Genomic DNA, 144,179 nt, shown 5'->3' with positions numbered 1-144,179 from the left:
GACTATTGTGTAATGCCATTTAATTTATTAATTTTCTTGTTAGTGTATCTGGGGATTCTCTTTTACTTTGTGGCAACACAGCATACCTTTTTTATAGTCTTCTGATAAGAAAACATTATGTGGAACAATATTTAAATGAAGTCAGTTGATTGATCCCTTGATATTTCCAAACTGAGGTTTGATACAATATACTCTCAGTCTCAAAGGTCAACAAGCATCAAAATCTCCATTATAAGACTGTTCTGGGGTGTGTGTGTGTGTGTGTGTGTGTGTGTGTGTGTGTAACACCTGATTTCTATACAGTCATTTAAATTTTTCAGTGGTTTCATATCTATTATTCCATTTAATCTCCATATTTTAATGAAATATATTCACATATTATGTATTTTCAATTCCCCTACCATCAAAGCAATATACTGTCACTTGGATATTTAAATAACAAACATTTGCTTTCAACAATACAGATTTTTTAACCTTTGCTATTAAAATGAGCACATGTTGCCTTCTTCCATTTCTCTTCTTTTTTTTGTTTTTTATCCTCACACAAGGACACCTTTTTGCATTTATCTTCAGATAGAGCGGGAGGTAGAGAGGGAAGAAGAGAGAGAGAGAAACATCCACACGAGAGAGACACATCGACTGGTTGCCACCCGCACGACCCCAACTAGGGCCAAGAACAAACTGCAACCGAGGTACGTACCCTTAGCAGGAATCGAACCCGAAACTCTCTGGTCCGCAGGCCGACGCTCTAACCGCTGAGCCAAACCGGCCAGGGCTCGCTTCTCTTTATCATGGTACATATACCTGTCAGTCTTGCTTCTGTGTCATCACTTAATATATATATTTTAAGTTCCTACTATATGTCAGAGCCCTTGCTAGATGCTAAGGAGAATACAAAAAGGAGTGAAATATTTTCTGGCCTCAAGGTATTTGCATTCTAATAAGGAAAGTAAATACTATTCTAAGTAAAATCGACTTTCCTCACATTTGAAATTTAGTCCCACCAGAGTCGAGGTTTCAGGCCTGTCTTTCCTGCTTGCCAGCGAATTGCCTGAAAGCAGAGATTGAGTCTCATTGATTTTGCAATCCAAGCCTGGAGATCAGTGTTGGGCATGTAGTAGATGTTTGCTGTTTCATGTCACTCTCTGCTTTAAATCCTTTAATTTCTCCGTATTGCCTTAAAGATAGAATTCAACCCCTCAGCATGTTCAGTAAGCCGTCTGTGACTTACGTCTACACTGGCCTCCGCGCTAGCCACTGCTACATATTTTTTTTTTTTTTTAATCCTCACCCGAGGATATTTTTCCATTTTTGGTACAGATAGAGTGGGAGGGAGAGAGAGGAAGGGAGAGACAGACAGAAACATCGACGTGAAGGGACACATCGAGTGGCTGCCACCCGCACGACCAACCAGGGCCGGAGACAAACTGCAACCAAAGTACGTGCCCTTAGCGGGAACCGAACCCGGGTCTCTCCAGACCGCAGGCCGACGCTCTAACCGCTGAGCCAAACCGGCCAGGGCCACTGCTACATATTTTGAGCATTTGAAATGCAACTAGTCTGAACTGAGATGTACTTAAAAGTACAATACACATTCAATTTTGATGACCTAGCATGAAAGCAATGATGTAAAAGGTCTCATTAATAATTATTGTCTTGATTACATGTTGAAATTACATTTCAGTTCTATTAAAATCAATAGTTTATTAAAATAAAGTTCATCTCTTGGCTTCTGCAAAATATGGTTACTAGAAAAAATTCAATGACCTACATGGCTTGCAGTTATGACTCATATTTTTGTTGACAGAAATGCTAAAGCCCCTGCCCACCTCCTTTCCCTGCTTTCCCACATGCACTTTGTTTCCACCCTTAAAAAAGTATCTTTTGCTGTCTTCCAAAAGTACACTCTAAATTCCTGCTTCAGCACCTTTGCAGAGCTGTCTTGCATAGTTGCTTTTAGCATAGTCCATTGGCAAAGGCTAACTCACTGCTCTCCAGCTAAGACCACTCCCTCCCAAGACCCATTTTTAGATGCCCTGTGTCTGTAATACCACCAAGCTTTATCTAGGATTCGCCACAGTAGACTGCATTTCTTGGTTTACGTATACCTCTTTTAAGGTACCTCTTTCAAGGCCGGGGCTGACACTTTCTGACTCTCCTGCATTGGACAGTTTCTAGTTTAGAATAACTTAATTTCTTAATTTTTGCTGAACGCATACAAGAAGGAATGGTTGAATAGCAAATTTAAAGGGAAACTTTAAGATTTTTTTTTTCTCCTCTCTGGATGATAGCTTTAACCCAAACAAACCACCCAAGACCCATCCCACCCCCCACCAAGAAAAAGTCCATAATGGACCAAAAAGCCCCCTACAACCTCTCATCCCTCCCCCCAAAACCCAACAAACAATCAAAAGCACCAACCCCAAAAAGAAGCCACTACAGAGTTTCATGTAAAACTAGAAAACATTTATTTTTTGGAGGTTAACTTTCATAAAACAAAACCTACACTCCAATGTAAAACGGTTATGGAAAACAACTGGCTCTTCTAAACAACTGGAAAAAGCTGAAGCATAGCAACAGTGCTTTTCAAAAACAGTCATTAATTAATTTTTTATCAGAAACTTTTCACTGGAAGTCCAGAGTAGTTCTGCAACGCTGCCTTCATCCTTTGTCCTCAGAAAGGTTGGTTAAGTCCCTGGTAACCACTACCGAAGGCAGGTGTCTGGTTTAGTTGCACATTGTAATGAGCAAATGGAGTTCCTATGGGTTGAGTTCCATAGTCACATCCAAAAAAATACTCTCCACTGCTGTCGTAACTATTAAAAATTGGCTGGTTACTGAAGGCATTAAACATATGGCCATATGTTTGGTCAGAAAAGTTAAAGCCTTGGTTGCAGGGTGAGACCTGAAGAGGAGCAAGCAGCATAGAATGGTTCCCGACATCACCAATCGCTCCATAAACATTTGGGCTGACTCCGAGGGCCCCAAAAACATTTGGGCTGACCCCAACCGGCGAACGCACACTTTGGTTGACTCCGACGTGGTTGGCTCCGACGGCCCCATAAACATTTCGGTTGCCTCCGAAGGCCCCGCCAGCATTTAGGTCGGCTTCCATGGCCCCATAAACATTTCGGTTGCCTCCGACGGCCACACCAGCATTTTGGTCAGCTGCTATGGCCCCATAAACATTTCGGTTGCCTCCGACGGCCACACCAGCATTTTGGTCAGCTGCTATGGCCCCATAAACATTTCGGTTGCCTCCGAAGGCCCCACCAGCATTTTGGTCAGCTGCTATGGCCCCATAAACATTTCGGTTGCCTCCGACGGCCACACCAGCATTTTGGTCAGCTGCTATGGCCCTATAAACATTTCGGTTGCCTCCGACGGCCCCACCAGCATTTTGGTCAGCTGCTATGGCCCCATAAACATTTCGGTTGCCTCCGACGGCCACACCAGCATTTTGGTCAGCTGCTATGGCCCCATAAACATTTCGGTTGCCTCCGACGGCCACACCAGCATTTTGGTCGGCTCCATAAACATTTCGGTTGCCTCCGAAGGCCCCACCAGCATTTTGGTCAGCTGCTATGGCCCCATAAACATTTCGGTTGCCTCCGAAGGCCCCACCAGCATTTTGGTCAGCTGCTATGGCCCCATAAACATTTCGGTTGCCTCCGAAGGCCCCACCAGCATTTTGGTCGGATGCTATGGCCCCATAAACATTTCGGTTGCCTCCGAAGGCCCCGCCAGCATTTTGGTCGGCTCCATAAACATTTCGGTTGCCTCCGAAGGCCCCGCCAGCATTTTGGTCGGCTGCTATGGCCCCATAAACACTTCGGTTGCCTCCGACGGCCACACCAGCATTTTGGTCGGCTCCATAAACATTTCGGTTGCCTCCGAAGGCCCCGCCAGCATTTTGGTCGTCTCCTATGGCCCCATAAACATTTTGGTTGCCTCCGACGGCCACACCAGCATTTTGGTCGCCTGCTATGGCCCCATAAACACTTCGGTTGCCTCCGACGGCCACACCAGCATTTTGGTCGGCTCCATAAACATTTCGGTTGCCTCCGAAGGCCCCGCCAGCATTTTGGTCGTCTCCTATGGCCCCATAAACATTTTGGTTGCCTCCGACGGCCACACCAGCATTTTGGTCGGCTCTTATGGCTCCATAAACATTTTGCTCGACTTCGATGGCCCCATAAACATTTGAGTTTATTCCCACCAATGAACCAGCACTTTGGTTGACTCCGATGGGATCGGTTCCGATGGCCCCATAAACATTTTGGTTAGTTCCGATGGCCCCGTAAACATTTTGGTCGGCTCTAAAGGCCCCACAAGCATCTGGGTCGACCCCGACGGCCCCACAAGCATTTTGGTCAGCTCTGATGGCCCCAAAACTATTTTGATTGATTCCGAGGGCCCCAAAAATATTTTGGTCGGCCCCGACAACACTGCAAACATCTGGGTTGGCCTCGGAGGCCCTGCAAACACTGTGGTGGACCTCGGTGGCCCCGCGCACGTTTTGGTTGATCCCACAGACCCCGCAGATCCTGCAAACATGTTGGTTGGCTCTGATGGCCCCGTGGCCTTTTGGGTTGGGCCCGCAGGCGTGTGGGTTCACGAGGAGCTCGCCTCCCTCCCAGCGGCTGCCTGGCCTCGGACCCAGAATCTCTCTCATTCTCCTAAGCGGCATCTTTGGAATTTCATTCTCCACAGCAATTTTCACTTCACAGCGCCTAGAGCCGATCAGATGGTACCTGGTTTCTAAGAGCTTCCTCACGGGGCCCTCATCCGCGTAGGTAATGAAACAGAAAGAGCGCCTCTCATTGGTGTTCGGACACACCGGCAGCTCGATTTGCTCAATGGTCCCAAAGGTCCCAAAGTACTCCCTGATTTTGTCTTCCGACATCTTAGGGTTCACCCCGCCCACAAACACCTTCCTCGGGGGGGATTTCAATTCCATGGCCTTGGCCTTTCTGAGCTCGACCTTCCGGCCGTCTACCTGGTGCTCCTTGACGCGGAGCACCTTCTCCACCGAGGTACCGTCTTGGAAAAGCACGAACCCGAAGCCCCGGGAGATCCCCGTGTCCGGGTGGGTTTTGATCGTGAAATCGACAATCTCGCCATATTGGGACAAGTAGTGAAACAGGGCTTCCTTACTGGTATTGCGGGAGAGGCCTCCGATGAACATCTTGCCGGCCATGTGCTGGGTCTTGCTGGCCTCGATGCGGAAGCCCTCGGGCAGCCTCACGCTCAGTTTGCTCATCGCGCAGCTCAGGGCGTCCATGTTCGCGGGCTCGGGCGGGCGGGCGGGCGCTCTGCGGGGCCTGCGCTGAGGCGGCGGCGGCGGGAGGGATCCGCGGGGGGTCGCAGGCGCCGTGCGCCGCGGGTGACGACACAGACACGTGATGACGCGGAGCACGGGGCGTCGGAGCGCTCTGATCGGCGCGATCGCGGTTCCTCGTCGCCCCGACGACGCCGACGCCGCAGCCGCGCTGAGGCCCGTGGCGCCCGTTGCCCTTTGGCTTGTCCCACCCCGAGCTCCCCCCGCAGAAGGACAGTCGGCGAGGGCCCCGCCGCTCGGCCCGTCAGGTAGGAGCCCTTTCGGGTTCTGCTGAGCTCGGTTCTTCTTTCGGATGGACCTCGCCTGTCTGGCCCGATGGCCACTTGTTCATTGCATCCTTTAGGTTACATTTTTTTATTTTTTTAAAAAATTATTTTTGCCTTTATTGATTTTAGAGAGAGAGGAAGGGAGAGGGAGAGAGAGATGGAAACATGGATGAGAGAGAACATCGATTGGTCGCCTCCTGCGTGCCCCGCACTGGGGATCCGGCCCACAACTTGGGGACGTGCCCCGATCAGGACATGAACCAGCCACCTCTCTGTGTATGGTCAACGCTCAACCGCTGAGCCACACCGGCTGGGCGACATGTTGGTGCTCCCTAGCTGTATTTGGGGCCACAGTTAGGAGAAGTGCCCGGGTGGGTGTCGACTAGAAAGTAGATTACAGGGAGAGCACCTTCCTATGCTGAAGAGGTCTAAAACCGTCTTTTTACGAGCCGCAGTGTCGTCATATAATTACATACTGCACAAATGACCCTTCTGAAGGTTTTCATGTATTGACAGAGTTGTGTGATGTCCACAATCCAATGGCTACCATTTACTTTTAGAAACCGTTTGTCCCACCATTCATCATTCACTCCTCATTTTCCCCTCAAGCCTCCCAGATCATACAGTCTGCGGCCTTTTGTGTCCGGTTTCTTTGACTTAACCCAGTGTTTTCTAGATTCCTCCATGTCGTGGTATGGTTCAGTAGTTCATTCATTTGAGACAGGCGACTAGTATTCCATTGTGTTGATATAGCGCCATTTGCTTATCCATTTCTCTAAAACAACATTTGAAAGGTTGGATGTTGCTATAGTAGTCCACGTCTGTGTCATAGTTAAAATAAGTAGTAGGGGTTTTTCTGGCAATCATTTGCATTTCTGTATTCTGGTACGATCAGTCCAGATAGGATTCATCACAATTGTCCAGACTATTGAGATACTATTTAATATTAGCTTAACCACTCCTTGCATCTGAAGACCGAAGGTCAGATTTTCAGGGCTCAGTTTGGTTACTTCCAGGTGGGCACCCCTTAGTTCCTGCGTTGTTCAAGTGTAAACTGTATTAGCTTTTGGGGGTCAGTGCTTTTTAATTCCTCCACAGCACCTCCCCCACAAGCTTGGTACATCCTTGCAGCCGAATAGTATTCCATTGCATGAATTTCTGTAATTCCTCGTTTCTTTAAAAGACAAAAAAAAACACCAATCCTGTTAATAATAATGCCTGCTTATTCTCTCTGCAAATATGCGTACTCACCATCATTTGTAGATCACTGAAATGGAACTGTATTTTTTAAATGCCCTCAGTGACATTAAACCATAGGGAAAATGAATCATTTCACAACAAAGGTAAAAGCAAAACCTTCAAGGAAAAAACAACAAAAACCACTGGCTCACACTTTGATTATAAGCTATTGGAAGCCTCAGCGGCTCTCACATTTTAGATGCATCCTTGTGTCTCTGTTCATTGTGAATGTTTTTCCCCAAATGCCTTTGTTTTCTCCTTAGCCAGCCACTGTTCCCATTCCATCTGCCTAACCCTCATAGCCTCCTCTAAGAGCCTGCCCTCTGGAACCTGTCATACCCTCTTATACCTCTTTATCAAGGACCTTATAAATGCATCGGTCAGTGAACTTCTCAGGCACTGTGCCATACTTAAAGGTCTGCACACATAGCATAATACGTATAATACTTGGCATATTACAAAAGAAAAAAGAACTCATTAAATGCTTGCTGAAAGAAACTAAGCAGTGGACTTCCAAGGGCCACAATTTGACAAATCCTGGGTCAAACTGGGCTCTGGGTGGATAAACCAGTTGCAGATTACTTCCCGAAGGCTGACCTGTCACCGTTTTGGAGATCTTACCTATCTTTCCCATGGGAGAGGCTGCAAGTTGGAAGTTTTCTTATTTCTGGATCATTTGGAAGGCATGTGAGATAACCACAGAGTAGCCACGGCTCCCTTCAGTTTCTGCTTTCACTAGAATGAAAATCTTAGGCTAATTATACCCTCTGTAGGTTCCTAAACTAATTAGGCATCTTGATGGCTAGTTATTTATCTGCGGCTATTTTTAGGCTATGGCTGATGCCATAGTTTTGACCCTTTGTGTGGGTGGGCTGCTTGGCCTTATTCAATTATTTGGCTTTAAGGCTGCACCCATCACCCCAGCCCGGGGCCTTACAAATGCATGCCCCTGGTCACAAGGGGCTGCTGGGTCTGAGCTTGTCAATGAATCAGGGAAAAGACTGTCCTCACTTCTGGTCACACAATTCAAAGCATTTAACCTACTGATCTTGGGTCAATAGTATCAGCTTGGTACCTGAAAGACAATACATCATTACTACAATTACTTTTGAGGAAGTAAAAAGGAAAGAACATTTTTAAAAAAGATGATGTCTACTCCTGGACCCTTAATGAAAATAACTCTGCTCGCTGAGCTGCTTGCCTCCCACACACATGCTCCATGATCTTTAGGTGTCTAAAATGTTTTGAAATAACTCCCTTTCACTCTGATGTCGAAAAGAATGAAAACCTGTGCTATTTAGCTTTCGTTTTCCATGGCGACGGAGCCACAGGACTTAATGTATATTTTAGGTACTGAAATACTGTCATCAGATTCTTAATGTTAACTTTCCTCGTGGAGCAGTGCAGTAGCAATAATTCTGACTAGAAATTCATTCTTATTCCATATTAAATCAGAATACATACATTATTGAACCGAAACAACTGGAGATTTCTTTGTTGAGAAATTAATAAATGAGTGAATGAATGTTAGGTGCCCAGACAGTTACCAAAGGTATTTTATAAATGTGGAATTCCTAGAAAAATAAACACTGTAAATCAAAGAATAAATGGCACAGAAGCTAGGGATATAAAATAAGGATTTGCTGCTCTTGGGGTAAGGGGACCAAGCGCTGTACCACATGCAGGTGATCATAATTTTTGTATTTTGGGGAGCAGGGGATGCCTGATTTGGGTTTGTTTTTCTATGATCTAGACCATGCCTGCGGTATTTATAGCTCTTAATTTGATCGTCCCTTAGACATTGGTATCTCATTTATAATTGTTGGAGAATGGGGGATAAGATGAAGGATGACATATGCCTTTAGAATTAATCTGCCTCTCTTATCATGGGACTCAACCTTGGCAGAAGGATGCTGAGGGACCCATAAATCAGAAAGGTAGCCTGGATGGATCCTGATTTGACATGCTGGCGTAGACCTGTCTCTGTGGTAATATGTTCTTTAATGCTCTGTTGAACCTGTTCTCTTTAGTGAAATGAAAATGCATGCGTTTGACATACTTGGTCTAGTTGGTTGTTTGATAAAATGAGATTTCCCTTACTCTTTTTCCTCTTCATTTTCCACGGAAACTGCCAGTGCCCATTACTTAAATTAAGCTGCGAGTGCTTGCGGATAGTTTGAAAAATGATCATTTAGGAAATTCTGTTCCCTGCTAACTTTGCGTGTATCCAAATAGTGATCTAGCCGAATGCAGTACGTTGGAAAGAGACTAAAAATTAATTTGACGTCAAAAGTTTTTAATAGCTGAATCCAGCTGCTGGACTTCTGCCTAGATGAGACTGATTTTCAAAAGCCCCTTTTTGCCATCTGCAAAGGAGGCAAATGTGCTGGTTGTAGGAAGACAACACACACTTGGCAGTTTCGAGAATTGCTTGACAGAGACACAAATAGGCATTAAAACATGCATTTTCTCTTGGGAATACTGCTTAAAATAGGCAATTCAATTATGCTAATCTCACTCACTTTAAAGTTGCTTTTTTTTAAAAAAAAAATCACAGTTGGTAGAAAGGAAGACTCACTCTCTTGCTTCACCTCACCCTGAATATGTGGTGTATGGTGAAGGGAAGGCCGTTGTAATTACTCTGTCTCCCAGTCCTCCTTAGTGTTGCTATTGTGTACTCCAGAGTGGGCCTATTGGCTGGTTTGGGCAGGACCTACCACAGAAAGAATGGGAACTGATTTCCCAAGCACGCGTATGCGTCACCTGGAGAATATTGGAACAACGGTGTGGCCTTGCAGTTTTCTCTTTCCCTCTTCACCTCCTAATTAGCCAGTATCATGTCAAAGAACTGGGGTGCCTATGGATGAGCAGATAAAAAGACAAATTCCAAAATTGGCTGCTTCTCTGCATGCAGGTCAGAGTTCACCACACCTGTGGACTTGAATTAAAATTCATAAACGTGCCTGGCCGGTGTGGCTCAGTGGTTGAGTGTCGACCCATGCACCAAGAGGTCGCCAGTTCGATTCCTGGTCAGGGCACATGCCCAGGTTGTGGGCCCGATCCCCAGTGAGGGGCATGCAGGAGGCGGCCAGTCGATGTTTTCTCTCATCGATGCTTCTATCTCTCTCTCCTTCTCCCTTCCTCTCCAAAAAAGAAAATATCAATAAAGAACAAAAATTAAAATTCGTAAATGTTGCAGCCTATTTTGATGTTTTTGCATCATATAATTCTTAATTTATTTTGTGACTAACTTTTTTTGGTAGAGGAAAAACACCCTACTTGCCAACTCATTTTTATTATTATTATAGAATAATGAGTCGATGGATAGGCTTTGGCTGGAGGTTTTCTTGAATTAATGGAATCTGTATTGCTTATCTAGGAATTTGTAAGAATCATAAAGTTAACCATGCTTGTGTATGAATCATGCAAATGGAGAGTTTAGATATTATTGTTGTGCAAACATCGAAATCAACTTATCTACTATAGAGAAGTCTGTGTATAAAGCTCATTGAAGACTTCTAAAGAATGTCCAATTACTTTATTCATATACTATTTGATGTGAACTTCTTTGCAGTCATTTTTGCTGGGTCAGGGAAACATCTATATTTAAATATTCATAGTCTCTGCATCTTCAGCCTAAGAAATAAAAGTACTGAGTATAGGTTTTATTTCTGTCGTACTTTTTTTTTTTTTTTTTGCTCATAAACAATGTTTCACGTATCTCCTCCAGAGAAAAATACGCTGACCAATAATTTCCAGTTGCGATTATTTTTATGAGCATAATTCCTCACTTTACAAAGGAGAACATGCTTAAAAATCAAAATATACAATGCTTGTGTCCCACATCTAATTCCCTTCCAGTTGCAACCCACACAATACAATCAAAGCAAATCACAGAAAAAACAGTTGCAGAGTTGAGAGAATTGTGGAGGTTTCCACTGGGTGCATAGGACATACAGAAAGGCTTCAAGAATACAATCAGTGCCAACTGGGGTGGTACTGAGAATAGTCTGACAGAGCTGGAGAAAGGAAGGCTAATGCTGCTCCAGTGAAATACTTGACTCAGGCACTAAGACAAGAGAGGATTTAGGTAGATCTAGAACTAGAGCATCAGAGATGAAGAAAACAAGTACAAAGTCCCAAGGATGTCTTCTGGACCAAAACAGAAAGATGAAGGTGAACACCGTGTCTGTTGATGAGACATATAATATGGTGAATTAATATTTAGTTGTAAATGAACTTGAGGCTTTTCTTCCGCGTCCTTTGGCAATGATTTGCTTCTGTCTAGAAGTACTGTCTGCATTGTGCTACTGGGTTAGCAATCCAAATAACAAGGGCTTATGCCCATCCAGTTGTTTTTTTCTGCTTTTTCTGTTGACTTGTTCATGCAAATGTCAGGCTTTAGAATTCTGAACAGTATAGTTCCCAGTAGTTTTAGGGATATGGAGAAGCAATAATCCTTATCTAGCAGGTCATTATTTTTTGTTTTTCTGTCTGTCAGTATTCAGTTCATTTTTTTCACCAATGTGGACTCTTGGCCTGCACTAATCAGCTACACAGATTTTTATGTTTGTTTTGTTTTTAGTATCTGGTAATAAAGGCTTTATTTTTTTATTTTTATTTAAAATTTTTTTTTCTTTACTTATTTTAGAGAGAGAGGGAGAGGGAGAGAGATAGAAACATTGATAAGAGGGAACATCGATTGGCCGCCTCCTGCACGCCCCCCGATGGGGATCTTGCCCATAAGCTGGGCATGTGCCCTGACCGTGAATTGAACCGACGACCCCCTGGTGCATGGGTCGACGCTCAACCACTGAGCCACACTGGCTAAGCTATTTTTTTTTCCTTGACAATTTAATATTCAAAGTAGCTGTGCCTTCTCTCTGGAGATATTGTTCCTTAATAGATTGTCTATTCCACCCTTAATATCCATTCCTAGGCTTGTCAGAGACTGAGTTTAAGGAAGAGTGTAGCACTTGTGAAAATTCAGTGTTTACAAGCAGTCAGCCAACATGTAATGAGCAGCCGACAGAAGGCGAGGCTAACAGTATCAGGCAGAAGAACAGTATGCACAAAACTTCGATTTAAGAGCAGCAATGGGGAAGCTTGGGCATCATTTACATGGTGGCATATGATAAGAAATGAGATTGGAAAGTAGGGCCCTTTTTCAGTATGCAACAAACATTAAAAATAATTTTTTTTCTTTATTGATTTTAGAGAGAGGAAGGGAGAGGGAGATAGAAACATTGATGAGAGAGAACATTGACTGGCCGCCTCCTGCATGCCCCCCACTGGGGATCGGGCCCACAACCTGGGCATGTGCCCTGACCAGGAATCAAACCCAACAAACAATTTTGAACCCTCTTATGTGTCAGGCATTGTACCAGGATCAATAGAATACTTTTGTGAACTAACCTGTAAACATAAGCTTTGTTTTCATGTAAATACAGTCATAGAGGTAACACAAGTTTTTCTGCGGGTAGGAGAGAGAGCACCAACAGTAAGTAGCTGGGGGACAAGATAGTGTCAGATGACCTGGAGAATAGAGTGAGAAGCCACAGGAGGCCAGCACTAAAGCCCTGAGATGCTCCAGCATTTAATGGACCAGAAAGCTTTTCACAGTCTATGGAGTTTATAGCAACTTAAAGTTGAAACCTATTATTTTGTCTTTAGAACGATTTAGAAAGTACTTCCCTTTAAAGATTCAGAAAATGATTGAACTATATAGTCACCATATTTAGTTGATTTCCCCTATAGAGTATGATGTTATTTGCATAATAACCTCTGTGTATCTTTGTGACCACATATGAATGAACCAGAAATGTATGGGAACATTTGAATGAACAATCATTTATTTAAATATAGGACATCAAAAGCAGAAGTAATAAAGGGAAATTTTGATATATTAGACTTCATCAAAATTAAAACTTTTGCATTTCCAAAGACACCATTGAGAAAAATGAAAAGAAAAGCCATACACTAGGGGAATATTTTCAAATCGTGTAACATGCAATAGTGGACTTGCATCCAGAGTATAGAAGGGACAGTTTTCCCAAGCTTTGGGTAGTTGCTGCTGCTGGGCTTCGGCTTCCAGTTGGTGGAGGGCAGGGTGACTTGGACAGTGGCCCCAGGGCCCTGTGTCCAGCCGCCCGCAGCCGCACACGGTGGTCCACAGAGCAGCTCAGATGCAGGCCATCAAGTGTGTGGCGGTGGGAGACAGAGCTGGAGGTAAAACTTGCCTACTGACCGGTTACACAAACAGTGCGTTTCCTGGGGTATGTATCCGCACTGTCTTGGACAGCTATTCTGCCAATGTTATGGTAGATGGAAAACTGGTAAATCTGGGCTTAGGGGACACTGCTGGAGGAGGAGAAGAGTATGACAGATTATGACAGATTATGTCCCCTATCCTATCCACAGACAGATGCATTCTTTTTTTTTTGTTATCCTCACCTGAGGACATTTTTGCATTTATCTTTAGATAGGGTGGAAGGGAGAGAGGGAGGAAGAGAGAGAAACATCGATGTGAGAGATTCACATTGACTGGTTGTCACCCACACAACCCCCACTGGGGCCCGGGACAAACTGCAACCGAGGTGCGTGCCCTTAGCGGGAACCAAACCCGGGTCTCTCTGGTCCGTGGGCCGACGCTCTAACCGCTGAGCCAAACCGGCCAGGGCGACAGATGTATTCTTAATTTACTTTTCTCTTGTGAGGCCTGTGTCATTTGAGAATGTTCATGCAGACTGCTATCCTAAAGCGTGACACCACTGTCCCAACACTCCCATTATCCTGGTGGGGACTAAGCTTGATTTTAGGGCTGATAAAGACATGATTGAGCCCGGACAGTGTGGCTCAGAGGTCACCAGTTCGATTCTGGGTCAGGTCACATGCCCAGGTTGTGGGCCCGATCCCCAGTGGGGGGCATGCAGGAGGCGGCCAATCAATGTTCTCTCTCATCAATGTTTCCATCTCTCCCTCCCTTTCCCTTCCTCTCTCTCTAAAAGCAATAAAGAAAAAAAAAAAAGATGCAATTGAGAAACTGAAGGAGAAGAAGCTGACTCCCATCACCTACTCGCAGGGTTTAGCCATATCTAAGGAGACCGGTGCTGTAAAATATGAGGCGTGCTGGGCTCGTGCACAGCGAGACCTCAAGACAGGGTTTAATGAAGTTATTAGAACCGTTCTGGGCCCACCTCTTATCAAGAAGAGGAAGAGAGCCCTGGCCGGTTTGCTCAGCGGTTAGAGCGTCGGCCTGCGGTCCAGAGAGACCCGGGTTCGGTTCCCGCTAAGGGCACGTACCTCAGTTGCAGTTTGTCCCCGGCCCTGGTTGGGGTCATGTGGGTGGCAACCAGTTGATATGTCTCTCTCACGTCAATGTTTCTCTCTCTCCCTCCCCCCACTCTGGCTCTATCTGAAGATAAATGCAAAAAAAAAAAAAAAAAAAGTCCTCGGGTGAGGATTAAAAAAATAATAATAATCAAATCAAATCAAATAAAAAAGAAGAGGAAGAGAAAGTGCTTGCTGTTGTAAATGCCTGGGCCCCTCTCCCCTGCTGCCCTGTCCCCTTGGAACCTTCGCACACTTTGCTAAAAACCGACGGAGCCTTCGCACGCCATCCCAAAGTTTTTGTTACGGATTAGTTTTTCCATGAGACTATTTTGGAACCAATCAGTAAGTTTTAGCTTTTACCTGTTTGCAGTGTAAGAATTCAGACTTTCAAAAGTCTATTAAAATCTGGACCTAAGATGAAAACAAGAATATATTAAGGAATATTTACACCTCAATTATAAGAAAACAAACAACACAATTAAAAAACGGGGAAACTGCCCTGGCTGGTTTGGCTCAGCGGTTAGAGTGTCGGCCCGTGGACCAATGAGTCTCAGGTTCGATTCCAGTCAAGGGCACGTACCTCGGTTACGGTTTGTCCCTGGCCCTGGTTGGGTCGTGCGGGAGGCAACCAGTCGATGTGGCTCTATCACATCGATGTTTCTCTCTGTCTCTCTCTACCTCCCTCTCACTCTGTCTGATGATAAATGGAAAAATATCCTCAGGTGAGGAATGTAAAAAAAAAATGGGGAAACATAAATAGAAGTCTCCCCAAAGATATAGAAATGAGCATTAAGCACATGAAAAGATGCATGACATCATTAGTCACTAGGAAAATAAAAATTAAAACCATAGTGAGATACTTCTTCAAAGCCACTTGAATGTAATAAAAATGTGTGATAATTGCCCTGGCCAGTGCCCCTCAGGTGAGGATTAACAACAACATAAAATACATGACAATCATAAGTATTAGTGAGGGTTGTGGAGAAACAATCTTCATAAATTAATAATGGGAATGTAAAATGGCAAGCTGCTTTAGAAAATAGTTCAGCTATTTCTTAAAAAGATAAATATATTCATAATATGACCTAGCAAATCCACCCTTACGAGCTACCCAAGAGAAATGAAAATTGATGTCTTGTACTTGAATATGTATGGCTGTATTGTTTATAATAGTTCGAAAGTGGAAAAAAAGCCTATTAACTTGTAAATATATAAATAAATGTGGTATATCCACATAAGAAAATACGAAGTAACAAAGTAATGATAGTGCTAATGAGTGAATCTCAAAAGCAGTATTAAGTGTGAGAAATCAGAAGTAAAACAACACATATTATATGATTCCATTCATTAGAAATGTCTAACAAAAGAAAATCTAGAGAGACAAAATAGAATACTGGTTTCTTCTGACTGGGTCTGGGAACGGGGTGACTACAAATAAACATGAAGAATTTGGGAGGGGTGTTGCAATGTTCTAGAATAAGATTATGAGATTGTTGCATAATTCTGTAAATGTGCTTAAGTCCTCAAATTATACATGTGAATGGTTATGACATGTAAATTATACTTTAATAAACCTGTTAAAATAAACAAACAAAAATGTCAGTGTTAAAACATAATGTGCCAGCCTCCCCAAGTGAAAATACTATAAGTGAGAATGAAATATTTGATTATATCAGAATGGTTATAAAAGTAAATATTGAAGTATGATATAATCATCATAGAAAAATTAACTAAATATTAGAGAGTCGAAACTTAAAATTGAAATGAATTCCAGCTATTCTGGAAATAGCTATCCTTTTATGATTATCCTGAATTATATTTCCATTTTTGTGTATAAATATATTGTTCCAGTGTTCTTCAGATTTTTCTTCAGGCTTTTATGCTTTTAACCTCAGAACTATTAAAGGAAGATTTTAACATCAATAAATGTTACAAAGCAAATCTTACATTCTTTTTAAAAAAATATATTTTTATTGATTTTTAGAGAGAGGAAGGAAGAGGGAGAGAGAGATAGAAACATAGATGAGAGAGAACATTGATTGGCCACCTTCCACATGCCCCCCACTGGGGATCAAGCCCGAAACCCAGGCATGTGCCCTGGCTGGGAATCGAACCAGCGACCTCTTGGTGCCTGGGTCGACGCTGAACGCTGAACCACTGAGCCACACCAGCAGGGGGCAAACCTTAGATTCTATCATAAGATAATTTTGATCATATTTTCATAACCTGTTTAAAATTTTTATGTATAAATATACACAGAGTTTGCTTTCAGATACATGGAATTCATTATGATTCTTTAGACTACCTTAGAAAACAGCTCCAAATATTTCCAGTTTGATCTATGTTGTAGAAGCAAATATATGTTGTTTATAGAGATGCAACATACATATTCTGAAATGCTTCCTTGTGCAACTGGAAGAGTGTAATTGAAATTTGTGTTGAAATGGAAGGATCGTGAAGCTTTAAAATACTTATCTCTATGTATACTACAGAGTAGAATAGTTGACTTTTTAAAAAAATTAATTTTTCAGTTAACAGTTGACATACAATATTATATTGGTTTCAGGTGTACAACCATTTGGTTTAGTCATTTAAATAATTTACAAAGTAATCACCCCATAAATCTAGTACCTATCTGACACCATATATAGTGTTACAATATTATTTACTGTATTTCCTATGCTGTACTTTGCATCCTGGTGACTGTTTTGTAACTACCAATTTGTAGTTCTTTTTTTTTTTTTTATCCTCATCCGAGGACATTTTTCCATTTTTTGTACAGACAGAGTGGGAGGGAGAGAGAGGAAGAGAGAGAGAGGGAAACATCGATGTGAAAGGGACACATCGAGTGGCTGCCACCCGCACGACCAACCAGGGCCGGGGACAAACTACAACCGAGGTACGTGCCCTTAGCGGGAACCGAACCCGGGTCTCTCCGGACCGCAGGCGGATGCTCTAACCGCTGAGCCAAACCGGCCAGGGCCCAATTTGTAGTTCTTAATCCCTTCACTTTTTTTTTTACCTATCCCCCATCCCCCTTCCATCTAGCAACCATCAAAATGTTCTCTGTATCTATGAGTTTGTTTCTGGTCTGCTTGTTCATTTGTTTTGTTTTTTAGATTTCACATATAAGTGAAATCATTTGGCATTTGTCTTTCTACTGTCTGACGTGTTTCACTTAGCAGAATACTCTCAAGATTCATCCATGTTCTTGCAAATGGCAAGATTTCATTCTTTTTTTATGCCTGAATCATATTCCATTTTATATATGCACCACTTCTTTATCCGTTCATCTATTGGTGTACACTTAAGTTGTTTCCGTATTTTGGCTATTGTAAATAATATTGCAATGAACATATGAGTGTATGTCCTTTGATTTAGTGTTTTGGGGTAAATACCTAGAATTGGAGTTGCTGGGTCCTTCTTTGACTCTTGTAATATATAGCCTTTGTTTTAAAGTCTATTTTGTCTGGTATGAGTATTACCATCCCAGCTTTTTGTTGTTGTTTTCATTTTCACGAAATATCTTTTTCTATCCCTTTACTTTCAGTCTGTGTGTGTGTTTCGACCTGAAGTGGATCTCTTGTAGACAGCATATGTAATAGTCAATGTTTTCTTATTCATTGAGTCATCCTATGCATTTTGATTGGAGTATTTAATCCACTTGCATTTAAAATGATTGTTGATAGTTATGTATTTATTGCCATTTTATTATTCATATTTATTATCTTTTTTTCTACCTAAAGAATACCCTTCAATATTTTTTGTAATACTGGTTTGGGGGTGATGAACTCCTTTAGCTTTTTCTTGTTTGGGAAACTCTTTATCTGTCCTTCGTTCTAAATGATAGCTTTGCTGGGCAGAGTAATCTTGGTTGTAGGCCCTTGCTTTTCATCACATTGATTATTTCATGCCAAACCCTTCTGGCCTGTAAAGTTTCTGGTGAGAAATCAGTTGACAGTCTATGGTAGCTCCCTTGTAGGTAACTAACTTCTCTTGCAGCTTTTAAGATACTCTTTTTGTCTTTTTTTTACTTTTGGCATTTTAAATAGGATGTGTCTCAGTGTGGGTCTCTTTGGGTTCATTTTGGTTGTGACTCTGTGCTTCCTGGACTTTTATGTCTATTTCTTTCATCAGGTTAGGGAAATTTCCTGTCATTATTTTATCAAATAGCTTTTCAATTTCTTGCTCTCTCTCTTCTCCTTCCAGCGTTCCCATGATGTGAATGTTGGTATGCTTGAAGTTGGCCCAGAAGTTCCTTACACTGTCATCATTTTTTTTTCTTTTTGATTCATTTTTCTCTTTGCTGTTCTGATTGGGTGTTTTCTGTGTCCTTATTTTCCAAATCGCTGATTTGATCCTCTGCCTCATCTCCTCTACTATCATGTAGTATTCATCTCATTTAACGTATTCTTCATTTCTGACTGGTTCTTTTTTACGTCTTCTATTCCATTTTCATGTTTCCTATCTCTTTGTCGAAGTTCTAAGTTCATCTACTCTTCCCCTGAGCTCATTGACCATCCTTGTAAGCAGTGTTTTGAATTCTATATCTGGTAGATTGCTTGTCTCCATTTCGTTTAGTTTCTCATTTTCCCCAGAGTTTTATTCTGTTCTTTCATTTGTGACATGTTTCTTCGTCTCCTCATTTTGGCTGCTTCGCTGTGTTTTTGTCTATGTGTCAGGTAGAGCTGCTGTGTCTCCCGTTCTTGGTGGAGTAGCTTTAGGTAGTAGGTGTCCTATAGGACCCAGTGGCACAGCCTCCCGATTCAAGTGAGCTGGGCACCCCAGGTGCGCCCGCCATGCGGGCCGTGTGCACCATCCTCTTGTAATTGAACCTTGATTACTTTGGCCACAGCAATGCGAGGGATTTATCCCTGGGCCAACAGGCTGCGAGGATTGGTCCCGACCACCATGGAGGATCTGCTATGTAAATGGCAACCCCACGGAGCAGAACTGGCTTCAGCGGAGCCCACCCCTTGTGTGTGTCACTCATGGAAGTGGTTGGGTACCGCTTTGGTGCGCTCTGAAGCTGTCCACGGGTACCCTGGCTCTGGGGCCTCCTGGGAGGTGCAGGCCAAGGTCAGGGCCACCTGACAGGAGCTACAAAGTGATCTGCAGATGGCTGCTGCTTGCACTGGGCTTGGAGGTGGTCGGGAAAGGCCAAGCTGTGAGCCAAGGGCAGCTACCACCGGTACCAGGCCTGAGGCCTCTTAATAAGAGGTACGGGCATGCTGAGGCCCAGTATTGTTTTTTGGAGCGATTTTAGGAAAGTCGGTAGCATGAGCCAAAATAGGCAGTTGGTTTGGAAGAGACACTGGAAACAGCGTGGGTGGGCATTCAAGTTGGCTGCACTGGGGTGTCCTGGAATCACCAGGGTGGGCCAAAGTTAGCCAGTTTGACGGAGGCTTTAGATGTGGCGCCTGCCCGCCTGCTCTGGGAGGGGAGCGCTCAGCAAAGCGAGTGAGTCCTAGTAAGTCCCTGTGCCAACGCTTTAAAAGGGATAGCCTGGGGCCCTGGCCGGTTTGGCTCAGCGGTTAGAGCGTCGGCCTGCGGTCCAGAGAGACTCAGGTTCGGTTCCCGCTGAGGGCACGTACCTCGGTTGCAGTTTGTCCCCGGCCCTGGTTGGGTCGTGTGGGTGGCAGCCACTCGATGTGTCCCTTTCACGTCGATGTTTCTCTTTCTCTCTCTCTTCCTATCTCTCCCTCCCACTCTATCCGATCAAAAAGTGGAAAGATGTCCTCGGGTGAGGATAAAAAAATAAAAATTAAAAAAAATTAAAAACAAAACAAAACAGGAATGCCTGGGACTCCAGCAGGTCCTGCTCCCCAACGCCCCAGTTCACTCAGCCACAATCCCTGCTGGTTTTCACAGCCAAAAGTTACAGGGACTTAATCTTCTTGGGACTGGTACCCTGGGCTGGGGGGCCCGGTGTAGGGCTGGGAATGCTGACTCCTTAGCTGAGATACCCCTTCCTATTCTTCAACACACATATGGGTGTAGAACCAGCCCATTCGGTGTCTGTCCCTCCCACCATTCTGGATATGGTGTCTTTTTTTTTTTTTTATCCTCACCCGAGGATATTTTTCCATTTTTTGTACAGATAGAGTAGGAGGGAGAGAGAGGAAGGGAGAGAGAGAGAAACATCGATGTGAAGGGACACATCGAGTGGCTGCCACCCACACGACCAACCAGGGCCGGGGACAAACTGCAACCGAAGTACATGCCCTTAGCGGGAACCGAACCCGGGTCTCTCCGGACTGCAGGCCGACGCTCTAACCACTGAGCCAAACTGGCCAGGGCTGGTGTCTTCTTTATAAATATCCTTATAGGACTTCTGTTCAGCTAGATTTGGGGCAGTTCTGCATGATGGTTGTTCTTTTTTCAAAAAAAAATTTTTTCCCTTTATTGATATTAGAGAGAGGAAGGGAGAGGAAGAGAGAGATAGAAACATCGATGAGAGAGAACATTGATTTGCTGCCTCCTGCATGCCTCCCGACTGGGGATCGGGCCCACAACCTGGGCATGTGCCCTGACTGGGAATCGAACCAGCGACCTGTTGGTGCATGGGTCGACACTCAACCACTGAGCCACACCAGCCAGGCTGTACCACAACATTTTTATGCACTTGTCCATTGATGGGCACTCGGGTTCCTTCTATATCTTGGTATTGTAAATAACGCTACAGTGAACGTAGGGGTGCACACATATATTATTTTGGGTTTCTTCAGCTAAATCCCAGAAGTGAAATTGCTGCATCATGAGGCAGATCCATTTTTAAGTTTTTGAGGTAACTCCATACTGTTTTCACAGTGGCTGAACCGAGTTGAATTCCCACTAACAGTTCACTGGGGTTTCTGTTTCCTGCCAGCACTTGGTGTCCTTTGATTTATTGGTGATAGCCGTTGTGAGTGATGCGAGGTGGTATCTCATTGTGGTTTTATTTTTTATTTTTATTTTATTTATTTATTTATTTTTTTTATCCTCACCCGAGGACATTTTTCCATTTTTCACTCAGATAGAGCGGGAAGGAGAGAGAGGAAGAGAGAGAAACATCGACGTGAAAGGGACACATCGAGTGGCCGCCACCCACACGACCCAACCAGGGCCGGGGACAAACTGCAGCCAAGGTACATGCCCTCAGCGGGAACCGAACCCGGGTCTCTGTGGACCGCAGTCTAACCGCTGAGCCAAACCGGCCAGGGCTCTCATTGTGGTTTTAATGAGCAGTTCTCTGATGATTAGTGATGCTGAGCATCTTTCTATGTCCACTAACCATCAGAATGTCCTCCTTGGCGAAGTGTCCATCCGGGTCCTCTGCGTATTTTTTAATTGGATCGTTCCACTTTTTTTGGTGTTGAGTAGGATGAGGTTTTTTGTTTTCTTTTTAAAATTTTGGATATTAACCCCTGAACAACTGATTTTTTTAAATTACAATGCTCAGCTGAAAGATGAATTTGGACCTATTCTGCAAGTGCTAAACACGCCTCATACAAGTATTGCAAAATAATTATGATATTGCTCTGGCCGGTTTGGCTCCACGGTTAAAGCGTTGGCCGGCGGACCAGTGAGTCGCAGGTTCGATTCCGGTCAAGGGCACGTCCCTTGGTTGCGGTTCGTCCCCGGCCCTGGTTGGGGGCATGCAGGAGGCAACCAGTCGATGTGTCCCTCTCACAACCAGTTGATGTGTCCCTCTCACATCAATGTTTCTCTCTCTTTCCCTCCCACTCTATCTGAACAAAAATGGAAAAATATCCTTGGGTAAGGATTAAAAAAATAATAATAATAATTACGATATTTTGTTCCTCTCGGTTAACTATGAATGCGCTTTGTCCCTTACTGTCAGTGAGTTCGGTGCTCCTCTGTAATGGATGTTCTGAGTCCGTCCCAGTGCAGGTGTATTTTTTCTTACATCTTTGTATCATTTTTGTAGTTGTCTTACTGGATTTTGAGCACAAGAGTGCACCCAGCAGCAGTAAAATCCTCTCAGATGATTTTGTGAGCACTTAAGGAGTTTGCAGAATATATATAGAAAACCATTTTCCTCAAACAGAAGTTCAGAACTCATCACCTGTGGCAAGAGAAAACACGAAACAGTCCCCTCAGTTTAGTTTTCTGTTAACAGAGCAATACGTGTAAAATAATACCGAAATTGGATGCCAAATAATTTATTGAATTGCCCGCTTCGTTTCACTTTGTTTTCTGAGATTCACTAGTAAAACCCTCTGAAGCCTCATGACAGAAACCTGTCAGCTTCCCAGCATCTAATTCTACGGAGGTGAATAGGATACAGAACGAGACTCGATTTTCTCCACTTTGAGGAAGAAGGGAGATTTTCCCCGAATCAGGTTTCTGTCTTGATCTGTTTGAATTAGATGTCTGCTGGGTTCATCTCTATTCCAGGAGAATTTCTGAAGAAAATACATCTGTAGTGCACAGTCTGATACATATATCTGATGATCAAACAATGGAGCCACAAAATAGCCAAACTCTGGTTTCTAATATCTAGTCACAATGTGGAATTGAGAAGGTGAGAGTTAAGATAACCGGTCATTGTGAAGATCCTACCTCAAACATATTTTGATTCAGAAAGATAGTACGGACGAGTGTTAAGATTTCTTAATTTAGTTTTTCTCAGACAGATTTATTTGGTTTCATATTTTGAATACAAATTTAAAGTTTAGAATAGTAGATTTACAGAAAAGTTTCAAAGATAGTAGGGAGTTCCCAAATACCCAACACTTCGTTCCCCTCTTAAGATGTTAACATTTTAGCTCTGGCCAGTCTGGCTCAGCGGTTAGAGCGTCGGCCCATGGACCAGAGAGTCCCGGGTTTGATTCCAGCCAAGGGCACGTACCGTGGTGGTTGCAGTTCATCCCTGGCCCAGGTTGGGGTTGTGCGGGTGGCAGCCAATCGATGTGTCTCTCTCACGTCGATGTTTCTCTCTCTCTCTCTTCCTCCCTCCCAATCTGTCTGAAGATAAATGTAAAAATATCCTTGGGTGAGGATTAAAAAAAAAAAAAAAAGATGTTAACATTTTATAGTGCTGGGGTACGTTTGTCATAAATGAGGGACCCATATCTGTACATTACTATGAACTAAACTCCATAGTGTATTCAGGTTTCACTTGTTTTTCCCTAATGTCTTTTTTCTGTTACATTTATTCATCATGTCTTCTAGGTTCCTCTGGGCGGTGACAGTTGTTCAGACTTTCCTTGATTTGATAACCTTGACAGTTTTGAGGAGTACTGCTACTGGTTAGGTATTTTGTGAAGGATTCCTCAATTTGGCTATTTCCGATGATTTTTTTTTTTTTTTCATGGTTACACTCGTGTTACAGGCTCCTAGGAGGAAAACAACACAGAAATGCCATTCTCATCACACATCAGAGTGTGGGTCCATGCAATCAGTGTGACTTGTCACTGATGATCACCTTAATCACCTGGTTGAGGTAGTGGTTGCCAGGTTACGCCAATATAAGCTACTCCCCCCCCCCATTCCAAACCCCTCTCTTTCATGGTTTATTAATTTTGAAAGTATGTTCTTTATTGAGTGGTTTTAGAATGACATTTTAATTTCATCTTGCTTTTTGTCGGAGACTATCTTTTTATGAAATAGCCAAAAATATCTCACCATTTACTTTATCTGCTTTGTGTGTGAGCTTCCACACTGCTTGTCTCTTTAAAAAAAAAAAAAAAAAAAAATCAAGCCCTGGCCAGTTTGGCTCAGCGGTAAGAGTGTTGGCCTGCAGTCCAGAAAGACCTGGGTTCGGTTCCCGCTAAGGGCACGTACCTCGGTTGCAGTTTGTCCCCGGCCCTGGTTGGTGGTGTGGGTGGCAGCCACTCGATGTGTCCCTTTCACATCGATTTCTCTCTCTCTCTCTCTCTCTCTCTGCCTCTCTCTCCCTCCCACTCTAACTGAACAAAAAATGGAAAAATGTCCTCGGGTGAGGATAAAAAAAAAAAGTCAAGACACAATTCCGACTTTATTAATTCTTACCATGAGTATTTGTATGCCATTCAATTCTTTCTTTTCTTGTTAGAGCAACGCAGTATTCATTCTTTAGTTAGTATGCCTGGACTTTACAGTTTGGTTGCTATTCTGTAGGTCTATGATAGACTCTGTTGGCCTAGAGAAGACATTGAATGGCAGGGCTCCTGCTACATGACAAAGGACCGGAAGGTGACCCCTGGTAGAAGAGCAGGTTTCTGGTCCCTGTGGAACCTCCTTCCAGGTGACTGACTAGAATTATCTCAGTCAAATCCATTTTTGTGGAATCTCCAGGATGGCCCAACCACTTAGATGTGTTTCTTTGAGTTAACTTTAGGGCAGTGAGTTGACTTATTATTACAGATAGCGATGATCATTTTCCTGCTGGTGGGTGCATATACGTTGAGAACTTGTAGCGTGTTACTGTCAGAAATTCAGGCCCACCAGGATTGCTAAATTCATTCTTTTTTTTTTTTTTTTTTTTATCCTCATCCGAGGATATTTTTCCATTTTTTGTACAGATAGAGTGGGAGGGAGAGAGAGGAAGAGAGAGAGAGAGAGAAACATCGTCGCGAAGGGACACATCGAGTGGCTGCCACCCGCACGACCAACCAGGGCCGGGGACAAACTGCAACCGAAGTACAAAGTACGTGCCCTTAGCGGGAACCGAACCCGGGTCTCTCCGGACCACAGGCTGACGCTCTAACCGCTGAGCCAAACCGGCCAGGGCTAAATTCATTCTTAACCTACCAAATAAATCTTTCAAATGACTGAATATAGGTGTAGGATTTAAATGTTTTCTCTGCTTTTCTGGAATTTTATGCTAATGCAGGAATCAGTCAAGGTTTTGAAATCGCAAGAGTTCAGTTAGATTGACAGTTTAATCTTCCCTGAACCCGGGGTCGGCTGGTGAGGCCTTTATTTTAACCATTAAACACCTTCGTAATTTTTTTTTTTTTTTTTTGCTTTTGCCTTTGTTTTTGCAAGGCAAGGGCTCAATTACTGCAGCATGGCTTGTTAAAGTGAGGGGTAGGTAGCACGAGGCTACAAGATTAACACCAGTTGTCAGAGGACAGATGGGGGATGAAACAAAGACCCACTAGTGACTGCTCCTGAAATCAGTTTTTTTTAATGGGGGTCGATGTTCAACTCTGGTCTTTATAGGGGCATCAGCAATAGCTTTGACTTGAATGCATTCCTCCTCTTTTAAACTCTGCTCTGATGCAAGTAATCGATATTGCAGTTTTGGTGAAAAAAATCTTTTTTGACAAAAGCTCCAAGATTGATTACCTAGATCAATACCATTTTTAAGAACAATTCATCAAGATTGTATTTAAACAGAGACCATGATGCATTTAAACTGTTGATAATACAAACCTTTCCCCCTCCTCTTCTCCTTGTGCGTTATCTGTTTTTTCCCCAACAGAGCAGTAGATTTCAGAGTGGAGTGTAACGTCACAGTTTCCCAGGGGTTGAAATAAGATAACGGTTCTTCCAAGATGTTGTGACTCTCCTCTCCCCTGTCCTCCTCACAGCTCTTTGTGGTTCCTCATTTGCAAACAAACCCTCTGTGGTTCTTACAAGACTGAAGCTATGGAATCTTATGTTTTCTTGGTCCTTATAAAATTGAGAACACACATCCTGGGAGGAAATTAAGACAAAGAAATGCAGAGCGTTGCTGGAATCGGGCCCGTACACTTTTCAATCAGCAGCCAGTCTAGGGTAGATGTAATCGTCTTGGTAATTCAGGCAAAAGCACATTTTTGGCCTGAATGACTTTGGTAATTGTGGCTGTGTGGATCCAGTTTAGTGGAGGATAAAATCTGACCTTGTGTGTCGGTGTGTACTTCTAAAAATCGTAACAATGAGAAGCAGTGACTGGCCATCACTGAAGCTCAGAATTGTGGAATGCAGTCGCTTGCCCCCAGCATCTTTTTTATTTTTTATCCTCACCGGAGGACATTTTTTCGTTTTTTTTTGTTGTTGTTGTTGTTGTTCAGATAGAGTGGGAGGGAGAGAGAGGAAAAGAGAGAGAGAGAAACATCGACGTGAAAGGGACACATCGAGTGGTTGCCACCCGCACGACCCAACCAGGGCCGGGGACAAACTGCAACCGAGGTACGTGCCCTTAGCAGGAACCGAACCCGGGTCTCTCCGGACCGCAGGCCGACGCTCTAACCGCTGAGCCAAACCGGCCAGGGCTGCCCCCAGCATCTTTAAGAATTAAATAATGATCCATTCGCCCGGAATACAAAACTAACCTGGGAGCACAGAGATGAGAGGGATCTTCCAAATCATTTTTCCAGTATTCTTGCTTAAAATATGAGCAAAATGAAAGATGGAAAATGGATAAACTGGGATGGATATCAGATCTGCAAGAACTATCAATTTTTAGCTCTAAAATTGCTTTGAACTCTTGTACTGATGGGGACATTCGAAACTCTGCTAAAGCCTTGAGGACCCTGAGTAATCTTACAGGGTTTGCCTTAGAATTCAAGTCTCATTTTCTTTCTTTCTTAAAGATTAAAAAAAAAATTTTTTTAGTTTTAGAAAGAGAGAAGTGGAGAGAGAGAGACATTGATGTGAAAGCAAGACATAGATCATCTGCCTCCTACACGCTCCCTAGCAGGGAATCAGAACCGCAACCCAGTATCTGGTAATGTGCCCTGACTGGACTCGAACCTGCAACCTTTAGGTGCACCGGCTGACACCCACCCAACTGGCCACACTGGCCAGGGCTCAGGTATCATTTTCAATGCTCTTTCTATATGTGCTTTCTCAGTTTGCCTTTAGATTGTGTTACATGCAGTGACGAGGGAACCAAGAGATGCTGTGTGAAAACCAAAGATTTGTAACTCAGGCCAAGAAAAGGTAAATTGCTTGCTCATTTAGGATGCTAAAAGACCAAAAATATAATCGATGAGCGAGTTTCTATTTGCAAAAGATTCACTACAAGATTCACTAGCCCCGCCAGTGTGGCTCAGTGGATTGAGCGTCCTTCCATGGACTGAGAGGTCCTGGTGCGATTCCCAGTCAGGGCACATGCCTGGGGTTGTGGGCTCGATCCCCAGTAGGGGGCGTGCAGGAGGCAGCTGATCTGTGTTCTCTCATCGATGTTTCTATCTCTCTCTCTAAAAAAAAAGAAAGATCTCTTATCCTTTGAGACGACATGGAGGGACCTGGAAAGTGTCATCCTAAGCGAAACAAGCCAAACACAGAAAGACAAGTATCATATGATCTCACTTATTTGTGGAATATAATGAACATAACAGTCTGAGGAATGGGGTAGTCCCAGAGACGTGGGAGTGGGGTACAGACTGACAATCTCCAGAAGAGGGGGTGGTGGGGGAGAGATAAACCACAGAACTTATATACATATGTGCATGAATAATGGACATGGACAACAAAGCTGGGGACAGGATGGGGAAGGAGGGGGGTATCAGTGGGGGAAAAAGGAGAAACATCTGTAACAAAAATAAATAAATTAATTTAAAAAATAAATTTCAAAAATCAATGAAAATGTATTTTAAAAAAAGAATTATAAATTCCAGGTAAAAGTATTTTGCAAGTCAGTTTTATTTTATTTATTTTTAATGGACTGATTTTTAGAGAGGGAGGAAGGGAGAGGTAGGGAGAGATGGAAACATTGATGCCGAGAGAACATTGATTGGCCGCCTCCCGCGTGCCCCCCACTGGGGATCGGGCCCACAACCTGGGCATGTGCCCTGACCGGGAATCGAACCGATGACCTCTTGATGCATGGGTCGACACTCAACCACTGAGCCACACCAGCTGGGCTGCAAGTCCATTTTTAAAAAGCATCAGTGGAATGGAGGTTGAGGTGAACGTAGAGAGTATTCTGCATTTGTATAGGACTAAGTTACAAAAATAATACCTTTTTCACTTGGAATGTTCTGCATTTCCTCAGTTGAGAATTTATTTAGGAGTAAGTTGCAGAAAATTTTCTGGAATGCATGTTTACTAATGCTTTTCATGGAGGCTAAAGCCACTCTGCTTTATTTTCACTTTACCTGTCGTCAGCGAAAAAAAAGTAAGTGGAGTACCCAGCCCCTTGATAGTCTGTTCTAGGGCTACTCGCGATTTATAGAGGAGCGTACAAGTGGTTCTCTTGGGTCCCGCAGCTGAATTCCATGTATTTCAGCCCAAGGGAAGCTGGGTCATAAGTGGCCTTCGGAATGTCACTATGCTTCACATAGTTCACCCATTCTCACTGTGCAGCCCATCCTCTCTGTCCTGTACATTGGCAGATGACTCAGGACGGGAAGGTTTTCAGTATTGTTCTTCAGAATATATTTTTCTTCAAGAATTACAATTTTTCCCCCAGACACATTTATTTATTTATTTTTACTTTTAGAGAGAGAGAGGAAGGGAGAGGGAGAGAGAGAGAGAAATATCGATGAGAGAGAACATCGATTGGCCGCCTCCTGCATGCCCCCCACTGGGGATCGGGCCCACAACCTGGGCATGTGCCCTGACCGGGAATCGAACCGGCGATCTCTTGGTGCATGGGTCGACACTCAACCACTGAGCCACACTGGCTGGGCTCCCAGACACATTTAAAAAGAGTGGAAAATGTCACAAGTAAGTAAATGTATGTTGTTTCTTTACCTGTAACATTATATATTTGAGGTTAAGCATATATATATCCTTCGCATGTATGTGTGTGTGTGTATGGTTTTGGAGATGTAATAGAACAAAGGACAGATAGGCTTCTGGAATCTAGGACACTGTTTCTTAAAACTTTACTTCTGAAATATCTACAAATTTCTTCCCCTCCTCAGACAAAAGACCCATTTCATCTCCCTCGATTCTTTTTTTCACATTTCTCAGAGAGAGGTATTTTGCTTAGTTTAGAAATATATAATGACAAGTATGTATATGAGATATTATATATCATTTATATTTATTATATATAATGACTGGATTCTTACTCAGGCTAGATATCAGTCACGATCAGCACTTATTTGGATGTATATTGAGCAGAATATGAATTTTTTTACATGGCTTGCAGCCTTTGTTTTTGTTTTAGTACAAAAACATTTATTAAAATTCTACCAGAAAATCACTTCAGACATTCTGTACATGACGAATATGTAGGGTCACTTAACATTTAATTAATTATTTGCTTAGCTTTAAAAAAACCTCGTTTCACCCAATACAATCAGTTTTGTAATATAGTGTAGATTATATAAAATTTTTTTAACTATTGCGTTCCCTTTATGAGTTGGATTTTAAAGATCTTTTGCCAGTCCGGCCGGTGTGGCTCAGTGGTTGAGCATCGACCCATGCACCAAGAGGTCGCTGGTTCGATCCTAAGTCAGGGCACATGCCCAGGTTGTGGGCCCAATCCCCAGTGGGGGGCATGCAGGAGGTAGCCAGTCGATGTTCTCTCTCATTAATGTTTCTATCTCTCTCTCCCTCTCCCTTCCTCTCTCTCTAAAGTCAAGAAAGTAAAAAAAAAAAAATCTTTTTCCAAAGATCTTCAAAACTAAATGCAATGCAAAACAGCCTTTTAAAAATATTTTTGTATTTTTCAGTTACAGTTCACATACAGTATTATTTTGTATAAGTTTCAGCATAGTGGTTAGATAATCATATAATTTACAAAGTCTTGATACTTCTAGTACCCACCTCGCAACATACATAGTTATTACAATTGACTATACGTATTTCCTATACTGACTAATTTGTAACTAACAATCTGTACTTCTCAACTCCTTCACCTTTTTCACTCAGTCCCCAAAACCCCTTCCCCTCTGGAAACCATCAATCTGTTCTCTGGGTCTGTTTAAATTTGGTTTGTTTTCTTATTTTGTTCCTTATATTCCACATATGAGTGAAATCATAGGGTATTTGTCTTTGTTGACTTATTTCACTGAGCATAATACCCTCTAGGCCCATCCATGCTGTCACAAATGGTCAGATTTTATGTTTTCATTTGTTTTGTTTTCCAATTTTTATTAATTTATTTTTTTACAGATGTTTCTCCTTTCCCCCCCTAGACACCCTCCTCCCCGTCCTGCCCCTTCACCCCCTTGCATTGTTGTCTATGTCCATTAGTTATGCGTACATGCATATAGGTTCATCTCATCCATTGCCCCTACCACCACCACTACTCTGAGGTTTGTCAGTCTGAACCATACTCCTTTCTATGTCTCTGGGTCTATTTAATTCATCGGCCCTCCTTGTTCATTATATTCCACAAATAAGTGAGATCATGTGGTATTTGTCTTTCTCTGATTTTCTTATTTCGCTTAGCATAATACTCTCCAGGTCCCTCCATGTCGTCTCAAAGGATAAGAGATCTTTCTTTCTTACAGCTGCATAGTACTCCATTGTATATATGTACGACAGCTTTTTATCCACTCATCTACTCATGGACACTTGGGCTGTTTCCAGATCTTAGTGATTGTAAATAGTGCTGCTATGAACATAGGGGTACATATATTCTTTCTGATTGGTGTTTCAGGCTTCTTAGGATATATTCCTAGAAGTGGGATCACTGGGTCAAATGGCAATTCGATTTTTAATTTTTTGAGGTAACACCATACTGTTTTCCACAGTGGCTGCACTAGTCTGCATTCCCACCAGCAGTGTACTAGAGTCCCCTTTTCTCCACACCCTTGTCAGCACTCGTTGTTTGATGATTTGTTGATGGCAGCCATTCTGGCAGGTGTGAGGTGATACCTCATTGTTGTTTTAATTTGCATCTCTCTTATGATTCTTGACGTTGAGCATTTCTTCATATGTCTCTTGGCCATTTGTGTGTCCTTGCTTGTTTTGTTTTTTAATGACCAAGTAATATTCCATTGTGTATATGTACCACCAGTTTTTTATCTACTCATCTAAAGAGGGTCACTTGGGTTGCTTCCATATCTTGGCTATTGTAAATAATACTGCAGTGAATTTAGGGGTGCATATCTTGTTTTGAATTAGTGTTTTGGGTTTCTTTGGCTATATATCCAGAAAATGAGTTACTGTGTTCTAAGGCAGTTCCATTTTTAATTTTTTGAGGACCCTCCATATTGTTATTCATAGTGGCTGCACCAATCTGCATTCCCACTAACAGTGTGTGAAGGTTCCCTTTTTTCCACATGCTCGCTAACATATTTGGATCTATTGATGATGGCCATTCTGACAGGTATGATGTGATATCTCATTGTGGTTTTCATGTGCATTTCTCTGGTGATTAGTGACAGAGCACTTTTTTATATATCTGTTGGACATCTGTATGTCCTCTTTGGTGAAGTGTGTATCCGACCCTATTCCCATTTATAATTGGATTGTTTTATTTTTTGTGATGTGGAGTAGTATGAGCTCATTATAAAGTATGGATATTAACCACTATCAGATGTATCATTGGCAAATATCTTCTTCCATTCAGTAGGTTTTCTTCTTTGTTGATGGTTTCCTTCACTGTGCAAACACTTTTTAGTTGGATGTAATCCCATTTGTTTATTTTTCTTGTTTCCTTTGGCTTAGGAGATGTATAAAAAAAAAAAAAATTACTAAGAGAAATGCCTATGTTTTCTTCCAGGAGTTTTATGGTTTCAAGTCTTACATTTAAGTCTTTAATCCATTTCATGTTTATTTTTGTATATGGTATGAGAAGGTAGTCTCATTTCCTTTTTTTTTGCATGTATTTGTCCAGTTTTCCCAACACTATTTATGGAGTAGACTGTCTTTGTCCCATTGTATGTTCTTGCCTCCTTGTCAAATAGTAATTGACCATAAAGGCGTGGGTATATTTCTGGGTTCTCTATTCTGTTCCATTGATCTATGTATCTGTTTTTGTGCTAGTACCATGCTGTTTTGATCACTATGTCCTTGTAATATACTTTGACACCAGGCAGTGTGATTCTTTCAACTTTCTTCTTTTTTCACATTGCTCTAGACCGCCTTTCTTTTTTTTTTTTTTTAATGAATTTTTATTTATTTTTTTGTTACAGATATTTTACCTTTTTACCCCATTGGCACCCCCCACCCTACCCCCCCCTCCACCCTGTCCCTGGCTTAGTTGTCCATGTCCATTGGTCATGCATACATGCATATAAGTTCTGTGGTCTATCTCTTCCCACCCCCCCACCCCCCCACCCCCCATCCCCTCTTCTGAGGGATGTCAGTCTGTGCCCTACTTCCATGTAGACAGCCTTTCTTAATTTGGCCTTTGTCTGCTTTTCCAGGCTTGTCACTTTGAAATCCCCTCCCCCACTCCACACTATTACACTGTTTAGCAGACTGATAAATTCAGCTAGTAAGAAACAGTCAGCCCAGCCCCGCTGCTGTGGCTCAGTGTTGAGCATCGACCCATGCACCAAGAGGTCACCAGTTCGATTCTGGGTCAGGGCACATGCCCAGGTTGTGGGCCCGATCCCCAGTGGGGGGCATGCAGGAGGCGGCCAATCAATGTTCTCTCTCATCGATGTTTCTATCTCTCTCTCCCTCTCCCCTCTTCTCTCTCTAAAAAAATCAATAAAGGGAACGAAAAGAAACAGTCAGCCCAGGTAAATTTTGTCACTTACATAGAGAGCAAAAGCAAGATCAGCATGGTGTCATCTCCCCATCCTTTGTTCCACAGCGTGAGACTAAAACCGGTGTCCAGATGACCGACAACACGAGTGGTAGGGTACTATGCTGCTGAAAAACCACTTCCATACTGCAACTAAGAGCCTTTATAGCCTAAAGCTGTACCCAGAGTGGAGAGACTGAATCAGAATGCCTCTCACCTCACTGGAGTGAGGGAGACAAATGAGAAACTGTCACGGCGGCCTCCCTCAAGATAAGGTGATGAGTGGGAAATGGCCCTGTAGCAGCTCCTCACTAGGTTGCCTATATTCCCAGGGTCTGGCAGGATCACAGAGTGTCTGCTAAGCCTCGGGACAGCCTGTCGGAAAGACTTGCCTACATGGATTATGTGCGTATGTGCAGCATCATCGGGGCGTCAGCCGGGAGCAATTCCCTTACACACTCAACCAGCTACACTGCCTTGCCTCCCTGGTCTGCTCAGTTTCCCTTTTCTCTTCTACCTCCGGGTTCTGTGCATGTGCACGCCCACAGCTTAAGTCTCTCTCAGCTCTGCTGGTGTTTTCTGGGATTGACCCTGAGACCTGAATCTCAGATCCTGAAAATGGGCCCGGGGGACCATCAACGAGTCAACCCATATGAATGTTGAAATGCATTCTAGGCCCTAGATGGATCTGGGGTGCCATATCAGCAAACCGAAACATACATAACCGTCCTGTCCCTTTAAATGCTCCACGTGAGCAGGAATGCAGGCTGTGCACTCAGCCTGTCACCAGACTCCAAGCCAGTGCTGCGTCTTGTCATCCCACACAAGGTGGACCATGTGGCCCTGGCCAATCAACATGGTGTCATCTCCCCATCCTTTGTTCCACAGTGTGAGACTAAAACCGATGTCCAGATGACCGACAAAACATATTTTCTATTCATCTCTTCCTTGTTGTTTTTTAAAAAAAATTTTTTTTAACCTCACTCGAGGACATTTTTCCATCTTTTGTTCAGATAGAGTGAGAGGGAAACAGAGAAAGAGAGAGAGAGAGAGAGAGAGAGAGATCGACGTGAAAGGGACACACCGAGTGGCTGCCTCCCATACGACCAGGGACAAACTGCAACCGAGGTACGTGCCCTTAGGGGGAACCGAACCCAGGTTTCTCTGGACCGCAGGCTGATGCTCCAACCGCTGAGCCAAACCGGCCAGGGCTCTTCCTTGTTCTTTATTTTTCATAAAAGCTTCCTGCCTTGGGCTCCATTTTGCAGTTCTGCAAAAGGAGAGTCTACTTCACGAAGTGTTAGGTAAGGTTTGTATCCCCTAAATTGTCTTTTGAAATCATTCTTAGCATAGTAAATCCTAGAAATAAGTTAGTATCTGTAAAACTGGGAGGAGAAACACTTCCTAGGCTATACATATGCACGGAGCAGTTGAACTAGACTGACTGTGGAAAATTTGGGAACAAAGAGTGTGTTTGACAGCTTTGTTAATCTCCATTTAATTTTTTTTATTTTATCCTCATCCGAGGACATACCTTTTGTATTTATCTTCAGATAAAGTGGGAGGGAGAGTGGGGGAAGAGAGAGATAGAGAAACATCAATGTGAGAGAGACACATCGAGTGGCTGCCACTCGCACAACCAACCAGGGCCGGGGACAAACTGCAACCGAGGTACGTGCCCTTAGTGGGAACCGAACCCAGGACTCTCTGGTCCGCGGGCCAACACTCTAACCCTGAGCCAAACCGGCCAGGGCTCCATTTAAATTTTGATCTGGAGTCATGTAGAGATACCTCCCCAGAGAATGATGACCTAGCTTTGTATTTCTTTTAGCCATAGTCACATAGTTCAAATGACTTCCTGTTAAGATTGTGGGCCCATATATGCAACTTAACTATATATTCTCATATTCTGAGCCTGAATATTTTTATTGAAACGTAGCAAGAAGTCAATAAACATATCAAAGCATACATGTTTCTTTCTATTCAAATAGAAAAAATGAGAAACAAAAATGGAAAAACATCCTCAGCTGAGGATAAAAAAAAGAAAAAAATGAGAGGAGATATATATCTATATCAGCTAGTAATTATATATATATGCACACATATATATATATATATATAATTTTAACAAAGGGCATTTAGTAGAAGCCTATTTTTGGACAGACAGCCAGACCGATTCTCTTTCTCTCTCTCTATCTGCCTATCATCTGTCATATAATCAAACAGGGTGGCTTGGTTATTCTTGAAGATAATTTTAATACCTTGTACTGAGGTGAGCTGTAGGGAGAATGAAAAATATATTTATAATTCTATCCCTTATATTACTGGGCAGACTCTCTTGACTTTTCAGTTCAATTTCTTACATCCTTGTTTATAAGATTACAACAGGAAAAAAGTATATCTTCTAGGAGTTGATCAGGCCACATACATAAAAATATACATAAGACAACCCGGCCGGTGTGGCTCAGTGCTTGAGCGTCGACCCATGCACCAAGAGGTCACCGGTTCGATTCCCGGTCAGGGCACATGCCCAGGTTGTGGGCCCGATCCCCAGTGGGGGGCATGCAGGAGGCAGCCAATTGATGTTCTCTCTCATCGATGTTTCTATCTCTCCCTCTCCCTTCCTCTCTCTCTAAAATTAGTAAAGAAAAACAAACTTTTAAAAAATATATATATGACACACAGAGACACACAAGCCATTTTGCCCCAGCCTGCATCTTCTGGGGAGAAAAACAAAGTCTCTAGAAAACACTTGTTTCTTTTAACAGTCAGAGATTCATTTTTTGTCTTAAGTGGATTGTCATATATATATATATATATATATATATATATATATATATATATATTTTAACAAAAGAGAAGAAAATTGAGTGGCCAAGTTTCAACAGTTTGTAATATCAGTTTGTAGATATAGTCTTTCTTCTCCACTGATATGTCTCTTAGTGTCTGGAATAATACTTGGAACATAGGAGACAGTAAACAATTTTTTTTAGTGAATGAATAAATGCTGAACTTACATAAAAGATAGAAAATGCTGGCATAAGGTGATTTTTGCATCTGCTTATTGACAGAGACGATTCACCATCCAAGAACTTGAAATGTTTCACTTTAGATCTCTTTTCAGAAACAAAAGGATAAATACTCTTATCACAATTACCTTAACATCTAAATTGTGATTATTGAAAGTAATTATAAACACCTGCTTCTCAACCCCATCTCTCAAAATTTGCTATGTATATACCATTATCCAACTTTTTTTTTTTCTGTCGGAATAGCTGATACTCCAGAAGGAAAGCCACTTTATCACATATTGTTTTTTATAACTGTGGGTAAATAAAATGTCTCCATGAACTATGAATGAAATGCATCTTTCGTTTCTGTCCACTTGATTCAGGAGTAACCTTTTACCTCTCTGATTCCTCCAGTTGGACCCTGTGGATAGCAAACAGTAAGTAGAGTTGTGTAATTTTACCCATGCTTGAAAAAAATATTTTTTCTTTATTGATTTTATTTAGAGAGAGAGAAGAAGGGAGAGGGAGAGAGAGATAGAAACATCGATGAGCGAGAACATCGATTGGCCGCCTCCTGCATGCCCCCCACTGGGGATCGGGCCCACAACCTGGGCATGTGCCCTGACTGGGAATCGAACCAGCGACTTCTGGGTGCATGGGTCAGCGCTCAACCACTGAGCCACACTGGCCGGGCTATCCATGCTTTTTACTACCAAGAACCATCCCTAACCATAGGCAGATGAGCACTTATGTAAATAATAACTATTTTGGTGGTGGTTTTTTATTTATTTTTTGAATAGCTAGAGGATAACCTGTTCCCAAAGCCAGCTTCACATCTTGTATCCCTTGGGAGTCTCAGTTTGCAATCAGAGTGTGGTCCTAGACGTGAGGCACATTCAGCTCTCATTCTTTGAGATTCTAGCTTGGGAAGTTCATCAGACACATGGTCCTAGACGGCAGCCTTAAGGAAGTAAGACTGCCCAAGTACATTTCGATGAGTGTGTAAAACTTTCAGGATAGAAAATGCTTCTAGCCCTGGCCGGTTTGGCTCAGCGGTTGGAGCGTCGGCCCACAGTCCAGAGAGACCCGTGTTCAGTTCCCGCTAAAGGCACGTACCTCGGTTGCAGTTTGTCCCCGGCCCTGGTTGGGGTCATGTGGGTGGCAACCAGTCAATGCGTCTCTCTCATATCGATGTTTCTCTCTCTCTTTTCCTCCCTCTCTCCCTCCCGGTCTATCTGAAGATGAATGCAAAAATGTCCTCAGGTGAGGATAAAAAAAAAAACAAACAAAAAGGAAAGGGCTTCCAGCAAAATCCTGGAAGCCGGGAGCAGGCGTGAAGGGTCGTGCGTGCGGGCCTGGCCGCAGCTCCCGGGGAAGGAGAAGAGCTGTGTATAACGAAGTATGGGAACTAGAAGACCAACCTGGTCTCGTTTTACAATTTTGCATGGCATTCGTTCCAGATCTGTCTTCAAATATTAATTTGTAGTTCTGCGATGAAAAGTTATAATGAAACTAAGGGAAGCCAAAGGAAAATGTCTAGAGAAAAACTTGGTCTTGCACGTTCAAAGTATTTCCACGTGGCTTACACAAGCCTCTCGTATCCGCATTTCAATTGTTGTCAGCCGTTTGCTGCCAAACACGAATGGAAACCAAAAAACGCTCAAACTGGAGACAGTTTTCTTTTTGTGGATTTGAGAGAAATACAGCCGTAACTAGGCCACTTAACCGGCTTTGGGTTTATCATTCTATGACTTGACGGGGACAAAAGCACGCAGTTACTTTTGCCATCCTCGGTGACAGAATCGAGAAAATCTTTCATCTGTTCGATTTTCTGTTGGTATCTGCTCGCTGAACCAGTGGCCTGACAGCTTTTCCATCGCTCTCCTGGTTCAAAACTGACGTTGCCTCCTCTTCAATGGGTAATAGTTCTTTTTATTACACTAACGTATCTGAAAATTCTAAAGAGGAATTCTGTCAGCTCTTCCTTAGGAATCAATGGTTGTGTGGCGGTGGTAGTGGTGGTATTTTAACTAGCACTTTCTAAATAGGGCAGCGATGGTCTTCAAGCTTGATCCCTGGTGCTTTTTTTTTCTTTATTGATTTTAGAGAGAGAGGAAGGGAGAGGGACAGAGAGATAGAAACATCGATGAGAGGGAACATCGATTGGCCGCCTCCTGCATGCCCCCCACTGGGGATCGGGCCCACAACCTGGGCATGTGTCCTGACCGGGAATCGAACCGGTGACCTCTTGGTGCATGGGTCAACGCTCAACCACTGAGCCACACCAGCTGGGCTAACCAGCACTTTCTAAATAGGGCAGTGATTATCCCCAAACTTGGTCCCTAGTGCTTTTTAAATTTAATTTTGTACCCCGCCAAATCCTCCATCCCACCATACTTTATATATGATAAATTTCTTATACATTGTATTATACTACTACTTTTCCCCACCTTTTTTATAGCTTCAATTGCTTACTTAGAGGTAGAACACTTATCCTCAACAGGGCTGTGACTAATATCCAGATTCTCTGTGCTTCTCGGAATGACCTGCCTTGGCCTAAGGGTCAGTGGCATTGTTAGGCGGAGAGTCAGGCAGTTATTTGGGAAGGTAGTCAAAGCAATGGGGCTGAAATCATTTTGTACAGGCTAACATTAGGATCAGTCTTTTTTTTTTTTATCCTTACCAGAGGACATTTTTTTTGTTTTTGGATATTTTGTTCAGATAGAGTGGAAGGGAGAGAGAGAGAGAGAAACATCAGCGTGAAAGGGACACATCACGTGGTCACCACCCACACGACCCAATCAGGGCTGGGGACAAACTGCAACCGAGATACATGCCCTTAGCGGGAATTGAACCCGGGTCTCTCCAGACCGCAGGCCGACACTCTAACCGCTGAGCCAAACCGGCCAGGGCAGGATCAGTCTTAAATGGCAGAGCCCAGGTGTGATCTCTGTCCCTGAATTCTGCAACACACTGATCTAAAGATGTCTGTCTTCCATTGAAATTATCTTAAGTGACTATACCTTCTAATACATTTTAATCCACTTAAGAATAGTCTTTTTTTGTATTTTCTTCACTTCCTAGAGTAACACCTCACATATTAGAGTTATCTTGATGTTTATGGAATGAAAGAACTAATAACCTATAAGTCACAGTATTAGTATAGTATCTGAAATTAGATTTTCATGAAAATAAGCTATCTAACCATGTAATTTTGAATGTTTCAAAACAATTAATCATTGAATTATGACGTGCTAATTGTAGAAAAGGAAATACGTATAAAGAAAGGCATAAATATGATCTGAAGATAGCTGTTAAAATGCTGGTGGTGTATTTTCTCTCTTCTTTATAGTACATATTTATAAGAGAGTTGTATCTGCTTTTCTTTTATTCAGTATTATAACATAAGCATTTTATTGTATTAAAACACCTTCATATAATTTGGTTTTGGACTGAATCATACTCTATCTTATAAATTAGTATGATTTATTAATGTACCCTATGAATAAAAATTAATTTTGCTCTCAATGTTTTACCATTAGAAATAGTTCCCTTGTGAAATATTTGCCTATGTATTTGACTAATTTTTTCATCTATGAGCCTAGAAATGGAATTATGATATCATATAGTATGAACACATTTTTAAATCTTTTTTTTAAAGTTTATTTATTGATTTTAGAGAGTTGTGGGGAAGAAAAAGAGAGACAAAATGATTGATTTGTTGTTCCTCTTATTTATGCATTCATTGGTTGATTCTTGTATGTGCCCTGACCAGATATCGAACCTGCAACCTTGGCATCCTGGGATGATGCTCTCTAATCAACTGAGCTACCCGGCCAGGGCAGTGAACACGTTTTTTAAAAAAATGTGTTTCATAGATATTTTTTAGAGCGAGAGGAGAGGGCGAGAGAGATAGAAACATCGATGAGAGGGAAACACTGATTGGCTGCCTCCTGCATGCCCCTCACTGGAGATCCATCCTGCAACACGGGCATGTGCCCTGACTGGAAATCAAACTGGCGACTTTTTGGTCCATGGGTTGATGCTTAACCACTGAGCCACACTGGCTGGGCACAATGAACACTTTTAAGGTGCTCGATACATGGTGCCAATTTACTTTCCAAAATTTTTGTAAAACTTATAATCCTAGTAGTAGTTTATTACTGTATTTTCTCCCAACATCTGTAATAGTTTAGAAAAATAAAATTGTTAAGTCAAAATATGGCATGTTTTATAGAAAACACAATGAAAAATGGCAAATATAAATCCAACAATATCACTAATAACTTTAAATGTGACTGGATTAACAATCCAATTCAAAGTCAGAAATAGACTGGAAAAAATAATCAAACTAAGCTGTCCTCAGGAGATATACTTTAAATATACAAATATATTGAATATAAAAGGATGGAAAAAGGTGTATCATGTAAAAGCTACCACAAGAAAATTAGATTGTCTAGACAAATGTCAGACAAAATAGACTAAAAGTGACACATGGTACTGGAGAAAAAGCAGGACATTTTATAATAATAAAAGGGTCAACTAATTAGGAAGACATAACAACTATAAACATAAGCACCTAATAATGCAGCACCAAAATATAGCAAAAACTGACATAAATGAAGAGGAAAATAGACAACTTAAACATAATAGAGATTTTAAAAATACATTATCAATGATTTATAGAGCTACAAGAGAGAATATCAACAAGAAATAGAAGAATTGCCCGGCCATTGTGGCTCAGTGGTTGAGCGTCGACCCATGCACCAAGAGGTCACCGGTTCGATTCCTAGTCAGGGCACCTGCCCAGGTTGTGGGCCGGATCCCCAGTGGGGGGCATGCAGGAGGCGGCCAATCGATGTTCTCTCTCATTGATGTTTCTCTCTCTCTCCCTCTCCCTTCTTCTCTAAGATCAATAAAGAAAAAAAAATAGAAGACTTGAACAATACTATAAAATCACTTGATCAAACAGACATTCTAGAACATTTTATTTCCCCCAAAATAGAATATACTGTATCATTCTCAAATGCACATGGAATATATGCCCGAACAGACCAAATACTAGGCCATAAAGCAAATCTCAATACATTTAAAAGAATAGAAATAATACAGAGTATGTTCTCCCACGACGATGGAATGAAAATCAACATCAATATAGTAGAAAAAATCGGGAAACTCAAAATGTGTGGAAATTAAACAAAACACACCTAAAATCCCAGTGCATCAAAAAAGGAACCCAAAGGGAAACCAGATGATGAGAATTTCATCCTGAAGCAAGCAGGTCCTGGCACCTTGTCCATGGCAAATGCTGGACCCAACACAAAAGGTTCCCAGTTTTTCACCTGCACTGCCAAGACAGTGGTTGGATGGCAGGCGTGTGACCTTCGGCCAGGTGAAAGGCAGCCTTGGATCTTACCAGCTCGGAATATCCTATAACCTTCATGCTGTCGCTGAAGGTTGCATGTCATGGGGTTGCATATTTTCTTTGTCCCCTCCAAGTCTAGCTGGATTGCAGAGTTAAGTTTATGATTATGAAGGAAAAACTACACAAGAAAATGAAAACACAACCCACAGAATGGCGTAAAGTATTTGCAGATCGCATGTATGATAAGGGATTTGTATCCAGAATATATAAAAAACTCTTACAACTCATTAACAAAAAGACAACATGATTAAAAAAAGGAGAAATGGATATGAAATAGACATTTCTCCAAGGAAGATATACCAATGGCTGATATGAGCACAATGAAAGATGGTCAACATTATTAGTTTTCAGGGAAATGCAAATCAAAACCACGAGATGCCTCTTTCTATCCACTAGGATGGCTAGAATCAAAAAGTCAAATGATAACAGTGGCAAGGATGTGGGGAAAGAATCCTTATTCACTACTGCTGGGAATGTAAAAATTTGTTTCCGTTTTGGGAAAAAATCGGCAGTTCCCTAAATGATTAAATACAGATTAGCTATGAGGATGACGCAGCAATTCCACGGCTGTACCCCAAAGAAATGAAAACATGTCTCCACACAAAATCCCGTGCATAAATGTTCATCATAGCCAAAAGGTAAAACAATCCAAATGTTTATCAAGTGATGAATGGATAAATAAAATGTGATATAGACAGGGTGTCCCAAAATAATGTATACACACTTAATGGCTGGTAGCTCAATTGATGTTTCTTTTCAGATGGAACCCATTGGACTTGATAATTATTCAAAGTGTGTATACATTTTTGGGGGACATCCTATATATATGATGAAGTACTATTTGGCTTTAAAAAGGAAGAAAGTACTGCTCTGGCCAGTTTGGCTCAGCAGTTAGAGCATCGGCCCATGGAACAGAGAGTCCCGGGTTCAGTTCCCGCTAAGGGCACCTACCTCGGTTGCAATTTGTCCCCGGCCCCAGTTGGGGTCGTGTGGGTGGCAACCAGTTGATGTGTCTCTCTCACATTGATGTCTCTCTCTTCTCCCCCCCCCTTCCTACTCTATCTGAAGATAAATGACAAAATGTCCTCGGGTGAGGATAAAAAAAAAGGGAAGAAAGTACTGATCCATGCTACAACATGGACAGACCTTGAAAGCATTACGCTAAGTGAAAGAAACCAGTCTCACAACCACATCCCATGTGATTCCATTCTTCCAGTAGTCCAGGATAGGGAAATCTACAGAGACAAAATAGATTAGTGGTTCCTTAGGGGCGGAGGAGGCATGGGGAGTAGAGTGATAGCTAAAGGGCATGGGTTCTTTTTTTATAAGATAATGAAAATGTTTTAAAGTCAACCTTGGTGATGATGGCATGTACAGGTGGTACTAAGGTAGGTTTATAGTTGTGAGTATGTGAAAGAGTTTATTCTTGTATTATTATTGATTAATTATTGCATTATTTTTCATATGAACAACTGTAAACCTATTTTTTGCACCACCCTGTATGTAAGAACATGCTAAAAACCATTGAATTGTATATTAAAAAAAAAATTTTTTTTTTATCCTCATCCCAGGACATTTTTCCATTTATCTTTAGACAGATTAGGAGGGAGGGAGAGAAAGAGAAAGAGAGAGAAACATCGATTCGAGAGAGACACGTTGAGTGGTTGTCTCCTGCACAACCTGACCAGGGCCGGGGACGAACTGCAACTGAGGTACGTGCCCTTGGCCAGAATTGAACCCGCATCTCATTGGTCCACGGGCAGATGCTCTAACCACTGAGCCAAACCGGCCAGGGCGAATTGCATACTTTAAACAGGTGAATTGTATGGTGTATGAGTTATATATCTTAATAAAGCTGTTAAAAACATGTCATGTTGTCTGAAGCTGAATGTCATTCTTCTCATAGCATTTGCTCCTAAAATTCTAGACCGTTATTCAGCACCACTGATAAAATTAGCTACCAAAAAATGCTGTTTGAAGGGGAAGCCACATGGCAACCCAGTTCTGCCTGTTTGGGCCTAACAGAATTTACCCTCAGACTTAAGGTGATTCATTGGCCCTCCTTTGGTTGTCATTGGGGTAGGTGTCCATAGGAATTAGAAGGAATTTATCTTACATTCTCTGTGTGGTTACCTAGTACAGCACGAGTTCTTAACCAGGGTTCATAAGCCAGAGGGCCTTTTGTATAGTAATTTTCTTGAATTGCATGTTTGTTTTTATCCTCACCCGAAGACATTTTTTTTTTTTTTTTTGATTTATGTTCAGATAGAGTGGGAGGGAGAAAGGGAGGAAGAGAGAGAGAGAAACATCAATGTGAGAGAGACACATTGAGTGGCTGTCACCCACACGACCCTAACCAGGGCCGGGGACAAACTGCAACCGAGGTACGTGCCCTTAGCGGGAACCAGACCCCGGGTCTCTCTGATCCGCGGGCCGACTCTCTAACCGCTGAGCCAAACCAGCCGGGGCTTGAATTGCATCTTATATAGTATTTGTATAGAGCACATATAGATATGTATATTTAGTTCATATCACATTTTATAACCTTTATAGCACTTATTTTAACATTTTACTTTTGTTCAATGTTGATTACGTTATGAATCTTTAAATTCTCTGATGAAAGGGTTATTAACCTTCTCATAGAAATTTTCTGTATTTTAAAACTATGTCCTAGGCTCTAGGTTAAATGAAAGATTGCTGGAAGTCTTTTAAGGTATGATGGCAAGAAGCTTATTTGTGATTTATAATGGTGTTAAGCATGCACAACCTGGCCTTAGAGGCTGCAAGCACTTCTCACACTTAAGACATAAGTGTGGCCAGGTTGTCACATGGAGTGTTCTAATCTCATCTGCATTCTGGAGAGAGTTACTAATCCGATGATCCACAAACTTCATTGTGCATAAGAGTGATTTGTAATGGTGGGGAAGAGGGGCGCTTACCAGAGGTGATTGAAGCAGATTAAAAGTTACAAACTTCTGCCCTGGCCGGTTTGGCTCAGCGGTTAGAGCGTCGGCCTGCGGTCCGGAGAGACCCGGGTTCGGTTCCCGCTAAGGGCACGTACCTCGGTTGCAGTTTGTCCCTGGCTCCGGTTGGGGTCGTGTGGGTGGCAGCCACTCGATGTGTCTCTCTCACATTGATGTTTCTCTCTCTCTCTCCCTCTCTTCCTCCCACTCTATCTGAAGATAAATGCAAAAATGTCCTCGAGTGAGGATAAAAAAAAAAGTTACAAACTTCTGCTCTCCCCACAAATGCTCAGGAGATCTGTGGTGAAGCCCAGAAACGGGACTTTTTAAGCATCCTCAGGGTATTCGAATGAACCTGCGGCTGACCTCATTCGACAAACCCTGCTCTTCCCAGATTTGCTTCAGTTAGCAGGATAGTTTTATGAAACGAAAGGAAACGATTTAGAATTATAACCAGTTCCCTCAAATCAGTCCACCTCCCTTGTCCCCCTCCCTTCTCCATCAAAGCTCAACTTCCTAAACTGAAATTTTTCAGACATTTTTTTTTTTTAGAATGTTTTAACTCCATGGAAAATGGTTTTGTTGAGGTTTAGATATATTATCCACGTGGATCTTTTGATGCATTCAGATATCCTGTAATATTTTCATGCCATGTAGTAAAACCTTAAATGTCAATTTCCTGCCCCTACATGTTTGTAGTAGAAGTTGGCTTCTACTAACATAAACTTTGCTTACAGACTGATTACCAGTGTGGAATGTCAGTTCCTGTACCACAGCAATTAATGATCTTGTGATCTCCCGTAAACACCCAGAGCCAAGTAAGTGTCTTTCGCAACACTGAAGTACAGACTTTCTAAGGTGAGTTTTCCAGTGGTGACTGACAAATCGCCTTTCGTTGGGTCATTGGACAGATGGCCACGTGATCCTGACTTAAGCTTTAAGATGAATACGCTCTCATTATGTGCTAGGAATGATTATAAGCGCTTTATAAACATTAATCCATCTAAACCTCACAAGAGTGTGATTTATAGATCCTGATTTTTGTCACTTAACATATGAGGGAAAGTGATGCACAGAGAGTGGAAGGTACACAGTGATGCAATTGCAGAACTACTGGGACTCACAACCCGCTCCAGCTTCACCACCACACTATGTCGCCTTTCAATGCAGATTGTTTTAGGACACGAATTATCTGAATGTTGGTTTTCTTTTCTTTTCTTTTCTTTTCTTTTCTTTTCTTTTCTTTTCTTTTCTTTTCTTTTCTTTTCTTTTCTTTTCTTTTTTCTTTTCTTCTTTTCTTTTCTTTTCTTTTCATCTTTACCCAAGGACATTTTTCTATTTTGTGTTCAGATAGAGTGGGAGGGGGAGAGAGAGAGAGAGATCAACACCGACATGAGAGGGACACATCGACTGGCTGCCTCCCGCACGACCCCAACCAGAGCTGGGGACAAATCGCAACCGAGGTATGTGCCCTTGACTGGAATCGAACCCACAACTCATGGGTCCGTGGTCCAACGCTCTAACTGCTGAGCCAAACTGGCCAGGGTGGTTTGCTGTGTTTTCTATGGTCTAGGTTCATTATCACTGAATGGTTGCCAGGGCACCAGGGGCGACCCTTGGTCAGACCCTGGGTAGCATCCAGATTTCAGGGCCCTGATAATGGCAAAAGTTAGATCTTCAGTCACTGGCTTCAGAAAAGAACTCATGCTGGTATGAGTGACAACAGACCGGGCACCATGCTATTGGAAGTGACCTTAATCAAGTCCTCAGGTAGTGGTTCTCAACCTTCCTAATGCCACGACCCTTTAATACAGTTCCTCATGTTGTGGTGACCCCCAACCGTAAAATTACTTTTGTTGCTACTTCATAACTATAATTTTGCTACTGTTATGTCTTAGGCGACCCCTGTGAAAGGGTCATTCGACCCCCAAAGGGGTCGCAACCCACTGGTTGAGAACCGCTGTAGGGGTCCTAGCCAGTAATATCTCAAGGCTACTAGATCACTCATAAGTACCACAAGGACAAAAAAATCTCAATCATTAGGGAAGCCTTTCATCGAAGGTCAATCATTAACAGTTCCTAAACCATGGAAGAGATGATCTCAACAGGTCTCATTTCTAAACATATCAGGCTTATGGATGTTCATTATTAAAAGAAAATGTACTGTATTTAAAAAATAAGTAGAATCCTTACAGTTGGGATAATCAAGAATTATAGTGCCCATTAGAGGCCCACTTTCATTTGGAGTTTCTTATTCACTCATCCAGATATGTGAGACCTTAATTAGCCATGAAACTAACTTGAGACAAATAAGTCTCGAAAAACATGCAGTTTCCATCTTAAATAGTACTTGCATGACCAATAGTACTCCTAAGTTCCTAAATAGGAACTCAAAATTCAGAAAACTGTCCCAATCCAAAAGAAACTCGTCTAGCATGAGGTATACATTACAGTGACTCAACAGATTTAATTGTTTTCCAAGTTACAGTGTCCTAGAAAATTACTTGTATTTTTAACAAATTCTGTAGCTGAGGCAGCAGCTTTTTTTCTTCCTGACATCTTGTAAGTTTTAATAACTTTCAAGGTCCCTCGTGTCAGATCTTACAAGCTCAACCCTATAACACACTGGGTCATACAAATTAATGTTGAACAAAAAGGAAAGACCAGATGAATGTTACACTTCAATTATCTGTGACATCATGGTCTTGTGACGCGCAGGATAACCCACCACAAGGAGAGAACGATGGCACCAGCAGTGAAATCTGATGAGATACTTGGCAAAATCAGGCCAGTAAGATCCAATGAATCAAAAACAATTCATGATGAAAAAAAAAAAAAAATTCAGTGTCGCCCTGGCTGGTTTGGCTCAGTGGTTAGAGTGTTGGCCTGTGGACCGGAGAGACCCGGGTTCGGTTCCCACTAAAGGCACGTACCTCGGTTGCAGTTTGTCCCCGGCCCTGGTTGGGGTTGCCTGAGTGGCAGCCACTCGATGTGTCTCTCTCACAATGATGTTTTTCTCTCTCTCCCTCCCTCCCGCTCTATCTGAAGATAAATGCAATAATGTCCTCGAGTGAGGATAAAAAAAAAAAATCCAGTGTCGCCTGGCTGATGTGGCTCAGTGGTTGAGCATCGACCCATGCACTAAGAGGTTGCCAGTCCGGTTCCCGGTCAGGGCACATGCCCAATTGTGGGCCCGATCCCCAGTGGGGGGCGTGCAGGAGGCGGCCAATCAATGTTCTCTCTCATCGATGTTTCTCTCTCTCTCTCCCTCTCCCTTCTTTTCTCTCTAAAATCAATTTAAAAAAAGGAAAAAAAAAATTAAAAATCCAGTGTGATAGTCAACAACATCAAGGACTGATTGGACCGTATTTAGCAATTGCTGTCTTACAGATCATTCTGATGAAGCTTAAGGCCGTTTCCTCTGGTGCCACATGGGTCAAACTGAAGCCTCTTTTGGGCACCCTGAGCCTTCTGTGTAATTTTAGTGAACCTCCTCACACTACATTTAGGGTAAATGTTTTCTAATAATTGTGTAATTTTGAAATAAATTAATGCATATTCATATGAAAGAGATTAATTCCAGAATAGTCTTTATGATCTCTCTTAGAAACAGTGTCCAACACTGGACCATGCTTTTTCCTTTGACCAAGTGAGTTTATACGCAAAAGTTTACAATTAGCCCATGATTTACATGAAACAAGTACTCTATAACTATAATATGTTAAATCCCAAGTATAAAAATCAAAATTATATATTTATCATCTATCTATCTATCTATCTATCTATCTATCTATCTATCTATCTATCTCTCTATCTATCTATCTCTCTCTCTATCTCTCTATCTCTCTATCTCTCCATCTCTCTATCTCTCTATCTCTCTTTCTATCTCATCTATCTAATCTTTACGCTTTTCCATGGTAATACTGTCTTCCAACAATGAAAAAAAATACTTTTGGGTCCTTTATATAATATGACCACAGAAAAGATTAGCCTTGTCTTTGTAATTATATTAAAATTGAAATGCAAATAAAATTTAAAATATTTTAAAATATATATTTTTATTGATTTTTTTATATAGGGAGAAAGGGAGAGGGGGAGAGAGATAGAAACATCAATGAGAGAGAACATGGATTGGCCTCCTCCTGCATGCCTCCTACTGGGGATCGAACCTGCAACCTGGGCATGTGTCCTGACTGGGAATTGAACCAGTGACCTCTAGGGGCATGGGTCGATGCTCAACCACTGAGCCACAGTGACTGGGCCAAATAAAATTTTTTTTAAATCCCAAATGATAGAGATTGGAAATATAAAGTATTTATTTTTCCTAATACAGTTGCTTTATAAGTTTGTCAAATTCTCAACTCTTCAGTATATCCTTATTTAGTATTTAGTCATTTTCTACAGCAGCTAGCTTAGGACACAAGGATATCTCAGTAACTTAAAGGTAAATAATAAAAATTCATTCCGAAATCAAAGTGATTTTTCCTTTCACATTAAGACCATAAGTTCTATCATTAAAACCAATATCCCACATTTAATTACAAAAGCATCAGATTGCTGACAGCCCCAGTGTGATCAGGGAGTTCCCTCTGTCCTCTGAAAGTCTTGGTTACTATAGTCCCTCATTCTTTTGGATCAAATTTATTTTTCAAGTATTTTTTTCAAAAATACAACTGTACTTGAAAATTTATATTTTTTTCTATTACAGTTGACATTCAATATTATATTATTTTTAGGGGTACAGCATAGTGGTCAGACATTAATATAACTTACAAAGTGATCCCCCCAATAAGTCTAGTACCCTCCTGGCACCATACACAGTTATTATTGACTATATTCACTATGCTGTACTTTACATCCTTGCGACTGTTTTGTAACTACCAGTTCGTACTTCTTAATCTCTTCACCTTTTTCACCCAGTCCTCCAACCTCCCTCCCCTCTGGTTACCATCAGTCAGTCTGTTCTCTGTATCTCTGAGTTTGTTTCGGTACTTTTTTTTTTAATCTTCACGGGAGGACAGTTTTGCATTTATCTTCAGATAGAGCGGGAGGGAGAGAGGGAGGAAGAGAGACAGAAGCATCGACGTGAGAGAGACATATGGAGTGGCTGCCACCCACACGACCCCAACCAGGGCCAGGGATAAACTGCAACCAAGTTACATGCCCTTAGTGGGAACCAAACCCGGGACTCTCTGGTCTGCGGGCCAACACTCTAACCACTGAGCCAAACCGACCAGGGCTGTACATTTTTTTAATGTTGATGTTAAAAACTATAATTTAAATGTACTCTATGTATAAAAGACAATAAAAGTTATTACAAACAACTCCACACTAGAAATTTCATCTGTCAGCTACTAAAATGAAGAAATCATTGTTCAGAGATAAGCCTTCTAAAGTGAAAAAAATATTAAATCTTATATTTTATTTCCTCACTTTATAATTTGATATTATTTAAATATAATATTTAGACTTACTACGTACTAACTAAAATTAAAAAGTGTATACATTTTTTGTTTCAAGAGATGCAGTCATGTGACATATGTTTACACAAGCTTATTCAACATATTAATTAACCTGTGTTAATTTAAATAGTACAACTGAGAAACACATCCAAAGAGGACATACAAATGGTCAAGAGACATATGAAAAAATGCTCAACGTCACTAATCATCAGAGAGATACAAATTAAAATGACAATGAGGTATCACCTCATCTTGCCAGAATGGCTGCCATCAACAAATCAACAAACAACAAGTGCTGGCGAGGGTGTGGAGAAAAGGGGACTCTAATACACTGCTGGTGGGAATGCAGACTGGTGCAGCCACTGTGGAAAACAGTATGGTGTTTCCTCAAAAAATTCAAAATGGAACTGCCATTTGACCCAGTGATCCCACTTCTAGGAATATATCCTAAGAATCTGAAACACCAATCAGAATGAATATATGCACCCTATATTTATATCAGTGCAATTCACAATAGCTAGTATCTGGAAACAGCCCAAGTTCACATCAGTAGATGAGTGGATAAAAAACAGTGGTACATGTACACAATGGAGTACTATGCAGCTGTAAAAAAGAAGGCTCTCTTATCCTTTGAGACAGCATGGGGGCACCTAGGGAGTATTATGCTGAATGAAATATGCCAGTTAGAGAAAGACAAGTATCACATGATCTTAAATGTGGAATCTAATGAACAAAATCATCTGATGTATAGAATAGAAACAGGCATGGAAACCTGGAACAGACTGAGGAATCTCAGGGGAAGGGGAGAGAGGGGGCGGGAAGAGATTAACCAAATAACTTATATACATATATACATTACCTATGGACACAGACCATAGAGCAGTGAAGGCCTGGGGGTGGGGCAGGAACCGGGACAAGGAGGGGGGCAATGGTGGACAAAAGGGGGGATATCTGTAATTCTCTCAACTATAAAGAACAAAAAGAAAGGTCACATTTACAGAGGCCGTTAATCTATAATAATATTCAGTGACATTTTTGATTTTACTATAGAAATTGCTGAAGTTTTCATAGGATTTGTACAATTTTCTTTTGCAGAAACCTCAAGTACAATCAGATTTCTTTCATCAACTGCTTCTAAGGGATTGGGTCAAGCTCTAGGAGCACAAAGGAAGAACTGGACCAGAGATGCTCTGAGGAGGAGCCTGCCAGGATTTTTCTGCTTACCCCCCCACCTCAGACATTACAGGGCAAGGCTGACACATCCCACTGGTGAAAACCACTTTCTATTAGAAAATAGCCCAACAGATTGGTCCACTACTCCCAAAACCAAAGTGGACACAGTGATGCCACCAGCTGAGATGATTGTTGAGATCCTTCTGCAAAATTGCCTTAGCGTCTGAGTTTACACAAAGCTGCCCTGTTCAGACAGAACCCGTCTCACCTTGGAGAACTAATATTCAAAGCCTGTGGACTGTGTCACTGGGGACTGACACATTCGGTTCTCTACTGATCTGCTTCTTAAAAACTGAGACAGGGCTTAGAATCGAGAGAGAGAGAAATACCGCCTCTCAGATTCTACTGCAGCGTCGCGGCCTTTCCAGTGTGGGATAGACTTCCAGACTCCTCTAGAATTAATTCTGTTCATAATTATCCCCTTCACTACTTTCCTGTCTTCTTCATATTTCATGTTAATAGGTTTATTTGCCATTTAATGTGCTGAGAATTTACAAAGTGAGATCGTTCACTAGATCATTATTCTCTTGTTGGTAAGGTGTTTTTTCCTGCGGTTACTGCCTTTTTCTGGCCACGGAGGCTCCGTACTAAGGGGTAAGGAAACACAGGCATATTATCTCAGACTTAAAATTGACGTCTAATGTTGTCTTAGTCATAAGGACTTCATCTTTCTGTAGTTATAGTTAATACTGCTGTTTCTTGTGAACTAAGTTCCACGACCTTGCTACAAAGATGTCTTTAGCTAAGTGGTGTTGCCCTGATTGTAAAGAACCACGACTCCCCACTCTGGTTCTCGGTCACTGGTTGATACAGACCAGACTTGTCCAAATTGGTTATTCCGAACCCGACTTAGATCGAGTGTTTCGAGCTAGTTTTTGCTCTCAGTGTCATTACTCAATTAAAGGCCTCACTCAGCCTCCTTTTCCCCTTGAGTGGGCCCCCTCAAATTTTACCAGGTGGACACAGGAGAAGGCCTTCCATCCCATATACCACGGCCCTCCGCTGGTCAGAAAGAAAATACATCAATTCGCAGTGGTTGCATTTAATGCTCCACTGAATTTCATTCTGTCCAGGACAAATGCATTCTTAGACCACAGACTTAATGGTTATATCCGAATGGCATCTGAGAGAAAAATAACTCTAACTACTTCTTCCGTTCCTTTATCGGATGACTCTGTTCCTGAGAGTTCATCCATGGAGGACAACGATGGCTTTATTTCTGAGGACCTTTCCATGAAGAAGGCGGACTAGTTTTAGCTAGCTGGCTCTCTTATTCCGCTATCCAGTTAATTCCAACTAACTCATAAGTCTAATGTTAAGTTTCCACTTACTGAGGTTAAATATATAATTTAGGTATAGTCCCTAGAAACCTATTTAAAAGGTACTGTCACAAGACTGTCTTAAATAATTATACCTTAATATAATGCAAAGCGAAAAAGACAATATACTTTTGTTAACTGCTGTAAATTTGTTCTCTGAGCATTTTAAACTGTTTTAAATAAGTATAGTTTTCTCTGGATTGTTTGAGAGATTAATATGGGGCTTGTGTATATCAGGTTCACAGAGCTGTAGAAACTTACATAAAAAGCTTTATCGCTGAGACACAGTGTAGCATAATTCCTATTTACTTCTTATATTCCTGAGGATTATTCCCTTAAGGCTAAGTATCACACCTTCACACTAGATCATTTCAATCTATTAAAAGCCTCACTCAAATCCAGTGGCTTAAATTGAGTCGAGTTGCCTACTCGCCTTAAGAATTTTCCTCAATGGTTTCTATGTTCAAACCAAAGAAGATGACCAAAACATATCACAAGGATAATAATTGTGGTAGACGTTACGGGAAGTAAAGGGAAAGGATTTGAACATGTAAGTGAATTGCAAAATAAAAAGAGGAATAATATATTTCTGAGCCTTACAAATATGCAGATTTTGTTTGTTTTATTCATATGGCTTTTAGTAGGAAGAAAAAAAAACACTTCCCCATTTCTATCTCAATATATTTACCCTCAAAAACTCAACTATTTAGGTATAATTTTTCAGAATGTTCTTGGGAATTGTATTTGAACACTACAGGTGAAGTTTGTTATGATCATTTGAAGCATCAAGGTTTTCTGTACAAGCCCCATGAGGTGTGCTCACATGTGACTATTGTGTCTTGTCATGTTGTTTCAGAGCTTGCTTTATCTGTATCATCCAAGTTATTCTTGCCTATAAAATAAATGTTTGCTTACAGATGAGTGGAGAGTGATGAATCATTTTCTTTTTCATGCAAAGTATTTCTGGCCATCTCTCGATTCATTTATTGTGCTTGCCATTTAGTACAAATGAAGATAATATGCCACAATGCATAATCTTCCTTTTTTCCCCATTCATTGCTTTTCTTGACAAACCCTTGAGTGGCTACTCTGCGTTGGACACCAATGTAAGCACCAGAGATCACAGTATCAAGCAAAAACATGCACACTCCATACCTTCATAGTATTTTAAAATGTAGTGGTGCAAGTCCCGTTGGTGTGGCTCAGTGGTTGAATGCTGACCCATGCACCAAGAGGTCACCAGTTCGATTCCCAATCAGGGCACATGCCCAGGTTGTGGGCCCGATCCCCAGTGGGGGGCATGCAGGAGGCGGCCAATCGATGTTTCTATCTCTCCCTCCCTCTCCCTCTCTCTCTAAAGGCAATAAAGGGAAAAAAAATTAAAATGTAGTGGTGAAAGATATACTCAGCCTAACAAAAAGAGATTGGCTTTGATCTTTTTTTCTGATAGCATCTTCTAGCAAGTTGGAAGTATCATGAGAGAACACTGCATTTCCCCTGGTTCAGTAGCCTGAACAGTGATTTTATTTATTTATTTTTTTATTTTTAATTTTTTAATCTTTATTGTTGAAAGTATTACAGATGTTCACTCTTTTTTCCCCCCACTGACCCCCTCCTCCCCGCCCCCACCCCCCTCCTGCCTGCCTTCCCCACACTATTGTCTGTGTCCATTGGTTATGCAGAGAAGTTCTTTCATTTATCTACCCCCCCGCCCCCGCCTCCATTCCCCTTCCCTCTGAGGTTTATCAGTCTTGAACAGTGATTTTTAAATGTCCTATTTTCTGGGTCCTTTGTAAACATGAAATCATTCCATGGATGGCTGCCTTATAATTTTGTCTCTTTCCACTCTAATTGGGAACGGTTAAACACTTTTTGTTGTTGCTGTTTTCTGATATTAAATATTTATTAGTGCATAAACAATGTAGTGGTGGAGATAAGCCATAATTAAGGAGTGACACGAATTAAAGCAAAGTTCCGACTCAGATGAAGTCTGGAGGGTTGCACAGAGCCCTGAGAGCATCCATGGTGGGTGTAGACCCGGCAGTGACACCGGGATGACATCTGACGGATACACAGGAGTCAGGCGACTGAGTGAGGTGAGGACAGTCTATGCAGAGGTCATGTGCCTAAAACAAAATAGGAGGAAAAAGAAAAGACAGGTAGCTAGGAACCAAACCATTTGGGAGCTTGAGACCTCGTGCAGCATTTCCATCTTGATGCCAGGAGCAAAAAAGCCAAAAACCACCTGCAAACCACACTCTGCATTTCAAGACTGACATGATCTCACATTAGAATGGCATCTCTCTTCTGAAGCCTTTCAGGAGAATCTCTGGCAGAGTGACGAAGTTGAACCCTTTGAAAAAAATGACAAAGGCAAATGACTACCTAGCACTTCCTTTTGAGGTACTGTTCTAAATGCGTCATATATTAATTTTTAAAATTTAATTTTTTCCATCACTATTTATCCCCACTCTACCCTTCTTCACCTCCCCCCCCTGCAGTCACCACACTGTTGTCCTTGTCTATGAGTTCTCTTATTTTTTTTTTCCTTTTTGCTCCAGCCCTCCACTCCCCCCCCCCCCCCGGCCACACACACACACACACACTCCGGAGCTGTCTGCCTGCCCCTCTATGAGTCCGCCTCTGTTTTGCTTGGTAGTTCAGTTGGTTCATTCAATTACACATATAAGTGAGATCATGTGGTACTTATCTTTCTCTAACTGCCTTATTTCACCTAGCATAATATTCTCCAGGTCCAGCCATGTTGTTGCAAAGGTAACATTTTCTTTTTTTACAGCAGAGTAGTATTCTGTTCGTGTAAATGTACCACAGCTTTTTTATCCACTCGTCTACTGATGGACACTTGGGCTGCTTCCAAATCTTGGCTATTGTTAACAGCAACAGGTGCTGGCGAGGGTGTGGAGAAAAGGGAACCCTTGTACACTGTTGGTGGGAATGCAGACTGGTGCAGCCGCTGTGAAAAGCAGTATGGAGTTAGCTCAGAAAATTAAAAATGGGATTGCCTTATGACCCAGTGATTCCTCTTCTGGGAATTTGTCCAAAGAAACACGAAACATTAATTCGAAAGAGTATATGTACCCTTATGTTCATTGCAGTATTATTCACATATATTAATTTAATCTCCCCAATAGTACCCTGAGGAAGGTCTGGTAAACATCACCAGTCTACAGATGAGGAAACAAAAGCACAGAGATCTTCATTAACTTGCCCAAGATCAAAAAGCTATTAAATTGTCCCGGCTGGTGTGACTCAGTGATTGAGCATTGACCCACGCACCAAGAGGTCGCCAGTTCAAATCCCAGTCGGGGCACATGCCCAGGTTGTGGGCTGGATCCCCAGTGGGGGGCATGCAGGAGGCAGCCAATCGATGTTTCTATCTCTCTCTCCCTCTCCCTTCCTCTCTCTCTCAAATCAATAAAGAAAAGAAAGCTATTAAATTGTAAAACTGAGATTTGAACCTAGGCTGTCTATCTCCCGAGATTCTGTTTTTTTTTTTTTTTTTAATTTTTTTTTTTATCCTCACCCGAGGACATTTTTCTATTTTTTGTTCAGATAGAGTGGGAGGGAGAGAGAGGAAGAGAGAGAGAGAAGCATCTATGTGAAAGGGACACATCGAGTGGCCGCCACCCACACGACCAACCAGGGCCGGGGACAAACTGCAACCGAGGTACGTGCCCTTAGCGGGAACCGAACCTGGGTCTCTCTGGACCGCAGGCCGATGCTCTAACCGCTGAGCCAAACCGGCCAGGGCCCGAGATTCTGTTTTTAAGCATCATGCTTTCGATGACCCTCTATATGCTGGTATTACCATTCAGCAATACCTAACTAGTAGTAAGTGTATTAGAGTTTTCATACAAATGAAAATTGGTGTGATTCTTTATGAAGAATCTGGGAAAGGGAGAATTCAGTTTTTTCGTAACACTGCGAAGGATTGGTAAATGGAGAAAAGGATATTAGTAGTTCCGATGTAGTTCCGGGTGTCAGTAAAATGACCCAGGAAATTTTAGGATCTGACTTTCTCGCGCTTAGCTGCTTGACTTGCAATATTTTAAGTGGATTCATATTTAGCATTTTGAGAAATGCCTGTGATTCGCTGGAATGGAGACTGCATGAAAAATGATACTTCACGGGCATATTTTAAAAGTTAAAAGCCAAAGTAATACAAGAAACAAATACATTTCACCCTTTAGAAAATTGCTAGCTTGGAATAAGACTGCGTTGTACAAAGGTAATATAGGTCTCACTTAGTCTATGAACCATTGAGAAGCTTTGACCTAATTCTCTTGATGACATCGCCTGTGATGTAAGCAGGTCTTGTCAATATAAACCTTATCCTTTCCTAGAAATTATGCAGTACAATTCCATATAAAAGAAAATGTATTTCTCCTGTCAGCAGGGTTTTGCCCTTGATCTTATGAAATAAACACTGTCTAGTTACTGGGCTGAGAAAAAAAAAAGACTATGTTGTACTTTGAATTTGATTGTAAATTATGAGAATGCATTGGCATGTACTGTGATCGTCAAAGCTGTAACAGAGGGAATGTGTGCAGAACACGGAGATAACACATTGCTGTGTTAAGTGTACTTGCAGTTTTCTGCTGGTATTTGAAAATAAAAATTAGGTACGTTATTGTAACTTTTCATTCTCACATTGTTTGTATATTGTAATTAAATTAATTGATGTTTTGGGAAGATCACAATGATAGGGAACTAGAGACCTATTTATTACAATTACGATCAACAGAATTGCAATTGGGCTTTACCTATATGATCACAGCTTATACACTCACTTTTAAAGATAGAAGTTACTTTAAAAAAACTCGGACATCTATGCCCTGGCGGGTTTGGCTCAGCGGTTAGAGCGTCGGCCCACAGACCAGAGAGTCCCAGGTTCGGTTCCCGCTAAGGGCGTGTACCCCGTTTGCTGTTTGTCCCCGGCCCAGGTTGGGGTTGTGCGGGTGGCAACCAGTGGATGTGTCTCTCTCACGTCGATGTTTCTCTCTCTCTCTTCCTCCCTCTCTCCCTCCCGCTCTATCTAAAGATAAATGCAAAAAAAAAAGTCCTCAGGTGAGGATTAAAAAAAAACACAAAAAAACCTCAGACATTTAGAGCTATAAATTATGCTATTTTAGATGACATTTTATTGACTATCAAAGAGAGATCTAGATAGTAGATTGATTAGTTTTATGTAACTGACATATACCAACAAAAATAGATACCAGCAGCCAATTGTTTGGGACTATACTGTGGCATATTTCTTAACTGTGCGCTATTATTCTTTCTTTCACCATCATAAAGGGTCTCATTTGGGAATAAATTTCGTGCCAATTACTGATAATCAATTACCTTAATGAAAATAAAGAGAGAGATGACTTGTTTTCACCTGGTAAACTTCCTTTTTTTTTTTAAGTAATTTTACAATTTCTTTTTTCCTTTAGTGATTTTAGAGATAGAGGAAGGGAGAGGGAGAGGGAGATAGAAACATCAATGAGAGAGAACATCGATTGACAGCCTCCTGCATTTCCCCCACTGGGGATCGGGCCCACAACCTGGGCATGTGCCCTGACTGGGAATCGAACCGGCGACCTCTCGGTGCATGGGTCAATGCTCAACCACTGAACCACACCAGCCAGACTCACCTGGTAAACTTCTTAATGCTCTATAGACATATTTTTCAAGGAAAAGTGTTTGTTTTTTTAAGTGAAATTTATTATTTTTCTGTTGTTGTTTCTGCCTCCTTATCTCTGCAGTTTTCACAATATTAGAACATGTAATAAATTATGTGTAATTTTGTATTTTAATGCTGAACACACTGGATAAATGATAAGCCTTTTGAACTGACACCTGGTATGTGGATCTTTAGTAGTCTGCACTCTAATTGTTGCAAAATCTATACTAGTGAGTCTTCCTGAAAATGTTTTCAGTCTAAAACGTATAGGTTATATTGCTAGGGAATGATCTGATCCCTTGGATTATTCAAGAGCATTTTGAAATGGAGAGGAAGTCCCTAATGCCAACATGAGGATGCCATTCATCTAGTAAGATAGAAAATGCCACTTTTACTTTCTCCAGTACATTATGATAATGACACTGTTCATCACCCAACAACAGTAATCATCCTGTTCCTCCAAATTATCTTATCCCAGTCCCTCCTCCTCCTATATTCTAGAACATGAAAATCTTTGGTTAAATCTATGGATATTGGAAGACAGGGATTCAACTAGAATTTTTTATAAACAGAGTGTAACAAAGGGGGAAATGATAGTAGGCTATATGAACTTGATAAAATTTTCAAATATGTTAGTTACATAGTTCTCTCCAAAGGGAGATTTTAAGCAATTGTTTGGGGGAATATAGACACTTTTTATATTTTCCTTTGTTATTCCTCCGGTTTTATCTCCTATAAAACTATTCCTTGTTTAGGTAAACTAAACACAATGTGTTGTTCAGTGACCAACAATCCATCAGGAAAACATCCATAAGAGTAAAACCTAGCCCATTTGCATTGATTAAAGGAAAAAAAAAACAGTTTGGCCTTGGCCACGTGGCTCAGTTGGTTGAGCATCATCCCATGCACCAAAAAGTTGCTGGTTCGATTCCCGGTCAGGACACATGCCGGTGTTGCGGGCTCGATCCCCAGTAGGGGGCGTGCAGGAGGCAGCTGATTCATGTATCTCTCACATCGATGCCCCCCTCTCTCTCTAAAAAAATAAAAATCAATAAAAACATATTAAAAAAAAAGAAAATAGATGACTTTTTTCCAGAAATAAACATGAATGGTGGTATTAAAGTTATTGCAAATAGATGGAACTTGCCAGGGCTACTGTATATGGCAGCTCTGACTGTACACTGTACAACTACAAGGAGATCCATTCACACTGACTATGATTGATATTGTTGAGGCTACTCTGCAGAAAGTGGGGTGGATTTCCCCACATACACACACCAAGAAGGTATGAAAAATTTGATTAAATATGAAGTTTTGGCGAGAGAGCGGGGTAGCTCCTAAGCTGGTCTGAAAATGGCTGGGGAGATCAGGAAAAGGAGATTGGCTTGCGGTGGTTTTTATGTGATTAGTGGTTGAGGTCAGTTAGGGTAGAAAATAAAGCATAAATAAATTGCTTCAGTAATAGTAGCAAGGTAATGCCATATTTTACCAAATCTAGGATGCCATCAATTGTAAAATGCATTCTATTTTTACACCAAGAAAGAAAGAAAAAAAGATTCTACCTATTAAACTCGGCCATAACATCACCTTTAAAGGGCCATTTTGATTTCAGGGATACTGAAATGTGTGTGTGGGGGGGAAATCAATGAAATATGGTATATCCTGAAATCTTATTTGAGTATTTTTTGTCTTTGAAGGTTTTTCTAAGTCAGCGACATTCAAAAGGAACTCTGTCCTCAATCCAGTATCATATTTGCTAATTGAGGCACCATGTGTATCTTTTTTTTCTTTTTTTCTTTATTGATTTTACAGAGAGAGCGAGAGAACGATAGAAACATCGATGAGAGAGAATATCGACTGGCCGCCTCCTGCATGCCCCCCACTGGGGATCCGGGCCCACAACCTGGGCATGTGTCCTGCCTGGGAATCGAACCGGCGACCTCTTGGTGCATGGGTTGAAGCTCAATCACTGAGCCACACTGCTGGGCACCATGTGTATCTTATTACCTTATCATATCTCCTGTAATTTTGTACATTTACAAAAATGTTTGAAATGAAGTTTTTAGCATGTCAAGAAAGAGTGAGTCATAACATGGCTTCATTGTGTAGGTTGAATATCTTGCTCTCCCCCCATTACCTAATATTTGCTTTCCAGACAATTACTTCTGAATAGACTGCTTGAATTTGCTTTAGCTAATTTGGAAATCATCTTCTCTATATTTTCGGTGTGGAATCACAGCACGTGCCTTCTATGCCCCGAGGCCTCAGACGTACATGGAGAAGCCAGAAGCATGTGGGCTAAGGCAGAAGTTCACTCATTATAAACTGATTATTATACAGGTCAAGGTGTGGGTCTAAAACAAAGAAAACATGATAGGAAGTAATGAGAGAAGTTCAGTCTTCTCTCTCACGAATTCTCAGACTGGGCTCTCTTTCTCTTTAACGAGGAAGCCGAGCAGCCTCCCCTGCAGACGCAGAGATGTGGGTCTTTGTCAGACGCTGACTGGCAAGGCCATCACCCTCCAGGCTGAGCCCAGCGACACCACTGAGAATGTGAAAACTAAAATCCAGGACAAAGAGGCCATCCTGCCTGACAGGCAGTGGCTGGTTTTGCGGGCAAACATCTGGAGGGTGGCGGCGTCTCTCTGACTACAATATTCAGAAAGAGTCCACCCTGAAGTTGGTGCTAGGTCTGCGGGGTGGCATCATTGACCCCTCCCTCCACCAACTCGCCCGGAAGTACAACTGTGACAAGGTGACCTGCTGAAAGTGTTACACCCGCCTGCACCCTTGGGCTGTCAACATGTGCAGCTACACCAACAACCTGCACCCGAAGAAGGTCAAACAAGGTCCTTGCACCACCTCCTCGTCTGCAGGGCAGCCTCCTGCCTGAACCCATGGCCCTGGAGCCTCAATAAAGTTTCCTTTTGTGTGTGTGCGGTACGTGCCCCCAGCGGAACCGAACCCTGGACTCTCTGGTCTGCATGCCAACGCTCAACTGCTGAGCCAAACTGGCCAGGGCTAAAGTTTCCTTTTTATTGACCGGAGCAGGAGGAAAAAAAAAAATTCTTAGACTGAATCTCAAAGCTATGATACTCATTGATGTCCCCTGCAATGATCACTAGGCATTATGGTCTCAAAACATCGATGTTCTCTTCAAAACAGCCAGGGTAGAAATTGTCTGTTCCCTGGCCCAGGGCTATAAGTTACAATGTATAAGTAAATTGCCAGGTGTTTTTCTTTTTTAAAACTTATCTTTATTGTTCAATGTATTACAGATGCCCCCCACACACATTAACCCCTCCTCCCCACTCCTACCTTCTCCACACTATTGTCTGTGTCCATTCGTGATACATATATGCATAGAAGTTCTCTGGTTTATCTCTTCTTGCACACCCCTCTTCCCTCTGAGGTTCTTCAGTCAAACAACCAATTTGTACTTCTTAATCCCCTCACCTTTTTCACCCATCCCCCAATCCCCCACCCATCTGGCAACCAACAAAAAGTTCTCTGTATCTGAGTCTGTTTCTGTTCTACTTGTTCATTTAGTTTGTAGATTCAATTGTTGATAAATATGTGTTTATGGCCATTTTATTGTTCATATTTTTAATCTTCTTCAAGAGGACCCTTCAACATTTCCTATAATACTGGTTTGGTGGTAATAAATTCCTTTAGTTTTTTCCTGTCTGGGAAACTTGATATGTCCATCAACTCGAAATGACAGCTTTGCAGGATAGAGTAATCTTGGTTGTAGGTTCTTGCTTTTCATCACTTTGAATATTTCTTGCCACTCCCTTCTGGCCTGCAGAGTTTCTTTTGAGAAATCAACTGACAGTCTTATGGAAGCTCCCTTGTAGGTACTAACCACTTTTCTCTTGCTGCTTTTAAGATTCTCTCTTTGGTTTCAATCTTTGGCACTCTAATTATGTTGTCTTGAGCATGGGCCTCTTTGGGTTCATCTGTTCGGGACTCTCTCTGCTTCCTGGACTTGTATGTCTGTTTCCTTCACCAAGTTAGGGACGTTTTCTGTCATTTTTTTCAAATAGGTTTTCAATTCCATGCTTTGTCTCTTTTCCTTCTGGCACCCCCATAATGCAAATGTTGGTATGCTTGAAGTTGTGCCAGAGGCTCCTTACACTGTCCTCTTTTTTTTTTTTTTCTGTTGTTCTGATTGGGTGTTTTTTGCTTCCTTATATTCCAAATCAATGGTTTGCTTCTTGGCTTCACCTACTCTACTATTGAATCTCTGTAAGTAATTCTTTTTTTTTTTTTTTATCCTCACCCGAGGACATTTTTCCATTTTTTGTACAGATAGAGTGGGAGGGAGAGAGAGGAAGAGAGAGAGAGAGGGAAACATCGATGTGAAAGGGACACATCGAGTGGCTGCCACCCGCACGACCAACCAGGGCCGGGGACAAACTGCAACCGAGGTACGTGCCCTTAGCGGGAACCGAACCCGGGTCTCTCCGGACCGCAGGCGGACGCTCCAACTGCTGAGCCAAACCGGCCAGGGCTCTGTAAGTAATTCTTTATTTCAGTTAGTACATCCTTCATTTCTGACTGGTCCTTTTTTATGCTCTTGAGGTCCTCACTAAGTTCCTTGACCATCCTTATAACCAGTGTTTTGAATTCTGCATCTGTTAAATAGCTTATTTCTGTTTCATTTAGTTCTTATCCTGGAGTTTTGTTCTATTCTTTCATTTGGGACATGTTTCTTTGTCTCCTCATTTTGTGATTGTTTCTATGTATTAGGTAGAGCTGCTATGTCTCCTAGGCTTTGTAGGGTGGCCTACTGTATTAGGTGTCCTGTAGGGTCCAGTGGCACAGCCTCCCTGATTACCCCAGCTGGGTCCTCAAGGTGCACCCCTCGTGTGGACTGTACACCTTTCTGTTGTAAATGAGTCTTGATTGATGTTGGTACATCAGTGGGAGGGATTTACTCAGGCTGATCAGCTGCAAGGACTGGCTGTGCCCACTGACCACTGGCCTTTGACTACCTTGGAGGATCAGCTGTACAGACAGGCCCACCACACAGAGCAAGACTTAGTTCAGCAGGGCTCTGGTACCCACTGAGTCCACTCCTTGAGTGTTTCGCTTGTGGAGGTGGTTCTTCAACATGGTCTGACACTGTCCACTGGGTGTACTGGCTCTGGGACAAGGTCAGCCACTGCCTGTGTTCTATCCAGGGCCACCAGGCATAAGCTACAAAGGTATCTGCAGATGGATGTTTCTTCTGTGGGCTTGGATGGGCCCAGGAAAAGCCAAACTGTGAACCAAGGCTGCCTGCTTCTAATGCCGGGCCTGGGGCCACTTAGCAAGAGGTATGGGGCTCACTGAGGCCAGATGCTGCTTGTTTAAAAGCATTTAGGAAAATCTGAAGCAGGAGCCAAGATAGGCCAATTCTCTGGTAAAGCCACTGAAAACAGTTGGGTGGGCCCAAAAGTTGGGTGGGGCAGGGCCTCAGGGAATGACCAAGGCCAGACCAACAGTGTGAGCCAGGTTGCTGGAGTCCCATTTATGGTGCCCAACTGCCTGCCATGTGTGGGGAGGACTCACCAAAGGAACAACAGCCTCTACCAGCAGGTCTGTCTGGGAGAAAGCTGCCCCTCCAGCTCTTACCCCAATGCCACACAACTTAATTCTTCCCTGTATGTCTCTGGTGCCTTTCAAGCTGCCTCCCCCATGCTGGAGCCCAGAGGGAGCGAGTCTAAGTAAGTCCGTGCACGGGCCCTTTAAGAGGAGCTGCCTGGGGCTTCCGCAGCCGCAGCCTCCCTGAGCCTCAGTTCCCGCTGGTTTTCCAGCCAGAAGTGATGGGGATTCTCTTCCTGGCACTGGGACCCTGAGCGGGGCGCCTGGTGTGGGACGGGGACCCCTCAGTCCTCAGGAAGGACCTTCCCAGCCGAGGTGTCCTCCTGATTTTTATCCGCCACACGTGGGTGTGGGACCAGCCCATGCGCTTCCGCCCTCCTACCATTGTGGGTGTGGCTTCTGTTTTATATTCAGTTGCTGGACTTCTGTTCGGCTGGATTTCAGATGGTTCTGAATGGTGGTTGTTCTGTAGTTTAGTTGTCATTTTGATGTGCTTGTGGGAGGAGGCGGGTACCATGTTTACCTACCAGCCATCTTGACCAATGGCTGGGTTTTAATTAGAAATTAAAAAATTAATTTCTAATTGACTTTTAGAAATTGATGTTCACTGTACAATTCCTAGTTTTTCTAGAGGTAAATAGTGAATCCCCTTGGCCCTAAGGAAGACCTAACCCGGAAAGAGAATTTTTCAGAAATAACTGCCTCACAAATATACTTGGAAGGAAAATGTGACAGCATCCACTTCATGTTGTTTTTTATTTTTTATTTTTCCTTTATTGATTTTAGAGAGACAGAAAGGGAGAGAGAGAGATAGAAACATGGATGAGAGAGAACATCGATTGGCTGCCTCCTGCATGCCCCCCACTGGGGATCGGGCCCACAACCTGGGCATGTGCCCTGACTGGGAATTGAACTGGTGACCTCTTGGTGCATGGGTCGACACTCAACCACTGAGCCACACCGGCCAGGCCCAGTTCATGTCTTTAGTGTAGGATGCAAAGCATTTCACCCACCTTCTCTTGCGCTTTCCCAAATATATACTCTCATGCAACTTTTAGAAAGAAGAAAAATCTAACAACCCATTGCAATATTAGTGCCTTTGCCCAATACATATACCATCTCTTTTCTCTTTGTTGTGGGGGATCTATACCTTCTCCTTTTGGGAAAAGCCTCAGTTCTACCATTTTTTTTTTCTTTTTCTTTCCATCCCCTCACTGCTCTCCCTTTTGGCAGCCAGCAGCTTATTCTCTACATCTATGGGTCTGCTTCTGTTTTGCTGTGTTTATTCATTTGTTTTGCTTTTTTAGATTCCATGTGTAACTGAAACCACACAGTATTTGTCTTTCTCTGTCTGACTTATTTCACTTAGCCTAATACCCTCTAGGTCCACCCATGTTGCAAATGGCAAGATTTCATTACCTGTTATTTCTGTGTAATATTCCATTATATATACACATATACATGTATATGGTGTGTGTATGGTGTATATTCCATTATGTATATTCCTATATATATATATATATATACACACACACACATATATACACACATATATATACACATATATATACACACACACATATATATGTACGTATATATAATTTCTTTATTCATTCATCTATCAATGGACACCTAGGTTGCTTCCATATCTTTGCTATTATAAATAAGAATACATATACCTTTTCAAATTAATATTTTTTCTTCACATAAATATCCAGATGTGGAATTTCTGGGTCATATGGTGGTTCCATTTTTCATTTTTTTTTTTTTTTTAATCCTCATCCGAGGACATTTTTCCATTTTTTGTACAGACAAAGTGGGAGGGAGAGAGAGAGGGAAACATCGACGTGAAGGGACACATCGAGTGGCTGCCACGCAGACGACTAACCAGGGCCGGGGACAAACTGCAACCGAGGTACATGCCCTTAGCGGGAACCGAACCCGGGTCTCTCCGGACCGCAGGCAGACACTCTAACCGCTGAGCCAAACCTGCCAGGGCCCATTTTTCATTTTTTAAAGAATCTGCATATCTTCATACTGCTTTCCACAGTGTCTGTACCAATTTGCAGTCACACCAACAGTGCACAAGAGTTCATTGTTCTTCACACCCATGCCACTATGTTACTTGTTGACTCTTTGATAATAGCCATTCTGACCGGTGTGATGTGATAGCTCATTGTGCTGTGTTGTTGTTTTTTTTAGCATAACCAGCAGAAATTTATTTTATTTTTCAATACTGTTGACATTTAATATTTCATGGTAGTTTCAGGTGTACAGGATAGTGCTTAGACATTTATATAATCTACAAAGTGATCCCCCTGATAATTCTAGCACCCACCTGACACCATATATAGTAATTACAATATTATTGACTATTCCCTCTGCCATTCTTTACATCCCATGACTATTCCGTAACTATCCACGTGTACATCTTAATCTTTTCACCTGTTTCATCCAGCCCCTCAACCTCCCTCCCATCTGCCAACCATCATTTTGTTCTCTGTATCTATGAGTCTGTTTCTGTTCTGTTAGGTGTCAGATGGGTACTAGATTTATCAGGGTGATCCCTTTGTAAGTTATCTAAATGTCTAATCACTGGGTTATACACTTGAAACTAATATAATATTGTACATCTACTGTAATTGAAAAATTAAAAATATATTTTTAAATAAAATAAGTAAAAGAATGTGAAAAAAGGGAATTAGCAACAGTACTTTGCAACAATATGGGGATGCTTCTCTCTCTACTGCTCATTTACTGATGTTCCCTGCATAGAAATGTCTCCTTTTGAGCAGTTGAATCGTGATATTGCAAGCATGAAATAATTGTCCCTTAATGAATATTATTCCTTTAGAGTTTTACTGAAATGCAACTTACACTTCTGCTATCCCTAAAGCAACACAAAATCTCTTGTTTTGTTAAAGACAACTAAGTTGGGGTGTTTGGTTCTCTGGAGTACAATTGCTGCTGTGTTCATTTTTAAATAAAACATGCCAAAGTTAAAAACAGCGTGGCCACAGGAGAAGCATTAGAGAGAGCTGCAGCTGAAAGTAAATTAAAAAAAAAATTATGAGCACAACACGAGGCTAATGCCCTTAGTACCTGTTTTGGTTCTCTGTGCCGTGCCTGCAGGCCAAGGCCAATCTCTTACAGCCCGGTAAGTGCCCCTGTTCAAATTAAGAAATGAGTCTTCTATGATGTTACCTAGAAATACCATCACCCTTCACTCAAAAAAAAAAAAAGCATATTCACCCTTTACCCTTTTACTGTGTGTTTTGTTTTTTTTTTATTACTATAGGGTCATTGATCACCATGCTATGCTATTATTTATCTGATCAAAAAAGAAAGGGTGTGTGTGTGTGTGTGTGTGTGTGGACGCACGCGCGCGAGTGTGTGAGGGCATGTGCGTGTGTGTGCAATCATTAAAAAGTATTCAGAATTAACTATATCAGAGTGTATTGAATAAATATATCAAGAGGTCATACATAGGTCAAATTTTTAGTTCTGTTTTTCCACAGTGTTTATGAAAAACAAACGAAGAAACAGTGGTTTATATAAGGTTAGACACACTAGATGGCATAGACAGCAGCCTTTTAATAATTTGTATCGCACAAAGAAAGATTTATCTTCCATTTACCCCTCATAATTTTGTTTATTAATATTGCTGTGGTGTCTTAAAATTTTCTTTTCATCTGTTAGGGATGAAGCCCTGAAAGCTTAGGTCAAAATGCAAACCACATTACATACGGGAACTATTTAAATCCAGTACAAACATTCATTTACTTTGAATAAGTTTTGCTTCCTAAAATGGGGCAGAAGATACATCTTTATTGATGGGGGTGGGCAAAAGTAAGGCCCATACATAACCTGGGTCAAGTATTTTAAATTAGGTTTGCAGAGTTGGGGGGAAGGATTAAAAAAAAAAAATTAGAGGGAAACCTCTTCTACATAACAATGTTGCCAAGGGCTCATCTGAAATGTAGATGCTTTAAAAATAAGGTTCCGAGTTAGCTAATTCCCAGGTTTGCTAGATGATCTATGACATTAACCAGAAAGGGCAGTTAAAGGCCAAAATACTCCAGGGAAAAATGTGTGCCTCCTCAGGATGAAAGGCTAAAATTGAGAACTGAGAAATCAATAAATGGAATGGGAATTTCCCAACTGATCATAAACCTATCCTGAATCTACAGCAGTGATTTTCACCTTTTTCACCTTGTGGCACACATAAACTAATTACTAAAATTTTGTGGCACACCAAAACATATTTTTTGCTGATCTGACCAAAAAAAATAGGCATAATTTTCATTCATTACACCAGATGACTATTGCTGTTTTGGCTGTTGTCATTTTTTAAAATTTGACAATCTCAGGGAAAAGAGGTCAGTGCCCCTGACTAAACAGTCAGGTACTGCATGTTTTAACAATTCTTGTCACACACCCGTGCGCCTCTTCCACACACTGGTTGAAAATTGCTGACCTACAGAAATACATACTTGAGTTTATAACATGTATTGGGGTTACTTTGTGCAGGTTGACATTTAGATTGAAGTTGCTGTTCTAGTAGGAAAGGAGGTATTTCTGCTTGTGATTCTTTTTTCTTTTTACTTTTTTTTTTCTTTATTGACTTTAGAGAGAAGAAAGGAGAGAGAGAGAGAGACAGAAACATCAATGAGAGAGGACATCGATTGGCCGCCTCCTTCATGCCCCCCACTGGGGATCGGGCCCACAACCGGGGCATGTGCCCTGACCGGGAATCGAACCTGCGACCTCTTGGTGCATGGGTCAATGCTCAACCACTGAGCCACACTGGCCGGGCTCTGCTTGTGATTCTTGAATGTCATTACGCACTCTATTTTATTGTGGTTAAATATACATAACATAAAATTTCTCATTTTAACCATTTTTAATTTTTAAATATTTTTATCCTCATCCAACGATACGTTTATTGATTTTATAGAGAGAGGAATTGAGCCTGCAACCTAGGTATGTGCTCTGACCAGAAATCAAATCAGCAAACTTTTGGTGCCCAGGATGATGCTCCAACCAACTGAGCAACCCAGCCAGGGCTTATCCCTTTTTTTTTATCCTCACTCAATGACATTTTTGCATTTATCTTCAGATAGAGCAGGAGAGAGAGAGGGAGGAAGAGAGAGAGAGAGAAACATTGATGAGTGAGAGACACATCGACTGGTAAACACCCACACGACCCCAACCAGGGCCTGGGACAAACTGCAATCGAGGTACATGCCCTGAGCGAGAACTGAACCCAGGTCTCTCTGGTCCGCAGGCCCATGCTCTAACCGCTGAGCCAAACCAGCCAGGGCAGGCTTGTTCATTTTTTATGTGTACAGTACTGTGGCATTAAATGCATTCACATTGTTGTGTAGTCATCACTACTATCCATCTCCAGAACTTTTAAATCTTTCCCAACTGAAACTCTGCCCATAGAGCATACAACAACTTCCCATGCCCCCTCTCCCAGGCTCTGGCAACCACTTTTACTTTCTGTCTCTATAAAATAGGACTATTCTATGTACCTCACATAAATGGCATCATACTATATTTGTCGTTTTGTGCTTGGCTTATTTTACTTAGCCTCATGTCTTCAAAGTTCATGCATGTTGTAGTATGTGTCACAATTCCTTTCCTTTGTAAAGCTGTGTAACATCCTAGTGTATGTACATAGCACACCTTGTTTATCCATGCATCTGTTGAACGGCAGTTGGGGTACATCTGCTTTTTGACTATTATGAATAACACTGCTATGTATGTGGGTGTACAAATATCTGTTTGAGTGTGTGTTTCCTATTCTTTTGGAGCATAGACTCAGAAGTGGAATTGCTGGAGCATGTGCTAATTCTGTGTTTAATTTTTTGAGGAAGCACTATGCCATTTTTGACAGAAGCTGCACCATTTTACATTTCCATCAGCAATGCTCCAATCCATAGTTGTTATTTTCTGCTTTTCGTTTTTGGTTTTGTTTTGGTAGCAGCCATCCCAGTGAGTGTAAAATAGCATCTCATTGTGGTTTTGATTTGCATTCCCCTAATGATTAATAATGTTGAGCATCTTTCCATGTGCTTATTGACCACTTGCATATCTTCTTTGGAGAAATGTCTATTCAAGTCCTTTGTCCACTTTTTTAAAAAGACACATTTATTCAGCATCACGATCAGACTATTACATTTAGTACCCTACAATATGTGCGCAAAAAAAAAACTACATTAAAACCCTTTGTTGGAATGCTTTACACTTTGCACAAAACAGAAACTAGAATAACCTGTTAGACAGCCACAAATACTGTCCTCGAGTTTTTTCCCAAACACATGAGTATTGTCCAAACAGGTCTTCTTTGTAGCACCTAGGTACTGTCACCACTGTTCTCAGCTGAGTTCACAAATCTCTTGTAACCTGTAGCTTCCCTGTCAGTTCTCAGACTCTCCTTCCCAGCTACACTCTGTTTCCTGTCACTAGTGGAAATTTTTGCCATAGGTCCTGGAGCTGCTGGAACTGCCATGGCCACATTGGTTTCATGGTATGGCAAAGGGTTAGTCTTCGCCGTCACGGGGGTGAGAGTTTCTGTCTCCAACATTCCCCCCTGTCATGACTCCAAAATTTGAAGATCAACTGTCATAATTACCCAAATCATTGTAGCTTGTCACCTTCAAAACTGCTTTCATCATCACCAAATACATCACAGCCATCCCACGGCCACCTTTTCTGCCACCATCATACCATGGCTGCCGCCAAAGCCACCTCAACCACTGACCTTTCCTCCATAACCAAAGTTGTCATTCCCACCAAAGCCACATCTACGACCACCACCAAAGTTTCCAGAACCACTTGACATCTTTGGCTGGATGAATCCCTGGCCACCTCTTGTTTAGCTAGGGTTTCCTTACTTCACGTTATGGTCATTCATATTATGGTATTTCTGAAAGGCAGTCTTGTCTATGGAGTCATGGTCATTAAAGGTCACAAGAGCATTTGAGTTTGATGTAGTTCCATCTGTTCATTTTCTCCTTTGTTTCTGTTGCCTTAGGTGATGTATCAGTGAAAATTCTGCTGCGTATGATGTCTGAAATTTTGTTGCCTACAGTTTCTTCTAGGATTTTTATGGAATCATGAGTCACATTTAAGTCTTTTATCCATTTTGAGTTTATTTTCCCAAATGTCCATCAGTAGACGAATGGATAAAAAAGCTGTGGTATATATACACAATGGAGTACTATGCAGCTGTAAGAAAGAAAGATCTCTTATCCTTTGAGACGACATGGAGGGACCTGGAAAGTATCATCCTAAGTGAAACAAGCCAAACAGAGAAAGACAAGTATCACATCATCTCACTTATTTGTGGAATATAATGAACATAACAGTCTGAGGAATGGGGTAGTCCCAGAGATGTGGAAGTGGGGTACAGACTGACAATCCCCAGAAGAGAGGGTGGTGGGGGAGAGATAAACCACACAACTTATATGCATGTGAGCATGAACAGTGGACATGGACAACAAAGCTGGGGACAGGGCGGGGAGGGAGGGGGAGGGAGGAATCAGTGGGGGAAAAGGAGAAACATCTGCAACAAAAATTAATTAATTAATTAATTAAAAATAAATTTAAAAAATTAGAAAAAAAAGGTCACAAGAACAAACCTCTCTTCTTGCCACTGCCTAGGTCAGTCCTGATTTCAATCACTTCAGTTTCCCCATACTGTTCAAAATAACCTCTTAGGTGATGTTCTTCATTGTCTTCTCTAATACCACCAACAAAAATCTTTTTCACAGTGTAGTGGGCACCATGTCTTTGAGAATCTTCTCTTGAGACAGCCCTCTTGCATTCCATAGCTCTTCCAGCACCTTGTGTGACCTTGCATTCATGAATGCATCTACCTCCTCCACAGTGGCATCATGACAACTCAAAGCCCCTGGAGTCCGTGGTGTTTGATTTTCATCACCACACAGTCTGAGCATCCCTACTGCTCATACACACTCCTCAGACCCTCATGGGTTGTTTCAAAGCCCAAACCTCTGATAAAGAGCTTCTGCAGCTGTTCTTGCCCTTTGGGGAGACACTGACTTAGACATGACTGCTGCTGGAGGAGAGACTTCAACGATGCTTACTCCATGGCACCCACCGGTGGAAAGGAGTGATCTAATGAACGTATCTCCTTTGTTCATTTTTAAATCGGCCTATTTGTTATTTTGTTGTTGAGTATTAGGAGTTTCTTATATATTCTGAATATTAATCCGTTGTCAGATAGATGATTTGCAAATATATTCTGTGATTCTGTATGTTGCCTTTTCATTCCGTTGATAGTGTCCTTTGATGTGCCCAAGTATTTAATTTTGATCAAGTGCAATTTCTCTATTTTTTCTTGTCGCATTTGCCTTTTTGTCACCAAATCCAACATTATAAGACCTTTCCCCTGAGCTTTTCTCCTAAGTGTTTTATAGTTTTAGTTCTTACATTTTGATCTTTAACCTATTTTGAGTTGATTTTTGTATATGGTTTACTTCTCACGTACTGTAGTAGAAAAAGCAACTTGGGAAGGTTCTTATGAGTAGACAGTGGTATATGTTGCACCTTGTGCTCAGCACACTTAAGATCTCATTTAATCCTCACAACTGTCTTATTAGATAAACAGTATATGTCTCTATTTTGGAAAAGCAGAGAGAGGTGCAGAAAGGGAAAATAACTGACCCAAAGTCACAGAACTACTAAGTTGCAGAACCATGACTCAAGCAATTTCTGCTTTATTCCTAAAATTTCTGCTATATATATATATATATATATATATATATATATAATATATAATATATTTATATATATATATATAATATATAATATATTTATATAATTGTGTGTAATATAAACAATGTTTTTCAGCTATATCAGAATTTTTTTTTACTTTTTAATTTATTAGTGTTATATTTCTTTTTTCTTTTTTAAAAAAATTTATTTCTTTATTGATTTTCAAGAGAGAGGAAGGGAGAGAGAGTGAGAGATAGAAACATCAATGAGAGAGAACATGGATTGGCCGCCTCTTGCATGCCCCCCACTGGGGATCGGACCCACAACCTGGGCATGTGCCCTGACTGGGAATTGAACTGGTGACCTCTTGGTGCATGGGTCGATGCTCAACGACTGAGCCACACCGGCTGGGCATTTTGCTTTTTTATCACACAAAGTGATGTATGTGGAGGGTTCAGAGCGACACTGAACAGATCACGAAGCATGATTAGTTCTCTCCCTCCCCAGCATCTCCCTCATCTCCCTGGTTTTCCCATGTGCACAGAGTGAGATTGTCTTTAAGCCCCACATGATCAGGGTGCTGCCTTTGCACGACTGTTCATTCAGTGTGTCCAAGTCAGCAAATGCTTCATCAAACGCCATTTTTGCCGGGCTCCAAGCCTGTTCGGGAGAGTTCAGAATCTCAGAGTAAAAGACTGAGAAATTCAGTGCCGGGCCAAGTGGAATTGAGTGTGTAGGCTGCATTTCTTTCTTTGTAACTTCAAACGCTTCCTGGTAAGCCTGTCGAGACTTCCACCCAGTGGTTTGCTTCTTGTCTCCAGATGCGCCCTCAGAAAGATATCTAAAATAATCTTTCATTTTCAAGTAGAACACCTTACTGTCGGGTTGTGTGGCACTGGGAATAAGGTATTTGTCTAACAGCTCCGGAGCATCGTTGCAGATGTCCTGCAGTTCTGCGTCTGTCTTCTCACGGTTTTCTCTGCCCATCTGCTGCTGCTTCTTGTTCCTCTCTGTTTTCTTTCTTTCTTTCTTCCTTCCTTCCTTCCTTCCTTCCTTCCTTCCTTCCTTCCTTCCTTCCTTCCTTCCTTCCTTCCTCCCTCCCTCCCTCCCTCCCTCCCTCCCTCCCTCCCTCCCTCCCTCCCTCCTTTCTTTCTTTCTTTCTTTCTTTCTTTCTTTCTTTCTTTCTTTCTTTCTTTCTTTCTTTCTTCCTCTCTCTCTCTCTCTCTCTTTCTTCCCTCCCTCCCTCCCCTTCCTTCCTTCCTTCCTTCCTTCCTTCCTTCCTTCCTTCCTTCCTTCCTTCCTTCCTTCCTTTCTTTTTCTTTCTTTCTTTCTTTCTTTCTTTCTTTCTTTCTTTCTTTCTTTCTTTCTTTCTTTCTTTCTTTCTTTCTTTCTTTCTTTCTCTCTTTCCTCACCTGAGGACATTTTTACATTTATCTTCAGCTAGAGCAGGAGGGAGAGAAGGAGGAAGAGAGAGAAACACCCACACGACCCCAACCGGGGCCAGGGACAAACTACAACCGAGGTACGTGCCCTGAGTGGGAATCGAACCTGGGTCTCCCTGGTCTGCAGGCAGAAACTCTAACCGCTGAGCCAAACCGGCCAGGTCTCCTCTCTGTTTTCTTTTCAATGCTGGAGATGACACACCAAGGACGGAGAGCAGATTTTTCTCTTCGTCCGAGAGTTCATTCCCCTGTTCTGCCTTCAGGGCTGGGGTCATATCATCATAGCGCCTGCCCTTCTGTACCAGCTCACTTTATTTTTTAATTTATTAAGAAAGAGAGAGAGAAAAACATTGATTTGTCATTCCACTTATTTACTTATTCATCAGTTGCTTCTTGCATATGCCCTGGCTATGGGATCAAACCTGCAACCTTGGTGTATGGGGATGATGCTCTCACCAACTGAACTACTCCACCAGGGCCTGTTCCAGCTCACCTTTATTTATTTATTTATTTATTTATTTATTTATTTATTTATTTTTATCCTCACCCAAGGACATTTTTTTGTTTTTGTTCAGATAGAGCAGGAGGAAGAAAGAGAGAGAGAGAAACATCGATGTGAGAGAGACACATCGAGTGGCTGCCACCCACATGACCCAACCGGGGCAGGGACAAACTGCAACTGAGGTACGTGCCCTTAGTGGGAACCGAACCCGGGACTCTCTGGACTGCAGACTGACGCTCTAACTGCTGAGCCGAACTGGCCAGGGCTCCAGCTCACGTTTATCCATGGTCATTCCCGTGGGAGGACTGCAGGGGGCAAAGATGCTGGTGAGTGGAGCTCTGGGCACAGCTACCGCGCCCGTCCCAGGCCCAGTCCTCTGGCAGCTGCAGGGGCCATGCAGGCAGTTAGCCCGGCTCCGGAATCGGCAGCCTCGGTAGAGTCAGCCTCCAGGATATTTCTTGAGATGATTATGCTATTCATCTTTCCCTCACCTCATTTCAATCAGGAGAACAGAATTTTTGCAAAATGTGGAGCAGAAAGAGCCTCAGTCATTTGAAAAAGCCCGAACACATCAAAGACATGATCTCTGTGTGCCCCTTTTCCTCCAGGGACAGAGGTGAGTGAAAAACGACACAGAAGGTGAAGGAGAGGAGGAGAAGAGAGATTCCTGGAAGTTGGAACAGAATGAGTGTTTGGTAGGTACCCATGAAATTCATGTATGAAATGGTGACAGCACCCTTAGGAGGTCAGAAGAACTCAGATGGGTTGGATGTTGGGTATAATTAGGGAAGTTGGACCCTAGGACTAAGGTGCAAGTCTCTCCCTTATTCCTGTGCCATTAGTGTGGCACTGAGACAGCCCAAGTCATGAACGGGACATGAAGTTAGCATAAGTGCAGTAATCAATAGAAATCAATATGGACCAACATTCCTTTTTCCTTATTGATTTTATTTTATTTTTTTAATTAATTAATTTATTTTTGTCACAGATGTTTCTCCCCCCCCCCACTGATTCCCCCTCCCCACCCTGTCCCCAGCTTTGTTGTCCATGTCCACTGTTCATGCACACATGCATATAAGTTCTGTGGTTTATCTCTCCCCCACCACCACCTCTTCTGGGGATTGTCAGTCTGTACCCCACCTCCACGTCTTTGGGACTACCCCATTCCTCAGACTGTTATGTTTATTATATTCCACAAATAAGTGAGATCATATGATACCTGTCTTTCTCTGTTTGGCTTGTTTCGCTTAGGATGATACTCTCCAGGTCCTTCTATGCCATCTCAAAGGATAAGAGATCTTTCTTTCTTACAGCTGCATAGTACTCCATTGTATATATGTACCATAGCTTTTTTATTCATTTGTCTAAGAAACCTGAAACACCATTCAGAAAGAATATATGTACTCTGATGTTCGTAGCAGCACTATTCTTTATTGATTTTAGAAAGAAGAAGGTTGGAGTACCCGCCCATGGACCAAAGAGTCATGGGTTCGATTCTTGTCAAGGGCACGTACCTCAGTTGCGGTTCAATCCCTGGCCCTGGTTGGGGTTGTGCAGGAGGCAGCCACTTGATGTGTCTCTCTCACATCGATGTTTCTCCCTCTCTCTCTCTTCCTCCCTCCCTCCTTCCCTCCTATTCTGTCTGGAAATCAATAGAAAAAATATCCTCAGGTGAGGATAAAAAAAAAAAATACAGGTCTCCTGTAAGTACAAGTAATGGTCATTCTCTTTCTTTGTGTCACCTCCCACATCCCCACTGTTTTCTAGAGCTTGGGCACTCTTATTTTCTAGAAAGACAGAAAAGTACTGTGTTATTTTTCAGTGTCTCCAGTCTAAGAATCTATGTAATTACAGCCAGTCCTTGACTAACATCATTTCATTTTAACATTGATGTGATGCGGTAGGAACTTAACTCTTGTATATATCAGTTAGCCTGTGGTAAAATTGGTTTCATTATACATCATTTTGCTCTAAGTTGCAGAATCCATCAACACTGCTAAGTGAGGACTTTACTGTAATTCCTTTTAGAATGTAGTCCAGAGGAGAAAATTTGTTCCTAAAGTGCTGACATATTTCAGACTATGAATATAATATAAATACTCATGTAGCTCTCTGTTTTGTTTACCAAGAAGGTCACTTAAGCCTCATTCTCACTCAGTAATTATATTCACTTAGGGGAATATTTGAGATTTTTGCTACCCTTTGCTCCATATTTAATAGATGTATTTACTTTCATTTTTAGCAACTATATTGCTCTGAGATGTCTTTTATTATTAGTTTCCTCAAGTCATTTTGGAGTCATCAAATAAAACTATAGACACATTAACACCAATAATAATAGATGTGAGCAATTTGAAATGAAAGAAGTAAAATGGAAACTTAAATAATTAGCTAGTTGAGTGAATTGGTTGTTGTTAAAGAAAGGTAACAAAAAAGCAGATATCTTTAGTCTTCAAAAGTTTGATCCACAACACCCATGTACTTGATTTCTATTAGTCAAATAATTGACTTTAATATATCTAGTTGGCATATTCTAGTTGTTACTTTGTTCCTAATTTAAAGTAGCAGTTAACTCTGTGCTATTCATTTAGGGAATAGGAGGAGGTAGAATTATATGATTAGAGTATAAAACTATGAAAATTGGCTCCTGTCCTTTGCTTACTTATTAACTTTTATAAAATCAAAGAACTTTAGAGAATTCGGGTACATTATTTTTGTAGATCACATCATTCAACCTCTTCATTTTGCAGTTGACAAAACTAAGATTCGAGAAAGGTGAATGTCTTGCCAAAGACCATATAGTTGGTGATGAAATCAGGATGAGTATTTAGAACTTAAGAGTAGGAAGAAACCCATAAAGATCATGTTATTTATTTCCTTATAAAATATGGGTTGATGGTATACATCTAAGGTCATTCAACTTTTTAAAATATGACATATTCTTGAATGTTTCAAGATTAATTCACATGGAACATACCCAAAATAGAACACGTGATCTCTCTACTGCCAACTTGGTTCTTCTTCAGTGTGTCCTAACTCAATGAATGGCACCACTGTCTAGCCAGTTCCACAAATCAGGAAAACTTGACGCCATCCTTGAAATGTCTACTTTCTACATACAATCCATCATTAAGTCCTGCTCATTATGCATTTTAAATCCACCCGCTATTTTCATTCTTCACTGCCACCACTTCAGTCAAAGCGATCATCATCTCTTCCCTGAACTACTGCAATAGCCTCCTAATTAGTCTGTTTCCATCCATCTTACATCCCCACAATGCAGTTGGTTAATATGACTTTAAAGAAAAATACAGGGAGCTGCCCACCCCCCCATACACATACACATTTAAAACCTTCAGTGGCTTCCAATTTCCATGAAGACAAAGGCAGGTTTTCTTACATTGTGGGCAAGGCCCTGTCTATCTACCCCTAAACTACATCTCTACCTGGATTTTGCTCTCTATAACAAGCTGAGGTTTTCTAGTCATTCAGTCACTACTCCCCCATCCCCCGTCATGTATTTGCACTTGTTTTTTCCGGTGTTTGGATCTCTCTTTCCTCATTGTCTAATTCACTCTTACTTGTCCTTCAGAGTAGAACGCCTCTATGTTTCATCATAGGATGCCAAGCACTTCTCCTACATTGTGTCTGTCCAGTTTTACACATACTTATGACTGTGATTTAGGATTACTTTTTTATGTCCTTGTATTTTTGCCTCTTGATGTACACCTTAAGTTACATGTAAGTAAGACCACTTGTGGTTGTACCTGACATATAATTGGAATTCAACATTTATTGAATTAATGGACTCATAGATTAATAAATATGCTAGGTGTTAATAGCAAGCATTTATTGAAGTTATGTGTGCTATGTTAGGTACTTGGAATGACTAACTTATTTAATCATCATAAGAACCCCACGGGGTAGGTATCGTTATTACTCCTATTTTCCAGATGATGAAACTAAGAACCGGGATGGTAAGAAAATTATTCAGAGTTACACAATTATTCATCAACAGAACCATGATTAAAATTTAGAGGATACAACTTTTAACTACTATAATACACTGCATTCATGTGGAATATAAAAGTAACATATATCACCTGTCAACAGTCTATTGATAAATTACTTTATGGCCCTTCCTTGAATTATGCCACATATGGCAAGATATTAAATTGGGAAACGCTTATGTTTTATACAGATATGTAAGTGATTGCTCATGGATTTGATGTTCCTAATAGTGTTCTTCTGATGGCACACTGAAAGCCAAAGGAATAAATCTCTAATGACAGAGTTTCAGACACTATCACAGGATAGGGTATCAGAGTATTGATGGAAACCACTGACAAACACAAATAATTTGAATGGATGTAAATAAAGGGTCTATTTACAAAGTAGTGGGCATGCCATAGCACAACCATAAGGGATAGTGCAGGGTTGTGGGGTTAGTACCATGGGGGTGGGGGTGAGGTAGTTGATTACCTCCCTAGGTCTGAAAGGACAAGGGGAAGGGACTGTGTGGAGAGAGCAACCTGATAACCTGATAAAAACTGTGACCTTGAGCCAAAGGCACAGCCACCCCATAGAGTCTGCAGGGAAAGGACCCAAATAGTAAATAGGCCACTCTTATTCTCCCTACACCTGCTAGTCCCCTACCAGACCTCCCCATTAATCAAAGTCAATCTAAAACCAGAAGAAAAGGGGACCCTGTTTATCTGATTCATGCACCTCGCTCTCCTGGAACACAGGGCAGGGTAGTGCATGGATGTAAAAGATAAATGGAAGATATCTAGTACGGGTAGCAATACAGAGAATTAAAAAATGTTTTTCCATACCATCCATTAAGTCACATCACTCATTTCCTCTTGGACAAGGCCAACTCTGCTCTCGGTAGAGCCAAAATGACAAGAAAATTAAAAAAAAAAAAAAATCCATGGCCTGGGTCTTACCTTAACTATGTCTCTGTAAGTACCCCTGTAAAGTTCCGAATTTTCTAAGTCCCTTCAGACCCACCCCATGCCACATTTATTTGAATTCTTGGGAGATGAGCGAAGCCTGGAGGTTCTCACAAGAAGGGTGCTATTAAAATTCAAGGCATTGGATGAGCATCATTAAAATGATGCCTCTGGCCTTCACTTGGATTCCTGACCCAAGGTGCAGTGAATACAGATAGGTAGAACTAGTGCTATGCCTGGTTCCCATTATATGTGGGATGTTGTGGAATAGCCCTGCTAATACATACATTCTTCTTATGCAGAGTTGGAACACAAAGAAAGTTTCAACCTCCAACTGTTTATCACACAAAAAGCCTCCTCGCTTACCTGGAGAACAGAGTGAAGCTGGCTTAGCATGAATCAGATTGGCTGATGCTTTTGATGCTAGATGGCTCTGTGTTATGGGTGCCAATTTCCACACCTGGAAAATGAGAAAAGATATTGTCAAATATTAATGAAAGTTGCATACTTTAAATCCCCAATATCCAAATGAATATTTACCCGAGGTCTTCACATGCTGGGATCTGAACATTCCATCTTGATTAGTTCTCCATTTCTTCTGCTGAATGTTATATTGCTGAAATTAATAATGCCAATAATTATATAATCATTCAGGGATACTAATAATGGCTGTCAGGCATAACATTTTGAGAAGGTTGGCTGAGGAAAGATGAGGATATAAGACAAAGGATATAAAGCTATCATAATAGAGGCTCAGAGGAAATTGAACATGGCTTTAGAAATAATTTCAAATGAGGGAGCTTTTGGAAAAAGGATCTCAAAGAGACAAATCTTTTCAATCAGGAATTCTTATTATTGATGGTTTAATTACATCTAATATTACTTTGTTGAATACCAGATCTTCTACTTAAATTTTTTAAAAATATGAGAAAGTCAGTGTTTCAGAACCAGAGATAAATCCCCCCTCCCGAATCATCTACAGAAAGGATTCGTGTTGTTTATTTTGTCTACCTTTCTAGTGAATAGAGCAGGAAACTGAATAAAATAATGGTTAAGATCATGATTTAGGAAGCAGACTCTGTCAGGGTCCTGTCATTTACTCTATTTGACCTTGGCAAGTTATTCAATTCCTCTGAATCTCTGTTCCCTTGTTTGTACCATTAGGGTGACAATGCTTACCTCCTTAAAATGTAGTGCACATTAGGAGAAATGAGGTATATAAAATGCATAGCTCAGTGTCTGGCACATAGCAAGATTCAGTAAGTAGCAGTTTGCTCTTACCATGTTTTGATGCTTATATAATTCAGAACCTAGAACTGCTTTGTGAGTAGAAAAAATAATGGCTTTCTTTTGCACTGGGACAAGGAATAGAGAAGATGAGCCTGGAACATGTTATCGGGTCAGAAAGTAAGGGTAGTGCTCAGAAAATAAAAGGATGAAGGTGTGTCAAAGGGGCACAGGAGCTAATCAGTAAAATTTCCTAGTAACCAAAGCTGGAACAATTTATGAAACACAATAAATAATAAAGTGTTTGATTATAAGGCAAAGAATAAAAGAAATCTCCAGAAGTTCACACTGATCTAGATCGTTGCTTGAATAAATAAATGTGGGAGAAGAGACAACACTTCCTTATAGTAAAATTACAAATACTTTTTGTAGCTACTCCCCTTTCCGAGAGGTGAAGCTAAGTCTCCTTCTTCCGGTTTCAGGTGGACTTTGTTTAATGATTTGCTTTCAAAGAACAGAGTATAAAAATGGGGGCAAAAGGTAATTTTTTGGGTGGAGAAACCTAGAGAACACTACCTGGAGCAGGGGATCATGTTTAATATCATCAATGATAAGTCGTGTTGATACCATGTATTATTCCTGCTATCAAGTGATGCGAATATCATTTATTTCTGTGGTATTATTCCCCTCCCCCAGTTACTCCAGCCTAATATTGAGAGAAACACAAGACTCAATAACATTGAGGTCTTTTCTGCAAAATACGTGATGAGTACTTCATAAAACTGTCATGGTCATCAAAAACAAAGAAACAGAAAAGGAAGTCTGAGCAAAAGGAAGTCACAAAGAGAAGCCTGAAGCGATGTGATGACTAAAGGTGATATGGCAACCTGGAACAGAAGGACGATAGATCCACTGAGGGCATCTGCACAAGGCATAGACTTTATATCACAGTAGCTTATTAACAATGGTTTAGAAACTGTGACAAATGTACATACCAGTGTAAGATGCTAACAGCAGGAGAAATTCAGTCTGAGGTTTACACGAACTCTTTATACTATTTTTGCAACTTTTTTGGTACATCTGAAACTATCCTAAACTTTAACAAGTAATTTTCAAAAGTCTAGAGGCATGCTGTTTCTGGTCCAGCGTGCAAGAAGCTTGGAAGTCAACACTCCATCCTAACAACAAATTAAATGCTGAACAGACTGAAAGAGCAACTCTTCTTAGATTCATCAAAGATGTAAGGTCACAGAGCAAAGCAAATCCATGCAGGAAACCTGGAAAGAAAGAGAGATGGACACAGAGAATCACAATTTACAGAGCAGAAATACACGAGCAGAAACTTTCATGGGAACCGGTGCCAGGGTAGGAAAACCTGAACCATAACTGATGAATTGCTGAAGGCTCCGCATGGACAATTCTGAGAGTTAAGCCTCCAGGGAGGACCCAGTCATAGGGGGACCCACACACTTTTGTTTGATTTACCTAGAGGAGCTCTTTCAGGTCCTTACAGTGAATATTGGAGAAAAATCCCCTCATGTTTCTGGCTTGGGGAGGGAAAAGAACCATTTTTGAAATATGATAGAACATTCTTTTCTTCTTCTTCTTTTTAAATCCTCACCCTAGGACATTTTTCCATTTTTTATTCAGAGAGAGTGGGAAGGAGAGAGAGAGAGAGAGAGAGAGAGAGAGAGAGAGAGAGAGAGAAAGAGAGAGAAACATCGACGTGAAAGGGACACATCGAGTGGCTGCCTCCCACATGACCCAACCAGGGCCGGGGACAAACTGCAACCGAGGTACGTGTCCTTAGTGGGAACTGAACCAGGGTCTCTCTGGACCACAGGCCGACGCTCTAACCACTGAGCAAAACTGACCAGGGCCATTCTTTTCTTCTTAACAGGACAGGCCCCCAAGTGGAAACTTTTATTTTATTTTATTTATTTATTTTTATTTAGTTTGTTTATTTAATTTAATTGTATTTTTTTCTTTTTTTTAAACATTTTTCTTCTTTATTAATTTTAGGGAGAGAGGAAGTGAGAGGGAGAGAGAGATAGAAACATCAATAAGAGAGAACATTGATTGGCCGCCTCCTGCATGCCCCACACTAGGGATCGGGCCCAAAACCTGGGCATGTGTCCTGACCGGGAATTGAACCAGTGACCTCTTAGTGCATGTCGATGCTCAACCACTGAGCCACACCAGCTGGGTTAATTGTATTTTTTCCATCATCATTTATCCCCTCTATGGAAACTATTTTATCAGAGTGCAGTGATTAATGTGCTAAGGGTTATAATTGAAAAAATAGACAACCTGTAAAAACAGAAAGATAATGTAAGCAGTGACATGATTTTCTAAGAAAGAATAAAAAAGAAATGCTAGACATTGAAAACACTAACAGAAATGAAGAATGACTTTGACAGGCTGATTACTAGACTAGGTGCAGCAGGGGAAAAATCTGAGATTGAAGAACAATTTTACCAGATTACATTGGGGAAAAAATGGTTTCTACATACCATGTCAACAGAAACCTCCAAAACTGGAAAGGAAAGAAAACAAAGGTTGTGAAAAACACAACAGAATGTCTAAGTACTGTGGGATAACTACTAAAGGTATAACACATGCATAACGGGAACACCAGAAGGAAAAGAGAGAATGGAAGAAAACAAATATTTGTAACAATAATGACTAAGGAGTTCCCCCCAAACTTCCACATACTAGCAAAAATTGAGAACATTTGTTGCCAAAAGACCTACCTTGCAAGAAATATTAAAAGAAGTTCTTCAGAGAGATAGAAAATAATGTAAGTGAAAAATTTTGATCTACATAAAGAAAGGAGGAACAACAGAAGGAATAAGTGAAGGTAAAAATACAAACCTTTTTCTCTTATTCTTAATTGATCTAACATATAACTATTTGTTTAAAATGATAGTAGCAACAACATATTCAATTTTATGCATACACATATGCATAGGTATAAATGAAATGAGGAATCGGGAATATTTTGTGATTATAAAGTACTTTCACTACCTGTGAAATGGTATAGTGACACTTGAAAGCAGACTTGTATTATTTTTAATTGGATATGATGAATTCTGGGGACACCACTAAAAAAACAAAAAAAGAAGCATAATTGATATGCTTAGAAAGGAGAGAAAATGGAATACTATAAAATGCTCCATTAAAACCACAAAAGGTGCCCTGGCCGGTTTGGCTCAGCGGTTGGAGCGTCGGCCTGCGGTCCTGAGAGACCCGGGTTCGGTTCCCGCTAAGGGCATGTACCTCGGTTGCAGTTTGGCCCCGGCCCTGGTTGGTCGTGCGGGTGGCAGCCACTCGATGTGTCCCTTTCACGTCGATGTTTCTCTCTCTCTCTCTCCCTCCCACACTCTATCTCAACAAAAAATTGGAAAAATGTCCTCGGGAAAAATGTCCTCGGGTGAGGATAATAAAAAAACAAAACAAAACCAAAAAGGTAAACATCTGTGGAAGACAAAAATAGAAACAAAGGAAACAAATAGAAAAATGCAACGAATATGGTAGATATTAATCCAGCTATATCAATAATCACTTTAACCATCAGTGGTCTAAATATACCAATTAAAATACAGAGATTGTCAGAGTGGATAAAAAACCAGACCCAACTATAAGCTGTCTACAAGAAACCCCCATTAAATATAAAGGCTCGTATAGATTCAAGTAAAGGGATGAAGAAAGATATACCATCCTAGGGACACTAATTAAAAGAGATCAGAAGTAGCTATATTAATTTCAGACAGAAGGGATTTCAGAGCAAGGAAAGTTTTCAGGGATAAAGAGGTACATTACATAATGATGAAGGGATAAATATTTCGAGAGGATATAGCAACCCTTAATGTGTATGTGCCTAACAACAGTACATCAAACTAAGATAAAAATTGATAGCACTGCAAGGAGAAATAAATAAATTCGCTATCATAGTTGGAGTTTTCAAGATCCCTCTGTCAGAAATGGACAGATCCAGCAGGTAGATAATCATGAAAATGAACTCAAGAGCACCATCAATCAACTGGATATAATTGACATGTATAGACTCCTACCTTCAAGAACAGCAACATACACAATCTTCTCTGCCTCTGGACTTGAACTTCAAACATTCCTTAGTATTTTTTCAATGCCCCCTCTCCCCTTAGGTTGGACAGAATGGCTCAAGCGGGCTTGATTCGGGCATTTCCCCTCCCGCAAATAGAAAGCTAGAGCTAACAGGAGTTAGGTACGGTCTTTCCTTTCCCCCAGTTCGGTTAGCTTCTGGAAATATCCCAGCAGGTTGGGTTCTGGTTGACTAGTTTCTCTGAAGGCTGGTCTTTTTAAGAAGAAGAGAGTGCTCTAGAGTATTTCAAAATGATTCTTTCTCCTCCCACTTCCAGAAGCATGAGTTGAGTTTTCTGTAATACATGTTGTGAGAAACTAGCCTAACTCTAGGATCTAAAACCTACAAAATGTGGGGGCCTCCCTATGAGAGAGTAACTAGAGTTTTGAACTCTCAGGGTTGACCAGAGTGAGCCCACAGTAATTCATCAATTACAGTGCAGGTTTTCCTATCTGAGGCAGTTTCTGCTCATCAGCCTGTGCTGTGCTAAGCTGTGACACCCCGCATTTGCCTGTCTCTCTCTAACCTTGGGGGCAACAGTTTGCCCTGTGTCCTCCCCTTTCTTACAGACAGGAAGAGTTAAGTTTTCAGTCTGTTCAGCTCTTTACTTGTTAAGATGGAGTGGCGACTTCCAAGCTCCTTACATGTAGCACCAGCAACCTTCTAGAAAACAGTCTTTCCTCTCTGCTTGCCATGAATATTCACCCCAGTTCCTCAATTTATCTTAGTGCACCTCATCACTTCAACTTCTTCCTTTTTGAGCCTCTTATTCTAGCTGTCAAGGCTCACTTAACTTTCAGCTAACACTTACTCTACTTTGAATCTGGAAATCAGTTTTTCAGCGTTGTCACTTCATCTTCTTCTTGTATATGAAAAACAAACAAAAAAATGGGAACATAACTTGATGGATTTCTCTATCCTCTAAGAAGCATTATTGTTTCCCTCTGTTAGCAATCTTGATGCTTTTGTTGAACTCTCAAGTAGATTTACTCTACTCTCAGAAAGTTCTCTTGGTCATGAATATTCCAATTTCCAAGGCACATTAAAATAGCTTCAATTTGAAATGTAGTTCGTGGGCATATAGTGTAGTTTTGAAGAAATATATTGATATTGGGGTGTGGAGGTAGAGACCGATAGTTATGATGATTCTACTATGTGTGAGACATTGTATTGAGTACTTTATTATGATATTTCTTTATTTCTGACAAGAACCTATACCTACTTTTCAAATGGGGTATTTGAGACTTAAAGAGATTTAATAATTTATGAAATTTCTATGTGGTGAATTAAAAGCCACCTACTTAGACTCAAAACACTAAGTTATTTTTAGTGGACCACATTCCCTTCCAAAATAATTGTAAGTCTATCTCTCTAAAGATCTGCTTAAAACTTCATTTTTTTCCATATCAGTTTTCTCTCACATAATAGCAGGGAATAAAAATAATTGTGTCTAATTTGTATTATCTCATTAGTTAACCTAAATGTTGATGCTGTCCAACCTGAGGATTGCATTTTTCATGACAAGAAAATCATAGCTGTTATTTATGGAAAGCGTTCACCCATCTGGAAATTTTGCCCCATTAGTCAAATAATAGCATTAATTGCTACCATTTATAGTGAGAATCCTCTATGAATCAGTCACTTTGTATTCCTCAACCACTAATCTCACAACAACCTACCATGATAAAGATTATTCCCGCTACTTTATAGCTGGACCAACAGAAACTATATATATTGCAAAAGTCACACAGCTAGTAAAGTGAAAAAAGCCAGAATTCAAAACCAGATCCCTTTTACTTCAAAGTCCCTGTGCTTTCTCTACTACATAGTACTGATAAGACTACTCATCAAGCAATAGCATCATTCCATCCCTCTGAATGATCTTACTCCAATTTTACTTTCCCCATCATTGACATCTTTATTAGATTGACTCTCATTTATTATGATTTTCTTTATTTTTAAACCATAATTAGTTTGTACCTCTTGCTAGATCTTTTTATTTTTTATTTATTTATTTATTTTTTTAATCCTCACCCGAGGACATTTTTCCATTTTTTGTTCAGATAGAGTGGGAGGGGGAGAGAGAGAAAGAAACATCGACATGAAAGGGACACATCGAGTGGTTGCCACCCGCACAACCCAACCAGGGCCGGGGACAAACTGCAACCAAGTTACATGCCCTTAACGGGAACTGAACCCGGGTCTCTCCGGACCGCAGGCTAACGCTCTAACCGCTGAGCCAAACCGGCCAGGGCTCTTGCTAGATCTTTTTAAAAACCATCCTCTTCTCAGATAAAATGGACCAAGAAACTCATCATGCTACCATACACCATCACACCTCACCTCATACAACCATGAGTGAATATCTATAATAGTTGGAGAGCATCATGAGAAAATAAAACATGTGTCTTTCTGCCCCATTGTACAATGACTAAACAGCTACATTGGATTCTGAAGCGTGGAAAAGCAAATAAAAAGAATACCAATCATCTCATTTGGGCTGCTTGAGGAACTGTATGCAAATATGTAGAATTAAGATAAATGAGTTTCTCCATATGCACAGTTGCACCCTGAGTTAACTAGTAAAGTAAGTATAGATCAAACATTCTGAGTTGACTTGACATCAGAGGTAATTCTCTGAGTAGAGCCTTGTGTGTATACAACGGTTGGCTGTTAGTCACTCTCCTTTCATTCTTTCCCCTCCTTATTTTAGTAGAGAATGAGTCACTCACATCTTGTTTGACAAATAGTTTTCCCAAACCATCTAGCAATATAGTAACAGATTTAGGAAAGACATAGCATGAGATATTTAATGGTTTAAAAGCACAAGTATTCTCTCTTCCAACCCATCTGACTTTACCTCTTAAATGAAACCCAGCTGAATAACTATTAGAGGCCACCATAGGCATGTGAATACAAATTTCTTCACTTCCTGAATTTTAGACATATCTTAGGACAAAGACATTAAAAAATAGAATGTGTATTTATTTCTCCTTCTTACAAAAACACCTTGATACATGCTATTACCTCTATTCTTATCAAAAGTGTAAGCAACTTTTAATATGATAATGTATAAAGGCATGCAGTGGAATGCTGAAATGCTCCCTGGTGCTCTAATGTGCTTTTTCTATCACACTAAACCATTTAGGGCTCAATTTTAACACCTGCTGTCATTAAGAAAAATGTACCGCTCCCTCTTCCATTTGAGAATCACAGTAGCCAATGAATGGTTATTGATCTGAGGTAACTAAAAGGGTAAAATGCAGGGATTGAAATTTGGATTAGCTTCTTTTTATTGGGCTTTACTTTAACATTTCCCAAAGCAGAGGTCACAGTGATAGCATCGATCAGGTGTAAAGCAGATGACATTTAAGTGATCTTGTTTGGCCAACTGCAGCCAGGAGCTGGCTTGTCCCTTCTGCGTCTGGAGACAGAGCATTGTCTGAGGGCAGAGGTGTTATTACTCATTTCCAACTCCTCTCTGGTGCTTCTCCGGCTCCCAAAGCATGCTGACATTTAGGTGAGAATGTCTGTCAGCCCGGGCACTTATCTATCTGCACATTATACGAGAACTGGCTCCTGGGGAGTGAAGCTGTGCATATAAGGAAGTGTGCAAACCCCCTGGCCCCCAGGCAGCCCTCACTTTCTCAGCGCTATGACAATCTCATCACTCTTGTTTGATATTTCATCACAAACTGGTGATCTAAATTTACCCAGTCCTCTCACTGTTACCACGAATTCCTCCTTTGCACCTCATTGCTAGCTTCCTGGGAAAGTGGTGGTCATATAAGACTAATATTCATTAGGGTATTTCTGAGTGATGACTACTCTTACTCCTCCCAGTAATGCTTATGATTTAAAATAGGATTCTCAGAGAGATAAATATTCTAAGTCTAAGTGTTATGCCCAGTTGCCAAGCATGTTAAAGAAACATTTTCATTTGTTTATAGGAAGTCAGATTTATTGTGAATTAGTGTACAAAGGTAATTTACTTGTGCAAAAAATATGGAATGGTCAATTCTCAGTGTTAGAAAAACCATTGAAGCTAACGTGTTGCTTAGATTGGAAATCCTCACCTCAAAAAGGCCAGGGTTACCTGGAACTAACAAATGCAGAATTAGTGCTGGTACCCGAGGTTGCATGGACGTGGAAATCTATGATATTGTCGGTTGGAACGTTTAGTTATCATGCATGAAGAGGTATTAATAATCAGTTATTTTTTCCCATTTGATTTCTAAATTGAGTTCGTGACTGTTCTGACTTATTCAGTTAATTTTCATAATCCGCCTTATATTTCCCAAAGAACAAGCTGATTCAGCCTTTACATAAAATAAACTTGTTCTAATGAGAAGAAATAACTTCTGTCTGATGTACAATGATATTCTTATGAGAGAACTGTAGGATTCCATTACTGAAAGCCCGAACTACATAGGCAAAAATATTATTTTCATTTTTGTCTATAAAATAAGAACTAATTATGCTCACCAACATTGTGGTATTATTCCAAGAGAATGGAAGATGCATTATTGAATTATTGGAATGCACCCTAATGCCAAGATCAAGATATATAAAGTAAAAAGGAGAAAAATTCTAATAAACGAAGGCTTTAAGTATCTTTACAAAAATAGAACATGGAGTACTGCCTTGTTTTTGTTTGTTTTTTTGTTATTCAGTCTTTCCAAGAATTATCTAAGCACAACCAATTTTTATCGTGCAATCAATGAATTGAAGAATAAGATGTAAAATCTATATTTTTCCTATAGAATCAGAGCCAATACTCAATCAATGAATGTGTTTTTTCCTCACTTTTTGGGGGCATTTTAAGCTCCTCAAACTGTTTTAAAACTACAAAGAATATCTGACAGTCATTGTGCAGAGAAGTTGTAGATCAAGGTGGCTTTTGCAAATTATTGGCATGAGAAAATATTTTAAAATATTGAATTCACATGGCTCATTTGATTACGTAGCATTTAAGGAATAAACTGATTCTCGTGACCTATAGTACTTATCTTGATCTGTGAAAAGACTGCTACATCAACTGGAAAGAGAAAATCTATGTGGGCATATTTCTATTGCAATTGACTCTCTGACTTTGCCAAAGGTTAGATAAAACTAGGACTATTTTGTTTGATACTACTAGAAAAAATGTTAAAGTTGAATGAGTTAATATGGTCAATCAGCCCAGAATAGTTATCAAATAATAACTATTTGATATAAATGTAATGATAATCACTTTTTCCAATTTGATATTGAAGAAGGTATGGTATTCGAAAACAGTCATATTATTTCAAAGTGTTGGGTTTATAGTACAGTGGTTGTCAAACCTGAGCATGTAGCAGAATTACCAAGAGGGCTTGTTAGAACAGAGACTGCTTATCTCCACCCCAAATGTTTCTGATTTAATAGGTCTTGGTTGAACCCTGAGAATTTGTCTTTTTTTATTTTTATTTATTAGGGTACATGGTTCCAAAGTGATGCTCTTTTACCTGCCCAGGGACCATACTTGGAGAACTACTGGAGTAGCATAAAGAAATAAACAAAAGTAGAGAAATCTGGGTTTCAATTTATCCCAGTCACTGAGCAAATATACTTCTTTAGGCAAGTCATCTACCCTCTCTATGTATATTCATAAAACAAGTGACAAGTTTTTGCATCTTTATTTTTTGCATATATCGGTTCCATACTCATGACATTTACTCATTAATTTGATAAGTACCGTAATGAGGTAAACCTTAATACTGGGGATATATTGATATAAAACAAATTCCTTTCCTCATGGAGCTTACATATTACTGGGAGAACATCAAATGAACAAATAAGAAAATATGCAATAAAATATCAAGTGATGATTTGGAGAAAAAGAAGGCAAGTTGGGAAACGAGAGAGTAACAGTGAGGGAGGTGAAGGGTTAAAATTTTTATATCTCTCATTTGATCATTAAAGCAACTACCCTGTGAGATAAGCATTTGTATTTTCATGTTGTTGCTGAGGAAACTGCACCTCACAAAAGTGAAGTCACCTTCCCCGTGTTGCACAGCTAGCAGGTAGTAGAACTAGCAATTGAATTTAGATCTGATTCCAAACTAATATATCATCTCCCAAATAGGTAAAGCATCTAGGCATGGTGACTGGCACAGAGGAGCCATGCAATTAATGTACTTAATACCATCATTCTTCTGTAACTGGATTTATTTATCACACAGCATCCTGTTTCACAGATGGAGAAACAAGGTCTCAGAAAGATCAAATGATTTGCCTAAATTCATGCAGTTGTTAAGCAGTAAATCTGAGATAACTATTCTGGGCTGATTGACCATAAAATGCATACTTTTTCTACTATGATTATCTACCTCCTTTCCATAAAATAAGGACAATAGTACAATTGCACAGGAAAATCCACCTAACGTTTGCAGGCTGGCTTTCTTTTGTTTGTTTGTTTGTTTGTTTATTTTTTATTGATTAATTTTTGTTACAGATGTTTCTCCTTTTCCCCCCACTGATTCCCCCCTCCCCCTCCCTCCCTGCCCCTTCCCCAGATTGTTGTCCATGTCCACTGTTCATGCATACATGCGTATAAGTTCTGTGGTTCATCTCTCCCCCACCTCCCCACTCCTTAGGGGATTGTCAGTCTGTACCCCGCCTCCGCGTCTCTGGGACTACCCCATTCCTCAAACTGTTATGTTTATTATATTCCACAAATAAGTGAGATCATATGAAACTTGTCTTTCTCTGTTTGGCTTGTTTCACTTAGGATGATACTTTCAAGGTCCCTCCATGTAGTCTCACAGGATAAGAGATCTTTCTTTCTTACCGCTGTGTAGTACTCCATTGTGTATATGTACCACAGCTTTTTGGTCCATTCGTCTACTGATGGACACTTGGGCTGTTTCCAGATCTTAGCGATTGTAAATAGTGCTGCTACAAAGATGGGGGTACATATATTCTTTCTGATTGGTGTTTTATGCTTCTTAGGGTATATTCCTAGAAGTGGGATCACTGGGTCAAATGGAAGATCAATTTTTAATTTTTTGAGGTGACACCATATTGTTTTCCATAGTGGCTGCACCAGTCTCCATTCCCACCAGCAGTGTACTAGAGTCCCCTTTTCTCCACACCCTCGCCAACACTTGTTGTTTGATGATTTGTTAATGGTGGCCATTCTGACAGGTGTGTGGTGATACCTCATTGTTGTTTTGATTTGCATCTCTCTGATGATTAGTGATGATGAGCATTTCTTCATATGTTTCTTAGCCATTTGTATGTCCTGTTTGGAGAGGTGTCTATTTAGTTCCTCTGCCCATTTTTTAATTGGATTCTTTGTCTTCCTTTTGTGGAGTTATATGAGCACTCTATATGTATTGGAAATTAACCCCTTATCTGATATATCATTGGCAATTACGCTCTCCCATACAGTGGGTAGCCTTTCCGTTTTGATGATTGTATCTTTCGCTGTGCAGAAGCTATTGAGTTTGATGTAGTCCCATGTGTTCATTTTCTCCTTTGTTTCTATTGCCTTAGGTGATGTGTCAGTAAAAATTCTGCTGCGTATGATGTCTGAAATTTTGTTGCCCACAGTCTCTTCTAGGATTTTTATGGATTCATGAGTTACATTTAAGTCTTTTATCCATTTTGAGTTTATTCTAGTGTAGGGTGTAAGTTGATGGTCTAGTTTCATTTTTCTGCAAGTAGCTGTCCAATTTTTTCAGCAACATTTATTAAAGAGGCTGTCCTTACTCCACTGTATGCTCTTGCCACCTTTGTCAAATATTAATTGAGCATATTGCCTTGGGTCCATTTCTGGGTTCTCTATTCTGTTCCACTGGTCTATGTACCTGTTCTTGTGCCAGTACCAGGCTGTTTTGATTATAGTGGCTTTGTAGTATAACCTGAAATCTGGTATTATGGTCCCTCCAACTTTGTTCTTCCTTTTCAAGATTGCTGTGGCTATTCGAGGCCTTTTTTTGTTCCATATGAACTTTTGAAGTAATTGTTCTAATTCTGTGAAGTATGCCATTGGTATTTTGATGGGGATTGCGTTGAATCTATAGATTGCTTTGGGTAATATGGACATTTTAATGATGTTAATTCTCCCAATCCATGAACAGCGTATGTGCTTCCACTTTTTTATATCTTTCTCTATTTCTTTTTTCAATGACCTGTAGTTTTCTGCGAATAGGTCCTTTATTTCTTTGGTTAAGTTTATTCCTAGGTATCTTAATTTTTTTGCCGCAATGGTGAATGGGATTGTTTTCTTAGTTTCTCTTTCTGTGAGTTCATCATTGGTGTATAAGAATGCCATCGATTTCTTGACGTTAATTTTGTATCCTGCTACTTTGCCAAATTCATTTATTAAGTCTAGTAAACTTTTGGTGGAGTCTTTGGGGTTTTCTATGTACAGTATCATGTCATCTGCAAATAATGACAGTTTCACTTCCTCCTTTCCAATTTGGATCCCTTTTATTTTTTCTTCCTGTCTGATTGCTGTGGCTAAGACTTCCAGTACTATGTTAAATAGGAGTGGCGAAAGTGGGCATCCTTGCCTTGTTCCTGTTCTTAAGGGAAATGCTTTTAGTTTTTGTGCAGGCTGGCTTTCAAAAATTTATAGACCATTATGTGTTTCTAAATGTTTATAGTAATCATTATTTCCTTTTGCACTTATAATGGTTAATATCTTGGGTTTTGGGGAATCCAGAACACCAAAGAAGGAAACATTTCTCATGTGATTTTTGTTGGGATCATTAAAGAGTTTATCTCAACCATTTAGCTTCATTCAATTATAAAGAGTCTTTTGGAGATGTATTATTTTAATCAGGGTATTCCTTTGTTGAGCATCATGAGGGAAGCAAGCACATGGGAGCATATAAACCCATAGTCTACTTTCTAGTCATTTCTAAGCGAAATGCAGTCAGTTTCCCAATCAGGATGCTCCTTCTCCTGAAGACCATGCTCAGTACTTGGCAGGAGTCAAGAAAACTGGTTTGCAGCAGTACTTACTCATCAGAGTGATGCATCGAAAGAGTGGGTAGACTTGCATTACAGACTGGGGAAGTTCAAACTACTCCAGCCATCCTAGTCATGGTTTTCAGCCAGCCTTGGGAAACGCTTATTGCCAATTTAAATCGGAAGTTGAAAGACTTCCTTCTCGGTATTGATCGGTTTTCCCTTTTCATTATATAGGAGCTATCAGTTAGTTCCATTGAAGCATTAAAATCTATGAAATCTCCTGAGAAATATTGTATTCCAGCTAAACCTAAGGGTCATCTTTGCAATTGTCTCTCACTTGCAACATCCATAATTAGAAAATAATAAAACCAAGATATGCTTAGTGGTTTAAAATATTTGAAATTTGAATTACTATTTGAAAGATTTTGCTGATGGCATCAGCAAAGCTGGGCTGTGGGCAAACCACACTAGGAATTATTTTCTTAATTTCCTCAACTGGAAAGCACCAAACAAAAAACTTTTGGGAGGTTAGTATTCTGCTTGAAACCCAGGGTTTCTAAAGGGAAATATAATAATGTAAATGCTTATAGTCAGAGCATAGGGTGGTTGGAAAAGCAAAGTGAATTTCAAACCTCATACACATTCATATTTGATTGTGCCATTAACAGTTTTCCAGTGGATTTTATTTGGTGTTCTTGGGTTTCTAATCATGATCGACGACTAGATCGATTACATGGAAGTAGGAAACCCCTCTTTTGGAAAGAAAAAAAGGGAAACTTTAAAGGAATTCTCAAATATCACTATTCACAACAAAATTTAGTCCTCTCTGGGAAAGCAGTATAACGTTTGAACTTAAAAAATAGCACCTTTCCATTCTCTCATCTTGATACGATTTAAGCTTTTATCAGTGAAGAACCAGATATTTTATTTCAAATCAACAGCAAACTCCAAATATTCATCCTGAAAAGGAACATCTATGCATTGAAAGTAATTGAGCTTTTCATTTGAATCACTAAACCCTTCTCATTTTCAACAACTCTTTTAAATCTTCCTGTGTTCCCAATTCAGACGTTGAATATTACCCCAAACGGTTACCATTTTTGCTTTTCAGAGATTTATTGGGCCAAATATTTGACAAAGATAGTGCTTGTAAATGCTGAGATGCAGGTGTGCATGGCTGGACTTGGCACCCAGCCGTGGTCATTGATGCCAAACCCAAGTCCATTGTACTTATATTGCTGCAGGCACAACAGATGTAGGGTTCAACTTGTTTTGGAAATCGTTCCTATTTTCTATAAATCTAGTTAGTGCTTCAAAAACATTCTCCAATTAGGAAACCGAGCCAATTTAGAAAGTCACCAGTGTTAGATATACAGAATTATAAAATATGAGCCTCATCACAATACGGTGATCATTTATTCATTAGTCATCTAGATCAAGTTCATGTCTCAGGGCGCTCAGTTAGAAATGAATGTCAAACTTGCAAGGTTTTATAATTGTCATGCCTTTGTTATATAGCAAGTGGCCACATGCTGGTCTTTAAATAATGAGTTTGGTATGAAAAATTGCTTATCTGTGCCTTGATGAAGGTCTTATGACAGGAGTTAGCATAGATGGTATCTTATTCAAATCAATCCTTATTCGTAATCAAAGGGGCCAGTTGCAATCAGCCCTATCATTTAAATCTCCTTTTGAGCCCTTCTAAATATGTAAATCTTCCTTTCTCTTTACATTGATTTCTGTTTCAATGTACCCTGGAGAAGTGCAAGTGTTACAATGGCACACTTCACATCCTGCAGAAATTGAAGGCAAAGCATTCTTTCATATTCCCATTACAATACTGTTAGAGTTTACAATTAGGTCAACTTAGTGGCCTCTATTTAGGAGAGGGTGGAGGTGGAGAAGGATCATTTCATGCTTTTCGATTTGCCGGTGTCCAGATGTAATTGTACATGCAGCTTAGATTGTACAGCATCTTGATACCTGTGTATTCTTCATGGTGTAAAGAAAATTTTATCAGACGTGGATAAAAGTCTTTCTGTTGAATTCTGGCATGTTATATATCACACTGACATCGAACTCTTGAGACAGGCAAGAAATAGTAGGTTAATATCTGAGCTTATTTGCTAGGATGCGCGAATCCCTTGATGTGTAAAGGCTGTGAAAGAAACTGACTTCCCGTTAAGCACACTCCAATTTGTAGGGTCATATTGCAGGCCTTTGGCCATATCCCTTCTGTCTTCAGAGCCTCTGTTTGATCCAGTGAGTCAGTCTGACCAGCCAGTGCCCAATGGGTTTACGAGTTCTTTTGATAGTGCAGTTTAGTAAAGGAATCTTTCCGGGGAAGCCACGTGAGTTGCAGTTTTGAATTCCTGTGGCTGGGTGGAAAGAAGAGGGTTCAGTTGAAGGGTACTTGGGATCATCGGAGTGCTATTTGAATAAGCCAGGACATGAATTTTTTATTAATTGTATCCCTTGGTTTGATAGGTTCATATACATTCAGATATTTGATTGATATCCTTGTAACTCTGGTAAATTTCCATGGGAGCCTTCTCATCTTCAGAAGGGATACATTTCTTAAGGAAATGGATGTTTTTTTATTTCCATCAGTGCCTAAGTACAACCTGGCACATATTGAAGCTCAATAACTATTTGTTGAATGGATGATACTGTTGAATGAGTTTTGAGAAATTAGGAGATACGGGCCTTTAAAAGCTGAGTTATAATGATAAGGCTTCATAATGATCTTATTAGAATGAATGGGGAGGAAAAAGTACTGATTATGGGGATGACCACAATTAAAATTTATATCAGCTTCCAATACTATGTAGTCACTAATAAAATTATATTGATCCTATGAAATCTATTAAAGGGCTTCTGTCACTGCAATACTGAATCCAAGAAAAGTTTTACATTTAATCTCTATAGCAGAGAAGCTCTTTAAAGTAAAGCCTTTCCAGAGGTAATGAATCATCATAACTTGATCATGTCTCTTAGTTTTAGCTGTTAAGTATTGTGTCGACACCTACTTATCAGTTTCGCAATGTGTGAGTTATTGATATAAACTTATGTTTGATTTAAGTGTGTATTATATTTCATGTTGGTATATGGATTGTCATGTCAGGTCACTTTGGTGATTTGTTCTTTTCCATATCATATGCTCAAAAAGAATACATTAGTTCTTTTGTGCAGATCATTAAAATTTTTGAACTATTGACTTGAGTTCATTAAATCTTTACACCAGTACAGCTATTTCATATGCCTGTTAGTTTTCTGATCTGCACTAAAGATTGAAAAAATTGTCTTATTTAAAGCAATGCTTATATTTCTGATACTCAAGAAACAGAATTATTATCGTGTTTATATTACTCAATATAAGAGTGATTTGATGGTGTTATGCATAATTTGTGTGTGGGATTTTATTTTTAAGGCATATGAATTACTGAGATTCTATTTCAAAACCAGAAAGTAATTTTTTTCTTGGAGATCTAAGTATGTAAGTGAACTCCTTGCAATTATTAAGGCATGGAAATTAGTTAGTTATAACTTATTTTAAACTATATTGGGAAAGAAACAATTAGAAAATTTCTCCTTGAATTAGCACATTTGCTGAATTTCCACACACTGGGAATTGATATATTTTCAGAGTTTTACAAGTTTCCCATGGTAGTTTCTAATGAAATATCAACACTCAGAGTGACTGTGGAGGTACAGTATTGCAATATCATTTTAGAATATAAACATTTTAGGCAGGCTGATGTATCACCGAATAAATCTCACTATAGTAGGAGCTCAAAGCTGACTGTGCTGTCTTCTCATAGAGTAATGACTTCTAGGATTTTCCCCCTTTATTAATTTGTATTAAGCACAAGAGTAATATATGCACCTTCTAACTAGTAAAAGAATGCAAAGATAAATAAAATTATGCCAATAATCTTTCTCATTCTCTCTCCACACATTTCTCCATATTTGCATAAGCATAAACATATATAATTATATGAGGTTTTGTGGTTGTCTATTTTAAAAACATGATCATAATGTGTACATTATTCTACAGCTTGCTTTTCTCAGTCAACAATATATTATGGACATTTGTCCAGAGCACTAGATATAGATCTAAGACATTCTTTCTAACAATATGAATGTTTCATAATTTAATGATTCACATTAATGAACAGATAAATTGATTTCCTTTTTTCCCCAGTATTGATACAATGCTACAATGAAGATTTTTGTACATGTATATCACATGCTGATGCTTTTATTTCTGTAAGGTCAAATGTATGCATTTTGATCAATATTGCTAGTATCCTTTAAAAAAATATTGTAGTAATTGATATATCCCAAAAGCAATATGTAAGGGTAATTATTTCCCCATATCTTTGCCAGAACAAATGCCATTGGTTTTTTTAATTTTACCAATCTGATGAAAAAAATATGCTTCTCATAGTTGTTTTCATGTGCACTTCCTTGACTATTAGTGAGTTACTCTATATTTTCATATCTATCTATCTATCTATCTATCTATCTATCTATCTATCTATCATCTATGTTATCTATCATCTATGTATCTATCTATGTATTTATGTAATGCTACAATGAAGATTTTTGTACATGTATATCACATGCTTATGCTTTTATTTCTGTAAGGTCAAATGTATGCATTTTGGACAATATTGCTAGTATCCTTTAAAAAAATATTGTAGTAATTGATATATCCCAAAAGCAATATGTAAGGGTAATTATTTCCCCATATCTTTGCCAGAACAAATGCCATTGGTTTTTTAATTTTACCAATCTGATGAAAAAAATATGCTTCTCATAGTTGTTTTCATGTGCACTTCCTTGACTATTAGTGAGTTACTCTATATTTTCATATCTATCTATCTATCTATCTATCTATCTATCTATCTATCTATCATCTATGTTATCTATCATCTATCTATGTATCTATCTATGTATTTATGTATCTATCTAAGTATCTATCTATATCTATCTATCTATCTATCTATCTATCTATCTATCTATCTATCATCTATCATCTGTCTATCTATATGTTTTCTCTTAATATGAATGCATAGTCTTAGCTCTTTTTTATATTCAGTCTGTTACTTTTTCTTATTAATATATAAGAACTTTATATATTAGGGAAATTGACCCCTTATAACTACAAACATTTGAATATGCATGTGCTTTTTTGTTTGTTCTATTCTTTATATCTTTTGCCTTTATTATTTTTATTATGAAATCAAATATAATTTTTGTTTCTTTATATTTTCTGTCTTGTTGGAAAGATCTCCCCCACTCCAAAATTACAGAAACATTTATTTATATTTTATTTAAACACACACACACACCCTAGCCAGTATTTCTCAGTGGTTAGAGCATCGGCCCGCAGTCCAGAGAGACCCGAGTTTGGTTCCTGCTCAGGGCATGTACCTCAGTTGCCGTTTGTCCCTGGCTCTGGTTGGGGTCGTGTGGGTAGCAGCCAGTCAATGTGTCTCTCTCATATCCATGTTTCTCTCTCTCTCTTCCTCCCTCTCTCCCTCCCACTCTATCTGAAGATGAATGCAAAAAGTGTCCTCGGGTGAGGATAAAAATAAAAAAATTAACACCCACACCCATACTCATAAATTTTTGCTAGAATTTATTTTTTAATTCTGTTACAGAGAAGGAGGCATACCTTGTTTTATTAAAAATGGTTGGCAATCAGACTAATTTCAATAATTAAATAAACCATTCTTTCCCCAGTAAATTGAAATAGTGCTGTAGCAAACTTTAATTTCCCATAGACACTTAGATCTATTTTGGGTCAATCTAATTCTCCTCCAGTGATCTATTGATCTACTTGTCTAATTCTGTATTGATGTAGATCCTATACTTCTTAAATTATATTTTTTTTTGGTGTGTGTATATGTATACATGCACACCCACACCCTCATACCTAATATAAATAGCTGGTTCTATCTAAAATATATATGATTTATATTTATACATCAATATATAAATAAATATGTATATATTTACTACTTTCTTTGACTATTTCAATTTATTCTTCCATAGTTATTTAAATCAGTTCAATATAATTTTAAAATAAGATAAAAGTAATCATTGAGATTTTGATTGAAATAATATAAAGTATATAAATACATTTTGGAGGGACTGACATTTTATGCCATCAAATCTTCTCACCCATGAACATATATATCCTCATATTTTAGGGCTTATTTTATGTTCTTTTAGACTTTTAAATATACATTTGATTTCCTATGAAATACATTCTTATGTAATTTATAACTTTAATCATGCTTTTATATGGAGTATTACAACATAATTTTCATTGATTATTGATTATTAACCTGCCAAATTCTCTTATTAATTCTAATAGCTTTTTTCCTAAAGTTATATTAATTTTTAAAGGCTATGATCACTTAATTTCCAAATAGAGTTTTAAAAAATTCTTTATTATTTATCAAGGGTTTTTGTTTCATTATTTTATTACATTATCTAGAACTTCTAAGATACTGTTGAATAATGGTGGTGATAACAAAATCCCTGTCTTGTTCTTGCTTTTAATGGAATTGCCAGCATTTCACCACTTAGTATGATGTTTGTAGTAGGTCCTATGGGAAGACCACTCAGATCTTCCACTACAGTCTATTTTGTAATTTAAGTACCTCAGATTTTTCCTTTTCAAGATAGTATTGGTTATTCTTGGTCATTTTTTTTTTTTTTTTTTTGTATTCACATATATATGTTTGAATTAGCTTGTTTTTTTTGTTGTTGTTTTTTTTGTTTTTAGATAAAAACAGGTGCTGGGATTTTGAATGGGACTTCACTGAATATGAAAATCAATTTGAGAAAGACTGATATATTGTGAAGATGGCATATTCTAATGCACGAACATGGTAAATCCCTGTGAACCTTTAGGTCCTCTTTGTTTCAATGATTTTGTTTTTGCAGTTTGTGTGTATGTGTGTGTGTGTGGCTCTTGCATATCTTTGTTTGATATATATATATTTTTTATATATATGTAATTTATAACTTTAGTCATATATATATATATATATATATATATATATATTTTTTTTTTTTTAATTGTCACTCGAGGATATTTGTCCATTTATCTTCAGACAGAGTGGGAGGGAGAAAGAGAGAAACATCAATGTGAGAGAGACACATTGATTGGTTGCCTCCTGCGTGGGGGACCAAACTGCATCTGAGGCATGTGCCCTTGACTGGAATCAAACCTGAGACTCTTTGGGCCATGGGCTGATGCTCTAACCACTGAGCAAAACCAGCCAGGGCTGTTTGATATTTTTTTATGTACTGTAAATATATTGTTATTAAATTTGATCTTATGTTTTTGGCTTGTTAGGGAATAGAAAAATAATATAGCAATTAATTTACTGCTGTTTATCAAACTTTTATCTAAAAATGTCAAAATTAATGATTAGTTCTGATACTTTATCTGTAACTTTAAAACAATTTTTTTCATAAGCAATCATATTGACATGAATATTGATAGTTTTATGTCAGCCTTCCCAATTCTTATACTAGCTAGAATCTCTAGTATAATGTTGATTAGATATGGTAATACCTGATATTTTTGTCTCATACCTCATAACAAATAGAGTGCTTTCAATGTTTTATTATTAAGTATAATTCTTGCGATAGGTTGTATGTAGATGCCCTTTATTAGATTAAGAAATCACAAACAAGTATTGAATTAATAAAATACTTTTATGTTTTTCCATAATCATCCTATTAATATATAAAATTACATTGATTTAAAAATTAAACTAACATTGTATTATTGAATAGTCCTCACTTAGACCTCTGAATATTAATCTATTTATAAATTTGCAGATTATATTTAATGTATATTTTAGGAATTTGTATTTACATTTAGGAGATAAATTGATTTGTTATTCCCATTTCCCTTTCATATGTTCTTGTCATATTTTCAATCAAGGCCATCTGGCTTATAAAACAACTGGAGGATGTTAGTTTTTCTTTCTCTAGAATAGTATATATTATTATAATTATTTCTTCACTTAAACATCTGGAAAAATTTGCTAGTGATGCCATCTGAGTTGAGTTTTCTTTGTGGAATATTTAAAATAAGGATTTAGTTTTTTAAATAAATATAAGACTATTCAGATGTTCTGCTTTATCTTATGTCAGTTTTGGTATGTTTTTCAGTGATTTTTTTTCTGTATCCTTCAATTTTCAAAACATTTTTCATAGTATCCTCTTACTATCTTTTTGATGTTTGTAGGGTTGGTAATTCTGCCCTCTTTTTCTTTAATAATTTAATGAATTATACCATCTCCTACTTTCCCCTTGATCTGGATTCCTAGCAGTTTATTACTTTTATTCATATTTCAAAGAACTAATTCTGTTTTTGTTGATTTTCCTCATGTAATGTTTGTTTACTACTTCATTGATTTCTGACCATATCATCATCATTTCCTCTTTTCACATTTTGGGGGGATTTAACTTGCTGTTCTTTTCCTAACTCCATGAGAGATAGTATTACTAGAACCCCAGTGTTTTCCCTTGGGTCCCCCTGCTTGCACACACTGGCCTAAGGAAATGCATGAGCAGGAGTTTGCAGTACAGAAAGAAAAGTAGTTTAATTTTGAATTGGTTAACACAGAGACAGGGAGCTTGGGCTCTAGACAAACCGGTGGCATGTAGGTTACAGATTATATAGGACTGAATCACCAGACACCGTGAGTTAGGGGTTTAGGATCGTGCTGGGAGCTGGTTTTCAGAGGTGAGGTAAGAGTAATAAATCATTTCTTCAGGTCTTGAGGACATTTCTGAGGTCTTTTTCAGCGTCCCTCTGTCCAGTGGCATGGGAAAGTAGCCACGGGGTCTTTCCACCTTAGGACTCAGGGATTGAATCATAATTTAGGTCAAGATGTAATCTTGATCCCGTCAGAGGTCTGGATTTGTAACCATTAGTCAGATCCCAGCTATGGGATACAGCTTCCTGCTGCCTTAGGGGTTTCTGATTATCAGGGGAAAGACTAGGTCTCTGAGATATGGAGAGAGAGAAAGAGAGAGAGAGAGAGAGAGAGAGAGAGAGAGAGAGAGAGAGAGAGAGAGAGAGAGGAAGAATGATGATTTCTAGAGCCAGGTGTTTAAAACTAAATTTAATCCAAGTCATAAGGACCCTTGGTTTGAATAGATGTTTAGATCATCTATCTCATGGAGTTAGAAAAATCTTAGATGCTTATATAATTGATTTTTAGTCTTTCTTTTTTTATTATATATGCATTAAAGTTATGCATCTTCTTTTAAGTTTTTCCTGCTTCTCACAATATTTAAATATTACTTTCTTTGCTTCAAAAATTTTGAGAGATATTATGAGTTCTTAGACTTGTGCATTAATAGAAGTACAGGGTTTTTAATTACAAAGATACATGTTTTTAAAATTTTATTTAAATAATAACTGATATCTGGATTAATTTCACTGTAGTCATAAAGCAGATATTGTAGCCCAGCCAGTGTGGCTCAGTGGTTGAGCGTCAACCCCTGCACCAAGAGGTCACCAGTTCAATTCCCAGTCAGGGCACATGCCCAGGTTGTGGACTCGATCCTCAGTAGGGGGCATATAGGAGGCCACCAATCACTGTTCTCTCTCCCTCTCCCTTCCTCTCTCCTAAAATCAATAAAAAAAAAAAATATATATATATATATATCAATAAAAAATAAGGCAAATATTGTATATATAACTGTAGTCTTTTCAAACAGGCGGAGACATGATTTATTGCCAACATATTGTCAATTATCGTAAATATTCCATATGCACTTGAAAAGAATGTGGAATCTGTTATTGCTGGATGCAGTGTGTTTATGTCAATTAGGTCAAAATTGTTATTTGTGTTCTTCAAATTATTTCAATACTTTCTGGTTTGTCCCTGCATGTTGTATCAGTTACTGAGATATAAAATGAAATTATCCAGCTATTATAGAGATTTATTTATTTCTCTTCAAAGTCTTGCTACTTGGTCAAAGCCAGAAGAAAATTCCTGGTGTCCTTAGTTGATGGAACTTTCACTACATTTCCAATAATATCTATGAGTACTCTTGGGTTTTTTCTATTTCTTATTGTGTGAATTTTAATAACGTTTTTTAGCTACAAAGTCATCAGTAATATTTTCTTAATACTTATATCTTCTTTTATATCTATAGTTATTACATCTTATTTATTTCTAATGTTGAAAGACTCTGTTTTAAAATTTTCAAAGTTTTGTTTGTTTCAAGAAACAAGTTTTTAATATTTATCTATTCTACTATTTTTTTCTGCATATTTAATTAAATATATCTTTGTGTATTTTGCTCTAGTTTCATTTGGTTTTGGGTGATACTGTTTATAGAATATTTTGATTTAATATTTAGTTAATTTATTTTCAGTCTGAAGTTTAAAAGAGCACACATTTCTCAATTTTATCTGTGTCTCAGTGTTATCAGTGGGGTGCCTTCTGCATCCCCACCTGTTACTGGCGGAAGTGGAATTCTTTTAGTGTCGCAAGGAAAGGAACTTCTTGAGACTTGCATGGGAGGATGAGTGATCTTTATTTCCTTAGAATTAAACCCCTGGGCTTCCAAGGCCCCATTTCCCTCCCTCCCGCCATGGAAAAAGACCAGTCTTGTCTTCAATAGGGCCAGGATTAAAGCCACTGCCCAGAATTCTGCTCCATATTTAAGACCAGTCTAGTCCAGCATCTGGCTGGGTTAACTTGTGTCCCCAGATGCCGTCCATTATGTGTGGGGGCCACATGGGCCATGTGGTTTCCTAAAGGCCACATGATGGGTGGGTGCAGGTCACAGACCAAGAGTGCCAGAGCACAAGGGCAGAACAAGAGAGGGAAAACTTTTTGTATGAAAATTATAACCAGGAGCTTAACCAATTAACCCTTCAAGATTTTGCACATTTGCAGTGGCTTCACCCCTTCCCCCAGCCAATTATTTTTCCCCAGGTTAGACTGACAGGCAGGCACCTTACCTCTGTCACCCCTACTTCACTGTGCTTTCCCCCATCTCCCCCTTTGTTCGATCCCATTCCCCAGTGATCTGCAGGGAATGGACCAATGGTTCCTTGGCTGGCATGAAGTTGCAGCTTCCTGGTGAAGCTGCCAAATGACCATTCTTATAATGTCTGGTCTCCACTTTGCTCTCTTCCTATATTAATATTAGCTAGCTAATTATGACTAACAATAGGCTATTAAAATAGTTCTATTTTTAAAGTAGTTTAAGATGATTTGTATATTTTATTTTTATTTGTTCACTGATCAGGGATATGATATTGTGATTTATAAGAAATATATGTTTGGTTATTCAGATGACCAAAATATATTTCTCATATATATTTAGTCTTCATCCATAGTTCCTGGCTTATAGCTTCCATAACCCTTGGAATTTCCTAAGTGTTGAGAGTGACAAAGTTTTCCGTTGTTATGCTAATGAGGTGACTTTTGGATCCCACCTAAAAATGGGGTCTGGTTTCCTGGGGGACCAACCATGTGATTAGAGGGTTGGAACTTGCAGTTCTGCCCTGGACCTTCCAGGAGGGGAGAGGGCCTGGAGGTTCAGTCTATCATCAATGACCAATGATTTTAATCAGTCATGACTATGTACTGAAGCATTCATAGAAATCCAAGAAGACAGGGTTCAGAGACCCTCGAATTATTGAACATGTAGAGGTGCTCAAAGAGTGGTGGGCCTGAAGAGGGCATGGAAGCTTCACACAATTTCCCCATATTTTGCCCTTTGCATCTCTTTCATCTGGCGGTTCGTGAGTTATATCCTTTTATAATAAACCAGTATCTAGTCAGTAAAACGTTTTTATGAGATCTGTGAGCCACTCTAGCAAATTGATCAAACCCAAGGAGGGTTGTCTTAGGAACCAGTCCGTTAGCAGCACAGGTAGCAACCTAGACTTGCAGCTGGCTTCTGTGTGTATGTATTGTGGGAGGCAATCTTGTAGGACTGAACCCTTAATCTGAAGGATCTTATGCTGTCTCCAGACAGATTGTGTCAGAATTGAACAGAATGGAGTTGAATTGCTTGCTTGTTGTCGGTGAGGGGAAATCCAACACCCTACATTAGAATTGATCTCAAAACACCTAAAAAGGGGTTATTGAGAATGTGTTTATTAATTTTCCTGTAGTTCAAGGTGTTGCTTTTATTAATTTAAAGTGTTATTGTATTGTGATTAGAAGATATATCCTCTAAAACTTTTAGTTTGCTGAATTTATTAATGTTTTTAATAGATAAACACATAATTTATATAAATATTCCAAGATTGTAAAAAAATTTATATTTTCATTTATAGAATAAAAATTTTTGTATAGTTGAGCTTGTTGTATGTATTCTCAAACTATTACTTTCTTGTTTATTTGTTGATTATTTGATCTTCACTCTCTCTTGATCTCCTTTCTCTAGGTTGTATTTTACATATATAAAGGTAATTTCTCCCTTTTTCTATTTAATGCTGTTTGACCATAGAATCAAATTTTTATCAGAATAATGGTAATCTTCCTGCTGTCTTTTCATTCACAATTGCTTGTAATGTAATGGTCTGTTTCTTTATTTTAAACATTTTTTCACTTTGTTTTAAATATGTTTCATGAAATCATGTTTTGATATTGCTTTTAACTCCTCTGACTTTTCAACTTTAAAATGTGTTGCTTGAGCATTCCAGATTTAATGTAATAGCTAATATATTTGGTTTTATTCCTTAATTTGCTTTCTATTTTCTATTTATTTTATTTTGTTGTTGTTTCCCTCTGTTCTTATTTTTATGAAGTTGATTAAGATTCTTTTTCATTTTCTTTCCTTTTGTTAAATTTGACCTTCCACTATGTTTTTATAATTCTAAAGGTGGAAAGTTTTCCATTCTTAATAGTTATTTTCAAATACATGCGTACATATAATAGCAAGGTAAAATAATAAATTAGCATTCCATTAACTTGCCTGACTTGCCCATTCCCCCTTCCCAGATAAAACTTAAATGTTTAGAAATATTTACATTCTGGATGAGACATTTTATTAATCTTCACACAACCTTAGGGCATTTCTAAGATAGTTTTAAAAAACTAGTTTAAAGCTATTATTATATTTTCCTTTACATGTTTCTTTTCTCCTCAAGAATCCTATTTAGCTATAAATACTCAATTACATAAAAAACATTCATCTAAACTATAAATACTTTAAGGAATATGTTTATTACTAATGTTTCTTTACATTTTTCTTTTCTGTCTCTTGATTCCTTGATTCTAAATAAATTAGCTTTTGGTCAGAACACTCTCACATATTTTCTTAGATTAGGGTACATGTTGCTAATGACAAATGAGTGCTCATGTGTTCTTAAAATATTTTTATTTTGCTTTTACTAATAAACACAAGTTGGCTGGTTATAGTAGTCATTTTTTTAAAAAGTTATACTGAGTTTTTATTGTCGATTTGAAGAATATGTGTTTCTAACAGTTAAAATGTGATAGGTGAATTTAACATATTAAGAGTTCTATAACACCTGTTCAGAAAAAAAATTTACTATACAAACTATTTTTCATGCAGAACCATTTTTCAGTGTCTTTTCAACTGAGAAGAATACTGTTCAGCATGCTTCTTCTCCTGAGGAGGTTCATACTGAGAAAGCTTTGTTTTTAGTTTATTTTCTCTACTAGAGCTTAATATTTCTCTTTTATTTCTGCCAATTCTAGGCAAAACGGCTCTGTTTCTGGATTTTCTGGGGTAGCAGCTCCTAAATGATGCTTTAAAAAGTCCAAAGCTCTATTAGGTTTCTCTGGTTTTTCAGATAAGGCTATATACCAATGTAACAGGGAATGAATATGCCATACTTATATAAAGCTACCCATATTAATCTTAGTAAATCTTAACCCACCTTGTTACTCGAACCTGATGTTTTTTCTCTCAAAACTAGAGCTTGCATATTAAAAGTTGTTTTAGTATATATTTCATAGTCCACTAGTTTCAATTCCTGTGTGAACCTAAGGAGCAGCCTGACTTTCAAGGTCCTGGCTGGCACCAACCACCCAGACACAGAAATTCATTGGCTAAAAACAAATCGCCAACTCAAAGACACTGACTGTACATCCACAGTCCCTCCCCCTGATTTCTTTGTTCTGCTTTCCCTCTCCCTCCTTATAGAAACCTCTTCCTGCATTGAGATGTTAAGAAGGGTTTTTGAGGAGAGGAGTTCTGACATCTTCTTGAGTCACTGGTAACTTGAATAAATCTCTTTTCTTTTCACCAGCACCGGTCTCATGAGTTTGGCTTTCATTGTAGCAGGGAGCTGAATCTGGGTTCAGTTTACACAAATACCTTGGTCAGTGTATCCAGCACCCCTGACTTCTCCAGGTAGCTCCAGAACTGCTCACATTTGAGTCGGCGGCTTTCCAAGGGGCCATTGTGACAGTGATAGTGGTGGAGCTGGTCCTGGAGACCGTGAATGGCAAGGTCTGAGCAGCACTGCTCGTGTTTAGAAGAGCATGCATACTGCCCTGGGTATAGTAGTCTTTGATTGTAAACCTTTTCTCTCATTTGTTTGCGGATCATGCCTTTGTTCTCCAGCTTCCAGTTTCAGCTTCTAGATGAAAAGTCTATAATGGCCTGATTTTATTTCTTTTGTAACTAGGCCATTATTTACATTGGTTAACTTGACTTTTTTCATCTTTAAATTCAGAAATTTCACCAGGACATCTACTCCTCCCCCCTCCCCCCATGAATCCTACCTGTTATTCAATGACATTTAAAAATTTACACTCAGGTCTTCAGCTTGGAATAATATTTTATTCTGTGTCAAATTCTTATTCTTCTATCCTTTATTTCCTTTTGGAACTTTATTATTTATGTGGTCAGTATCCTATATCTTTCTTTTTAGTCTCTTATATAATTGTCCTTTTATTGAGGTAAGATTGAGAGAGAGAGAGAGAATACTTAGTTTCTTATTTTTCTTGATGCTTTGGTGCTGTGGAGACTCAAGAGGAAGCAGCGGAATACTGGGTGAGCTTCTACATGAGGGCTAGAGAGAAATTTAGAAAGTTTGCATTCCCTGAGAAGCTTTATTTTGCTAAGTCCCATGAATCTCTTCCAGTAGGTGATGAACCTACAAATTCTTTGGCTTACTTTGCTGTTCATGGAAAAAGGTCCTCAATATTTTATTCAAGTAAACCTTCAGTTGACCTGCACTGGTGAGGCAAATGGATTTTTGTTCCTGTGATTAAGAGATGGCTGCTACTTGAACTTGGAGAGGCCTGAGAATAAGGATATTTTCTCAATACCCTCAGCTAAGTGGTAGTGGTTTGTCATGTATATTTAGAGTCAGATCACAGGAGTAGCAACTGTGCTATCTTCAACCTCTTGCTTGTGGAATGCAGCTTGACCAATAACCTGACTTATCTACTTACTAAAATAATTATTATTATCTGGCAAATTTATTTGCTGGCAAAGAGTAAAACTGCAGCCTGCTTAAAAGTGCTCAGAACCTTGATGGAGAAAGGCAAAGCTCAGCATAGAGCAAATGGTTTCTACTAAAGGTTGAAGAGAGACATGAGAATGGTAACAATAATGACAACAATGGAAGGACAATTCTAAAGGCACTTATGAGCACACATACATAAAAATGAAAACTTTTTGGAACTGACAAAAACATGTTATTTTAATTAAAAAATCAATTAGATATATATCCCTTTGTCCCTAGGTAGTTAGTCAAATCAAGTTAAAGAATTTCTTAAGCTATTTTGTGGTTAGACCTATGTGCAGCACTATTCAGAGATAAATTCTGTTCTCTTTATTTAATCTTGTCAGAGCAGGTGTAAGTTTTGACTATATTGTGATGTAGACTTATATATATTGTTATGATCTTCTCATCACAGTTCTTCATCTTTGTGTATAGAGAATGTTAGATGATCAGTGTAGTTGCTATATTTAATCTCCAATCTTAGGAGGGTCATAAGAGCAATGCTAGAAAGGAGAATGGATTTTTTTAAACAGACTTTAAATGTTTTGTATATATATTTCCATTTTTGTTGTTTTTAAATTCAATGAAAGCATTATTTGATCATAAGTAGAAAAATAATTAGTTGATTCAATTAATTTTAAATGGCGTTTGTCATATTATTCTATTGAAGGTCAAAGTTTTATCTTTTTGCAACATAATTGAGATAAAATGTCTTACTGCTTAAAACCTAAATGAGACATATGTCAATCTATACTAATGCTCACTATAAAACTACTAAACTTGTTTTTACTTTTGTTTCTTCTATTTCGCCTATTTGATCTACTATTGAGTATTTGGATAAATAGCTTTTGGGAAAAATATACTTTCAACGTGTATTTTAAAAATTAGGTTTCCCGCCAAAAGACCCTGAATAGCCACAGCAATCTTGAAAAAGAAGGACAAAGTAGGAGGGATCACAATACCGAATATCAGGTTATACTACAAAGCCATTGTAATCGAAACAGCCTGGTACTGGCACAGGAATAGGCATATAGACCAGTGGAACAAGAAAGAGAACCCAGAAATTGACCCAAACCATTATGCTCAATTAATGCTTGGCAAAGGAGGCAAGAACATACAATGGAGTGAAGACAGCCTCTTCAAAAAATGGTGTTGGGAAAATTGGACAGCTACATGCAAAAAAGGAACCAGACCACCAACTTATACCATACACAAGAAGAAAGTCAAAATGGATAAAAGACTTAAATGTGATTCATGAATCGATAAAAATTTTAGAAGAAAATGTAGGCAACAAAATTTCAGAAATCACACACAGAAGAATTTTTACTGATACAATGCCTAAAGCAAGAGAAACAAAGGAAAAAAATAATAAATGGGACTACAACAAACAAAAAAACTTCTGCATAGCAAAAGAAACAACCATCAGAATGGGAAGGGAGCCCACTATATGGGAGAGCATAATTGCCAATGATACATCAGATAAGGGGTTAATTTCCAAAATATATAGAGTATTCATACAACTCAACAAAAGAAAGACAAAGAACCCAATTAAAAAATAGGCAGAGGAGCTAGACACTTCTCCAAACAGGATGTACAAATGGCCAAGACATATATGAAGAAATGCTCAACATCGCTAATCATCAGAGAGATGCAAATTAAAACAACTGTGAGGTATCACCTCACACCTGCCAGAATGGCCGCCATCAACAAAGCATCAAACAACAAGTGTTGGCGAGAGTGGAGAAAAGGGGATTCTAGTACACTGCTGGTGGGAATGCAGACTGGTGTAGCCACTGTGGAAAACAATATGGTGTTACCTCAAAAAATTAAAAATTGATTTGCCATTTGACCCAGTGATCCCACTTCTAGGATTATATTCTAAGAAGCCTGAAACACCAATCAGAAAGAATATATGTACCCCCATGTTCATAGCAGCACTATTTACAATAGCTAAAATTTAGAAACAGCCCAAGTGTCCATCAAAAGATGAGTGGATAAAAAAGCTGTGGTACATATACACAATGGAGTACTAAGCAGCTATAAGAAAGAGAGATCTTTTACTCTTTGAGACGACATGGAGGGACCTAAAGAACATTATGGTAAGGGAAATAAGCCAATCAGAGAAAGACAAATATCACATGATCTCACTTATTTGTGGAATATAATGAACAAAATAGACCCAGAGACATAGAAAAGAGTATGGTTCAGACTGACAGACCTCAGAGAAGGGGAATGGGGGAGAGGAATAAGATAAACCACAGAACTTATATTTGTGTATGCATACCAATGGACATAGACAACAATGCTGGGGGCGAGGTGTGGTGGTGGATCGGGAGGAGGGTGTCTTGGGGGAAAAAGGAGAAACATCTGTAACAAAAATAAATTAATAAAAATTGTAACAAAAAAAATTGGTTCCCCTTACCCTCCATAATTGAAGAGTAACATTGTTATTGAGTCCATGAAGGTAACTACATTAAGTTATATTAATGTGCTGTATAAAGAATTTTTGGCTTGAGCCATCTGTCATTTAGGTTTTCCAATTTATGCAAAAATATTTTTAGATATTTTATGCAAAAATGTGCCCTGATTGCAACCTTTCCATATGTTTTTGTACAAATTTCTATTGGCATGTCTTTTCTTTCCAGGTTTTAGATACAAAGAGATGAGCGTACATTGATTTGTATCTGCTGGCTTCCATGAAATTACTGAGTATGTGCCTTTATGAATTGTTCCTTATTCTTTTACTTGGTTATATTAATGAAAAACTATTCTTGGATTGTTGGTATGGGTCAGACACTGTGATGGGGGATGAAAAAAACATATTGTTTTTACCTTCATAAAGTTCTTGTATAGAAGGGCACCTAGTAAGAACCTAAACACAGTGCTATTTAATTAGATTTATAAGTGCTTAGCCTGGCCAGTGTGGCTCAGTGGTTGAGCGTTGACCCATGCACCAAGAGATCGCCAGTTTGATTCCTGGTCAGGACACATGCCCAGGTAGTGGTCCTGATCTCTAGTGTGGGGCATGAAGGAGGTGGCCAATCGATGTTCTCTCTCAACAGTGTTTCTATCTCTCTTTCCCTCTCCCTTCCTCTCTCTCTAAAATAAATAAAGAAAAAAATTATAAGTGCTTAAAAAGTATATGATTCTAAAAATCAACAGAAATTTAGCACATTATTCCTATAAAGAAGTATGTTAGATTTTGGGGAAATCAAAGTTACATGTAATGCAGTCCCAAGTATTAAAGACTCTAGAGTATAATGTGATAGACAAGTAATAGGCAATGCAAATAGGTGTTATAAGTGCTCTGATGGGTGTAAGCAACGTGTCGTCTGGAACACACAGGAAGATCACCTAGTCCTGTCTTTGGAGGTCAAGGAAGACTTCTTGGAGAAGGGACATCTAAGCTGAGTGTCCACAAAAGTAAGATTAATCGATAGTTAAGTGAGTGTGAGAGAGGGGGTGGTGGATAATATTTGGGGGCCTAGAATCTAGGCAGTGAAGCGAGAGTCTGGAGAGAGAATAAATAATTGGGGACCAAAAGTAGTTAATTATGACAAGAGCATATACATTTTGTCTTATTTTTAAAATAATGTGTTCTCAAAGAAATAGAGGGTTCATAGATTCCTGTTCTATACTTGTAAATGACACCACATAGTATTAGGAATTTATGTTTTGGTGTGAGAATCTCTGAGTTTGAAAGCCATCCCTTCCTGGCTTTGTGACTTTGGCCAGTGACTTAATCTCTCTGTACCTCATTTTGCTTATCTGTAATTTGATGATAACAGTATCTTCCACATATGTTTCCCATGAGGATCACACATCTCTACCTGAAAAGTGCTTAGAAGAATGCTTGGTACATAGGCAGTACTGACTAAGTATTAGCTAGTCCTGGCTCTAGCATTTACTACTGGCTGTGTGACCAGGCAAGTTACTTAACTTTGAGCCTTAGTTTCCTCATTTATAAATTGGAAATATCTCACCTTTCTCACTAAATCAGTATAAAAAATAGCTATTATTATTATTATTATTATTATTACCAGTATTAGTTACAGAGGAGGAAAATCCAAATTTTGGTAGATACTATTTATCATAAATAACAGCTATAACTTGGGCATCCTTGATATTTGCATTGAGGATGATCATTTTAAATAATAAATGTGATCTTTTGTTCTTATGAGAATTGATTTTTTTTTAAGAGAGTGAGGAAGGGAGAGAGAGAGATAGAAATATTGATGTGAGAGCGAAACATTAATTGGCTGCCTCTTATATGCCCCCTATTGGGGATTGAGCATGCAACTAGGGCATGTGCCCTGATCAGGAATCAAACTGGGACCTCTTAGTCCATGGGATGATCCTTAGTCACACTGGTCAGGCTGGGCTGTTCTGAGAATTACCATCCTGTAAACACAGGACAGGATGAGCTAATTTAAAATGCATCACCTTCCTATATATGTAAAATAGGAGCTCAATAGCCCTTAGCAACAGGTATTAGAACCTATCCTGTTTAAACATATTAATTTATTTTATAGAATATTATAGATTTTTTTTTTTATCCTCACCCGAGGATATTTTTCCATTTTTTGTACAGATAGAGTGGGAGGGAGAGAGAGGAAGGGAGAGAGAGAGAGAAACATCGACATGAAGGGACACATCGAGTGGCTGCCACCTGCACGACCAACCAGGGCCGGGGACAAACTGCAACTGAAGTACGTGCCCTTAGCGGGAACCGAACCCGGGTCTCTCTGGACCACAGGCCGACACTCTAACCGCTGAGCCAAACTGGCCAGGGCTATAGATATTTTTTATTATAAATATGGTCCTGTCCAGCCAATGTGGCTCAGTGGTTGAGTGTCAACCTATGCACCAAAATGTTGCCAGTTCAATTCCCGGTCAGGACACATGCCCAGGTTGTGAACCTGATCCCCATTGGAAGCATGCAGGAGGTGGCCAATCAATGTTCTCTCTCATCGATGGTTCTATCTCTCTCTCTCCCACTTCCTCCCTCTCTCTAAAATGAATAAAGGAAAAAATATATAAATATGGTCCTGATTAACAATGTACTTATTTTTAATTTGAAAACTTGCAATTATATCAACGTTCATCCTTGTATGGATCACAAATATCTCCTTTGTCTGCTGAGATTCTCTAGTGGAACTTGTAACATGTCATGTTTTTCATTTGCCTTTTTGTTGTTACTATTGTATAGTACACTTAGGGAAAGGAAAGGTGCCATATTTCTTGATGGATCTTGTACAGTACCTAACCAAATTCATTAAATATAACATCTACATAAATTTTTATTGAATGAATGAATGAATGAATGGAGAGCATACTTCATTCAACTGTCTTTTCTAATCAATATAGTAAAACATTGACACACATTAGATTTCTTCTTGTCTTTTTATACATAGTGACATTGAAATTGCACAGCAATTTTGGAATAAAAATATTATTGACTCTTGTTCTGCTCCCTACTGTCATGTTAGCTAATCCTACTAATCCTTCAGATCTCATTCTAAAATGTGTTTATCAATGATGATCTTCCCTGGATTCCTAGACTAAGTCTTCTCCTTTGTCACGTGCATTCACAATAGTCTACTTCTCCTTTATTGCACCTTTCACTATTGTAATAAAATAATTAAGGTATATCTGTTCTGTTTGCCTAATGGCTTACACACCAAACCATAAACTCCATTGGGAAGCCATCTTGTGTTTCTCTCATGCAGCACTGTATACCTACTGCCTAGAATAATGTCTTGTGTAGGTTCTCAATAAATATCCATTGAGTGAATGTATGAATACGATACTCATATCTGTTTAGTCCACATGCTTTTCTATGTGGTAGTTGCAACTTTTAAAATATACAATGTTTATCTAAATTTCAGGTAAATTTAATAAACCAAACTACCAGACTTTGAAATGTACAATTTTTTGCAAGAAGTTCATTGGGCTATGTTTTCTGTGTCAATGTCTGTGAGTGAGTAAAGGAAGGATTGGGCAGGGAGAGAATGTAAACTGTAATGAAGTCACAAGGAAGGCCTCAGCCCATTCCACGAGGCTCTCTCAAGCTGGGATAGCCCTTCAGGTTTGTCCTGAACTATGTCAAAGAAACCAGACCTTTATACTCCTGCATTAATCAATCACTGGATGTGTGAAGGGGTTATTGACCTTTAGTGAGGTGGCTCTCTTAAACTGAGGGTACATGTACAACTGTGATCTTTTAGCTGTCAACCTTCTCAAAGAATGAGCACATCAATCCTAAATGGGGGTGGGTGTAATCTGAGAAACATATCACAGTTCCCATTACAATCCACCTTTTGTGTCACATGGATCTATTTATTTCATTTAATTTGAAACAGCAGCTCCTTCTTTATTCTTGTGGGCCTCTTTGATATGAAGGAAAGTTTTAAGATGAAGGTTAGCTAGACAAACTCCACCACAGCAGCTGGTCTTAAGACCACAACTGATACTCATCTTTCTCCTTTACTCTTCATGTACATATCCCTCAGCTATGCCTCTGCTAGTATAGATGACTTCCTGTCGGGATGACTCAAGCCCTAATTCATGAAGGAGTCTGAGCTTCTACTCACCATGTCCTTTTGAGGCTGTAGCTTATCTATTTGTCCATTTACTTTCAAAATTAGACAAAAGAATTACAAGGAATAACCAAATGGGTCATCTCAATACAAACATATTATTCCCTGTTCTCACTGAGTAATGGCATCCCTATTCCTTCCTCGAAGATCAGGGTCAATAACCCTGTCATGATGGTGCCTCTTTTCCTTGCTTGTTGATCTCTTGGCACAAAGAGCCGAAAGCAAAAAGGTAGCAACCATAGCTTGAAATTTAAATGGGAAATTTGCTTTGTCTCCTAATCTCAGCCCATTTACATCTTGGAGCCAAGACTGCTAGGACTGCAGAGATTAATCTTGTCATTTGGGGACAAAGAGTCTACAAATTGGCCATAGGAAGTGTCAGTAAGCAAGTTCTTTCCCATTTTCTCATATTCATCCTTTTGACATATATCTGGAACACCAAACCATGTAATGATCATTAATTTAGAATATTTTCTATGTCCTGGAATATGACATCCCCTGTTCTCACAGGGTAAATCTCTAAACTGATGTCTCAGCTGTGCTTTTAATAGGTTTTTACATTGCTCTATCAGACTGGCAGCTTCTTGGTGGTATAGCGTGTAACCAGGTACCCACTGTTGTTCCTTCCTTACTTTAAAGTGGATCAATCTCTTGGTCTGATGCTACATTAGATGGTGTTGAATATCAGTGACTCAAACATTGAATAGTCTTTTGCTTCAGGCTCTGTGGGTAGGAAAGGAAAACATTTACCCAGTCAAGATGAACCACCCTAGTATTCAATGTATTCAAGTTACCACTAAGCAGATGGTTGGTCTCCTCAAGGGGTAGGGCCATATCAGTGACTCAGCAATATTTTTTATTGCTGAGGACAGTTGGGAATTATAGTTGTAATATCATCATGGGTGCATGTCAACTCATGCTGTTGGCCACCATGGGTACTATGCTCTTCTGCCTATTGTGCCAATACTATGTGGGTGATGACAAATACTTGATTGTCAACTGGATAAGTCATTCTGTCTATTAGGTTGTTTAGTGCCACTTTTGTGATGGATACATTCTGAAGGGCATTACCATGACATATACACATTTTCACAGTTTATTCCCATTCCCATAGGACCAACTACATGATTCTTCCCCAGGCTACTTTATTTTTGATCTTCCAATCTTTTTTCTTTCAGGCTCTTGACCAGCTAGCCACATCCTTAGCTATTGCCTATTAATTCATATAAATTCTAATCTCAGACCACTTCTATTTCTACACAACTAGGTAACCAAGTATATTGACTGATACTCTGGACATTGAGATGATTTTCCCCACATAGATTTCTATCAGCCCTGAGTGGGCTTGTAGTATAGCCACGGTCTATTTTCTGCTTTCATACACATGCCAAGCCAACCCATCTGTGAACTGAACTCAATCTTTCTCCCCTTTCACCAGCTGGTTGAATGTGACCCACCTTCCCCAATAGTCATGAAGTCTGAGCTGAAGGAGAGTGTAGGGTTGCAGTCATAGATGAAATGGGGGTCTAGACCACATAGGTATCTATGTTGTGATTAATTCTCCTACTGGGGTTTGCCAAAACCTCCACATGGTGACTTTACCACTGCTACCATTTATAATACAATAGAGTACAATACAGTCTTATAGATCACAATGGTCCAAATAGCAGGACTGCTTATAGTGCAGCCTGGGCCTGTGACAGAGAACTTTCCTACTCTGAAGTCCACTCAAAGCTGGCTGGCTAGATGTGGACCCAGTGGACTCAGTGTGAACCAGACCTGGACCAAGACTCCTCCATTTATTATCTGGCTCCCCCCCCAACTCCATTTGGGGGACTATAAATGACACTTTGTATTCCTGAGTATTGATGTCATGATTCAGACCCCATGCCCAACAATCCTCAAATATTTGATGGTGTTCCCCTACCCATAGTATACTCTTATACAAGAAAGTAACCATAGGCCTCTTGAAGGAAGAATTGGCACAATTATTACCATAGACACTTGCCGTGGCATTGCAAGTTTTTGTCTTATGGGGACCTTGTCTCTTCTTCCGGTGATGGGTTACAGGCTCAGCTCTAGAAACTGGACAAATGATCATGACATTTTTATTGAGGCAACTGCCCTCAGCCAACCTAGATTTCTTTCAACTTAGTAGTTTGAGCAGTACAGGGCACTATATTCTATTAACCATCCTCATTGCTCTCTGCAGGTCAACCCCCCATCCCATGCTCTGCACCTGCTGCTCATAATAATTATACTTGCCTTGCTTCTGATGGTAAAGCAGGAGTCCATTCTGTAATGGCATCTCCCACCGTCACAGCTGAGTTTCTTAGTGATGGTGATGCCCCTCTCACCAGAAAGTTCTTTATTGTTTGAAACAAGATGTCTCTTCAAGCCCCTCCAATGGAGCATAATTGTCCAATAGGTTTTCTGGCCTTACCTAATATATCTACTCTAATATGCTTAATTCTCTAAACCTTTGATCCATTATTACATGTTTTTCCATGGCTGTTTTGCTATTTCTACTTCAATTAATGAGGCTAATTGCTGTCTTCAGATTTCTAAGAGCTATTCTAGTGGCCTGGTAATATCACCTATTTTAATGCCTTTTTATAGATCAGGAGTCAGCAAACATCTTTTCCTGTAAAGGGTCAGATAGTTAATATTTTAGGCTCTTTAGGCTATATGGTCTTTGGCTAAAGAAAACTTTATTTACAAAAATAGGAGTGGGTGGTAGTTTGCTGATCCTTGATAAAGACTATGTTCTGGGATAGTACTTTCAAATTGATAAGTTCTCTCTCATTCAAATTTATGTTTCATCCTCCTTGATTTAGTATCCCCAGAATCCAGGGCCTTATATACTATCCTGGCCACTGCCAGTGTGTCACCTAGGTCCTATCACTCCTTTGGGATATATGCTCTGTTTTCCTCTAGTAGGCACAATACTTTCCTGTCAAAATCATGGTTTGACTTAACACTAATAATTGGCATGATGGTCAGGAGAGATGGGAGAATGAGCATTTCAGTAATGATGGGTAGGATCTCAATGACATACTACATCTTCTATAATTCAACATATCTTCAGTCAGGTTAGTATGAGATGGAGTCCCTACAAATGCAAATGGTTAAATAGCCATGAATAAAATAAAATTTAAGCATTTAGCCTATAGGCCTTACTATGGTAAATAAGTTAGCCAAACATGTTGTGTAAGGAAGTGTCAGAAGATGACTGTATCTTCATTTCTATGTCTGAAGTATATAGGGCCAATCCTATTCAACATAATGAAGAAATCAAAACATCCACAGCACCCCAATTTCTGCAACATTTCCTATCTTGAGAATAAGGAATCCTATCCTGTCCTTCCCCACACCTTAATCCCAGGTACCCACTGTCATTCATGATGCCTTTTCTTTTTACTCCCAAGACGGAATTTGATCAGCAGAACTTCACTGGGATGTAATTGGCTGATGAGCCTTCCTTCCTTCCACACATATTTATTATATTTTGGCACCTACTTTGTGATGTTTTTCTATGCATGAGGACTATACTATACCCTGGAGCAAAGAGAGAAAATCCTTAACATATTAAATCTTACTTTCTAGTTTATATGGGGGTGACATAAAATAAAATTGTATACATAAATTTTAAAATTTCAGAGAGCAAAAAGTGCTGTAAAGCAAGTGGGAAGAGTGATTGGAGGTGGAGATCAGCTTCAGTTAGACTAGTCAAGTAAGGCTTGTTAGCTGAAGCCTGAATGATGGTGACAAGCTTGTCAATTGAAATTCTGAGAAGATTCTTCCAGGACATAAGATAGAAAGTGAACAGACCCTGATGCTGAAATGCGTTCAGCATATTTAAGGCTATGTGAAGGCCGTTGTGTCTAGAGTGAAGATAGAAGAACATAGATGAAATCAGAGAGATAAGGGCCAGACCATGTTAAACCTTGTTATAAAGAGTTGCAACACTATAATTATAATGAGAAGCCTTTAGGAGATTTTTTCATATTTTAATTATCTGATTATCATTGAAAAAGATGATTGTTTCCAACATGTGGAGAATAAAAGTAGTAGTAGAAGCAGAGTTATGTAAGGATGCTGTTGTAGTCTCAGGGAGAGATTTTTGGGACCCTCCAACTTGGGTGGCAGCACTCGAAGTGGAGAGAAGTAGATGGATATTTTCACTGTCAATAGGGAACAAAGTTCTCGGTGTGATGGATAAAGCAATAAGGGTATAACATAAAGAACCAGCCACTGGTAGATGGACATATATTTTGGTTAACAGAAAACACTCAATCCCCATGAAATCTTACTATAGAGGTAGCTATACACAACCTTGAGAACTTTAAAACAGAAGTATGAATCTGAACATTTCCAAAAATATATTTGTAGTGACTTTTTCTTACTCTTTAGAAGAAACTCATTTCAGATTTGGAGTAAGAACATTGCATTACAAAATATTTGTAGTAAAATCGTTAGAACCAACTTGGGGTAACCAAGTTTCTACTCTACAAAATGACATTCAATCCTTAAAAATATTTAAATTTTATGAAAAAAAACTTTCCAAATATTTTCTCAAAATATAAATGTCTATAATTTTAATCTACTGTTCTTGCTGTGTTTTAAAATTCTAAACCTTTCATTTTTCTGAGCTCCTAAAAAATCATTGGAGTTTGGCCTTGGCTGGTTTGGTTCAGTGGTTAGAGCATCGGCCATGGACTGAAGTGTCATAGGTTCGACTCAGGTCGAGAACACATACCTGGGTTGTAGGTTCGATCCCTGTGTGGGAGGCAACCACTTGATATGTTTCTCTCACATAGATGTTTCTCTCTTTCCCTTTCTCTCTTTCCCTCTCTCTCCCTTTCACTCTTTCTAAAAACCAATGGAAAAAGATCCTTGAATGAGGATTAACAACAACAAAAAAACATCATTGGAGTTTGACCAAATTTCTAAAGGGACATGGTACATTATATTATATTTCCAAAAACTAATTTCATATATTTTCTCTGGGTGTGCTACTTCTTGCTACCAGGTAACACTTCATGCTGAGTTCAGATACATATCTATACAATAGACTCTTGGCTCATATTCTATAAATTTGTTGCAAAATAACTCTGGGGATTACCAGGGTTCTAAATTTAAACCAAGAAACATTTTTTTTTTCCCTGATACAAAAATACCTGTAAGAGTGGTTAAAAATCTAAGGCAAGGCAAGAAAAAAACATTTTGGCCTCATTAAACTAAAGACTTTGCCAACCTAGGGTTCCAGAAATTTAAGAACAGTTGGATAAGAAAAGTGACTATGGAAAGTTGAAATCAGGAGCATGGTCAATATGATGGGTTTATCCAGATGGGGGTAAATACCATGACATATTTTGCAGGGGTAAAACAAATAGTGGTTATGACAAAGGACTATGGAGTCAGGCAGAGCTTAGTTGAGTCCTGACTGTGCTATGTACCAGCTAGGTAAAGTTGAATAAGTGTCATTAACTTTCTATGTCTCAACTTTTTAATGTATATAACAGAAATCCAATCATATATTTAACATTTCATTTTATAGATGTTGATAAACACCTATTATGGTCCAGGCACTCTTATTGACACTGGGATTCTGTGGTAAAGAAGAAAACATTCTATAGTCACGTAGGTTGCTTCTAGGGGATACAAGTACTAACCAGTTAATAGGGTTTAAGTGAACCAAATGAGATAAAGCATGTAACGCAGTTTCCAGACTCCCTGCTATATCATAGCCATGCAATGCATCTGAGGTTTTATTCATAAGTCATATCTATGGAAAAATTTTTTCTTTGGGGATGGGACAATATGTGTTATAAAAAAATGTTTTGGCCCTGGCCAGTTTGGCTCAGCGGTTAGAGTGTCGGCCTGCGGTCCAGAGAGACCCGTGTTCGGTTCCCGCCAAGGGCATGTACCTCGGTTGCAGTTTGTCCCCGGCCCTGGTTGGTCGTGCGGGTGGCAGCCACTCGATGTGTCCCTTCACGTCCATGTTTCTTTCTCTCTCTCTCTTCCTCTCTCTCCCTCCCACTCTATCTGTACAAAAAAATGGAAAAATATCCTCCGGTGAGGGAAAAAAAAAAAAAAAGAAATGTTTTGTTGCATTAATACTGAGAGAAGCTGATAGTCATTTCAACAGAAATAAGACTGCTTCATAATTTCCAAGGCTTCAGTCTCCAAAGAGGAAAGAGAAAAGCTGAATTAGAATATAAAAAATTTTAAAACTCTACCATCATATAAACATTTTCAACATATTTACATAAAGATCAAAGAATTAGAAGAGATTAATAATCTAAGATCAAAATAAATAGCACTTGTCCTGGCCGGTTTGGCTCAGCGTTTGGAGCGTTGGTCTGCGGACCAGAGAGTGCAGGTTCGGTTCCCACTAGGGGCACGTACCAAAAACAAAAACAAAAACAAAACAAAATAAAATATATAAATAAATAAATAGCACTTAAGAGTAAGGAAAAAGAATAAAGAAAATCTTTACATTTTTAAGATAGGATAGCTTAGACTGCTAATTATTTTTCTTAAATTCTTAATGTGAAATATATCTGTATTCTGTAACATTTATTTTAAAGTCTTATTTATGTGTATACAAGCCTATTAATATATATATATTTTGATTGGATTGCAAAATAAAAATCCGCTGTGTTGAGTAGTCTAATAATGTTATTCCCATACTCAAAACCCTCCAATAGTTTTCCATTTCATTTAGAATAAAATTTAAAGTCTATGCATTAATCTACAGTGTCTAATTTATCCTAGCCCCTACCAACTTCTGCATCATCATATTATACACACATGAATATACCTATATATTTGTTTGTTCATATATCTGTGTGTATACATGTGTATATATATGTGTGTGTGTCTGTCATTTTTATTATTTATTTATTATGTCCATCATTGTGTCACTAGATTCTTGGAAAACTGCCTGGAATATGGTAAACATTAGGTTAAAAAAATTTTGGAATGAAGAGTGAATTTCTATTTTCCCTACCATCATTGCCTAAAGAATAAAATTGATCATCTAGGACCCGATCAGAGATATATAAACTACTGGATTGATCAGCATCTAAAAGGATTTATTAAGCAATTCAGCTCTGTTTTAATGATGCTTGTATCTCAGGCTTCCTCGTTCCCTGTCCCTGTTTCCTATGCAATTGAATCCTTGAATAGATTGTGGTCAGTGTTCATGTACTCATGCTGAAGTCATTTAAACTGGATACGTTTTATAGATAAGAAAACTCTTTCCTCAAATGTTAAGTGAAATATCATTATGTCTAAAAATATGTTCTTTTTGGTGAGTTATAAATTTAACTCACCTGGGAATTAGAAACAGTAAGAGACTTTGTTTAGGTTCTATATGGCAACTTCCTGAGGATTGAATTGAAATATCTAAAATAAAGTTCATTTATGTGGTACCACTTAAAGTTAATGCATGGTTTAGTAGCTGTCAGTGATCTTTAATATGCAATTACTTTAGCTTATGTGCTTGGCAATTTAATATTCTAAACTGTGTTTGGGACATTTTTAGAGCTAGATAATTTCATGAAGACATATTTAATAGTAATATATTGGTATCTATGATTTTTGGTGGTGCTTTTTGAAATATTTGGTTTGGGGTTGTACACTCTGCACTTATTTTCTCACATTCTATATTAAACTTTGTTTTAAGCCCTGGTTGGCTAGCTCAGTTGGTTGGAACGTAGTCCGGATACCCCAAGGTTGTGGGTTTAATCCCTGGTCGGGGCACATACAAGAAACAATGAATAAGTAAATAAGTGAAACAAGAAAGTGATCTCTCTCAAATTAACTTCAAAACTTTGTTTTTAAAAGGCTAGTCAAATGAATGCCTTTCGGTTTGTTTTCAAAATATATATCATTCAACATATAGGTAGCCTGTTTCTTTCATCCCACCCCCCATCCTTATTTATGTTTCCTAGTGACATTAAGTATGGAAAATGAGCCAAATGCCTTGCTCTTATGAGTATTACAGTTTGAATAATAACAATGATAATGTAGTGATGCAAGAATTAATGAGTGAGGATTAGAAAAACATGCAAAGAATAACACCTAGAGTTTAAGTCTGAATACAGTATTTAATAGCCAGATAAACTATTTAGATAAATTATTCAATCTTCCTGAATTAAGAATGCTTATATTTTTCAAAAACATTTTTTTTTTTTTATCCTCACCCGAGGACATTTTTCCATTTTTTGTTCAGATAGAGCGGGAGGGAGAGAGAGGAAGAGAGAGAGAGAGAAACATCGATGCGAAGGGACACATCGAGTGGCTGCCACCCGCACGACCAACCAGGGCCGGGGACAAACTGCAACCGAGGTACATGCCCTTAGCGGGAACCGAACCCGGGTCTCTCTGTACCGCAGGCCGACACTCCAACCGCTGAGCCAAACCGGCCAGGGCCAAAAACATTTTTTATTTATTTATTTTTAATTGATTTTTTAGATGGAGAAAGGGAGAGAGAGATAGAAACATCAATGTGAGAGACAAACATCAATCGGCTGCCTTCTGCACGCCCCCTACTGGGGATTGATCCTGAAACCAGGGCTTGTGCCCTGACTGGGAATCAAACTGGGACCTCTCAGTCCATGTTCAGTCCACTGAGCCACACAGGCCGGGCAAGAATGCGTATATCTTTTTTGCCTGACTAACAGGGTTCTTGTAAGCATAAGGGTGTTAAAATAAGTGAAGGGTTAATATAGTTTAAGACAATGAAAATGGGAAATGCCACAAACTTACAGAAAAGTACATATTCTAATTTACATAAAGATTTAAAAACAAACTGACAGTCTCCAGAAGAGGGGGGATGGGGGAGGGATAAACTACAGAACTTATATACATGCGTGCATTAACAATGGACATGGACAACAAAGCTGGGGACAGGGCGGGGAGGGTGGGGGAGGGGGAATCAGTGGGGGAAAAAGGAGAAACATCTGTAACAAAATAAATAATTATAAATTCAAAAAATAAAATAAATAAATAAATAAATAAAAACAAATTAATTATCTTATAAGTATTTTTAATGCTTTACTGTTTTCCAGACACTGTGCAGTAGTCAGACATAGATCTTCTTCAAAGGAGCTCACAGACTTTTTAGGAGGCATTGAACTAAATAGAGAATAATGAAACCATATAAAGGCTTTTGATTTAGGTGCTCATCCTTTATAATGACGTGATATTGTACGAACATACCTATCTCTGAACTAACTTCTAAGAATTAGAAGAGAAAGACAAGCTTATGGAAAAAAAAGAAAGAAAAGTAGTAGAGAAGTATGAGAAGAATTAAGTAAATTTGGGGTCACAGAGGCCAAGGAAGAACAATTAATGCAGATATCATCAATATTATGTACAGGAGAGAGGACCATCAGGATAAATTCTAGAAAATGCCCATTGAATTTGGCAATTAGGGGGTTATTGGTGAGTTCACGTAGACTTTTTTTTTTGTCAACACTGGTTATTATCTTCATTTTTTTAATTGCTAATTTGATTCACCCAAAGCCCAAAATATTCTTAAAGAATATTTTTATTTTAATTAATTAATTTATTTTTATTAATTTATTTTTGTTACAGATCTTTCTTCTTTTTTCCTCATTGACACCCTTCTTACCATCCCCCCCACCCCATCCCCGGCTTTATCATCGGTGTCCATCGGTTATACCCACATGTATATAAGTTCTGTGGTTTATCTCTTCCCTCCCCCCACCACTCCCTCTTCTGAGGGTTGTCAGTCTGTACCCTACTTCCACGCACCTACACTGGTTTTAATAGAATGGTGAAAATAGAAAAAAAATTCCAGTAGACTGAGAAGCCAGGAAAGCATAAGAAAGTGTAAGTACTTTATGCAGATAGTTTTTTTCTTTTAAAGTTAGGAAGAACAAACAAGTTTGGGTCGTGGCTCAAGAGGAGGTCAAGGATCAAGGAATGTCCACCAGTCCTTCAACATTTAGTTTGGGCAAGTTGTAGTGACAGGTGGATTGGCCTTGGACAGAAGTAAAGAAATAATTATTCTTTGAATCTAGAGAATAGTATATTAATTGCAGTGGTTGTAGATATGGGTCAATTTGTAGACAGAAATAAGACCTTAAGAAAATCATGACTTAACCCCCCTCATATTTCTCAGTGAAACGAGAGGATATGTGCTCCTACAGTATGGCATGGAAGTTGAATTGCGGTCTTGAAAAGAATGGTGAATATTTGAAATGTTTTCTGCGATCAATGAATAAAAGTGAAAAGGTAAAGGAAGGGATGATATGGTAGTACCCATCATGAACACTCGGGATTCATGGTTAGAAAGTCAATACTTAAACCCCAAATTTCCCATTTTTTGACCTCTCTGTGACTCCATTTCTTTGTCTACAAAATAGGATAATACACGTGATTTCACTTATATGTGGAAACTAACAAAAAAATAAACTAACAAACAAAATAGAAACAGACTCATAGATAGAGAACAGACTAACAGCTGTCAGAGGGGAGGGAGTTGTGGTGACTGGGTGAAAAGGGTGAAGGAATTAAGTAGAGTAAACCTCTCATGGACACAGACAACAGTATGGTGATTACCAGAGGGAAAGGGGGGAGGGGGAGGTAGAAGAAGGTAAAGGGATAAATGGTGATGGAAGGAGATTTGACTTGGGGTAATGAACACATAATATGATATACAGATGATGTATTATAGAATTATACACCTAAAACCTATATAATTCTGTTAACCAATGTCACCCCAATAAATTCAATAAAAATAAGATAATAATAGTACCTATTCCATAAGGTTTCTATAAGGATTAAACAAGATAATGTACATAAAGTACTTAGCTCAGTGTCTGCCACATAGCAAACACTAAAATCCATAGCGTCAATTTTGAAAGAATAAAGAGATCAAGGACATATGAGACCAAAATTCATGTGTAGGTGGAATGAATACATTGGATATATGAAAGATTAAGAAGTTGTGGTCAGTGGGGATTATTATGATTTAAGAATGATTTTAGTTGTATAGAATTTTCAGGTATTGGTCATAGGAGAGGTGTTACTGAAGTATAATAGAATTCACTGGTGTGAAAATCCTGGCATTTCAAGAGTTGGCTGTTGGATGAGCATTCTAAATGGGTTTCAAATCTCAAGATTTTGGCAACAGTTGAGTTTGATAGGAAGAGATTGAGTCAAGCATGAAAATTTTCAATGAGTAGGAATTGGGAGGGACACTTTCAAAAGCAATTTTATTGGCCTTCATCTTCTGTAAACTGTCCAGTAAGGAGCAGGTTGTGCCTCTTTTTCAGAATGTCTATTCTCTTTTTTTTAATGAAGTTATCATCCAGTAAGTACAAGTGGTTTAGAACAACAGAGTGTTTAACAGGAGGAAAGAATAATTTTATCCTTCATTTATGTGAACTTATGAACTTTACTCACAGTTAATAAAACTAGTTTCAATTACCAACTTGGTTATAGAAATCATAAATGAGAAGGTCATTCTCCTCATGAAAGCAACTCTTATACTTTAGATATTTAACTAAGGCTCACAGGATTTCAGGAAGTGTCTATGTCTTCAAAGGTTCATTTTAATCATATCTTTTTTTTTATTTTTAACTTAGCTTTTGGAAATTCAGACAAAAATACAATGATTTCTTTTGTTATCTTCTATATTTATAATTAAATGGAGATTAGTACAAAATCTTCATAAAATTCATTAACTTGGTAACTAGATCCTCTTCTTTCTTTTTACATATTTAACAATAACATTTCATTGAAGAGGTAGGAAAATTATTACCAACTTTTTGTGTTTGCTCATTGAATATAATGTCATTTGAGAACAAAACATATTGTCATATTACATTAATAACGAATGAATATTTCTTCTAAGTCTATTTGTTATATTTAATGGATTTAGCATCCCATTGAAAAAAAAATATGCCCTAAAAAACATCGATGAGAGAGAATATCGATTAGCCACCTCCTGCATGCCCCCCACTGGGGATCAGGTCCACAACCTGGGCATATGCCCAGACCAGGAATTGAACCTGTGACCTTTGGTGCATGGGTCAATGCTCAACCACTGAGCCACACCAGCCAGGTGGTCAAAAATATTTTTAAGAATGCAAATATATCAGCATTCTGCAAGTTAAAATTCACACAATAGTGCATCCAATCAATGAACACCTGTAGTGTAAAGAAATAGAAAAATATAACCCATAATGAAGAGAATAATCAATTAATTGAAAACAATGCAGAACTGACCCAGGTGGTAGAACTAACAGACAAGGACATTAAACAGTTACTATAACTGTATTGCATATGTTAAAAGCAATCTATAGATTCAATGCAATACTTATTAAAATACAAATGGCATATTTCACAGATCCAGAACAAATACTCCAAAAATTTATATGGAACCAAAAAAGACCCAAATAGCTACAGCAATCTTGAGAAAGAAGGACAAAGTAGGAGGGATCCCAATACCAGATATCAAACTATAATACAAGGCCATTGTAATCAAAATAGTCTGGTACTGGCACAAGAACAGGCATATAGATCAGTGGAACAGGACAGAGAACCCAGAAATCGACCCAAACCATTATGCTCAATTAATGTTTGGCAATGTTAGGCAAGAGCATACGATGGAGAAAAGACAGTCTCTTCAATAAATGTGGTTGGGAAAATAGGACAGCTATATGTAAAAAAATAAAACTAGACCACCAACTTACACCATACACAAGAATAAACTCAAAATGGATAAAAGACTTAAATGTAACTCATGAAACCATAAAAATCCTAGAAGAAAATGTAGACAGCAAAATTTCAGACATCTCACGTAGCAGAATTTTCACCGATACATCGCCTAGGGCAAGAGAAACAAAGGCAAAAATAAGCATATGGGACTACATTAAACTTAAAAGCATCTGCACAGCAAAAGAAACCAGCATCAAAATGAAAAGGGACTTCCTAGAAGTGGGATCACTGGGTCAAATGGCAGTTCAATTTTTAATTTTTTGAGGTAACACCATAGTGTTTTTCATAGTGGCTGCACCAGTCTGCATTCCCACCAGCAGTGTATTAGAGTCCCCTTTTCTCCACACCCTCGCCAACACTTGTTGTTTGATGATTTGTTGATGGCGGCCATTCTGACAGGTGTGAGGTGATACCTCCGTGTTGTTTTAATTTGCATCGCTCTGATGCTTAATGATGTTGAGGTACATATACACAATGAAGTACTATGCAGCTGTAAGAAAGAAAGATCTCTTATCCTTTGAGACAACATAGAGGGACCTGGAGAGTATTATCCTAAGCGAAACAAGCCAAGCAGAGAAAGACAAGTATCATATGATCTCACTTATCTGTGGAATATAATGAACATAACAGCCTGAGGAATGGGGTAGTCCCAGAGACATGGAAGTGGAGTACAGACTGACAATCCCCAGAAGAGGGGGTGGGGAAGAGATAAACCACAGAACTTATATGCATGTATGATGAACAATGGACATGGACAACAAAGCTGGGGACAGGGTGGGGAGGGAGGGGGAGAGGGAATCAGTGGGGGGAAAAGGAGAAACATGTGTAACAAGAATAAATTAATTAAAAATAATAAATAAATAAATAAATAAATAATGAAAAGGGACTTTGTGCCAGGAGTCATGGGAGCATAGTCATTGTGTCTTCAGATCCCTGATGTACCTGGCCTCATATTAAGCAAATTGAAACTTGGGATCCATTTAGCCACCATAAGGTAAAGTTGCATCTTCTCACATTAGTGACTCAGATATCTAAGTATAGTCAATGTTATTCATTCACAATTGTGCATTGATCAATATTTAGAAAAAAGCGATGTTTTTCTTTTTAAATTTTCTTTTGTTTTTGTTGTTGAAAGTATTACAGACATCCCCACTCCCCCCTATTGGCCCCCTCCTCCCTGCTCCCACCCCCATCCTGCTTTTCCCAAACTAATGTCTGTGTCCACTGGTTGTGCATAGATGCATATAAGTTCTTTGGTTTATCTCTTTCTACCCCACCCCCCACCCCTCATCCCTCTGAGGTTTGTCAGTCTGTTCCCTACTTCCATGTCTCTGCAATAAATCTGATAAAAATTTTCAAACCCTGTACATTGACAAATACTAAACTTTGGAATTTAAATAAGACTTAAGAACACAGAGAAATGTACCTTGTTCATGATCAGAAGAGTCAATATGAATAGAATGTCAAATTTCCAGAAACTGATCTATGTGTTCAACATAATCCCATTCAAAATCCCAGCAGGATTTGTGTGTGTGTGTGTGTGAATTTGATGACCTGGTTTAAAATTTACATGTAACTGCACAGGACCTGGAATAGCCAAAAAATTTTGAGAAGAAAGACCATCATTAAAGGGGCTTCACTTATCTGTTTTAAATATTTATTATAAAGGTACATAAATCAAGCCTGTGTGCTATTGGTGTAACAACAGAAAATACATCAATAGAAGATAACAGTCCATCAGTAGACTCACACACACATTAAAAGTGAAGTTTTGGACAAAGTGCAAAGGCAACTTAGTGGACACAAAAGTTCATTTCAATAATTAAGAATAAAACTATATCCGTATTCAAAAACTCCCAAGCAATACTTCAATTGATAACTCAAACCACATGACCAAATTAACTCAAAATGAATCAGATACCTAAACCTAAAACCATAAAATTTACAGAAAAAGCATGGGAGAGAATATTTGTATCCTTGGATTATGCAAATATTTTGTAGATATGGTGATTTATAAAATAATAAAATTATAAATTGGATTTCATTAAAATTAAGAATATGTCTCTGAAAGATGCATTGAAGAATGAAAATACAAGCCACCGACTGAGAGAAAATATTTACAGAGCATATATCAGATAAAGGTCTTATGTCCAGAATATGCAAAGAACTCTAGGGACTTGATAACAAGAGAGAAAAGTGCAAAAAATTTAACAAATTTTTCACCAAAGAAGATAAACAAATGGCAAATAACCTATGAAAAGATACTCAACAGCATTAGTCATTTTGGATATGCAAATTAAAACTCTATGAGATACCACTAAACATCCATTAGAATGACTAAAATTAAAGAGTCTGACATGTATTGGTGATAATGTGGAGTAACTTAAATTTTTTTTTTAATCCTCACCTGAGGACATTTTTCCATTTTTTGTTCAGATAGAGTGGGAGGGAGAGAGAGAGAGAGAGACATCGACGTGAGAGAGACACATCGAGTGGTTGCCACCCACACAACACAACCAGGGCCGGGGACAAACTGCAACCGAGGCATGTGCCCTTAGTGGGAACTGAACCTGGGTCTCTCTGGACCGCAGGCTGATGCTCTGACCTCTGAGCCAAACCGGCCAGGGCTTAAATTCTTTTAAACTGTATATTGAATTTACATTCCTGGAATACACCCCACTTAATCACGGTGTATAATCCTTTTCATATGTTGTTGGACTGGGTATGCAAACATTGTTGAGGAATTTTATATCTATTTTAAAGGAATAGCCCGGCCAGTGTGGCTCAGTGGCTGAGCGTTAACCCATGCACCAAGAGGTCACCAGTTCAATTCCCGGTCAGGACACATGCCCAGGTTGTGGGCCCAATCCCCAGTGGAGGGCATGCTGGAGGTGGCCAATCAATGTTCTCTCTCATCGATGTTTGTATCTCTCTCTCACTTTCCCTTTCTCTCTCTCAAATCAATAAAGAAAAATATTTAACAAAAAAATAAAAAGATATTAATACATATTTTTCTTTTCTTAGAATGTTTTTATATAGCTTAGTGTCAATGTAATTTATGCCTCATGGGATGAGCTAGAAGTTTTATCTTCCATTGTTTGAAAGAGCTTGAGAAGGGTGTGTTTCAATTCTTCTTTAAAGGTTTGGTAGAATTCACCAGTGAAGCCATTTTGTCCTGGGCACGTCTTTGTTGGGAGTTTTTGAATCCTGATTCAATCCCTTTGTTATAGGTCAGTTCAGCTTTTCTGTTTCTTCATAATTCATTCTTAGATTGTTTGTTTCTAAGAATTTATCTGTTTCATCTAGGTTATTGAATGTGTTGGTCTACAATTGTTTATAGTACACTCTTATAATCCTTTATATTTCTGTAAAATAGGTAGTATTTTCACATCCACTTCTGATTTTAGTCATTTGAATCTTTTCTCTTTTTTCACAATTAAGATACCTAAAGGCTTGCCAATTTTGTGGCTCAGTGGATTGAGCGTTGTCCCATGGACTGAAAGGTCCTGGTTCGATTCCCGGTCAGGGCACATGCCTGTCTTTCAGGCTCAATCCCCAGTAGGGGTCATGTAGGAGTCAGCCAATAGATGTTTCTCTCTCACATCGATGTTTCTATCTCTTTCTCCCTTCCTCTCCCTTACATTGATTGATTTTTGTATGTTGAAACATTCTTGCATTCTAGGAATAAATGCCACCTGATAATGTCGTTTTTCCACTGTGTTATTGGATTCAATTTACTAATATTTTGTTGACAATTTTTGCATCAATATTTATCAAGGCTATTGGTCGGTAGGTTTCTTTTCTTGTGGTAACTTTGTATGGTATAGTTTAGGGATCAGGGTAATTCTAATCTGTTAGAATAGGTTTGAAAGTGTTTCACCCTCTTCAATTTTTTTGAAGAATGTGAAGAGGATGGGTATTAATTCTGCTTTATATGTTTGGAAGAATTTTTCAGTGAAATCATCTGGTTCTGAGACTTCCTTTGTTGGAACAAATTTTTCTTTGTTTTTGATGTTTTTTTTGTTAATCATCGCCTGAGGATATTTTTCCATTGATTTTTAGATAGAATAGAAGGGAGGGAGAGAGAAAGGAGAGAGAGAGAGAGAGAGAGAGAGAGAGAGAGAGAGAGAGAGAGAGAGAAACATCAAAGTGAGATAGACACATTAATTGGTTGCCTCCCATACAATCCCAACCGGGACCAGGGATCAAACCTGCAACCCTTTGGTCCATGGGCCATCACTGCTGAGAAAAAGTGGCCAAGGCTGTTTTTTGTTTTGTTTTGTTTTTTAATACCGTGATCGGAATTCGAACTGGTGACCTCTTAGTGCAGGTGTCGACGCTCAACCACTGAGCCACACCAGCCAGGCTTGACTAGGGCTGTTTTAATCATTTATTTAATCTCCTCATTAATTACAGATTTGTTTAGTTTTTTTTTTTGTATTATTCAGTCTTGATGGGTTATACATTTCTAGGAATTTATTCATTTTTTCTAGGTAATCTTATTAGTTGGCATATAATTTTTCATAGTATTTTCTTATGGTTTATTTTTGTGGCAGCAGTTGTAATGTCCCTTTATTCATTTATAATTTTAGTTATTTAAATCTTTTCTCATTTTTTTCTTAGTTGATCAAGCTAAAAGTTTGTCAAATTTTTAATCTATTAAAAAGAGCCAACTCTTGCTCAGCCAGTGTGTCTCAGTGGATTGAGCATCATCTCATGGACCAAGAGGTCCCGGTTCGATTCCCATTCAGGGCATATGCCCAGGTTACAGGCTCGATTCCCAGTAGGGTGCGTTCAGGAGGCAACCGATTGATGTTTCTCTCTCACATTGATGTTTCTCTGTCTGTTTCTCCCTTCCTCTCTCTCTAAACAATCAATAATAAAAATATATTAAAAAATAAAAAAAAGAGCCAACTCTTAGTTTTGTTGATTTTTTTTTCTAGTCCCTATTTTGTTTATCTCCGCTCTAATTTTTGTTATTTATTCCTTCCTGATAACTTTGAGTTTACTTCATTATTCCTTTTTCTAGTTCCTTGAAATATAAAGTTAATGTTATTTTGATAATTTTCTTCTTTTTAAATGTAAGCATTACCTCTATAAACTTTCCTTGTAGTACTGCTTTCACCATATACCATAAGTTTTGGTCTGTTATGTTTTAGTTTTCATTTGTCTGAAGATATTTTCTAATTTCACTTGTAATTACTTCTTTGTTCCATTGGTTGTTGAAGAGTAAGTTGTGTAATTTTCATATATTTGTAAATTTTCCTGTTTTCCTTCTACTGTTGATTTGTAGTTTCATGCTATTTTGGTTTGAAAAGTCCTTTGCGTGATTTTAATTTTATTAAATTTGTTAAGACTTGTTTCGTGGACTAATATGTGATCTATTCTTGAGAATATACTTTGTGAGCTTGAAGAAATGTGTATTCTGCTGTTGGGCTGAGTGTTCTGTATATATCTATTAGGATCAATTGATCTACAGTATTGATCAAATCCTCTGTTTTCTTATTAATATTCTGTCTTGTTTTGTACATTACTAAAAGTATTGAAGTCATCTAATATTATTGTATGCTATCTATTTCTTCCTTCAATTCTGTCATGTTTGCTTCATATATCTGGGAGACCTGATGTTTGCTGCATATATATTTATAATTGCTATATATTCTTGATTAAATGATCTTTTTATGATTATATGATGTCTTTCTTTGTCTCTTGTGCCAGTTATTTACTTAAACTCTCTTTTGCTTGATATAATTATGGCCACCCCTGATCTCTTTTGGTTACCTTTTGCATGGAATATCTTTTTCCATTGTTTCACTTTTATGCTATGCTTGTCCTTAGATCCAAAGATAGTCACTCATAGATAAAATATAGTTGAATTTTAATTTTTTATCCATTCAGCCAATCTTTGTATTTTCATTGAAAAGTTTAATTTATTTTTATTTAATTACTGATAGGATAAACATACTGTTGCCTTTAAAAAATTGTTTTCTGTATATCGTATATCTATTTTTTCCTTTTTCTTTTAAACTGTGTTCCTTTGTGTTAGTTGATTTTTTGAAGTAACATGCTTTGATTCTCTTTTCATTTCCTCTTGTGTATCATCCATAGATAGTTTTTTTGTGTGGTTACCATAAAATATTTTAAAGCTATCTTAAAATATATCAAAACTGATAACAACACTTTTATAGTAGTTCCCTTGTATGTAAGGAGTAACCTTTCTCTTGCTGCTTTTAAGATTCTCTCATTGCCGATGATTTTTTGACAGTTTTGCCATGACTTATCTTGCTGTGAGTCTCTTTAGATTTATCCTACTTTTATTTCATTGACCTTCTTTAATTTGTAGGTTCACTTCTTTCTTCAAATTTGGTCAAATTTTGAATATTTCAGCCATGATATCTTAAAAAAATTTTTTTTGTTGATTTTTAGAGAGAGGAAAGGAGAGAAAGATAGAAACATCAATGAGAGAGAACATTGATTGTCTGCCTCCTGCATGCCTCCACCTGGGGATTGAGCCCATAGCCTGGGCATGTGCTCTGACTGGGAACTAAACCAGTGACCTCTTGGTGCATGGGTCAACGCTCAACCACTGAGCCACACCAACTGGGCAGCCATGATATCTTTATATAGGCTCTCTGGCCCTTTCATTCTTCTAGGATTCTATAATACATAATATTGGTTCATGTGCTAGCAGGTATCGCATAAGACCCTTAGGCTCTTTTTACTTTTCTTCTTTTTATCCTCCTCTGACTTGATAATTTCAAATGATTGCTTTTCATGTTTGCTGATTCTTCTTTCTGATTGGTCTTTTTGTCATACATTTCTCTTGAATTGTTCAATTCAGTTATTGTATTCTTGAGCTCCAGAATTTCTATCTCCTTATTAATATTCTAATTTTTTTTATGCATTGTACTATGATTCTGTTTAGTTGACTATATGTCTCTTTTGTAGCTCTTGCAGCATCTTTTGTTTTGTAGGGGAGAGTGCAAACGCAGTCCCCCACTACCACAAATTATGCAGTCGAGTTTCCCACATTTGGGGAAATCACAGGGATCAGCACACCCGGAGTGCAATGGATAAGCCTCATCCTGGTAAAACCACCTTCATGATCATGATATCTCCCCTGCCAGGTAAGTGTTCTTTCAGCATCTTTAAGAAGGTTATTTTGAATTCTTTATTATGTAATTAACAGATTTCCATTTCAGTACTTTCAGTTTTTGGAGATTTATTTTGTTCCTTTGGTTGAATCAGGTTTACTAATTTCTTTGTATGTCTTCTGATCTTTTGGTGATAGGCATTTGAAAAAATAGCCACGTCTCTCAGTCTTTATGGGCTTACTTCATACAAATTTCTGGAATCTAACCAACATACTTTTAAACAACTGAGTCAACGTGAAATAACAAGGAAATTATAAAATGCCTTGATGTAAATAAAAACACAAACAAAACATACCAAAACTCATGAGATTTAGTAAAAGCAGTGCTAAAAGATAAATTTATATTTAGCTGTAAATCCTTACAATATGTTTGAAGGGATAAACACCATAACATTTTACCTTAAAGAACTAGAAAAATGAAGAACAAACTAAACCCAAATCTAATAGGAATGACAGAAAAAAATGAAATAATAAAGATCACAGTGGAGATAAATGCTATATTTAATAAAAACTAGAGGAAGTCAGCCTTTATATAGTTTGAAGACAAAAGAGCCGACTCAAATTACTAAAATTGGAAATGAAAATAAGAACATTACTACTGATTATAAATAAAAAGGATGGCAAAGAATACTCTAAACAATTGTAGACCGACACATTCAATAACCTAGATAAAATGGGTACAGTACTAAAACCACACAAGCTAACAAGAATGAATCATGAAGAAGTAGAAAATCTGAATAGAAACATAACTAGTAAGGAGATTTAGTAATCAAAAACCTAATCAAAAACCTCCCAATAAAGAAAAGCCATGGACAAGGTATTTTCTTTGGTGAGTTCAACCTAACATTTAAAGAATGAATACCATTCATTGTCAAACTTTTTAAAACATCGAGGAGGAAAGAATACTTCAAATTTTTCTATGGGGTCAGCATTGCCCTGATGCAAAGCCAGACAAAGACACAAAGAATAAAAAACACCCCAAACAGACCAGTGCCCCTCATGAATCTTCATGCAAAACTCCTCAACAAAGTACTAGAAAACTGAATTTAGCAGCATATGAAAGGGATTATGAACATGACCAAGTGGGATTTATATCTGGAATGAAAAAATGGTTCAACATAAAAATCAATTAATATAGTATTATTATATTGACAGAATGAAGGAAAAAAGCCCATAATCATCTTGATTCAGAAAATGTATTTGACAAAATTTACCACCCGTTCATGACAATAACACTAAAGAAACTAGGGATGGGAGAAAACTGTCTTAACATAATAATGACCATACATGAAATCCCATAGCCAACATCATATTCAATATTGAAAGTCTGAAAATCTTTTCACCTAAGGAATAGGATGAAGATGCCTGCTTTGCCACTTCTATTACATAGTACTAGAAGTTCATTCCAGAGCAATTAGTCGAGAAAATAACAAAAAGCATCTGTTTTGGAAAGGAAGAAGAATAATTATCTCTTGTTGTATGTTGCATGATTTTGTGTAGAAATCCCCAATGATTAAAACAATTAAAACTAATATAAACAAATTCAGCAAAGTTGCAAGGTACAAAATCAAAACACAAATATCAGTTGCATTTCTTACACTAGCAATAAGCAATCCAAGAATGAAATGAACAATAGGATTCTGTTTGTAATATAACAAAAAAAGAATAAAATACTTATTAATAAACTCAACCTAGAAGCCAAAATACTTTTATACTGAATACTACAATAAAATCTGAAATAAATTAAAACCATAAACAGGTGGAAATACATCCACTGTTCATTCATTGGAAGAATGAATGTTATTAAGATGACAATACTACCCAAACCAATTTTTATAGTCAATAAAATCCTCATCAAAATCCCAGCAATATTTTTTTTCTCAGAAATAGAAAAACATCCTAAAATTTATATAGCATCTCAAAGGACTTTATTTATTTACTTTTATTTTTTTATTTATTTTTTATCCTCACCCGAGGACATTTTTGCATTCATCTTCAGACTGAACGAGAGGGAGAGAGGGAGGAAGACAGAGAGAGAAACATCGATGTGAGAGAGACACATTGACTGGTTGCCACCCACATGACCCCAACCGGGGCTGGGAACAAACTGCAACCGAGGTACGTGCCCTTAGCGGGAACCGAACCCGGGACTCTCTGGTCCGCAGGTCGACATTCTAACCACTGAGCAAAACTGGCTAGGGCTCAAAGGACTTTAAATAGTAGAATGGTGGTTGCCAAGTATTGGAGAAAGGGATAGAATGGAGGAGTGTTACTGTTTAATGGGAATGGTATTTCAGTTGGGAAAGATGAATAGTTTGGAATGGATGGTGGTGGTGGTTGCACATGTGAATGTACATAAAACATGAAGGGGGGATGCTTTGTGACATTGGACTTGGCAAAGTTTTCTTAGATATGACACCAAAAACACAATCAATAAAAGAAAAAGTAAATAAATTGAATTTCATCAAAATTAAAAACTTTTGTGCATCAAAGAGCACTACAAGAAAGTGAAAAGACAATCCACAGAGTAGGAGAAAACATTTGCAAATTACATATCTGATAAGAGATTAATATCTAGAGTATATGAAGCCCCACAATTCAACAACCAAAAAACAAAGCGTTCAATTTAAAAAATGGGCAATGGACTTCAATAGACATTTTTCTAGAGAAAGTATATAAATGGCAATAAGCCCATGAAATCATTCTTATCATCACTTATCATTAGTGAAATAGAAATTAAAACCACAAGTAGATGCCACTTTACACTTATTAGGATGGCTATTATTAAAAACAACAAAACGCAGAAATAATAAATGTGAGAGAAGATGCAAAATTGGAATCCTTGTGCATTGCTGGTGCCAACCTCTGTGGAAAACAGCTTGGTGGTTCCTCCAAAATTAAAACATCAAACCACCACACAGCTCTTCTGGGCCCAGACGTAGATACAAAACAACTGGAGTTAGGAACCTGAACAGATAATATGTACACCAATATTTATAACAGCCTTATTCACAATAGCCAAAATGTGCAACGATCCCAATGTGCACTGATGAATGAATGGATAATAAACAAAATGTAACATATGCATACAGAATATTATTTAGCCTTAGAAAAGAATGAAATTCTGGTATATAGTACAACCTGGATGGACCTTGAAAAGGTAATGTTAAGTCAAATAAATCAGACACAACAGGACATATATGGTATGATTCCACTTACGTGAGGTGCCTAGAATAGTCAAATTCAGAGACAAAAATCCCCTTCACTGGAACTATTGGGGAAGAGTAATCTTTTGGTGCTTGTATTGCCAAGCTGGTAAAACATAATTTTGGAGATGCTTTTGTTAATCTTTGCCACCATTTGGATTATGCTTGGTTGAAAATGAAGCCAACACTGAACATAGCAAAACTGAGAGACAGTTTCCAGATGACATCATTTTAGTACTTGGATTTTCAGGTAAGTGAGCTTGTAACCCCTTTTAAAGCCACTTTGAATTATCTGTCACATTCAACAGAAATAGTCCAAACAAATACAGTAAGCTGTGGGAAATCACTGTAACTCACATTGAAGATAATTATGCTAAAACATACCCTTATTTTTTTATTTTTTATCCTCACCCGAGGACATCTTTCCATTTTTGTTCAGATAGAGTGGGAGGGAGAGAGAGGGAGAGAAACGTCAAAGTGAAAGGGATACATTGAGTAGCTGCCTCCTGCACGACCCCAACCGGGGCCGGGAATGAATCACAACCAAGGTACGTGCCCTTGACCAGAATCGAACCCACGACTCATTGGTCTGTTGGTAGATGCTCTAACTGCTGAGCCAAACCGTCCAGGGCAAACATACCCTTATTAAAGGTTCTACACATGGAAATGGTTTTACGTAGCAGAATCTTGTGGTGGTGTAGAGAATGCATGAGATGAAAAAGCGGGAATATTTCCAATTCATAGGCACTTAACAAATCTCTAATGCCCCCAAGTTTGGTATCCTGGATATAAGTTCTCTTTGGAAAGAACTGGAATGGTAGATGGTGTAGGAAGTTCTAGGTATAGCAAATGAGACCAAAATTTTTCAATTAATTGATCCTAGAAGAGAAAATCAGATTAAATTCACCAAATATGTATTTAATGTCTAGTATGGTCTTGATGTTGTACCTGATAGAAAACAAAGCCTGATAGAAAAGAAAGAGAAGCAAAAGGCTACTTTGCATTAGAGTGTACTAAGTTGAAAAATAAATGTATGCACAAAGTCCAAATATAACCTATTGTTATTCACTCATTTTGGAGGGAGACTGCAAGAAAGACTTCATTCACAGAGAAGATGATATCTGAGCTGTATTTTTTTGGGGGGGGGCGATTGAGCCCTGAAATCTTTCCAAATTCTTCCAAAAAACATGTATCTTTAGTATAGACCAGTCATTTTGTGCTACAGTTGAGTCTGATGTTCTATTACCCCTGATTTAAATGTCATGAACTTGCCTAAGTTCATTGATCATAATGTGACTTTGGCAAGTGATGAGGCAGTTACCACACTGAATTCAAAATAGATAACACCCTCTGATTCTCTTTCACTCCCAAAATATTTAAGCCCATTTTTCTCAGTTTATTCTACTAAACATAACATTAAATGACAAAATGCAATCTCTTAGACAAATTTTCATTGCCTAATTAACATCCAATTAACAATGGGAACTGTCCACTCTCCTTGGAAGAACTAGTTGAATATAGTAAAAGTAATAAAGGCAGGCCCACAATTATTTATGATATTCCCCGGGGGTACTAAAGCATCTGTCACATATCTGTTCTCGCGATGACGAAGGGGACAAAGGTGCCATGATACTTTCATGGTAAGGTTAGGTTATGTAAGTGAATCTGTGAATCAGTTGTTTTTCCTACTAATGCTGATCTCCCTATAGTTATCTTTTTCTTGGAATTTTCTACTTTTTTTGTTTGGGGTTTATTTCTTCCCTTCTCTCATTCATGTTGCTAGAGTTATAGCTTCACTGTTGAATCAGATGGCCCTGTAAGAACTATTTAAAACAAATGTCTTTGGCTTCCTTGGAGTGAACAGTCAGTCTTTATTGTGTAGTAAATTAATTCCAGTAATGAAAACACATCCTGGATCTTTGCAGGTAATTAGTAGCTCCCATTAACCAGGAGCCTTGGTCAATTTCTTTAGAAGCTGCGGGCTGATCCGATAAGCAAGTCCTGTGATTTTAGCACATTTTTCATTTGAAAAAACAAAACCAAAACAGAATGGAAATAATAGCAGGTGGCAGGAGTAGGAAGTGTTGCACAAAAATTTTAAGGTATATTCCTTCGAGGACATGGACCTTAAGAGTAAAACGATGTCGTTGAGAAAGCTCAGAGCATGGTTTGCAAATGAACTGCTGATTGTTGCATTTACAGTTCTGGGAAACTCTTCAGAACATTCTTGGCAAATAGAAGTGTTTTATTCTCTCTTCTTTTGGCATTGACATTGCACAGAAGTCTGAGCTCCTTGAAATATTACTTAACACAAAAATTATATGGACTTCCACTTAGAAATACTGAAGATAGGAACTTATCACTATTAAATTCACTAATTTCGTATTAAATGATTTAATTTGATGACTATAAATTACTTGGAGGGATAATGTCTTGCTAATGCTGCCAATGTGTGTATGGATTCCCAAAGAAAGGAAATCAAGAATGTTCTTTAATAATTCTCCATCATCAAAAATTTTAGATCATCCCTGGTTGTGTGGCTTGGTTGTGTGGCTCAGTTGTGTGGAGTGTCATGTCATACACTAAAAGGTTGCATGTTCAGTTCCCAGTCAGGGCACATACCTAGCCCGGGTTGGGGTTGTAAGGGAGGCAACTGATTGATATTTCCCTCTCTCTCTCTAAAAAAAAAAAAAAATCCTTGGGTGAGGATTTAAAAAAATATATTCAAAAAATTTTAGATCAGCCCCATTGCGTTCAAGAGATTTTTTTCCCCTTATATAAATGTTCACAATAATCACCTGGATAATCTTGAGAATTACCTATATTAACACATTTTTTAACACATTCTGGCTGGCACTACCAATCTTTCTGCGCTAAGGGCAGAATGAATACCAACAGCATGTACTTGGCACATTGGAAGTAATGTTTCAAGTGAAGCTAGAGGCTACAAAAATTAATTGGAGCACAAGAAGGTGTCTGGAAAAAGGAAAAATGAAAATGTTTTTTTCAAAAGTCTGAATTATTCTTGTTCAACTCAGTATAATTCAAAATGTATACTGCTTGAGGGACATACAATAACTAGGATATTCTGTATAATCAAAGCCTAGGCTTGGCTATTTAATTAAATGACATATGATGATTTATAGTCTTCCAAATGGAAAACAGCCAGGTGCTTATCTGTTATAATTGGAGTTAAATGCATGTTTATAAGTAAATAAATACCCTTGAACCAATGTGTAGGCTTACTTCTCTCTGAACTATTATCTGGACAATGACTATGATCCCTAGTACAGAGCTGATAGGACAGAAGCCTGTTGCCACTTTTCTGGATTTTCAAGGTTATCATAAGAGACCATCTGAAAGAAATTGATGCATTGTTTATAACAATGACACCAAATATTGCAAACAAACCAGACCTTTACCTTTATTTATCTTTAAAAACTTATCGGGTATTTCTTTGAGTCAACAGAATTTTTTCAGAGATCATTGAATCTAGTGAGTTCATTTCCGTCTTAAAATTGACCTAGAATGAGTGTTTTAGGTATTAATATGACTAGCCCTCCTGCTGATGGTGGCGGGGGTGAGGGAAAGGGGCATTGAAGGTGAGGTCATGTTGCAGAGAGTCAGGTAATGCAAGTATTTCTTTAGTGTTTCACCACTCTATTGAGGTGCCGTCATTCATGGCATCTTCTGAATCTGCTTACCCAACTGAGGTCTGAGGGGTACCTGCAAAGCCTGGCACTTAACCTCTGATGAAATGGGTACCTGCAGACCTCTGCCTTCTTCTGCCTGAGAATAAGCTTCTACAGGCCTTCTAGTTATCACTCAATCAGGTTCATAACTATACCTTATATCCTCTATTGTTCCTTCTCATGTTTCCTAAACCGTGAATAACCAGAGAGGTGAACTGGGAAGATTGGAGTGCACATGTATGGTATTTAGTGCCATTGTCAAGCGTTACGTATCACAAAGTTAATGTTAAGGCATATATTTAAAATTATGCATAATGCTGTTGAACTGTGTGATAATTAGGCATCAATAGTAAGCACTTCAAATAAATAGCATTAATTACTAACACTTTTGTAAAGCCAAATCACCATGGTATTTATTTTCCTCAATTTGCTGGTTTGCTAGTATTTATAATCCATGTCAACATTGACAGTTTTCCCTGTTATCATACATCTTTTAATCATTATCCTCATTATACACACCCACACACATATGCATATCAACAGTCACAGAAGTCCAAAGATGAAATTGGCATGATTATTCTCCCCAGTACTTGAGGAATACCTGCCACAACTCCACCTCATTCCTATGCCTCAGGTTAAGATTTCTTCTTGTACTTTGCGCTTGATCTGTACCATTTGGAAGGGTATTCTATTCCTTTTCTAATCCAATGAATCAGAGATTCTAAAATGATTAATGACTCATATTTCTTTATCTTGAGACAAATGTTGCATTTGAAAATTCTTAGCTTGAAAAGAAGAGGTGTAAGTTTACATTGGCACTTTCTCACTTCCAAAGACAGCATCCGAGGAATATGACCTCAGGGTTTTAACCTTTCACAACCTTCTGATAATGAAGTCATCTACTATCTTTTATTGAACATGGAAAGCTCCAGAAGATTTTACTATCTAGGAGTGTGATTCCTCATAGTTAAGTCACAACTAAGAATTGGCATTATTCTAGCTCTAAGAAATTTTAGGGACCAATATAGATTATTTACCCTAACTGCAGGATATGCCAAGAAGATATAACAGATAGTATATGTATTAGTTTCCTAGGGCTCCAGAAACAAATTAGCACAAACTTGACCCCTTCTGTAGGCTAGAAGTCTGAAATCAGTGTATTAGTAGAGCCATGCTCACTTTGGAAGCTGTATGGAAGGATACTTCCTAGCCTCTGCCTGTTTTTTGGTGATGATCAACAATCTTTGGCATTCCTTAGCTCGCAGCTGCCTCATTCATATCTCTGCCTCCATTGTTAAATGTCCTTCTTCACTGTGTATCTATATGTTCTTTCTTCTTATAAAGACAGTGGTTGAATTAGGTTAGGGACTACCCTAATCTATTATGACATTTTCATAGGCCCTATTTTCAAGTACGATAACATTCTGAGGTTCAGGGTGGACATGAGGTTTTGGAAGAGTGTTAGTTAATTTTTGTGTCAATTTGGCTGGGCCGCTATGTCCGGATATTTGGTCAAACATTATTCAGGATGTTTCAGTGAAGGTATTTTTAGATGACATTAATGTTTAAATTGGTGGACTTTGAGTAAAGTAGATTACCCTCCATAATGTGGGTGAGCCTCATCAAATAAGTTCAAGGTCTTAATAGAACAGAGACTAAACTCTTCTGAGTAATAAGGAATTCAGTTAGTAGATTGCCGTTGAACTCAGACAGCCTGTCTTCACTTAGTCTCCAGCCTGTTTGGCTTACCTTGTAGATATGAGACTTAGACTTGCAATTCCACAATCAAATAGACCAATTCCTTAAAACACACACACACACACACACACACACACACACACACACACACACACACATCCTGTTGCTTCTGATTCTCTTTGGAGCATCCTAACAGATTTTGGTACTGAGAAATGAAGTGCTTCTGTAACAAATTTCTAAGAAT

At 39.1% G+C, this 144,179-nt stretch overlaps 1 protein-coding gene, 1 non-coding gene and 3 pseudogenes across 2 annotated transcripts; 2 read left to right on the top strand and 3 right to left on the bottom strand.

Moving 5' to 3' along the window:
• The first annotated feature begins 13,031 nt into the window (after positions 1 to 13,031).
• Positions 13,032 to 14,379, top strand: LOC118636377 (annotated as a pseudogene).
• A 37,578-nt stretch (positions 14,380 to 51,957) lies between these two features.
• LOC118636129 lies at positions 51,958 to 60,690 on the top strand (annotated as a pseudogene).
• A 9,244-nt stretch (positions 60,691 to 69,934) lies between these two features.
• LOC118636128 lies at positions 69,935 to 72,619 on the bottom strand (annotated as a pseudogene).
• Positions 72,620 to 72,621: 2 nt separating this feature from the next.
• On the bottom strand, positions 72,622 to 107,921 carry LOC118636127 (14-3-3 protein beta/alpha-like). The gene is given in 6 exon segments (XM_036271171.1): positions 72,622 to 72,698; positions 72,701 to 73,155; positions 73,712 to 73,885; positions 75,790 to 75,865; positions 79,400 to 79,493; positions 107,688 to 107,921. Coding segments are annotated over 6 exon segments (1,110 nt in total).
• Positions 107,922 to 135,157: 27,236 nt separating this feature from the next.
• LOC118636808 lies at positions 135,158 to 135,321 on the bottom strand. The gene has a single exon (XR_004960785.1). It is a non-coding gene; the product is annotated as a U1 spliceosomal RNA (small nuclear RNA).
• Between the last annotated feature and the right edge of the window lie 8,858 nt (positions 135,322 to 144,179).

The sequence above is a fragment of the Molossus molossus genome, unplaced genomic scaffold (assembly GCF_014108415.1).
Source record: "Molossus molossus isolate mMolMol1 unplaced genomic scaffold, mMolMol1.p scaffold_m16_p_2, whole genome shotgun sequence".
Taxonomy (NCBI): domain Eukaryota; kingdom Metazoa; phylum Chordata; class Mammalia; order Chiroptera; family Molossidae; genus Molossus; species Molossus molossus.
This window is presented reverse-complemented; position numbering and strand designations above follow the sequence as displayed.